The sequence below is a fragment of the Mirounga leonina genome, unplaced genomic scaffold (assembly GCF_011800145.1).
Source record: "Mirounga leonina isolate KUSES-001 unplaced genomic scaffold, KU_Mleo_1.0 Mir_114, whole genome shotgun sequence".
NCBI lineage: Eukaryota > Metazoa > Chordata > Mammalia > Carnivora > Phocidae > Mirounga > Mirounga leonina.
Genome location: NW_023270265.1, coordinates 20,051,233 through 20,190,118, shown reverse-complemented (window position 1 = coordinate 20,190,118; position 138,886 = coordinate 20,051,233). Strand labels below are relative to the sequence as shown.

The following is a 138,886-nucleotide window of genomic DNA, read 5'->3' as shown; positions in this document are numbered from 1 at the left end:
GCGACCTGGCGCTGTTTGGGGTGACTGGACAGCTTCAGGTGTAGGACCTGGGCCCAGGAAATATTGAATCTTGGGCCTATGCCGTAGTCAGCTCAAGGAGCTGAGCTTCTGGGTCACACTTAGCCCACAGGAACCTAGGTATCATTTAATTTTTTTTTTAAAGATTTTATTTATTTGAGAGAGAGAGAAAGCATGAGATGGGGAGGGTCAGAGGGAGAAGCAGACTCCTCGCTGAGCAAGGAGCCCGATGCGAGACTCGATCCCGGGACTCCAGGATCATGACCTGAGCCGAAGGCAGTCGCTTAACCGACTGAGCCACCCAGGCGCCCTATCATTTAATTTTTTTAAGTAAGGGCCAGATGGAATGGAAAACTCTCAGGCGCCTTTTGTGTTCCTCTACTTATTAACTTCCGGCATTCCCCCAAGGAGACATCTCAGTATACAGCTCGGATCGCTGATCACCTTCATTATGCATAGCTAGGTGTCTACTGTTATCTGTGATGGCTCACCAGCATCTCAAAGTGGACCTGTACAAAACGAAACTCTTTATCCCCGTTACCACCACCCTAATCCTCATCTGGACCCATGGCACTAACCAGACCTTTGATTCCTTCGTCCTCCACCACATCCAGTGCACTCCTGTTGGTTTTACTGCCTCCGCCATCACTCTAGGCCAAGTCTCTCTCTCTTTTTTTTTTAATTTAAATTCAATTAATTTCAGAGGTAGAGTTCAGTGATCCATCAGTCTTAAATAATACCCAGTGCTCATTACATCACATGCCCTCCGGTCCATCACCCAGTTACCCCATTCCCCCCACCACCCTCCCCTTCAGCAAACCTCCAGTTTGTTTCCTATGATAAAGAGTCTCTTAATGGTTTGTCTCCCTCTGTGATTTCCTCTTGTTTTATTTTTCCCTCCCTTTCCCAATAATCCTCTGTTTTGTTTCTTAAATTCCGCATGAGTGAGATCATATGGTATTTGTCTTTCTCTGATGGACTTATTTGGCTTAGCATAATACCCTGTAGTTCATCTATGTTGTTGAAAATGGCAAGATTTCGTATTTTTTTTTTTTGATGGCTGAGTAGTAGTCTACTGTGTGTGTGTGTGTGTGTGTGTACCACATCTTCTTTATCCATTCATCTGTTGATGGACATCTGAGCTCTTTCCATAGTTTGGCTATTGTGGACGTGGCTACTCTAATAAACATTGGGGTACAGGTGCCCCTTCGGAGCACTGCATTTGTATCTTTGGGATAAGTACCCAGTAGTGCAATTGCTGGATTGTAGGGTAGGTCTCTTTTCAACTTTTTTTTTTTTAAGATTTTATTTATTTATTTGACAGAGAGTGATAGCGAGAGCAGGAACACAAGCAGGGGGAGGGGGAGAGGGAGAAGCAGGCTTCCTGCTGAGCAGGGAGCCCGACGCAGGGCTCGATCCCAGGACCCTGGGATCATGACCTGAGCCGAAGGCAAATTCTTAACAACTGAGCCACCCAGGCGCCCCTCTTTTCAACTTTTTGAGGAGCCTTCATTCTGTTTTCCAGAGTGGCTGCACCAGTTTGCACTCCCACCAACAGTGTAAGAGTGTTCCCCTTTCTCCGAACCCTCACAACATCTGTCATTTCCTGTGTTGTTGATTTTAGCCATTCTGACCCGTGGGAGGGTGTATCTCATTGTGGATTTGATTCATATTTCCCTGATGCTGAGTAATGTTGAGCATTATTTTATGTGTCTGTTGGCCATCTGTATGTCTTCTTTGGAGAAATGTCTGTTTATGTCTTCTGCCCGTTTCTTGATTGGATTTTTTGTTCTTTGGGTATTCAGTTTGGTAAGTTCTTTATAGATTTTGGATACTACGGGCGCCTGTGTGGCTCAGTCGTTAAGCGTCTGCCTTCGGCTCAGGTCATGATCCCAGGGTCCTGGGATCAAGCCCTGCATCGGGCTCCCTGCTCTGCGGGAGGCCTGCTTCTCCCTCTCCCACTCCCCCTGCTTGTGTTCCCTCTCTCGCTGTGTCTCTCTGTCAAATAAATAAATAAAATCTTTAAAAAAAAAAAAAAGATTTTGGATACTACCCCTTTATCTGATAAGACATTTGCAAATATCCTCTCCCATTCTGTCAATTGTAGGCCAAGTCTCTATCCCTTCTCTGAAACACTGTCCTTAAGTATTCCTACATGGGCTCTTTTCTCCTCTCCCCACTGCATTCACTCAGCAAAGGGAAGAATCCTTTAAAAGAATCAGACCATGCCCTTCATTTACTTTTTAACCTCACAATAGCTTCTCCTTGAACTTTGAATAAAATCCAAACTCCTGACCATGTCCTGTGAGGCCTTCATTATACCGCATTTGCCTATCCCAACATCAACTCCTGCTACTAACCACATAGCTCACTACCATGCTCCAGAGCTTCTAAGTGCTCTCTTGTAGACAGGCCTTTGCATATCTCTTTTAGTTTGGTTCTTTGCATGACTTACTCATTCTTATCCTTCAGATCTCAGCTCCACTTTCTCTTTTAAAAGGCTTTTCCTGGCCACCCTATCTAAAGCATTTTACTCCTGTTTCAAGACTCTGTTTATTTCCTTCATAACACATATTACAGTCTGTGATTACATTGTCAGTGTATTGTCTCTCTACTCTGCTAGAATGTAAATTTCATCAGGGACTGTGGATTGTCTTATTCAGTGTTGTTTTCTTGGTGTTCTTTAACACAGCCTTACACAAAGTAGTCACTCAATAAATATATGAGGGCTGGAAGGAAATTACTTAACCTTTTTCTACCTTGGTTTCCTTATCTGTATAATGGACATAATAATGATTACTATTATTGTGAAGATTAAAATAATAATATGTATAAAGTGGCTAGTACATGGTAGACCAAAAAAAAAAAAAAAAGCTAATTTCTTCTTTTTTTCTCAGGAAATACCTGAACAATGTTTATATTAACAATCATTTGGGTCAATGCAAGAAATTCCAGGGTCTCCATTTGGTAATAGTTATAGCTTCCATTTATCTAGAGCTACAATGTGTCAGACTCTATGAAAGGTTTTGTTTGCATGATCTCATTTAATCTTCAGAACAATTCTCTGAAGTAGGAACTATTATTTCTCACTATTTTATCAATACATAGGTCAAGTAAGTTTATTGTCTGTACTCACACAGGTAATAAGTGACAGAGAAGGAACTCAGAATTCGTTCTGATTCCAAATCACAGGTCATTCATTAACTGCTATCTCCCCACCTATCTTTTCTTGTTCTCAGTGCACATGCATTCACTTTCATCACACCCTTGTTGGGTGCTTGACTATGGTCCAGGCAGTGAAAAGATAGTCTGTATTATAGTTCCTGCCCTCAAGACTAAGTCTGATGGAGACAGCCAGGGTCTAATGGACATTTGTAAGAGGTTTGTTACACCACACAGGTGGCTGTCTCTGATACGGCATTTTGTACTGCCCCAGTAGAGCCCAAACTACTCAACCTAATCAACACTTCTCTCTTGAAAGTCTATCTATGATTAGAAAATAATTTTAATATTCTAAGTATAGTTAACCTGGATTTCACCAAAGCAACATCACTGCCCATGTGTTTGGTCTGGCATTTTCCTTTCAATAGTGTGTATACTTCTTATATAAGTTAATTGATTTTTTAAAAATAAAACATGGACATTGTTCTGAGATTTAAATAGTATAATAGATTAAATAGATTTAAATAGCCTGGGTGGCTCAGTCAGTTGAGCATCTGCCTTCGGCTCAGGTCATGATCCCAGGGTCTGGGATCAAGCCCCACAGCGGGCTCTCTGCTCAGCTGGGAGTCTGCTTCTCCCTCTTCCTCTCCCTCTGCCTGCAGCTCCTTCTGCTTGTGTGTGCTCTCTCTCTGTCAAATAAATAAATAAAATCTTTTTTAAAATGTAATAGTAATTGGCTTATAACAAAAAGGTATTTCCTTACCTTATCCCACTCCAATCCCTCCAGGTCTCTACTCCAGAAGCAACAACTTTCAATTTGTTTTAGCTATTTTTTTCTAGTATTTACACATTTCCATTTTTGTAAGGAATTTGTATTTACTGTTATCTTTTGATTACTCAACTTTAGACTTTATTTATTGACTACTTATTATGGAAGATAAGGATTTAGTTATCAAATGTTATGATCCCCTCTACTTTCCCTCCCTCATACATCCAATATTATAGTGTTTGTTAAATCAAAAATCTATATTTAGGTTATTATGCCTATTCATAGCTGAGCATTTCAGACTAGTGAGATTATGTTTTCTTTCTTTTTGTCTATCCTAAAGTTAATAACTGCCTAGTTTTGTTTGCTTATTTTTCCTTGTGCATTTCCAAATTCTTCCTACAGCTCCCAATAGTCTCTCACTAAAATTTTCCACCAATTCAATGCATCAGAAATCTATTAGTTTCAAATTGTTTCTTACTGGATTGCTTACTCTCTAGACCTGCAGCCCAGCTGCCATCCCCTTCTTTCTTTCTTATCCTTCTTTCTTATCCTAGGAGTTCCTTTTGCCTTTTTCCTGGGTTGGATATGTTTTCTGGATTTCGTCTGTGTATTTTTTCTTGGTTTTCTCCATTATTAAATGGATCACATCCTGAAAAAGAGTGTAGAGGAGATAAATTGCTTGAGAACTTGCTTGTTTTTATTCTACCCTGACATTTGATTGCTAGGCAGATTATATGGAGAATTCCAGAATCTAAGTATTTTTACTTCAGATTTTTTTCAGGGTGTGTGTGTATTGGTTCCTTATTTAAATTTATTATGGCTGCTATAATAAATCTCCACAAACTTGGTGGTTTAAAACAACAAATTTATTTTTTCTTTCACAGTTCTAGAGGCCAGAAGTCTAAAATCAACTGCAAAACTGTCTGGCCATTCCTAGACTTACCACCTGACCCAGCAATTCCACTCTTAGGTATATACACAGTAGAAATGAAAACAAATGTCACATAAAAATCAGTACGCAGGGGCGCCTGGGTGGCTCAGATGGTTAAGCGTCTGCCTTCGGCTCAGGTCAAGATCCCAGCGTCCTGGGATCGAGTCGCGCATCGGGCTCCCTGCTCCTTGGGAGCCTGCTTCTCCCTCTGCCTCTCTCTCTCTCTCTGTCTCTCATGAATAAATAAATAAAAATAAAATCTTTAAAAAAAAATCAGTACGCAAATTATTCATAATAGCCAAAAAATAGATAAAACACAAATGTCCATTCTTTCACAGTTCTGGAGGCCAGAAGTCTGAAGTCAAATTCACAAGGTCAAAATCAAGATATCAGCAGAGCTGGGCTCCTCTGGAAATTCTAGGGGGAAAATCTATTCCTTGTGCCTTCCAGCTTCTGGTGACTGCTAGCATTCATTGGCTTATGGCTCATCACTGCAATCTCTGCCTCAATGCCTTTTTCCGTTCTGTGTCAAATCTCTCTCTGACTCTCTCTTATAAGGATACATGTGATTACATTTAGGGTTTACCTGAGTAATCAGGGATAATCTCCCCATATCAAGATTCTTTTTTTTAAAAGATTTTATTTATTTATTTGACAGAGAGAGACACAGCGAGAGAGGGAACACGAGCAGGGGGAGTGGGAGAGGGAGAAGCAAGCTTCCCACTGAGCAGGGAGCCCGACATGGGGCTCAATCCCAGGACCCTGGGATCATGACCTGAGCTGAAGGCAGACGCTTAACGACTGAGCCACCCAGGCGCCCCCATATCAAGATTCTTAAGCATATCTTCAACGTCCTTTTCTGCTGTATAAGGTAACATCCACAAGGATTAGGAAGTTGATGTCTTTTGGGGAGCCATTCAACCTACCATAGGAAAGAGGTCATGAAAATATTTATTCAGCTGCTGTGCTGTTAAATGTCTTAGTCTGTGCTTATAAGGATCCTGGATTTATATCTAGTGGATTAAAAATAGAGCTTTCATTAGCAATGAAAAAAGCTAAAGCAAAGACCCCAAGTAAGATTAAATGTAGTTATATTCTGTTCTCTTATCAAAAGTGAAAAATTTTCTGTGTGCTGTCATTTTGAATGTCTAGCTGTCAATGGTTTTATTGTAAATCCAGTTTTTATCCATCAGAAATATAATCCTCCAATATTTGTATAATTTTCAGGGGTATATAATTTTTTAAAAAAGATTTTATTTATTTATTTGAGAGAGAGAATGAGAGAAAGCACATGAGAGGGGGGAGGGTCAGGGGGAGAAGCAGACTCCCTGCTGAGCAGGGAGCCTGATGCGATCCTGGGACTCCAGGATCATGACCTGAGCCGAAGGCAGTCGCTCAACCAGCTGAGCCACCCAGGCGCCCCCAGGGGTATATAATTTTTTTAAAAGATTTTATTTACTTATTTGACCGAGAGAGAGCGCGTACGCACAAATGGGGAGCAGCAGGCAGAGGGAGAGGGAGAAGCAGGCTCCCCATTGAGCAGGGAGCCCAGGACCCTGGGATCATGACCTGAGCTGAAGGCAGATGCTTAACCAACTGAGCTATATAACCCCAGGGTTATATAATTGATTTAGATACTTGTGGGAAGTCATAAAACAAGGCTAGAGTAGGAGATAGTGGTGATTCATTAATTGCACTCATTAATCACTTCAGAAATAACTGAATCTTGAACTTTGAAAAGCTCTTTTACTAATTAAAATAATCGTTCCGGGGCGCCTGGGTGGCTCAGTCGTTAAGTGTCTGCCTTCGGCTCAGCTCATGATCCCCGGGTCCTGGGATCAAGTCCCACATTGGTCTCCCTGCTCAGTGGGAAGCCTGCTTCTCCCTCTCTCACTCCCCCTGCTTGTGTTCGCTCTCTCGCTCTCTGTCAAATAAATAAAATCTTTAAAAAAAATAAAATAAAATAATTGTTCCCCATTAATATTTATTCTATAATCTATAATAAATAATTGTTCCAAAAATACTTTTAAAATCTCAATGTGGAGATACTATCTCACATTCACTAGTATATTAAAAGCAAAAACAAAAAAAACAACAGATATTAACAAGTGTTGTAAGGATGTAGAGAAATTGGAATCCTCACATGTTGCTGGTAGGAATGCAAAATGGTGCAGCCACTTTGCAAAACAGTCTGGCAGTTCCTAGATTTACCACATGCCCTAACATTTCCACTCCTAGGTATTCAGTCAGTAGAAATTAAAACAAATATCCACATAAAAATTTGTATGCAGGGGTGCCTGGGTGGCTCAGTCAGTTAAGCGTCCGATTCTTTTTTTTTTTTTTTTTTAAGATTTTACTTATTTATTTGACAGAGAGAGACACAGCGAGAGAGGGAACACAAGCAGGGAGAGTGGGAGAGGGAGAAGCAGGCTCCACGCAGAGCAGGGAGCCCGATGTGGGACTCGATCCCAGGACCCTGGGATCATGACCTGAGCCGAAGGCAGACGCTTAACCGACTGAGCCACCCAGGCACCCTAAGCATCCGATTCTTGATTTTGGCTCAGATCATGATCTCAGGGTTGTGAGACTGAGCCCCATTTGGCTCTATGCTGGGCTCTGGGCTGGGCGTGGAGCCTGCTTAAGATTCTCTCTCTCCCTTTCCTTCTGCCCCTCCGCCCTTGCTCATGTGCGTGCATGCTCTCTGTCTCTTTCTCTCTCTCTCCCTCTCTTTCCCTCTCTCTCCCTCTCAAAAAAAAAAAAATCTTAAAGCGGCAAATTTTGTGGTATATGAATTATATCTCAATAACAAAAAAATTCAACGTGATTTTTGTTATTTGTAATGGAAATACTGCTATCTTCTCTCTGTAGTGATTCATTTTTAAATATAAAAAGTGCTGGGTCTGGGGCTCCTGGGTGGCCCAGTCGATTGAGTGTCTGACTCTTGGTTTCAGCTTAGATTGTGATCTTGGGGTGGTGAGATCAAGCCCCATGTCAGGCTCTGAGCTCAGCATGGAGTCCAATTGAGATTCTCCCTCTCCCTCTACCCCTCCCACTCGTGCACTCCCTCTCTCTCTGGAATAAATAAATAAATCTTTAGAAAAGGAAAAGAGTATCAAAAGCATATGTGAGGGAGGCCTGGGTGGCTTAGTCGGTTAAGCAGCTGCCTTCGGCCCAGGTCGTGATCCCAGGGTCCTGGGATCAAGTCCCACATTGGGCTCCTTGCTCAGCAGGGAGCCTGCTTCTCCCTCTCTCTCCCTCTGCTTGTGCTCTCTCTGTCAAATAAATTTAAAAAATCTTTAAAAAAAACAAGGGCATATGTGATACCATATAATAATAATAAAAAAAAAGTGCTGGGGTGCCTTGGTAGTGCATTCGGTTAGGCGTCCATCTCTTGGTTTCAGCTCAGGTCACGATTTTGGGGTGGTGGGACTGAGCCCTGCCTCCGGCTTCATGCTCAGTGTGGAGTCTGCTTGAGATTCTCTTGCCCTCTCCCTCTACCCCTCCCACTTGTGCTCTCTCGCTCTCTCTCTAAAATAAATAAATCTTATTAAAAAATAAATATAAAAAGTGCTTTTGGCAAAAAAAAATTAATTTAGACACAAACCTTACACCCTTTATAAAAATTAACTCAAAATGGACCACATAAACATAAAATATAAAACTGTAAAACTCCTCGAAGGCAACCCAGGAAACAATCTAGATGACCTTGGATTTCGTGATGACTTTTTAGATACAACAGCAAAAGTACAATCCATGAAAGAAATAATCAGTAAGTTGGATTTCATTAAAATTAAAATTTTCTGCTCTGTGAAAGATACTATCAAGAGAATGAAAAGACAAGCCACATACTGGGAGAAAATTTTAGCAAAAGATGTGTTTGGACAATTATGCAAAAGATGCAAAGAACACTTCAAACTAAAAAATAAGAAAACAACGCAATTATAAAATGGGCCCGCGTTAATGGGAGGACTCCTTTCACAATGTATACATACATACATCACCACATTGCACATTTTTTTTAGATTTTTTTAAAAGGTTTTATTTATTTGAGAGAGAGTACAAGCACGAGTGGGGGAGGGGCAGAAGGAGAGGGAGAGAAGCAGACTCTTCACTGAACGCAAAGCCTGACACGGGGCTCCATCCCAGGGCCCCAAGATCATGACCTGAGCTGAAGTCAGATGCCTGACCAACTGGAGCCACCCAGGCACCCCAATTTTAAGATTTTATTTTTAAGTAATCTCTACATCCAGCGTGGGGCTTGAACTCACAACCCTGGGATCAAGTGTTGCATGCTCCACCTAGCGAGCCAGCCAGGTGCCGCCACATTGTACACTCTAAATATAATTTTGTCTGTCACTTATATGTCAATAAAGCTGGGAGGGGGCTGGCAAACAGGCCAAAGACCTTAACAGAGACCTGAGCAAAGAAGAATACAGATGGCAAATAAACATGTGAAAAGATGCTCCACATCATGTCATCAGGGAAATGTAAATTGAAACAACAACAAGATACCCTACATACCTATTAGAATGGCCAAAATCCAAAACACTGACAACACCAAATGCTGGTAAGAATGTGGAGCAATAAGAACTTTCATTCATTGTGGGTGGAAATACAAAATAGTATGACCACTTTGGTCATTTCCTACAAAACTAAACATATTCTTATTATACAGTCCAGCAATCATGCTCCCTAGTATTTTTTTAAAAGATTTTATTTATTTATTTATTTGAGAGAGGGAGAGAGAGAAACAGCATGAGAGGAGAGAGGGTCAGAGGAAGCAGCAGGCTCCCTGCTGAGCTGGGAGCCCGACGCGGGACTCGATCCCAGGACTCCGGGATCATGACCCGAGCTGAAGGCAGTCGCTCAACCAACTGACCCACCCAGGCGCCCCATGCTCCCTAGTATTTACCCAAAGGAGTTTTATGTTTACATAAAAAACTGCACACAGATGTTTAGCAGCTTTACTCATAATTGCCAAAATAACGGAAGCTACCAATATGTTCTGCAGTAGGTGAGGGCATAAACAATCTGTGGTACCTCCAGACAATAGAATATTTATCAGCACGAAAAAAGTGATGAACAATTAAGCCATAAAAAGACATGGAAGAAACTGAAATGCATATTATTAAATGAAAGAAGCCAATCTGAAAAGGCTATATACTATATTATTCCAACTATTTGACATTCTGGAAAAGGCAGAATTATGGATACAGTGAAAAGATCAGTGGTTGCTAAGGGTTGGGGAAAGGAGGAATAATAGGCAGAGCACAGAGGATTTTTTTTAGAGAGAGAGAACAAGAGCAAGTTGGGGAAGAGGGGCAGAGGGAGAGGGAAAGAGAATCTTAAGCAGGCTCCATGCCCAGCACAGAGCCCAATGTGGGGCTCGATCTCACAACTCTGAGCTCAAATCAAAAGTCAGCCAGCTGCTTAACTGACTGAGCCACCCACACACTCCTAGCATAGAGGATTTTTAGGGCAGTGAAAATGCTATGTACTATACTATAATGGTGGATGTATGTCATTATACGTTTGTCCAAACCCATAGAATGTACAATACTGGAGCCCCACGTCAGGCTCTTCACTCAGCAGGGAGTCTGCTTGAGATTCTCTCTCTCCTTTGTCCTCTGCCCCCCCCCACTCTCTCTCAAATAAATAAATAAATCTTTAAAAAAAAAAAAAAAGAACATACAATACCAAGAGTGAGCCCTAATGTAAACTAAGGACTTTGGGTGATAATGATGTGTCAGTGTAGGTTCATCCATTGTAATAAATTGATGGTGGGTGAATATTGATAATGGGAGAGGCTATGCATATGTGGGATCAGGAATATATGGGATATCTATATACCTTCCACTCATCTTTTCGGTTAATCTAAAACTGCTCAAAAACAAACAAACAAAGAAACATAAATAAATAAATAAATAAATAAATAAAGCAAGCAAGCAAGCTATGGTGCTTGGCTGGCTCAGCCTGTGGAGTATGTGACTCTTGGTCTTGGGATTATGAGTCTGAGCCCCATGTTGGGTGTAGAGATTACTTAAAAATAAAATCTTTATATTTTTAAAAATAAAAATAAAGCCTGTAATCCCTTGGAAAAAAAGATTCTAATCATTTCACAGAGCTTTATTCTTACCTTGATAACAAAGAAAAGCATTTTTATTATTTTTTATTTTTTTTAAGATTTTGTATTTATTTATTTGACAGAGAGAGATAGCGAGAGCAGGAACACAAGCAGGGGGAGTGAAAGGGGTAGAAGCAGGCCTCCCGCCAAGCAGGGATCCCAATGTAGGGCTCAATCTCAGGATCCTGGGATCATGACCTGAGCCGAAAGCAGACGCTTAATGACTAAGCCACCCAGGCACCCCAAAGAAAAGCATTTTTAATAGGCATTCTACTATCTTAGTACAGAATTGCATTTTATTGAAATATAAATTTGTGTTTTGTTCTCCCTGTATTTCCTTCCAAGCAAGTAGGTAGGCCTTTCTGAATAATTGAAGGATGACAAATGTTTGCTACTGTCTGGGACTTTCTATTTGCAACCTTTTGGAAATTACTAGTAATCTGGAGAAATGAGTGTTTTATATAACCCACGAACTCATTAGCATATTTTCCAAAAATATTAGTTTATACCCATGATTATTACTACAACTTTATGTCTTTAAAATTTGCCCTAATAATTATTATAGTAGATATGATTTTATAATCACAAACATGGGTGGTTTGTATAAGAAATATCACATATTAAATATGATCCTGAAAAAAAATATATGACCCTGAGTTCTTCTTCCACCTGGAAACATCAGTCTTGATTACTATTGCAAATCCCTCCCACATTCACACTCTGGGATATGAAGAGGTCCAGGGGTTTTTCACACAGAGAAAACGTGTGGAGAACCTTCCAGGTTTTGATTTATACAGGTTACTTCTGAGATGCCTATTTGTACAACTGCAAGTAATTCCTGAAGACTGGGAACTCTGTGGCCTCTGTGCCACCATTAGGGCTGGGCATTTTTGCCCCAGAAATTTGAAGACAGTGTTTTCTAGTTTCTGCTACTGCTGAGAAGTCCAAAGCCATTCCAATTCCTGATCATTTATATGTGGCCTTTTTCCCCCCTCTTTGGAACCTTAAGCAGTCTGCTCTTTCCCTTCAGTGTGCTGAAATTCTGTAATGAAATGCCTTGGTGTGTGTCTACTTTCACCTATTGGGCTGGGCATTTGGTGAATTCTTTCAGTCTGGCAACTCATTTCCTTCAGTTGTGGGAAATGTTTTTAAATTATTCATTGAGGGCACCTGGATGACTCAGCTGGTTAAGTGTCTTTGGCTCAGGTTATGATCTCTGGGTCTGGGAATCCAGCCCCAAGTCAAGCTCCCTGCTCAGCAGGGAGTCTGCTTGTCTCTCCATCCCTCTCCCATCTCATGCTCTCTCTCTCTCTCACAAATAAAATCTTAAAAAAAAAATTATTCTACTTGTTTTCTCTGTTCTTCCTTTCTGGAATTCCTACGTGTGGGTAATAGATTTCCACCATGTAGTGATTACCACTGTTAATGTTTTGATGTACTTCTTTCCAATTATCTATATGTATATTTTTAATAATTGAGATCATAAATATGTAGTTTTGCAACCTGGATTTTTATTTAACATAAGCATTCTTCCAAGCCCTTGAAAATTCTCCATAAATATATATTTTTTAAGATTTTATTTATTTGACAGAGAGAGACATAGTGAGAGCAGGAACACAAGCAGGGGGAGTGGGAGAAGGAGAAGCAGGCTTCCCACTGAGCAAGGAGACTGATGCAGGGCTCGATCCCAGGACCCTGAGATCATGACCTGAGCCGAAGGCAGACGCTTAACGACTGAGCCACCTAGGCGCCCCTCCATAAATATTTTTATTTGTATGATCTTTTAAGGCTCTTGAGCAACATCTATGCAAATCTTTAGTGAACAGTTGAGGAGCACTTGACTTTAGCTATCTTTTTCCATAGTTGCCAGAATCGTGTTAGGTTCTGTGGGTATGCATGCCAAAGAGAACAAACAGTATGTCTGCATGTCCTTATAAACGGAGGGAAAAAACACAGTTCATGAACTGTTCATAAGCCTATAAAAAAAATCCTAAAATGCTTAAGTATAGAGTTCCCCAAATCCAAATTTGTGTTGCTGTAGTGTCCTAATAGTAGAATCTCAGTAGCAAAGGTTAGCTGTGAGAGAACAGGAGAGGTTTCCAGTTCTCTGGGCTTCTGGCAGATTCCGGATTATGCCAGACTCTCTCCTCTCCCAAACTATTGCAATTGATATTTCTCCACTGTCTGGAGTTTTTCCCTCACCTGTTCCTATAACTGGCTCCCTTTCAAGGACTTCAAGGTCACTTCCTCAGAGGAAACACCCCCTTCTCCAACCACTCTATCTGAAGTAGCCCCCAGAACTCTTTCATGAAACTCAATTTCTTTCTTTCACCACTTAGTGAAAGAAGATGCTGAAATTTTACTCTTACATGTTTTTCTTTCTTTGCCATACCTCAAAACCCTTTCTAGAGACCAAAGATGTCCAGGAGAATTAGGATTCTTTCAGCAGGAAAGCAAAGAGAAAAGGGGATATTCAGTGTTTGCAACTTTCAAACTAGGCTTTTAATGAAAGCCCTGAGAAGAGCCCTAAGTAAGACGGTGACATAAGGGGAACCAGATGACTGCTCCTATCCAACTCCAAACTCAAGTTGAGAAACTCCTGGCTGGAACATTAGATGGGACAAAAGGGATTTAGGAAGAAGCTGATGGGGAGAATAGGAACTGGAGAGAGAGAGAGAGAGGAAGAGAGAGAGGAAATCCTAGGTGAGGTTCTGGTGGGGGCTTAACCCATGAGAAGGGCCACAGAAGCTGGCTCTCCATTGACAGCTGCCTATGCAGCCCGAACACTGAACCCTATGCTCTAAGTTTTTGCTGATCTCCCACCTAAACAGTCCCATGTATACACTCCTGCTGTCAACAGCCCAGGACATGAATAAGCCCCTTTAATACAGCTAGTGAGAACTTGCCACTTCCCCCCACCAGTGGGCAATAGTGATGATGGAGGGAAAGTTCCAGAACTGTTACTTGGGTGAAGCTAGACAGCAGAAAAACCCACCCTGGTTACATCATCATATCATCATTTTATTTTTATTTATTTAAAAAAATTTTTTTTAAACCATTTTATTTATTTGAGAGCGAGAGTGAGTTAGAGAGCACAAGCAGGGGGAGCAGCAGAGGGAGAGGGAGAAGCAGGCCTCCCGATGAGCAGGAAGCCCGATGTGGGTCTCAATCCCAGGACCCTGGGATCATGACCTGAGCTGAAGGCAGACTAACGAACTGAGCCACCCAGGTGCCCCCATATCATCATTTTAAACGTTTATTTATTTAATTATTTGAGAGAGAGAGAGGGAGTGCATGAGTGGGAGGGGTAGAGGGAGAGGGAACCTCAAGCGGACTCCATGCTGAGCGGGGAGCCTGTCACAGAGTTGATCCCAGGACCCCGATATCATGACCTGAGCCAAAACCAAGAGTCAGATGCTTAACCTATTTTGCCACCTAGGTGCGCCACCCTAATACTATTTTAATTATATTATGTAATTGTTTTATATAATTATTAGTTTACTTCTTTCTCTCGCTATAATGTAAACCCCACAAGAATAGAAACCTGGTTTTTCTTTTCTCTGGTGTATCCTCAACATATAAAGCAAGGGGTGGGCCCATATTTGTTGAGTGGATAAATCAAGAGTAGTTGTAACTGTAGAAAATATGAGTTATAGATTTTTACATTAATATTTCAAGAACTGTACACAAAGTAACTCAAACTTACCTTCAAGGACTAGCAAGTAAGTCATTTAGAAAAAGTCTTAAAGAACAAATTTATAATTAATAAATCACATATAAACATCTTTAAAAATTCATGTTGCTTTTAGTTGTTTTATTACCATAGTACTATATTTAAAACTACCATACATTATAAAACTTTTTTTTTTTTTTTTAGATTTTATTTATTTATTTGACAGAGACAGAGATAGCAAGAGCAGGAACACAAGCAGGGGGAATGGGCAAGGGAGAAGCAGGCTTCCCGCTGAGCAGGGAGCCCAATGTGGGACTCAATCCCAGGACGCTGGGATCATGACCTGAGCCGAAGGCAGACGCTTAACGACTGAGCCACCCAGGCACCCCATAAAACTTTTTTCTTAAGTAGACTCCATGCCCAATGTGGGGCTTGAACTCATGACCCTGAGATTAAGAGCCACATGCTCTACCGACTGAGCCAGCCAGCTACCCCACAAAGCTTTTTATCATAGAAAATTTCAAACATACACAAAATCAAAGAGAATGGTATAATACCCTCCCCACCCCAGCATTCATTATCCAGCTTCAATAATCATCAGTTCAGGGGCGCCTGGGTGGCTCGCCGTTAAGTGTCTGCCTTCGGCTCAGGTAATGATCCCAGGGTCCTGGGATCGGGGCTCTCTGCCAGGCGGGACAAAAAACCTCTCCCACTCCCCCTGATTGTGTTCCCTCTCTCGCTATGTCTCTCTCTGTCAAATAAATAAATAAAATCTTTAAAAAAAATCATCAGTTCATGGCCAATAATATTGTTTTATCTGTATTTTCCCCTCCTCCCTCATCTGCCACTGAATTTTCTGAGTTGAATCCCAGGCATTGAATTATTTCAGTATATATCTCAAAGAACCCTAAAAAGAAAAATCCATAGCCATTAACACACCATCAGAAGTAACATGATTATTTAATATCATCAAATATCTACTCACTATTCTTACTTTTCTGATTATCTCATAAATGCTTCTTTTTCATAATAGGTCTACTCAAATTAAGATTCAAATAAAAACCAAACATATCATTTTGATTAATGTATTTTTTGTTTTCCATTTTTAAAATTTTTTAAATTTTATTTTAAGTAGGCTCCACGCCCAATGTGGGGCTTGAACTTGCAACCCCTGAGATCCCGAGTCACGTGCTCTACCGACTGCGCCAGCCAGATGCCCCTGTTTTGCATTTTTAAATATTATCTTTTGAAGGTGTTACTGAAGTGCTCCAAACAGAAAAGTAAATAAATCATAAGTGTACAGCTCAATTTATTTTCAAAAACTCAATATAACCACTTAAAACATAACCCAGAAGCCCCCTTTATTCTCCCTAACCACTAATCTGACTTTCAATACTATGCTGCAGATTAGTTTTGCCTGATTTTCAACTTTATATAAATGGGACTTATATAGTAAATACTCTTTTGGGTCTGGCTTTTTTCATCATGTTTGTGAGAATCATCCATATTTTTAAGTGTAGTTTTTGTTCATTTTCATTGCTGTACAGTATTCCATTGTGTGAATATTCCCCAATTTATTTTTCCTGTGCATTTTACTGTTGATGGGCTTTGGATTGTTTCCAGTTTGGGACTATTATTGATTGTGCTGCTGTGAACATTCTAGTATATGTATTTTTGTGGATGCATATTTACATTTCTGTTGGCTATATAGCTAGAAGTTGAATTGCTAGGTCATAGCATATGCATATATGCAGCTTTAATAGATACTGCCAAATAGTTTTCCATGGCTTATTGTCTGCCCTCATGCAATTATCATATTATCTCAATTACTATAGCTTAATAGTAACTTTTAATACTTGGTACTATAACTGTTCCAGATTCTTCTTCCAGACTGGCTTGGGTCTTCCTGCTCTTTGCATTTTCATATAAAAGTTTATGAACAGCTTGTCATAACTTGTCAATTCTAAGTCCCCTTTAATGCATAGGTTTCTCCTTCCTCTCTTATTATGCAATTCAGGTCACTTTTCCTGTAGTGTTCCAAACATTCTAAATTTTGTTGGTTGTATCCTTACGGTGTGATTCAGCATGCCTATATCCTGAATTTCCTATGAATGGTAGTTACATCTAGAGGCTTAATCAGATTCAGCAAACATGCAGTTGATAAGTGGTAATTAACTAAGCACTGGGCTTGCTGCCAGGTGAGATACAAAAATGTCTAAGACATCATTCCTAATCTACTGCTTCTTGCAAGCATGGAAGGTTAAAATTCAAATAAGTGCCTTTGGAGAGAGGCCAACTACTCTGGTAGCTCAGATCAGAGAGTGGTTACTTCCAATAAGGTATGTGAGGAATGGAAGTGAGGGAAAGTTTTGTAAAGGCAACACTATTTCAGCTGGGCTTGAAAGTTGCTAGAGATCTGACAAGTTAGTATTGTTATAAGCATTAATTTGCTGTGACAGCTGTGTGAATTGCAGTTAGTAGAGGGTGGGGGTAGAAGCTGGAAAGGTGGGGTACCGATTTGGTGGTGGTCCCCAAAATATGTGTCCATGTCAGAACCCCAGGAAGCTGTGTTACATTATTTGGAAAAAGTATCTTTGCAGATGCAATCAAGTTAAGGATGAGATGAGATAATCCTGGATTATGTGATTGTGCCCTAAATCCAATGACGAATGTCCTTGCAAAAGAGAAGAAAGACACACAGAGGAGAAAGCAATGTGAAGACGGAGGCAGAGATTGGAGTGATGTGGCCATAAGCCAAGGAAACCAGCATCCACAAGAAGCTGGAAGTAGCAAAGAACGGATTCTCCCCTAAGAGCCTCTGTAGAGAGTAAAGCGCTGACAATACCTTGATTTTGGACTTCTGGCCTCCAGACTGTGAGAGAATAAATTTCTATTGTTTTAAGCCACTAAATTTGTGATAATTTGTTAGGGCAGCTACAGGACACTAGTAGAGGTGGATTGAGGCTAGAATGTAATACTGTGGAATTTTACCCTACATTGCACTAGGAGTGCTTCCTCGTCTCTGGTACCTCAGTTTCCATCCATCCAACGGTTGCCTTTAGCCGAAACTGTATTTTTTTTTTTTTATCCCTGTAGCTCTTTAATGAATCATCCATTTGATTAAGGGAACCTCCTCCTGAATTCTTAATTTGAAGCAATAATGGGATTCAAAGCATTATGACTGCAGCCCTAGGCCCGCCACGACGGAGACTTAAAGGTACTCAAGCTAGGGAGTCACTATCCCTAATTGCACTTTGTCCTAAAGACCCCCGTAAAATGGAAATGTAATCGAAAGTCAGATCCCTAACAACTATCAGGTTGTTCTTGGATGCACAACACCATAAAGCCATCAGGGGAAAAAGTTATAAATAGTGACTAAAGTAAACCGACAATAGAAGTACTATATATATGTGTGTGTGCTGGTGTTTTAATACGGCAGTAGTAGAGAGTAGGAGTTTCTACTCTGGATTTGGAAGTCCACGGAAGCTTTTTTTCGCCGTGGCCAGTCCCGTCTCCCCCTTGCTCCGTGAGGGGCTGCTAACTTCCCCCAGGTCCTCGCCTCCCTCTCGTGGCCCCCCTGATCTAACTCCCCCCGGGGCCCACCGCGCTCTAGAGGAAGCCCGCGGGCCGCGCGCCCCCCGCAGAATCTTTCGCCGGGAGGCCGCCTAATCCTCGGACTTCGTTCCAACACCTGCACGGCCCAGAGCGACAGCCAATGGGGGCGCCTCCGCAAACATGGCCCCTTGTGCTCTCACAATATTCGTGAGACTCCGTCCCCTACATACACTTAGCCAGGTACACCTCGCCGCCCTCCCACGTGCGCCCCGTGTGACCCTGCCGGTAACCCCCAGCCTGGGAAAGCCTGGTCGCTGGGCTCCCGCCGCTCCCCGGCCAGACTCCGTCCCGCTCGCTGGCTCGGGCCTGGGACGCCCGCCTCCCCGACCCTGTCGGGTTCCAGGCAAAACCCGGAGCGCCGGCCACTCAGAGGCTCCCGGGAGGCGGCGCGGCGCGGCGGACTGAGCATGCGCAGTGGGCAGGGCCGGCTCCCGGCGCAAGAAGGAAGCGTCCGCGGTGCTCCCGGCGGCTGTGCTGGGGTATGCGGTACCGGCTAGCGTGGCTGCTGCACTCCGCGCGGCCCAGCACCTTCCGCTCCGTCCTCGGCGCCCGCCTGCTGCCCCCGGAGCGCCTCTGTGGGTAAGCGGAGCGGAGCGCCTGGGCCCTCGGGGCCCGCGGGTCACGGTGGGTTGGAGCTCGGGTTGCAAAGTGGTGATTCAGCACTTAAAGCCAGCATCCACAAGAAGCTGGAAGTCCCGCCGGCCTGGGGCCCGGACGCCCGCGCAGAGGCCGCCCCGGGGCCCGGAAGGGCAGCCAGCCGGGCGGGAGCGCGGGGCCTTGCCGGGAGAGGAGGGCGCCCCTCGGGCCGGTGAGGGCGGACGGGGACTGTGACCCGGGGTCACGGGGCGTGTGTCACAAGTGCGGGGGGCGCGGGCGCGGACGGAGTGACCCCGGCCGGCTCCCGGGAGCCTTGCCGTGCCACTCTCCTGGGAGTCTGCTCGTGAGGGGCCGGGAACCTCAGTCCGACTGCCCCTGGTCATGGGGTAAAGGAATCCGAGTCTAGGGAGACCGCTTCTCACCCTCCTCTCAGCCCTGCTTTTTTCCATGGGGACGGAGTTTCCACTACTATATGGAAATGCCTGCGTTGGGAACCGTAAAAGTTTGCGTGCCTGCGCCTGAGTGAGTAGACGAGTGTTGGGTTTCCTGTCCGGGGGGATTCGGGAGCCGAAGGATACCTTGGGATCCGTCAAAGCAGCTCCCTTGTTTTACACCTGAGATAACCGAGGCCCAGAGATATTGTGTGATTTCCCAATCGCAGGGCTTGTGGCAAAAACCAGGATGGGGACGCGGGTTTTTTTGGTTTTTTTTTTTGCCATCCGGTGGCGTGCTCACTCCACTTTGCCGCTCAGTGTATACTAGAAATACATAGCCTTGTAGCGAACGCTGAATGCCTTTTACTGTGAATAGAGAGGAATTGGAAAAGATGCGCAGTATGGTCTTGCCTTACTTAGATGTATCATTTGAACCCCTCCTCTGGTTTTAATAATATCTAGGACCTAAAAAGTGCAGCAGGGCACTGTGATAGACCCTCTGTGTAAGTATGTGGTCTGCCTTCCAAGGAACTTTGACTTCGTTTGAGCGGATTAAGATGCCAAGAGAGTATAGCCAGCTAAAAAGGATGTGTTTGACTAGGGTCAGAAGATGGGCAGTCTGGTCAGTGCGTGCTTTGGGAGCACAATTTAGGGCAGGGATAGAGGAGGGGGGTCTGGGCTGGCCTTTGAAGGAAAAGCAGAAAGTGGGTGGGAGGGTGAGCAGTGGTGTTTACGTAATCCAGCCTAGGCATGCCGGGTTTGGGGTCGGGGACGGACAGTGAGCAGATTAGTCTAGTTGGAGCCTTAGAGAATTTCAGTGTGGGAAGTAGGAGGAAACCAATTGTGTATTATAAAAGTAGGATAATGCTAGCCTGGGCTTTGAATGTTAGTTGGGCTTTTCCAGTGCATAGTATTGGGAGCTGTTAAGAGTTTTTGAGGTGGGGAGTGCTCTAATGAAACTGGTAATTTAGGAAATTAGTTTGGTGCTATGCACAGGTTATAAGGGAGTGGAGAGACCTGAAGCAGAGAAATTGGTTGGGACTTAGTCTTTTCTGAGTGAACTAGGGTGGTAGTAATAATGGTGCTAAAAAGGCCAAGTGCAAATGAAAAAATCTGTGGAACTTGTTTTCCCTCTTTCCCACTCTATGCAAAATCCACTACAACATGGATAAAGATCCCTGAGTTTAGATAAAGAAGTGGGAGTGGTAAGTATAGGCAGGGTACCTTTGTGGGCCTCCTTCAGGTCAAAATTTTTTTTGTGCTTAATTTGTTGCTAATAGGCTGTGCTTAGCTCCATATTGTCTCCAGTGTACAGCATTTGGGATTTTATTTTTTATTTACTTTTTGTTAAAGATTTTATTTTTAATTAATCTCTACACCCATTGTGGGGCTCAAACTCACAGCCTTGATATCAAGAGTCAAATGCTCTACCAGCTGAGCCAGCCAGCTGTCCCAGAATTTGGGATTTAAAGAAAGCACCAGTTTTATACAACAAAGAGGTTTGTATGTTCTACCTACAATCCAGTTTTCTCTGTGCTTTTCTCCCATTGCTCCTCACTTTCAGGGCATGGGTTGTTGAACTGCCAGAGCTTCAAGATAAGGTTGTTCTTGAATAAGGAAATTCAGGAGATTCAAAGATAATGAATGAGTTTAACCATCTAGAAAGCTCTACATTAAAAATTAGTGGTTGAGGCTATTAAGGAAAATACAGGTTCAGTCAAAGGGATCAGGGTATAGTTATAGGAAGGAAAGCTACCATCTGAATCTACCCCATATTCAAATCTTAAGGAAGGTAATTCTGTGCAAAGTAGGGAGATGTATTTTTTTTTTTTTTAGATTTTATTTATTTATCAGAGAGAGCAAGAGTGAGCAGGGGGAGCTGCAGCAGGAAAAGCAGGCTTCCCACTGAGTAGGGAGCCTGATGTGGGACTTGATCCCAGGACCCGGGGATCATGACCTGAGCCTCAGGCAGACGCTTAACCGACTGAGCCACCCAGGTGCCCCAAAGTAGGGAGATATAGTAACAGAGATGGTTACAGGGCTATTTACTGGGAGAGCTGGGATTTAACCCGTGTCCGTCTGGAGCCAGAGCCTGAGCTCTTAACTGGAATACTGCCTTTGCCAGTGTTGAGGCATTCATCCCTGTTCTAACTTTTTGAGAAAGAGATGGTCTTAAAGCATTTGTATAAGATTTATTCATTTAAAAAGCCGAGTCATTTTCCTCTTTTTAGCCATATTGGATAAGTTGGGGCTGTGTGTAATTAATCTGAACTGCTGGGGGAACCTAGAAGTAATAGCCCAGTCCCTGGCAACTACTTGGAACACCTGTGCATCCGGCCTCTCACTTTGCAGGCAGCTCTACTTTGCATTTCTCTGTTCTATGGGTGTAGGTAACAGTGGTATGCCAAATGGACTAACTATTAAGATCTAGGCTTTTAAATTACTTTTTTTTTTAATGGTATAAGCACTATGTATGTATATATATATGTATGTATGTATGTAAGCAAGCTCTACACCCACCATAGGGCTTGACTACTGACCCTGAGATCAAGAGAGACATGCTCTACTACTGACTGAGCCAGCCATGTGCCCCCAAGCTTTTAAATTACTTTTAACCAGAAAAATATCTTTTAATGGTCTAAAAGGAGAGGATGCCCTTGAGTATCTTTTTTTTTTTAAGATTTTTATTTATTTATTCATGAGAGACAGAGAGAGAGAGAGGCAGAGGGAGAAGCAGGCTCCCAAGGAGCAGAGAGCCCGATTGGGGACTCGATTCCAGGACCCTGGGATCATGACCTGAGCTGAAGGCAGACGCTCAACCATCTGAGCCACCCAGGCGCCCGCCCTTGAGTATCTTTAATTAGCATTAGCCCAAACCCTACACAGTAAAAAATTACATTCTTTCTGCCTTTAAGGTTAGGGTTGGAGATAATCTTACCAGGGATTAGTGTGGGGAGCAGAATTTCAATATATATTTTCATAAGAATTGATTTCCTTTCTGTTTTTCTATTGGTATTTTAGATCTCCTAAAGAGGTACCCAGATAATCAGCCTACCTTCAGCCAGGGTGACAGGGCTAACACACTTTCACAGGGGGTAGATCCTCTAGGTATGCTGGGTAGAGGCTTGGGTAGGGCATTCCTACTTGTTTTTTCTTGAGTCCGCTCTCACTCTTCTCTCTTCCTTTAGCCATCATTTGAATATCTGTATTGTAGTGATCACTCACTGCAGTGTGCTCAGCACTGTGAGGGATGCAAAGAGTCAGTGATAAATTCGTTCTCAAGAAGCTTTCAGTCAAATAGTAATTCCACTCCTTAAGATCTTTTACTAAACAGCTCCACTTTTGCATTGTTGCCTCTTTCCATTTATTTTGAAAAGCAGCTCAATATTTTTATTATAGTACTCTCTTCCCCCCCTTTTTTTTTTTTTACGATTTTATTTATTTATTTGAGAGAGAATGAGAATGAGAGAGACAGAGCATGAGGTGGGGAGGGTGAGGGAGAAGCAGACTCCCCGCGGAGCAGGGAGCCCAATGTGGGACTCGATCCTGGGACTCCAGGATCATGACCTGAGCCAAAGGCAGTAGCCCAACCAACTGAGCCACCCAGGTGCCGTATAGTACTCTTTCTTTTAAAAGTGGGACTTAGAAATTGTTGTAGCATTAAAAGCTATAAAAGCTTTTATTCCCCTCAAAGAACTGTATAGTTTCTCTTTGCCTATTAAAAATGTGTAACTGGGGGTGCCTGGGTGGCTCAGTCGGTTAAGCAGTTGCTTTCAGCTCAGGTCATGATCCTGGAGTCCCGGGATCAAGCCCCACATCTGGCTTCCTGCTCAGTGGGGAGTCTGCTTCTCCCTCTGACCCTCCCCCCCTTGTGCTCTCTCTCTCTCTCACTCTCTCTCAAATAAATGAATAAAATCTTAAAAAAAAAAGTGTAACTGTTAAAAAAAAAAAAGGTGGGACCCACAAGCTGGCTCTCTGAGGGGAAGGTATCACATTCTGCCTGACATATTTATTGCATGAATTAATGAATGGTCTCTTTTCAAAATCATTTTTCTGTTGACTTCCCTAGTTTTGCAAATATTGGTATTAATCATTTTCTCGGTTTAGCTTCAGAATTGGAGTAATCTTTGCATCTCTTTTTCTCTCACTGTCTGTTCTGAAGACCAAACTCTTGAGTCTTTCATCCTAAAGTTTCTTGGAGTAAAACTTAATCTTCCATTATCCTCCTAGTTTAGGCTATGATTATCTTCCCTGACATCTCACACCTACAAGTTCTGTATATATATTTTAACTCCAGTATAATTAACATATAATGTTATATTAGTTTCAAGTGTACGATATAGTGATTTAACAATTCTATACATTACTCAGTGCTCATCGTTAATAAATGTACTCTTCATTTTGCTTTTATTTTTAAATCAATGATTTTTTTTTTTTTAATTTTATTTATTTATTTGAGACAGAGAGAATGAGAGACAGAGAGCATGAGAGGGAGGAGGGTCAGAGGGAGAAGCAGACTCCCTGCTGAGCAGGGAGCCCGATGTGGGACTCGATCCCGGGACTCCAGGATCATGACCTGAGCCGAAGGCAGTCGCTTAACCAACCAACCCAGGCGCCCCATCGTTAATAAATGTACTCTTAATCCCTTTCACCTATTTCACCCATTCTCCTCCCTCTTCCCCTCGGGCAACCACCAGTTCTCTATATTTAAGACAATGATTTTGTTTTTTTGTTTGTTTTTTTTTTTCAAGATTTTATTCATTTGAGATACAGAGAGAGAGCATGAGCAGGGCGAGAGGCAGAGGAAGAGGGAGAAGGAGAAGCAGGCTCCCCACTAAGCCAGGAGCCCGATGTGGGGCTCGATCTCAGGACCCTTGGATCATGACCTGAGCCGAAGGCAGATGCTTAACCATCTAAACCACCCAGGCGCCCCTAAGGGTCTTTTTCTTCGTTTTTCTTAAATTCCACATGTGAGTGAAATCATATGCTATTTGTCTTTCTCTGACTTATTTCACTTAGCATTATACTCTCTAAATCCATCTATTATTGCTTATGGCAAGATTTCATTCTTTTTTATGGCTGAGTAATAGTCCATTGTATGTATATACGTGTGTGTATCTTCTTTATCCATTCATCTGTGGATGGACATTTGGGTTGCTTCCATATCTTGGCTATTGGAAACAATGCTGCAGTAAACATAGTGGTACGTATATCTCCGTAACTGATTTTTCCAGACTCCTGTCTCCCTACTACTTGATCTTTATCATCCGATTAATTCTAATATACCACTTTCCCCATGCCATTCATTGTCTTGCTTAGAAACCACCAATGGTTCTGCACTATTTAAAGATCAGATCCTGGGCACCTGGCTGGCTCAGTTGGTTAAGCGACTGCCTTTGGCTCAGGTCATGATCCTGGAGTTCCAAGATCGAGTCCCGCATCGGGCTCCTTGCTCAGCGAGGAGTCTGCTTCTCCCTCTGACCCTCCCCTCTCTCATGCTGTATCTCATTCTCTCTCTCAAATAAATAAAATCTTTAAGAAAAAATAAAGATCAAGTCCAAATTTCTTGACCCAGCATTTAAGCATCTCATAAGCTGGCCCTAGCCTAACTTTTCAACCTAACTTTCCTCTTCGCTAGTCAGATCCACCAATTTCCTGTCTCATGTACACGAGCTGTTCCTTCCCAACTCTCAAATGCCCTCTGTCTTTTCTTTTCTATGACTAAATCTGTCATTCTTTTTTAGACCTTATTTAGGTCACACAGTTGTGTTTCCTTTTTCTAAGCTTAAAGATTTATTCGAGATTTTGAAACATCCATTGACATTTAACCATATACTACTTCATATTTTTTTTACTCTTAATATCATACATGGCAGAGTATATAGGATAAAAAATAAACAGTTTAGGAAATAGAACATCTCCCTTTTTTTATTTTTTATTTTTAAGTAGGGGGCTTGAACTCAAAAGCCTGAGATTAAGACCTGAGCTGGGGTCAAGATTCAGACACTTACCCAACTGAGCCAGCCAGGTGCCCCAGATATAGAACATTTCCAGTAACTTTGAAGCTCTCTGTGTTTACCTCTCCAGTTGCAACCTTCTCCCTCTTCTGGAGAGGTGGTGTTATCCTGTATTTGGATAATAATTCCCTTGATTTTCTTTATACTTTATCAATCTGAATATATTCTTTTTTTTTCTGTCATGAAGATAGAAGTATGTTTATTTATTTTTAAATTTTTAATTTAAATTCAATTTAGTTAACATACACTATATATATATTTTTTTTTTAAGATTTTATTTATTTATTTGACAGAGAGAGACACAGCGAGAGAGGGAACACAAGCAGGGGGAGTGGGAGAGGGAGAAGCAGGCTTCCCGTGGAGCAGGGAGCCGGATGCGGGGCTTGATCCCAGGACCCTGGGATCATGACCTGAGCCGAAGGCAGACACTTTAACGACTGAGCCACCCAGGCGCCCTAACATATGCTGTATTATTAGTATGTGTGTTTGAGACTTTTCTTGTTTCTTGAGCAAGTGAATATATATATATTTTTTTTCGGTCTCACATTTATTACTGAACCAACCTACTGGTGTAGAGGCATAGTAACAGAAAAGTTGTTTCCCTGATAAAACATGTCTATTGGCCAGGTAGGAGGGATGTTTACAAGAGTGGTAGGATAGGAACACATAATCTTCATGCAGCTTAAATATGTGTGCCAATTAGGTGTGTCATATCATGATGTGTGATGCCTTATAGACCCAGCTTGGTTCTTCTCCAGTGTTCCTCTTGGAGTTGTACCTGATTTTTTTATTTTATTTTATTTATTTATTTGACAGAGAGAGACACAGCGAGAGAGGGAACACAAGTGGGGGGAGTGGGAGAGGGAGAAGCAGGCCTCTCATGGAGCAGGGAGCCCGATGTGGGGCTCGATCCCAGGACCCTGGGATCATGACCTGAGCCAAAGGCAGACACTTAACGACTGAGCCACTCAGGCACTCTGTACCTGATTTTATTACCAGTTTTCATCAGAATCCACTGGAGAATGGGAGGATTCTACTTTTGTTTCTTGGCCAGGAATTGCTTGATTCTGAAAGTCTTGGGAGAGGACATGGTGAGGAACACACACCAGGATGGCGGCGAAAAGGAGAAAAAGCGGAAGTGAATATATTCTTAAACAGTATACTTTTTAGTTTTTTCTGCTTTTGATCTTCGTAGAAAATTTTCTCCTCTAAGTTACCTTTTTTTCATTTAACCTTGTTTTGAGATTCACATAGATATATCCGTTCACTGCTGAATGGCAGTCTTATGTGAATATGCCACTGGTTATTTTTCTATTCTGTTGTTGATGGAGATTTGGCTTGTTTCTTTTTTTTTTCCCTCCTATCATGAATAATCCATGTTGTTGGCATGCCCCAATACCCAGTGTTTGGACATCTTCTCTCCCTGCACTCAATTAGGGTTCTCATTCAATCACATTGCTTTAAATATTATTTATATATGCTTTGTCCACTGTGTAGCCATGAGGCACATGTACTTATTCAAATGTAAATTAATGAAAATTAACAATTCAGTTTTTCAGTCACCTTAGCTGCATTTCAAGTCACATGTGGCTCATGGCTGCCATATGAGGCAGAGCAATTACAGAGCTATTATCATCACTAATGTTTTGTGAAACCCACCTGATCTGTGTTCCAATAGTTCCCAAATGTATCCCTCCCCTGAATTTCAGATTTAGGTAATAAACTTCCTCCTCACCATTTCCCTTGGATGACCTATATATCTTAAACTTACCATGTTCAAAACCTGCTCCTCCCATGATTTTCTCCCTCATCTCAGTGAATAACATCTCTATTCTTCCACTTGTTTAGGCTAAAAACTTGGAGTCATCCTTAACTCCTTTCTTGTTTTCATATCCCTCATCAGTCAGCATATACATCCAGATTCAGACCACTTCTGCCTGCCACCACCCTGGTTCTAATCACACTCTTTTACCCAGATACTGTAATAGCCTCTTAAGCAGTTTCCTTTCTTCTGCCCTTGCCTCTCTCTGTATAGCTTGTTCTTGTCACCACAGGTAGCATGATCTTTTTGAAATCCAAGTCCTATATCTTCGCTAGTGAATGCTTAAAACCTTGCGGTTGATCCCCATTTTGCTCGTAAAAACAAAATCCTTATAATAGCCAGGAAGGCCCCGTGGGAGCTGGCCTCTCATCACCTCTCTAATCTTGTTTCCAAAATAATCACTCTCACCCCATTCTAGTCACACTGGTCTATTTACTTGACTCAGTCTTAGATTATTTGCACTGCTTTCCCTCTGCTCAGAATGCTCTTCTACCATTGAGATCAGGGAGGGCTTCACAGAGAGCATAGGGTTTGAGCAAACGTCTTTGAAAGAAATAAAAAATTTGGATGAACAGAAGGGGAAGAGAGGATATTTTAGAAGGAATAGTGTTAGCAAAAGCTCAGAAGTAGGAAAAATCGCAATATAATCAAGGGACAGTAGATTTTATCCTGTAGGAAGTAGAGAGTCTGTGATGCCTTTTGAGCAGTACAGTCACATATGAAAACTGTTTTTTGTTGATAAATCTTGCTGTTTTTTGGAAGCACAGTTGAAATGCAGGCAGAGACAAAAGTTAAAGAAGAAGTACATATAATAAGGAAAGGAGAGTGTCTGCAGAGGGTGTGTGTGAAAGAAGATTTCAGCAGCTTTGATTGAGTATGGGGGGAGCTGGAGGAATCCCAGAGGCCTAAGGTCTTGGTCCTGAGTGACTTTCAGATTAGTGCTGAGATGAGCCTTGACTAGGGGGGCCACCAGGGTAGGGAAGGCTCTTGTGGGGAGATTCACCTCCAGGCAGTGGGAAGAAGTCCAGTTAGGTGAGATGTTGGTCCTGGCTGGTGGGGGGCTGGTGTTCTAAAGACATGCCAAGAGAACAGGTTGGTCAGGTGCAGGGGTGGGGCAGTCTCGTAGGCACTGTTAACCGTCTCATAGCTAGCCTTTAACCATCAGGAAGATGGGTGACTCAGGGTCCCTCGGGGTAGTGGACGAGATTGAGCAGTCCTTAAATACCCAAAACCAAAATGGTGATCCACCTTGCAGATTGTAGTTAAGGAAAGAGTTCAGTTTAAAGATCACAACCTGGTTGATGATTCCTGAACAGGAGTGTCTAAAATTTCCACTGTTGGGCACCTGGGTGGCTCAGTTGGTTAAGCGACTGCTTTCAGCTCAGGTCATGATCCTGGAGTCCCTGGATCGAGTCCCGCATCGGGCTCCCCGCTCGGCAGGGAGCCTGCTTCTCCCTCTGACCCTCCCCCCTCTCATGTGCTCTCTCTCTCTCCTTCTCTCTGTCTCAAATAAATAAATAAAATCTTTAAAATAAAAAATAAATAAATAAAATTTCCACTGTTTGAGGAACCTAGAACAAGACTAAGCTGCAGTGAAGGCTAAGTAGACTCAGCTGTGAGGCTCTTGACGTTGCTGTTAAAGTGAACCATAAAAGATTTAGTAGCTCATATTTATTGAATGCCTATTATGTGTTTTGCCTTGTATTTTGAGCTTCCCATGTGTTGTTTAACGGCCACAATAGTTCTGTGAGAGAGAGACTGTGGTTCTTTTCTTTTTTTCAGATAAGGAGATTGAGGCTCAAAGAGGTTAACTTGCTCAAGGATATACTAGTGAGTGGTTTAGCCAGAAGTGAATCCAGATGGGCTCACTCAAGAACCTCAGAGGTTGGTCATTATATTATTTACTACCTTAGAGGTAGCTCGGCATCTGTAGTAGAGATGGGGAAGTCAGAACAAGGAGGTTTTGGAAGGGATCAGCATGGTATATGGTGAGTTGGTGATATTGAGTCTGGAGCTGTTGCTGAATAGTGAATGGGAGGTTTGAAGCATTGGAAATATGGGTGGACCTTGATAAGAAGGTCTGAGCAGATTTCCTACATCAAATAGTTGTGTATAGAAGTGATGGTTGAAGACACTGAGATGGATGGGTATATGGGAAATACTTGTGTAGAGATAGAGGGCCCAAGTTACACCCTGAGGAATGCTGACATTTAGGGATGAGGAAACAGAGTTGGAGAGGTTGGGGGTTAGAGAGGCAGAAGATGATAATCAGATGCAGAATGGTTAGAAGTGCCAGCCAAAGAGGTTTGGTTTGTTGTTTTTGAAGATTTTATTTATTTATGGACACCTGGGTGGCTCAGTCAGTTAAGCATCTGCCTTCGGCTCAGGTCATGATCCAGGGTCCTGGGATCGAGTCCTGCATCGGGCTCCTTGCTCAGCAGGGAGCCTGCTTCTCCCTCTGCCTGCCTCTCCCCCTGCTCTCTCTCTCATAAATAAGTAAAATCTTAAAAGAGAGAGATAGTGAAAGAGAGCAGGAGAGGGATGGGAGGGAGAGGGAGAAGCAGACTCCCCACTGGGCAGGGAGCCCATCTCGGGACTCGATTCCAGAACCTGGAGATCATGACCCTAGCCAAAGGCAGATGCCCAACTAACTGAGCCACCTAGGTGCCCCAGCCAGAGAGGTTTTAAGCAGACTGGGGCCTTGGGAAAAGACCAAAGACCATTTCATTGGTAACCTGCAAATAAAGGGGAAGGAATAGACGCCAAGTTTCATTGAGCCCTATAGAGTGACTTTGAAAAAAATGTTGGTATTGGGGCACCTGGGTGGCTCAGTCAGTTGAGTGGCTGCCTTCAGCTCAGGTCATGATCCCAGGGTCCTGGGATTGAGCCCCGCATCGGGCTCCCTGCTCAGTGGGGAGCCTGCTTCTCCCTCTCCCTCTGTCCCCTGGCTCATGCTCTCCTCTGAGTTTTTTCTCCTAGGAGTTTTATGGTTTCAGGTCACACAAGTAGGTTTTTAACTCATTATGAGTTTATTTTTGTGTATGGTGTAAGAAAGATTCTTTTGCATGTAGCTGTCCAGTTTTCCCAACACCATTTGTTGAAGAGACTGTCTTTTCCCCATTGTATATTCTTGCCTCCTTTGTCGTAGATTAATTGACCATTATAAATAAGCATGGGTTTGTTTCTGGGCTCTCTGTTCTGCTCCGTTGATCTGTGTGTCTGTTTTTTGCCAGTACCGTACTGTTTTGATTACTACAACTTTGTAGTATATCTTGAGATCTGGAATTGTGATACCTCCAGCTTTGTTTTTCTTTCTCAAGATTGCTTTGGCTGTTTTGGATCTTTTGTGGTTCCATACAAATTTTAGTATTATTTGTTCTGGTTCTGTGAAAAATACTATTGATATTTTCATGGGGTTTACGTTAAATTTATGGACTGCTTCTCTTTCTGTTATTTCATTATTAGTGTTGCTGTGGCTAGGACTTCCAGTACTATTTGAATAAAAGAGGCAAGAGTGGACATTCTAGGGGCGCCTGGGTGGCTCAGTTGTTAAGCCTTAGGCTCAGGTCATGATCCCAGGCTCCTGGGATCAAGCCCTGCATTGGGCTTCCTGCTCCGCAGGGAGCCTGCTTCTCCCTTTCCCACTCCTCCTGCTTGTGTTCCCTCTCACTGTGTCTCTCTCTGTCAAATAAATAAATAATAAAATCTTAAAAAAAAAAGGGTGGACATTCTAGTCTTGTTCCTGATCTTAGAGGAAAAACTCTCAGTTTTTCACCATTGTATATGATGTTAGCTGTGGGTTTTTCATATATGGCCTTTATTATGTTGAGGTATGTTCCTGCTAAGTCCACTTTGTTGAGAGTGTTTATCACAAACAGATGCTGGATTTTTGTCTAGTACTTTTTCTGCATCCATTGATTGAGATGATCATATGGTTTTTATTCTTTGTTTTATTGATGTGATATATCATGTTGATTGATTTGCAAATATTGAACTATCCTAAAATTTGTAAAGACCCTGAATGGCTAAAGCAAATCTAGAGGCATCATGATTCTGGACTTCCAGCTCTATTACAAAGCTGTAATCATCAAGACAGTATGGTGCTGGCACAAAAACAGACACATAGATCAATGGAACAGAATAGAAAATCCAGAAATGGACCCTCAACTCAGTGGTCAGCTAATTTTCCACAAAGCAAGAAGGAATATCCAGAGTTGGATGTTTAACCAACTGAGCCATCCAGGCACTGCAGGGTAACATTCTTGAGCTCAGAATCTGTCCTGGGAAGAGATCAGGGAGCTTGACTCCTGGTTCTGAGTTTGTACTCCAGACTGCCATTGGTGACAGAATGTCTTATTTGCTCTATAATTCTGTTCTCTCGGGAACCAGTGTGATGTAGTGGAGAAGTCACTTTGTCTAGTGGTCAGAAGGTCTGAGGTAAAGCCCTCTTTGGCACAGATTGGCTTTGTTATCTTGAATGGGTCACTTTGCATGGGCCTCTTTTTACTAGACATCAAACTAAGTAGCTTCAAAATCCCTGTGAGTGCTAATAAGTTTTGATTTCTGAGCAACATGGGCTTCTGGTGTGTGGTTCCTTTTCTTTCCTTGTGCTAAAATGTCAATACCTTCTCACTTTGTGTTGTTGTTTTAAAGATTTTATTTGAGAGGGAGAGAGCACATGTGAGTATGAGCAGCGGGGACGGGGACAGAGGGAGAGGGTGAGAGAATCCTCAAGCAGACTCCTGGCTGAGCACAGAGCCTGAGGCGGGCTTGATCCCAGGACCCTGAGATCATGACCTGAGCCAGAATCAAGAGTTGGATGCTTAACCGACTGAGGCAGCCAGGCCCCCCAGCTTTCTTTGTTTTGATGAGGCCATCTTATTTTAAGTGGATTGAATTGGTTGCAGTGGTTCTCATCCATTTTTTTTTTTTTTAAAGATTTTATTTATTTATTTGACAGAGAGAGAGAGAGCACCAGCAGAGGGAGAGGGAGAAGCAGGCTCCCCGGAGAGCAGGGAGCCCAATGCAGGGCTCGATCCCAGGACCCTAGGATCATGACCTGAGCAGAAGGCAGACGCTTAACTGACTGAGCCACCCAGGTGCCCCACATCCATTATTTTTGGATAATGAAGTCCGAACTATAAAATAGTGTCTTCCACCCTTGACCCTGTTGACACTTTGGGCTGGATAATTCTTAGTTGTGGAGACTGTCCTGTGCATTGCAGCATGGCTTAGCAGCATCCCTGGCCTCTACTCACTACCAGTTTCATCCTTTAGTTGTGACAATTCATTTATGACACATAGCCAAATGTCCCACGAAATTGTCAGCTGTTGAGAACCACTGACATAAACAGTGGCCTGCGTATGGCAATTATAAAGGGATAATTATTTACCTGTTTTTCTGATAGTCTTATAAAGTACCGTGCTATTACCAGCCTGTCCGGTGAATGATTTTGACCTCTAGAGATGACAACATACAACTGGAATTTGCATTAGTATATAGTAAGAACGCTGGTAATAACATGGTGGTTACTGAGGTGGGTCTGTTTGCATATCACCCCTGTGGGACCATAATAATGATGATTATAATATAAGGTTACCATTTGTGAGCGCCTACTGTGTACCAGACACTGTGCCTTGATGAAGTTTTGTTTTGTTTTATACCTATCTTACAAGAGAAATGCTATAAACGCTGCTCAAGTCTGATGGACTTATAGTTACCTCTGTCAAGTTTAACAGACTCATATGAACACTTCACATGACTTTTTTTTTTAAAGATTTGTTCATTTATTATTAGAGAGAGAGAGGGAGGGCGTAGGTGGGAGGGATAGAGGGAGAGGGAGAGAGAGAATATTAAGCAGACTCCCTGTTGAGCACAGAGCCCAATGTGGGGCTTAATTTCATGACCCAAGCTGAAACCAAGAGTTGTACACCCAAGTCACTGAGCCACTCAGGCACCCCCACCTCACATAACTTTTTTTTTAAAATATTCATTTTAGAGTGTGAGTGAGTGGGGGGAGGGGCAGAGGGAGAGAATCCAAGCAGACTCCCCTCTGAGCATGGAGCCTGATGTGGGGCTTGATCTCATGACCCATGAGATCATGACCCGAGCCAAAACCATGAGTTGGATGCTTAACTGACTGAGCCACCCAGGCGCCCCTTCACATGACTCTTGATTGGCAAAACTAGATGAGGCCCAAAAGCCCAGTTTGACCAGAAGAGTCTAACAGTATCTAAAATCTGAGCAGTAAAGGGGTCATTTGGAAAAGGTGAAGGTATATAATTACTGAACACTTGCTGGAAGTGGTCAGTGGGTCAGTGCTGGCATGGAAAATCATTTCAAGGCAAAGTCCAGGTCTAGCTTTCTGATCCAGCATTATCTGAAGAGGGCAGAATTCTGTCAGAACCACAGGGTACGTATGGTTAGAACTGAGCCCTCAAGTGGAAGTATACCCCTCTGTGTAGAATTGAGTGTTTATGGTTTGCTTTTCTTGGAGGACTGTCGTGAGAGAATTAATTACAGGTTGATAACTTCTTAGCTTGTGATTTGAATTAATCTTTAGAGACCATGACAATGATCTTTGAGCTGTCCTTGCTGTTTGTTCTGGGATCATGGAGCATCTATGAGGATGATGACCTATGTGTAAAAATAATTCTGAGTTTGAAGAAATTTTAACTTTTTTTTTTTTTTTTTAAGATTTATTTGTTTGAGGGGCGCCTGGGTGGCTCAGTCATTAAGTGTCTGCCTTCGGCTCAGGTCATGATCTCAGGGTCCTGGGATTGAGCCCCACATGGGGCTCCCTGCTCGGCGGGGAACCTGCTTCTCCCTCTCCCTCTGTGTGCTGCTCCCCCTGCTTGTACACTGTCTCAAATAAATAAATAAAATCTTAATAAAAGATTTGTTTGAGAGAGAGAGAGCACATGTGCATGTGCACATGAGTGAGGGGAAGGGCAGAGGGAGAGAATCTTCAAGCAGACTCCCTGCTGAGCTCGGAGCCCGAGGTGGGGCTCAATCCCACTATCCATGAGATCATGACCTGAGCTGAAACCAAGAGTCCAACATTTAACCCACTGAACCACCCAGGGGCCCCAAGAAATTTTAACTTCATATAGTATTCTTTTTGTTTTGTTTTAAAATAAAGAACCTGTCTCATATCATGGGTTAGAAGTTGTTTGATGTAAATGTTGAAAATTGTTGAGGGGAGAATTTAAAGTTTCACCATTTTGCTTTTATTTGGATTATATTTGTTGCTTGTCACTCTTGGTTGGTTGCTGGAAGTATCAAGTTTTATTTTTAAATCTTAACTGAGGTCTAAAGTAAGTAATTACTCCAAAGCTAGTTTTCATATCATACTTAGTGACTAAAGACTTGAGTTAAAATATTTAACATCTTACTTTATTATTGACTTAGGTTAAATTGACTCCTGTTGTACTTATATGGGCCTCCTGTTCCTTCTGGCCAAGATGACATCAACAGAAATAGTTGTCTCAAGACACACCTGAGAAGGGTTAGATAATTATCATGTTAATTGGACTATTGTTTCTTAGTGAGCCTTCTTAGTTTAGCACTTGTTTGATTTTGGACAGCTGCTTCTCAGTTTCCATGTGGCACCATTTCCAAGATGACTTTTTGTGCATGATAATATTAGCCTTGAGTAATTCATGTATCTCCTTCCTCTTTTATTTTATTATGTTTGCTATTTTTAAAAACTCTATTTAAAAAAACTCTATTTAATTGAAATATAAGTGTTCAGGTTGATGAATTTTCACAAACCAAACATATCTGTACAACCGACATGTGACCAGTGTCCCAGAAACCTCCCTCATGTTTCCTTCTAATCACTGCTCCATGCCCCCAAGGGAAACCACTATCTTGACAAAAGGCTTAGCTTGATTTTACTTGTTCTTGCACTTTATATAAATGGGAGGATACAGTATTTAGTCTTTGCATAAAGCTTCTTTCACTCAACCTTATGTTAGTGAGATTCGTCCTTATTGTGCCTTGTTCTAGCTTTTCATTTTCACTGTTGTATACTATTTCATTGTGTGAATATATCACACAATGGACTTATCTTTTCACTGTTAATGGACATTTGATTGTTTCTAGTTTTGGCTATTGTGAATCATATTGCTATGAACATATAAATGCATTTATTTCAGGTATATATCTAATTTATGAATTGTTATGTCATATTGTCAGCTTTAGTGTAGACTGCCATTTTTCTAAAGATGTTGTTTATTTTAGAGCGCTCCCGTAGGGGGGAGGAGCAAAGGGAGAGGGAGGGAGAAACCCAAGTGGACTCTGTGCTGAATGTGGAGCCCAACGAGTGTGGAGACTGATGCTGGGTTTGATCTCATGACCCTGAGATCAGATCTGAGCCAAAACCAAGAGTCGGATGCTTAACTGACTGCGCCACCCAGGTGCCTCTAGACTGCCAGTTTTTAAAAAATGGTTGTACCAACTTGCATTCCCACCAGCAGTGTATGAGAGTTTGGGTTACCCTGTAAGTTCTGTATCACTTGGTATTTTCCATCCTTTTCATTTTAGCCATTCTGGTGGGTATGTAGTGATAGCTCAGAAAAGCTGTGACAAAAATCACCTATGGATTTGGGGCATCTTGAGCCTTTAATCTGTCACACCAAACTCATGCACCCACCAAAGCCTTGATTATCTTTGTTGAGTAGAGTCCTTCTTCTTAGGCCAAGTGTCATCTTCAGTCTGCATTCAAAATTAGCAAATACCCTCAGAGAAGAAGACAGATGATGATCATCAGCTCACCCAAAGAATTCTCCCATCTCTGGGATTTGCAGTTCATCCAGTCCTCATTTCTTCCACAACTCTCCAACATCTTTGAAAATGTGACTTTCTAATTTATCATGGCCTTTTCTATTTATTGAAGCTGAATCTGGTTGCCATAACCTATTATCCCATCCAGAAATGGAAGTTGTCAGAGATTCTTGGGGTTCTCCTCCATCCTTCAAAGGTTCTTCTGGCTGGTCTAAGAATTAAATTGACAGATTAACAGGATAAAATCAAATTTAATTTTGTATGTATAGGAACCATACACAGAGGAGAGGATCAAAGACAGAAAGGTAAAATGAGGTATATATGACATCCCGAGCTAAGGAGTGGGATGAGTCCTGGGGCCTCAAAGGGGCAGAGGGCCGTTCACAGGCAGTAAGAAGAAAAGATATTTGATAACTAGGTGTTTGCCTCCCATACACATGAGTCACTTAGATAAATTTAATTCTGGTAATAACTCTACTTCTGGGGAAGACCCCCAATTTAGATTCTTTTAGGTAGTTATGGGAGGCGCCAAAACTTCTCTTGAGCCTGCAGGGTCTTGATTCCCTTCAGCTCAAAATAGTCCACGTGCCAAAGTGACACATTTTGGGGAGACTTGCTCTGAACCCCTTCATACACAGTCATGTCACCTATGAATAATGTTAGTTGCTCTTCCCCTTCTTTCTCATGTTTATGTGTTTTATTTTTCTTGCATTATCGGACTGGTCAGAATCATCAGTCCATTGTTGAATAGAAGAGAGGATAGTGACATCCTGTTTGTGGGGAAGGGGGTTGAGGGTGTCTGCATTATTTTACCATTGAGTATGATGATTGCTGTAGTTTTTGTGGATATTTTTCAGATGAAGGAATTTTCTTCCTTCAATTTCTAGTTTGCAGACTTAAAAATTGTTGAATTTAGTTACTTCTTCTGCATCTACTGAGATAATTGTGATTTTTTCACCTTTTTATCTGTTCACATGGCTCACTGTATGCTTCTGAAAAATAGCCTCAGCCCTACCATATATATTGTAGTAATTATTGTATTCCCTTTCATGTATGAGACAATTGTACATACACTTCTCTCTCTTTAAACTTGCTATACATTTAATCCTGCCATTGGTTTCCTTCTTATTTTTTATTATCGAAGTATCATGAGACAATATGGTTCTCAGCCCAGGGACTCTGGCAGATTAGAAGCATTCTTCCAGGCTCCTTTTTACTACCTGTCTCTGTTTCCTATGGAGAGAAAGGAGTAAAAGAACTGGAGCATTTATTTTGACCTATATTAATTTTTGTTTCCTTGTTTTTGTTACTTGGGATTGTAAGGGAGGGGAATGAGATCAGGGAAGGGCTGTGGGGGTGGTAACTGGGAGCTAAGGAAGAAAGCCATATATGATTTCTTTAAGTACCGCCTTCTGCTCCTCCCTTCCCACGCTTCCTCTTTGTTGAGTGTTCCAGCTCTGCCACAAATCAATTGTGTAAATGTCCTTGGGCAAGTCACTTAATCACTGAGCTTTTATTTCCTCTTCTGGGGTTGAGGAGAATGACCAACAGCTGCTGTGACCTGTCACTTAGGGAGAATGGGAAAATTAAATGAGCAGTTTATAAAGCATATGACACTTTAAAAATGAGAGTAATTGTTAGTATTGGTTTGTACTGTGGCATCTTAAATTTTCTAACAGCCTGAAGGCTACCTGTGGGAGAAAGAAGAAGGTGTGAAACACCCTCAGTCCTCAAACTACAACTCTAAGAAACCTGTAGTTAAGTAACTGTGTGGCAAGAGGTATAAAATGGAGGTTTTGTTCATTTGCTTCAACCTCCATAAAGCCCCTATAAAGTGTTCCATGTTAAGCTTGTCACTTTTGAAATGAACAGCCATTGATATGTATGCACCAAAACTAAAAATTTGCAAAAGCGCTTATCTCTAAAATGATGCTGCTATAGGATTCCTTTATTTATTTTTCAAAATTTTATTTATTTCAGAGAGAGTGCATGCACGCATGCAGGGGGAGGGCCAGAGGTAGAGGGAGAATCTCAAGCCGACTTCACACTGAGTGGGGAGCTACTGCAGGGCTTGATCTCACAACTCTGAGATTATGACCTGAGCTGAAATCAACAGTCAGACCCTTAACCGACTGAGCCATCCAGGTGCCCCTGTAGGAGTCCTTTAATTATAACCACCCTTACTCATTCAAGGTTCATTTTTTCATGGTAAACTTCTTTCCAGAGAATGCAGAGTTAGAACAGCTGACATTCTGCCTTGAACAGAGAAAAAGCATCTCATCACAGGAAAACAAGATTTAATTGACAGGATTTTAGTTTATACCCACCTTTATAATCGAGCTGGTATATAAAGTGAGGTATAGTAGTACGTATAACTGAAGAGCCATGAGTATATGCTTCCCTGAGAGATGTTGTGATTTTTTAGGCCAAGCATTTGAGAATACGTGATCTTATATTGAAGCATCCTAGGGCTTATACCATCACTACCTTGATATTCTCTCTCTTCTGTCTTCCTCAGGGAAGAAAGAATGTTTATGGTGTGGTTCTGATTTCAGGCATTTTTCTTCTCCCTATTCAGGAGTGCCGTAGGCAAGCTCAGCTTCTGCCTGTGGTTTTAGGAGTGGGTGGATGGATTCCACAGAAGGGAGGTTTTGATTTACAATTTTGCTATTAGCATGCTCATTCACCTGTTCGAGTTTATAGGTCATGCATTTAGAAATTAGAAATAGATGAGGTCTACTTTTAAATATGTCTGAAGCTATGGGGGTGGGTAGGGAGCAAAACGCAAAGTAAAATTTCTCAATCTCCTGTTAAATAGTCTGTGAAACAAAGAGATGTGAGAAAAAAAAGACTAAAAGGTCATCTGAATAAAAGATTATTTGCATAAAAAATTTCCTCTTGGTATGGGAATTTGGAAATGACCTGTTTGGGAATTTGATTTTGCACACCTGCAGTTTAGGTCTTTACTTGTCTAGATAAAAATCCGTGATCTTTGAGGGGAAGTTCTGGTCGTAGTTCTATTAACACCAAGCTCTTGTTTTTCTGCTTTATGCCTTCTGTTTTTTTCTCACCACCAGTCCTTTGCTCAGGTATGTCCTTCCTTTTATTTGGCATGCTTCCACTTACTTCCTCTCTTTCCCCTCTCTCCCCTCTTAGACAGAGTTAGGTGTCCCCTTTTCATTATTCCCATAGTGCCGCGGGAACAACTTTGTCACTACTTAAAAGATAATGACCTGTTTTCTCCTCACTAGCCTGGGTTCCTTCAGAGCAAGGGCTCTGGGGCACTCATCTTTATACCTAACATACATGATGTAGTGTCTGCACCTTAAGAGGCCTCCTTAAATATTCCTTTAGCTGTGAGGGACCTGGAGTGGACACAGGACTGGAAGTTAAGAGTTGAATTCTAATTGTAACTTGCTGTATGATCTTGGACAAGCAATTTAAGTTCCCTGACCTTCAGTGTCCCTATAAGTAAGATGAGGGGACTAGCCCACTTGGGGATCTTGTTCAAATGCAGATTCTGGCTCAGTGGGTCTCTGTTGGGTTCTGATATCTTTCATTGTTAACCAGCTCTCAGGAAGGGCCAGTGCTGCCAGTCCACACATACTGCAAAGGACTAGATAACAAGTAATGACTCTTCCAGCTTTTACCTATTGTGATTTTAGTCATTGTTTTAAATTCTGAACAGAACTACAAAGTATGCTGTAATTACTAAATCTCTCTCCAGTTTATCAGAATGCTGAACACTGACAATGTTGTACCTTATGAAGTTTCCAATGTATGATAATGTCACTAAAATGGAAAGCAGTTTTATTGCTCCTAAGATTTTGACTTAGGTTAAAAATATCAAATAAGTGTCTGGGAAAGCATTTGAGTTAGCACCAGCCTGTCATCTGAAAGTCAGAATTACTCCTGAAGGCTTTATGCTAATGAGGGAGCTGGGATGTGATCTAATGAGTATAAATACAGAGACAGGCAAGCTGTTGATGAATTCATCGTCAGAGGAGTTCCCGATCATTTCCTTCAGTTCTCCAGAAGGTGAGAATCAAATTGTTGTAGGATGTGCTGATAGATAGGCTGTAGGGATCCAGACTGTGCCTACTGAATATAGATTGCTGGGGATGGATCTTGTTTGAAGATGTTGGTACTGTTTCTTTTGGCTTTTACTTCCTCAAGAAGTCATGATGTTTGATTTGGTAGCATTGCCAGCATAGAAATTTATAGTTGTCCTTGATTTCTGGTACAAAAGTCTAAAAGTAGTTGGATTAATTTTTATATTTGACTTAGAGAATAAATCCATCTCTTTGTGGTCAGTCACACCAGGGATATCAATCAGGCATGTCTTCAATATCTGAATGAGTTCTGTGCATGCCTGTGATGAGCTCCGATGGTACATATTTTTTTCCTCTGAAAAAAATGAAAATCTGGACAAGGGGAATGTAGCCTGTAGTGGAGGGTGGTTATCTTACATCTGATGAGTTTTTCACCTCCCACAGAATAAGACCATCCGTCCTACGAAAGTGAGCTGTATTTCATCTCCCCACCACAGCTGTGGGTTGGACAGACTTTTTAGAGCTCCATCATCATCGTCATTACATTTTAGTCATTTGTAGTCCTTGGTTCTCCTAGGCCAGACTAACTGGGCCAAGCACCGTAGAGGGAGTTAGGTGGAAACAATGGCAATGGAATAAAAATAAATAGCCTTTGGTTTTTGCTCCCACTTGGTGAAATCCATTACAAGAATCCCAACCCCTCTCTCTAGTAGAGCATTACAGGAAGGAGTGTAGGTTATTCTCTGTGGTACACACTGAGCTTTCCTATTTTCTTTTAATGCTGCCCTTCTTCTTGAGGGTCTTAATGGAGGCTGTCTCGTGGTTTATTTAATCTTAACCCAGATTAAAGTCCTTGAAATCAGATACGTACTGAAGGCATTTGTCGTAGTCCAAACAGATTGTCCTTTGGGAAATACCTTAGCCAGGATTATTATCCTTGTGCCCCTCTTTGGAGGCTCAGGTAGATAATTTTCTGTTACCGTGAGATATTTTTTTTTTTAACCACAGAACACCTTTTTTAAGACTTTGTACTTAGATATTTTCATCTGTCTTGAACATCGAACTTCAGTGGCTTGTGACTAATGAAATAGAAAGGAGTTGTTAATACCTTATAACTTCTAAATTGCTTTTGATTTTTCCAATGGTGATCTTATATCCCAAAAATGTTAGCATTATATTTTATGCTTTGTTTTTCAAGAAATAATTTTTACTATAAATAGGGCATGACTATTAGCACTATGTGATTTTAAAAAACCAGTATTATATATTTAGTATGACTTACAGTATTTTAAAACTCCAAAGAGTCTTCTCAAAAGGAGATCTAGACAACAATCTTAAGAGGAGCAAACCTCTTTTTTTTTTTTTTTTTTTTTTAACAATTGTGACTCAGAAGAATAGTTAGATAATTTCAGAGCGGAAGGTATTCTTTTTTTCTTCTTTAATTTTTTGTTATGTTAATCACCATACATTACATCATTAGTTTTTGATGCAGTGTTCCATGATTCATTGTTTGTGCATAACACCCAGTGCTCCATGCAGAACATGCCCCAGTTAATACCCATCACCAGGCCAACCCATCCTCCCATCCCCCTCCCCTGTAGAACCCTCATTTTGTTTTTCAAAGTCCATCGTCTCTCCCTCCGATTCCCCTCCTTCATTCTTCTCCTCCTATCTTTTTTTATTCTTAACATATATTACATTATTTGTTTCAGAGGTACACATCTGTGATTCAACAGTCTTGCACAATTCACAGCGCTCACCATAGCACATACCCTCCCCAGTGTCTATCACCCAGTCACCCCATCCCTCCCACCCCCCCCCACTCCAGCAACCCTCAGTTTGTTTCCTGAGATTAAGAATTCCTCATATCAGTGAGGTCATATGACACATGTCTTTCTCTGACTTATTTTGCTCAGCATAACACCCTCCAGTTCCATCCACATCATTGCAAATGGCAAGATCTCATTCCTTTTGATGGCTGCATGATATTCCATTGTATATATATATACCACAACTTCTTTATCCATTCATCTGTCGATGGACATCTTGGCTCTTTCCACAGTTTGGCTATCGTGGACATTGCTGCTATAAACATCAGGGTGCACGTACCCCTTCGGATCCCTACATTTGTATCTTTGGGGTAAATAGCCAGTAGTGCAATTGCTGGATCGTATGGTAGCTCTATTTTCAACTTTTTGAGGAACCTCCATATTGTTTTCCAGAGTGGTTGCACCAGCTTGCATTCCTACCAACAGTGTAGGAGGGTTCCCCTTTCTCCGCATCCCTGCCAACATCTGTCGTTTCCTGACTTGTTAATTTTAGCCATTCTGACTGGTGTGAGGTGGTATCTCATTGAGGTTTTGATTTGTATTTCCCTGATGCTGAGCAACGTTGAGCACTTTTTCATGTGTCTATTGGCCATTTGGATGTCATCTTTGCAGAAATGTCTGTTCATTTCTTCTGCCCATTTGATTGGATTCTTTGTTCTTTGGGTGTTGAGTTTAAGAAGTTCTTTACAGATTTTGGATACTAGCCCTTTATCTGATATGTCATTTGCAAAGATCTTCTCCCATTCTGTTGGTTGTCTTTTGGTTTTGTGGACTGTTTCTTTTGCTGTGCAAAAGCTTTTTATCTTGATGAAGTCCCAATAGTTCATTTTTGCCCTTGCTTCCCTTGCCTTTGGCGATGTTTCTAGGAAGAAGTAGCTGTGGCTGAGGTCGAAGAGGTTGCTGCATGTGTTCTTCTTTAGGATTTTGATGGACTCCTGTCTCACATTTAGGTCTTTCAACCATTTGGAGTCTATTTTTGTGTGTGGTGTAAGGAAATGGTCCAGTTTCATTCTTCTGCATGTGGCTGTCCAATTTTCCCAACACCATTTGTTGAAGAGACTGTCTTTTTTCCATTGGACATTCTTTCCTGCTTTGTCGAAGTTGAGGAGTTGAGGGTCCATTTCTGGGCTCTCTATTCTGTTCCATTGATCTATGTGTCTGTTTTTGTGCCAGTACCATACTGTCTTGATGATGACAGCTTTGTAATAGAGCTGGAAGTCTGGAATTGTGATGCTGCCAGCTTTGCTTTTCTTTTTCAACATTCCTTTGGCTATTCGGGCTCTTTTCTGGTTCCATACAAATTTTAGGATTATTTGTTCCATTTCTTTGAAAAAAGTGGATGGTATTTTGATGGGGATTGCATTGAATGTGTAGATTGCTCTAAGTAGCATTGACATCTTCACAATATTTGTTCTTCCAATCCATGAGCATGGAACGTTTTTCCATTTCTTTGTGTCTTCCTCAATTTTTCATGAGTATTTTATAATTTTCTGAGTACAGATCCTTTGTCTCTTTGGTTAGATTTATTCCTAGGTATCTTACGGTTTTGGGTGCAATTGTAAATGGGACCAACTCCTTCATTTCTCTTCTGTCTTGTTGGTGTATAGGAATGCCACTAATTTCTGTGCATTGATTTTATATCCTGCCACTTTACTGAATTCCTATATGAGTTCTAGCAGTTTTGGGGTGGAGTCTTTTGGGTTTTCCACATAAAGTATCATATCATCCGCAAACAGTGAGAGTTTGACTTCTTTGCCGATTTGGATGCCTTTGATTTCTTTTTGTTGTCTGATTGCTGTGGCTAGGACTTCTAATACTATGTTGAATAGCAGTGGTGATAGTGGACATCCCTGCTCTGTTCCTGACCTTAGGGGGGGAAAGCTCTCCGTTTTTCTCCATTGAGAATGATATTTGCTGTAGGTTTTTCATAGATGGCTTTTATGATATTGAGGTATGTACCCTCTATCCCTATACTCTGAAGAGGTTTGATCAAGAAAGGATGCTGTACTTTGTCAGATGCTTTTTCTGCATCTATTGAGAGAATCATATGATTCTTGTTCTTTCTTTTTTTAATGTATTGTATCATGTTGATTGATTTGCAGATGTTGAACCAACCTTGCAGCCCAGGGATAAATCCCACTTGGTTGTGGTGAATAATCCTTTTAATGTACTGTTGGATCCTATTGGCTAGTATTTTGGTGAGGATTTTTGTATCCATGTTCATCAAGGATATTGGTCTGTAATTCTCCTTTTTGATGGGGTCTTTGGTTTGGGGATCAAGGTAATGGTGGCCTCATAAAATGAGTTTGGAAGTTTTCCTTCCATTTCTATTTTTTGGAACAGTTTCAGAAGGATAGATATTAATTCTTCTTTAAATGTTTGGTAGAATTCCCCTGGGAAGCCATCTGGCCCTGGGCTTTTGTTTCTTGGGAGATTTTTGATGACTGCTTCAACTTCCTTAGTGTTTATAGGTCTGTTCAGGTTTTCTATTTCTTCCTGGTTCAATTTTGGTAGTTGATACATCTCTAGCAATGCATCCTTTTCTTCCAGGTTATCTAATTTGCTGGCATAGAGTTGCTGATAATATGTTCTTATAATTATTTGTATTTCTTTGGTGTTGGTTGTGATCTCTCCCCTTTCATTCATGATTTTGTTGATTTGGGTCATTTCTCTTTTCTTTTTGGTAAGTCTGGCCAGGGGTTTATCAATCTTGTTAATTCTTTCAAAGAACCAGCTCCTAGTTTCGTTGATCTGTTCTATTGTTCTTTTGGTTTCTATTTCATTGGTTTCTGCTCTGATCTTTATTTTCTCTTCTCCTGCTGGGTTTAGGCTTTATTTGCTGTTCTTTCTCCAGCTCCTTTAGGTGTAGGGTTAGGTTGTGTACTTGAGACCTGTCTTGTTTCTTGAGAAAGGCTTGTATTGCTATATACTTTCCTCTTAGGACTGCCTTTGCTGCATCCCAAAGATTTTGAACAGTTGTGTTTTCATTTTCATTGGTTTCCATGAATTTTTTTAATTCTTTAATTTCCTGGTTGACCCATTCATTCTTCAGTAGGGTGCTCTTTAGCCTCCGTGTATTGGAGTTCTTTCCGACTCTCCTCTTGTGATTGAGTTCTAGTTTCAAAGCATTGTGGTCTGAAAATAGGCAGGGAATGATCCGAATCTTTTGGTACCTGTTGAAACCTGATTTGTGACCTAGGATGTGATCTATTCTGGAGAATGTTGCATGTGCACTAGAGAAGAATGTGTATTCTGTTGCTTTGGGATGGAATGTTCTGAATATATCTGTGAAGTCCATTTGGTCCAGTGTGTCATTTAAAGTCTTTATTTCCTTGTTGATCATCTATCCATTTCAGTGAGGGGGGTGTTAAAGTCCCCCACTATTATTGTATTGTTGTCAATGTGTTTCTTTGCTTTTGTTATTAACTGGCTTATATAATTGGCTGCTCCCATGTTAGGGGCATAGATATTTACAATTGTGAGATCTTCTTGTTGGATAGACCCTTTAAGTAGGATATAGTGTCCTTCCTCATCTCTTATTACAGTCTTTGGCTTAAAATCTAGTTTGTCTGATATAAGGATTGCCACCCGAGCTTTCTTTCAGTGTCCATTAGCATGATAAATGGTTTTCCACCCCCTCACTTTCAATCTGGGGGTATCTTTGGGTCTAAAATGAGTATCTTGCAGACAGCATATCGATGGGTCTTGTTTTTTAATCCAATCTGATAGCCTGTGTCTCTTGATTGGGGCATTTAGCCCATTTACATTCAGGGTAACTATTGAAAGATATGAATTTAGTGCCATTGTATTGCCTGTAAGGTGACTGTTACTGTATATTGTCTGTGTTTCTTTCTGGTCTATGTTGCTTTTAGGCTCTCTCTTTGCTTAGAGGACCCCTTTCAATATTTCTTGTAGGGCTGGTTTTGTGTTTGCAAATTCCTTTAGTTTTTGTTTGTCCTGGAAGCTTTTTATCTCTCCTTCTATTTTCAATGACAGCTGAGCTGGATATAGTATTCTTGGCTGCATATTTTTCTCATTTAGTGCTCTGAATATATCATGCCAGTCCTTTCTGGCCTGACAGGTCTCTGTGGATAGGTCTGTTGCCAGTCTAATGTTTCTACCCTTGTAGGTTACAGATCTCTTGTCCCGAGCTGCTTTCAGGATTTTCTCTTTGTCTCTGAGACTCGTAAGTTTTACTATTAGATGTCGGGGTGTTGACCAATTTTTATTGATTTTGAGAGGGGTTCTCTGTGCCTTCTGGATTTTGATGACTGTTTCTTTCCCCAAATTAGGGAAGTTCTCTGCTATAATTAGCTCCAGTATACCTTCTGCCCCTCTCTCTCTTTCTTCTTCTTCTAAGATCCCAATTATTCTAATGTTGTTTCGTCTTATGGTATTGCTTATCTCTCGAATTCTGCCCTCATGATCCAGTAGTAGTTTTTCTCTGCTTCTTTATTTTCCATCATTTGGTCTTCTATATCACTGATTCTCTCTTCTGCCTCATCCTAGCAGTTAGCACCCCCATTTTTTATTGCACCTCATTAATAGCCTTTTTGATTTCGACTTGGTTAGATTTTAGTTCTTTTATTTCTCCAGAAGGGATTTCTCTAATAACTTCCATGCTTTTTTCAAGCCCAGCTAGTATCTTTAAAGTGATGATTCTGAACTCTAGATCCGACATCATACTAATGTCCATGTTGAGTAGGTCCCTGGCAGTTGGTACTACCTCTTGTTCTTTTTGTTGAGGTGATTTTTTCTGTCTTGTCATTTTGTCCAGAGGAGAAAAGATGAATGAGAGAACAAAATGCTAACAGGGTAACAACGTCCCCAGAAAATATACTCTAAACAAATCAGAAAAGACCTGAAGCTGGAGGAAAAGAAAGGGAAAGAAAGAAAAAAGAAAAAGATAAAAACAAACAAAACCAGAAAAAACAAAACCAGAATATGATCAAATATGATCAGGCTGGTGCATAGATCAGTGCCATACACTAGATTTTGGGTGTATTTTGGTCTGTTAGAGGAAAGTGCCTCCCAAAATTTTAAAGAAAGAAAAACTTATGTATGTACAAAAATATGGGTTGATATGATGAAGGGATGGAATATGACTTTAAAGATGAAAATTATAAAAAATATTATAAAAGGAATTGATAAGTTGTTTGGAAAAAAGAAAGAAGAGGATTAAAAAAAAAAAGGAATGTGATCAGGCAGGAGACTAGAACAAAGCCATACACTAGAGATTTAGGGTATATTTTGATCTGTTAGAAGAAACTGTATCTCAAAATTTTAAAGAGAGAACAACTTATATATATATGCCAAAAATAAGGGTAACTACTATGAAGGGATAGAATATGACTCAAAATGAAAAATAAAATTTTTTTTAAAAAAGGGATTGATAAGATGTTAGTTGAAAAAGGGAAAAAGAAAAATGCAAAAAAAAAAAAAAAAGACAGTTAAAATTTAAAAAAATGAACTTTGAAAGACTAAAGAATCATGGTAAAAAAAGCCATGGATTCTATGTGCAGTATTCTCCTAGCGCTGGAGTTTTGCAGTTCTCATTGATCGGTAAACTTGGTCTTGGCTGGCTGTTCTCGCTGATATTCTGGGGGAGGGGCCTGTTGCCGTGGTTCCCAATGTCTTTGCCTGCGGCGGAATTGCCCCGCCCTTGCCTGGTCCAGGCTAAGTAATCTGCTGGGGTTTGCTCTAGGGAGCTTTTGTTCTCCTGCAAGCTTTCCCTACAGCTTTGGGGGAGGAGAGTGAAAATGGCGGTCTCCCAGTCTCTGCCCTGGAGGAGCGGAGAACTCAGGGCCCCGCTCCTCTGTGAGCCCCCAGAGAAAAGCAGTCAATCACTCCCGTCTCCCTGGTCTCTGGCTGCACTCCATGCTCACCGGCCTGTGACCGAGAGTTTCTATTTCTGGCACCCGACTAGGTGTGGAGTCTCCTAACCCAGCAGATCCCTGTGGTGCGCTTCTGCGCCGCTCCTCCGGGGGGAGGAAGGTGAGTCTCCCTGGATCTGCCGCTTGTTGGGTCCCTGCTGGAGGAGCAGTGGCCCGACTGTGCCGCGGATCAGGGTTTATGGCAACCCTGAGCTGAGAGCCCGCGCGTGGGCTCCGTCTCTGCAGCCGGTTTCCCCGCTCCCATACCTGGGAGCTCTGCTGCACTCAGGCACCCCCGGTCTTTCTGTGACCCGAGGGTCCTGAGACCACACTGTCCCACGAGGGTTCCACCCCCTGCTTAGCCACCGGAGCGATGTCCCTCAGCGGAGCAGACTTCTAAAGTTCCGATTTTGTGCTCCGTTGCTCTGTCACTTGCCAGAAGCGGCAGATGGAGGCCCCCTCCCCCACCGTTTATCCTCCCGAATATCACCTCGGATTCATTTCTCCGCACGTCCTACCTTCCAGAAAGTGGTCGCTTTTCTGTTCAGAGAGTTGTTGCTTTTCTTTTCTTCCATCTCCTGTTGAGTTTGTAGGTGTTCAGAATGGTTTGATCCCTATACAGCTGAATTCCTCGAGAGGAAGGTGTTCTGGTAAAAGCAAACTGAATTTTTCCTTCCCTTATTTTCCATATATTTTAACACGAAAAGTAAAGGTTTTATTGAAGATAATAATATGCCTATTTATGCCCCTTCTGATTTACCTTTAAATCTTGGACGTCTATCAGTCTTTAAGGAGCAGGCAGATCTACTTCTTTTATCTTCCAGGTAAGAAGAAAATATGCTAGCATAGGGTCATTTTTCCTCTGTAGTCTCAGATGTTTGGAGCTTTACCCGATTAGTCTATTGGCCAATTGATGATAAGAGGCTATTTTTGTCTCTTGTATGATCCCCAACATAGACAAAAATAGCATATACTCTTAGTCTCAAAAATATACATAATCCCAGACTCTGGAACATCTCTTCCTTGCACTAATACCAGACAGTACTCCTACAGAATTCTGTGTGCTAACAGTCTCTTCCCATCTTGGTAACTCAGCTTTCCTAGAGAGGAAAGGAGAGGACTACTTCACCAGATTATAAAAATTACTTGGGATCCTTCCCACTTTTTGTTTGTATATACTTTTTCTTTCTTTCTTTTTTTTCTGCCTTCATAGTTTAGCCCAGGTGTCTTATTTGTATCAGGACTTCACAGGTTTTTTTTCTCATTGGTAATTGTCATCCCCTGTGTTCTGAGCATGTGCATATCAGACCCATGAGTTCTAGCTCTGTCCTATCTTTGAATCATCAGGTTGAGCAATGTTTGGCTTGGTCCTATAATAACCTTTACACAACCTCACATCTTACTTTAGTAAATATTTCTGAAATATGTGGGGAAGTGGTTATTGGTAATTAAAAACCCATTCTAGGTCAGCCCACTGACCAGCTCATCACCCAGCCTATCCTGTCTCAAATACCCATCCATCCCAGGTGCTCTCCTAGATCAAATAGGACTCCACAGAAACAATATTGTTAGCATTTCTCTAACAAGAATGAGGGGTAAGAGGGAAGAGAGGAATTAATACCCTGTAGATGAGCTATAAAAAAAGTTTTCTCCAGATATTTTTTTATCTGATGTTGTATTATATGGGTTTGCTTGATATTGTTCTTTATTCTTTAAAAAAAAAAAAAGCCACAATGCAAGAATTAATACTTTTTTTTCTTTTTAGTTTCCAAGAGAGGACTTACAGCAAGATGAATAATCCAGCTATCAAGAGACTAGGAAATCACATTATCAAATCTCCCGAAGACAAGCGAGAATACCGTGGGCTAGAGCTGGCCAATGGTATCAAAGTACTTCTCATCAGTGATCCGACCACGGATAAGTCATCAGCAGCACTTGATGTGCACATAGGTACAATTTAAATTGTGAATTGAGCTTGGTTCTGTTTTCTTGATCTAATGTTGAGATTTATTAGAACTCTCCATGTGTGTGCAAATAGACTTCCTAGTTACAGTTTGATCTACCCTACTTTGTACAATAGCCCTGCACAGCTATTGGCAATCTACATTTGTCAAAATCAAATAATCTTACATTTATTTACCAAGACATTTTGTTAGTTTCTCAGCTAAGGTGACCTAGCAGCAACGAAATTAATTCTAATCCTTTAGTTAGCAGTGGTAATGCTTTCGCTTTTGTACACTTTTGGTACACTAGGAAATAATCATATTTTCTAGACTCTTGTGTGCACATTTCCTTTTAAATTTAATGTGGCTTTAATCAGTTGATTCTTACCTGTATGTACATAGGTGTGTTTCTTTTTTTCCTCTCTGAAAAGCTTTTATTTAACTCAGTGGCATTTTAAAATTGAGGAAATAAGGTAATAACCATCATGTATTGAACAAATAATTATTGCCAAGTACAGCATAGTGCATTTTGCAAATATCATTTGATTTGAGTTCGCACAGCTCTCTAGAGTAGATATATATAGAAAAAGTGACTGCGGCAAGATAAGGTATTGTGCTCACAGTTTCACAGTCAGCAGAGCTGGTAACCCTAAACCTACACTCTTAGCACTACACTGTATTATCTCCTGCAATAAAATGTCAGAGCTAGAACGTTCTAGCTCTTATAAAACAGTGAATTCAACCCTTTCTTTTCCTCCAGTGTGATGTGTGAGGAAACTAATGTCCAGAGAGTTTAAGTAATCTGCCCAAAGTCACCAACTAATTAATATCAAAAGCTAAGGCTAGAATCGAAACAGTACCCTTTTAGAGCAGCCTGTGCCTAACTTTCTCTGACTGTGTGGTTGGAGTTGTCATGTTAATGGAAGTTCCACATCATCTGCAATCCATCTGTATTTTATAACTTTCAACATAAAAAAAAGATTTGTGGTATGTATTTTTTTCTTTCAGGTTCATTGTCAGATCCGCCAAATATTGCTGGCTTAAGTCATTTTTGTGAACATATGCTATTTTTGGGAACAAAGAAATACCCTAAAGAAAATGAATACAGCCAGTTTCTCAGTGAGCACGCAGGAAGTTCAAATGCCTTTACTAGCGGAGAACATACCAATTACTATTTCGATGTTTCCCACGAACACCTAGAAGGTGCCCTAGACAGGTAATGCTGAATACCGTATGAATTTTCCAACTTTGTGCACTTTATTACATTAATAGTAGTAACAGTTACTATTTTTACAAAGATGTCGTCACAGCTTTATAGCTTAACAAAAAGTATTTTAACCAGTATTTCCCCCTGTGTTTTATAAAAAAGAAAAAAATAATGGGTGATATTATATATTTTGTGGTAGAGGAAAAATAATGGCGTGACTTTAAACCAGTCTTTAGCCCTACATATTTTATTGACTTATAAAATTCTCACCAGCTCTCCCCATTCTAACTGGTATTCCATATAAAGCATGTCATGAAGAATAAACTAGTAGTGTCATGGATTTCTTTTCAAACATGCTCCTATTCCAGAATGCTATAGTTACTCTAGTCTCAGGGTTACTTAGTGGATATAGAATTTTTTTTTTAATTGAAGTATAATAGACATTGTATTAGTTTCAGGTATATAACATAATGATTCAATATTTGTATACATTAGAAAATGATCACCATTATAAGTCTAGATACCATCTGTCATCATACAAAATTACAAAAAATTTTTTTCTTATGAGAACTTTTAAGATTTACTCTTTTGCAACTTTCAAGTTTGCAATGCCTTATTATGGACTATAGTTACCATGCCATACATTATATCCCCAGTGACTTTTCTAACTGGAAGTTTGTATCTCTTGACTCCTTTCACTCACCTCCTACATCCCCTTTCTTTTGACAACTGCCAGTCTGTTCTCTGTATTTATGGGTTTTGTTTTGTTTTTTTACATTCCACCTATACATGAGATCATATTTGTCTTTCTCTGTCTGACCTATTTCATTTAGCATGATACCCCTAGGTCCATCCATGTTGTTGCAAATGGTAAGATTGCATTCTTTTTTTTTTTTTTTTTTTTTACAGCTGAGTAATACTCCGTTGTGTATATACACTGCATTTTCTTTATCCATTCGTCCATCTATGGACATTTTGGTTGTTTTCATATCTTGGCTATTGTAAATAATGCTGCAGTGAACATAGGAGTGCTTATATCTTTTCAAATTAGTGTTTTTTTTCCCTTTGGATATACACCCAGAAGTGGAATTGCTGGATCATATGGTTGTTTTAGTTTTAATTTTTTGAGGGTTGTTGTCCACAGTGTCAGCACCAATTTACATTCCCACCAACACAGGGGTTCCTTTATCTCCACATTCTTGCCGACACTTGTTATTTCTTGTCTTTTTGATAATAGCCATTCTGGCTGGTGTGAGGTGATATCTCATTGTGTGACACAGAATGTTTTGACCAGCTGTTTCAACCCTGGGGACGTTTTGTGAAAGTATTTTCTGGGGCAAGCTCCATTAGGCCGATTTAATTTCTTGGTCAATTTTCTACACAGCTAACAATTTGTAATTTTTTTGTCATATTAGTGATTTGACTCATTATCCAAAGTGTAATTTTTCCTTGATAACTTTTTATAGTTTTCTCTATTGCCAAGAAGGTGTAATTCTGCAGCTTTTTGATGGGTCTGTAATGAATTTTGACTTAGCAGTTTTAGTAATAGCTTTATTTGCTTACTTATATTAATAATAGTCATCACATTTTTTAAAAAACCTAGTAGTTTGACTTTATTCCTTAGCGGAAAGAACATTAACAGGGAAGAGACATGGGTTTGGGATACATGGCTGGGTCATAGTAGCCTGTTTCTTACTTATTCTAGTTACGTTTCAGTCTTTAGGCAGCAGCTTTGAGGTGTAATCATCTTTTGTATGTATTCCCAGAAGACTTCCATTAATGAGTTCCCTGGGATCATACACTGAATTTAATTTCCTGCTTTACAAATGCTACAGCAGATGTTCATTATAATCTCTGTATGATGGAGGATGTCTGTTACTTGACTCAGAGGATTAAAAAAAAAAATACTTGTATAAGAGCATCTTCTTTTTTTTTAAGATTTATTTTAGAGAGAGAACATGTGCGTGGAGGGAGGGCAGAGGGAAAGGGAGAGAGAATCTTAAGCAGACACTGCACTCAGCGCAGCGATGGTCATGGGGCTCCATCTCACGACCCTGAGATCATGACCTGAGTCAAAACCAAGAGTCTGACACTCAATGGACTGTGCCACCCAGGCACCTCATAAGAGCATCTTTTTAAAATATTGATTATACTGTGTCGTTATCATGACCCTTTTACTTGGACCTATCCAGCTATGATATGTAGCTTTTAGGCACTTTTCCCAGCTTAAGCATATTGAGATAGGTAAAAGAGCTTACATGTCCAGAAATATCTGTATCTATGTATCTTTGATTATAGACTCCAGATAGATGGAGTTTTCCTTTGGATTGGTATGTGTAAAGTGCTTAGCACAGTATCGTATTTACTATGTGCATAAAATAAGTATCAAGTAGTGATTACAGTCTGTCTGGCAGCTGAACTGTGAGGTACAGTTGCTGAGATGTCTATAGATCCAGGAGCCTGTTAGGCCCTATTCAGACAGCCTCTGCTTATGGCTTCATCTGAATTCTGGATCTTGTTTTTATAAGATGAGGTCTAAAGTTTCTTAAGATTCACTATATGAAATCATGCTTTAAATTGCAACCTGATGGGGCGCCTGGGTGGCTCAGTTGGTTAAGCGACTGCCTTTGGCTCAGGTCATGATCCTGGAGTCCCTGGATCGAGTCCCGCATCGGGCTCCCTGCTCGGCAGGGAGTCTGCTTCTCCCTCTGACCCTCCCCCCTCTCATGTGCTCTCTCTCTATCTCATTCTCTCTCAAATAAATAAATAAAATCTTTATAAATAAATAAATAAATAAATAAATTGCAACCTGATGCAGGAGAGTTAACTTATAACTAAAGTTACTTTATTTTTTAAAAAAGATTTTATTTATTTATTTGAGAGAAAACATGAGTGGGGGCAGGGTGGGGGAGGCAGAGGGAGAAGCAGACTCCCTGCTGATCAGGGATCCTGATGCAGGCTCGATCCCAGGACCCTGGGATCATGTTCTGAGCTGAAGGCAGACGCTTAATCAACTGGGCCAGCCAGGTGTCCCCCTAAAGTTATTTTAGTTTAAACTTTGGTACTACTACTAAAGGATAGCCTCAAGAGAAGCATTTCATTACTTATGTTAGAGTTACATGCCATGTTATTTGTTGAATCACTGGTTATTAAAATTTTTAAATTCTCTTAATATTTTATAAAAGCCCATAATTGTGTCTTAGTCAAACTACTGTGTCATAGGATTTTCATTCCATTATTTTTTCCCCACTAGTTAAAGTTTGTTTTTCTCCATAAGAAGAAAAGATATTCAAATAGAGCCTTTAAAAAGTGGGTCACTTGGAGTGCCTGGGTGACTCAGTTGGTTAAGTGTCCGACTCTTGATCTCAGCTCAGGTCTTGATCTCATGGTCGTGAGTTTGAGCCCCATGTTGGACTCCACGCCCAGCGTGGCACCTACTTAAAAAGAAATTTTTAAAAATGTAGGTCACTTAGTTTGTCCTAAAATGTCTGAATCTTATTGCAGTTGCACCTAAAACTGTAAATTTAAGATTAATTTGCCCAAGAACTGTCACCTGCCTTTTCCTTTTTTGGAGAATTAGCCGTACATAAGAAGGAGTTTCATGACTTGCCAAATTGCATATCTTAAATAGATTGCTACAGTCTTTGTAAGTCTGCCTTGACTTTTTGCTGTTGTGATATTTTTACTTATATTAAGAAATATATATTTGGTTTTTCTGTCTATTCCTGGCCCATACCTCATAAAACCCTTGGAATTTCCTAAATGATGAGAGTATTAAAGGTGTCTTTTGGTATGTTAATAAGGTGACTTTGGGGAAGCCCTTAGGTAACCTGAGGGGGGCTGGTTTCCAGGGCAACTAGCCCTGTGATTGGAAGGTTGGAACTTTCACTCCTGTCCCTAGACCTTCCAGGAGTGGGAGGAGGGGCTGGAGTTCAGTCACCAATGGCTTGTGATTTAATCAGTCATGCTCAGGTAATGAAGCCTCCATAAAAACCCAAGAGGACAGGGTTTGCAGAACTTCTAGGTTGGTGAAAACATGGAGGTTGGGGAGAGTGGCCTCCATGCCTCTTCCTGTGTACCTTGCCCTGTGCATCCTTTCCATCTGGCTATTCCTGAATTACATCCTTTTATAATAAACTGGTAATCTAGTAAGTAAAACATTTCTCTGAGTCCTGTGAGCTGCTGTAGCAAAATAATTGAACCAGAGGGGGTGGTGGCAACCTCTGATCTGTAACCAGTTAGTTAGAAGCCCAGGTACAATGTGGACTTGGGATTGGCATTATAAGTGTGTCGACTGAGTGTATTTTCACTAATATCCCTGGGGTAGATTGATTTCTCTGAATTTACATATGTCCAGTATTTTTCTTCTGTTACTTAGAACTTATTTCGCATTTCTTTTCTCTTGGTAGCAATGGTAGTTTTTTTGGTTCTGTAGAATTCATATTTCTTATCTGTTAAGTTTCAAATATATTTTTTAAAGGCCACTCTTTTAAAATAACAGCTTTTGAATTGTTAATTATGTTTCACACCCTTAGGTTTGCACAGTTTTTCCTGTGCCCCTTATTTGATGAGAGTTGCAAAGACAGAGAGGTGAATGCAGTTGATTCAGAACATGAGAAGAATGTGATGAACGATGCCTGGAGACTCTTTCAGTTGGAAAAAGCTACGGGGAATCCCAAACATCCCTTCAGCAAATTTGGGACAGGTTTGTCAACAGCGGCTTTCATGCATTAGTTTTCTCTGACCTCATTTAAACCCATGGCCTCTTTTCACAGTATTGTATTTTACAGTTCAGATTAGAGGATTTTAGAACTCCCCATTCCTAGTACCCTGTTCTTTATAAACTTACAGTCCTGAGAAAAGGTTGTTCTATTGTTGGTACTCCCTGTTATTGCTTACCGTACCCCTGCACTTAATGTTATCTGTCTGGTCCCTGTGTAGGCATTTATATTTGTGGCTTGTGACCTGAAATGAGGCTGAAGCTTAGGTGTATGAGCTTCATGGAGAAAGTGATGGGTTATTAAGAAGAGTGATCCACTATGAAGCAAGTTTGTTGGATAAGAAGATATAAAATGGAATTCAGAGTTTAGAAGCAGTAAGAGTGAAGTCACTCTAACAGGTGACTAGCATTTTGGCTGGTAGTTCAAAAAGATATCATATGGGCTCTTGGCAATGGACTTCATACATAAAATTTGGGATGATATTCTCAAAATTATGGTAATAATGACCTAAGCAATTATTTAACCCTCTAGAGGACTACTCTGGCCATCATTCAAACAGGGGTCTGAATGTTTAAGGAGCACAGCAGTTAGAGGTGTGAATAGAGGTTAAGTAGCATTTCAAAGAGAGAACAGATCCTTGTATTCTGAAGTCTACTTTCCAAATAGAAGTGCTTTTTTTAATGCTCACTTCAAGGCTTGTTGAATTGTCTTGCTCCCATCACCTTCACCTCTACTCCCTACACATGCTTAGCATCCCTCACGGGAATGCCTCTGTGGGAGCTTGAACGCTGTAGAAGACACACTAGGTCCCTGCTCTCAGAGTGCTGCAGTCTCCTGGAAAGAGATTAGAGGTGGGGATGACAGGGAGTAGAATAACATCAATGTGGGGATTCTGATTTCATAATTGTACCCTTTTTCTTTATTCAATTTTTCATTAAAAAGTACATGTTTGATTTAAATATTTAAACAGTGCAAAAGTCCTTTTAAAAAAAAAAAGCAAAAACAAAAACTCTCTTTTCCTCATCTACTCCTGCCAGTCCCACTCACCAGATGTAATCATTGTTAACAGGTTGCTATGATTAAAATACTGGTTTAGGGATTATAAAATGGCATAAAAATAATAGATTGTTCAGTGCACTTACAAATTTATGCATCTTATATAACTTAATTTGGGAACGTTTTTTAAGACTATAAAGACAGCTTTCTTTCAGTTTGGATACCATTCCAGTATATCCCAACAGCAGCCAGGGAATTAGCATAGCTTTGCAGAATTAGAAGGAGTTTTGTTTTTTTTTTAAGTTTATTTATTTTTTAGTAATTGCTACACCCAACGGGCACAAACTCCATGACCCCAAGAGTAAGAGTCACATGCTCTTCTGACTGAGCCATCCAGGTGCCCTGAATTAGGCGTTTTTATTTACTTATTTAATTTATTTTTTAAAAAGGATTTATTATTTTAGAGAGAGAAAGAGGGAACAAGCAGGGGGAGGGGCAGAGGGAGAGGAAGAGAGAATTATAGGAGTTTTTAAACATTGTGACTAGAAGCAGTAATACTATATTCTTTAGACTTACCGTACTTGGCACTCAATGTCAACATCATTGCTAAGATGAATACTGTGGTCCCTAAAATGTCTATGTAATGCTGAGTTGTTTGAAGGTAGCTTTTGGGTGCACCTAGGTGGCTTAGTTGGTTAAGTATCCAACTCTTGATTTGGGGGCTCAGGTCATGATCTCAGGGTTGGGAGAGATTGAGTCCCATGTCAGGCTCTGTGCTGGTGTAGAGCCTACTTAAGATTCTCTCTCTCCCTCTCCCTCTGCTCCTCCCTGCCCCCCCCCCCCAAAAAGAAAGAAAGGTGGCTTTTGTAGAGAACGTCGGCATGCATGGTATATCAAGAAGGGGCTGTGAGTTGTAAAAAAAAACAGATTTCAAAATAATTACATCCAAATGGTTATTGTCCTTTAAGTAGTCTCTCTGGTAGGGTAGATTACTTACACCAACAATGCTGCTATTGTGCAGAACATGTTGGAGCTCCTCTTTGAGAGTTGCTTTCTTTTAAATAGCCTCACTGGTGACAGATCATAATCAGCATAATCAGGAAGCAGCCACAAATCTTCCAGAAATAAATCCGGTGAATAAGACGGGTGATATTACTTCTGGTCGCAAGCAAGGAACAATCTTAAAATGTTCTAGAGGAAGGTTTTAGGAGTGATGGGTGAAGAGAAACATTGAATGGTCATATATGTGTGGATGGATTCTGAGGGCATGCTTGTTTTTAATAAACCACCAACAAGGCTGGGCAGTTAGTGAAGTATGAGGTAATATAAACAGTTAAGAGATGACTAAGCCAGACTCAGTACTAAAGTACAGAAAATGTGATAGAAGTAATACAAATGCCAAGTTACCTTCTGATTTTGGAAGTATAGTTTCTAGGGGCGCCTGGGTGGTTCAGTCAGTTAAGTGTCCAACTCTTGGTTTGGGCTCAGATCATGATCTCAGGGTCGTGAGATTGAACCCCGCATCAGGCTCCGTGTTCAGCAGGGAACTCAGTTTATTTGAGATTCTCTCCCGCTGACCCTCCCCCTACTCATGCAGGCACACGCACTCACATGCACGCTCGCTCTCTCTAAAATAATCTTTTTAAAAAAATGATTTTTAAAAGAAGTATAAACTAACATTGAACTTTTTGGAGTAGAGGTTCTGTCCATTTTTAAGGTCACAGATATGTTTGGAAACATGATGGAAGCTGTATACCCTCACCCTAGAAATACACATATAACATTTTGTAGAAGTGATCCTTGAAAAAGAATCCTTGTCAGAAATTTATAGTTTACTTTTTTACTTTTAGTGACTTCAGATGTTTCTGTGAATGTGGGTCATTTTCTCCATCAAGGGATTAGGACTTATTATGTTAATAATAATAATAATGCTTAAAATATTAAAATAAATTTAAAACATTTTTTATTTTTTTAAAAAGATTTTATTTATTTGACAGCGAGAAAGGGAACACAAGCAGGGGGAGTAGGGAGAGGGAGAAGCAGGCTTCCCGCTGAGCAGGGAGCCCAATGCGGGGCTCAATACCAGGACCCTGGGATCACGACCTGAGCGGAAGGCAGACTCTTAACGACTGAGCCACCCAGGTGCCCCTAAAACATTATTACTTAGATAAAGATAACAGGAAAAGCTGAGTATTTTTAAATGAACAAAAGCATTGTGCTATTTATTTTTAAGAAAACCTTACAGTAAGATGTTTAGCCTTTATAGTGGTTTTTCATGCTTCAAAATAGTATAGATCAGTTGCTTTCAAACTTTTTTGTATACAATACACTGTAAGAAGCATGTTTTACTTAGCAACTCAGAGCACATATATGTGTGTTTGTGTAAGCAGCTAAAATGAAAGTTTTACTAAACAATATCTAATATCTTGGTCCCTCTGTTATATTCTTTCTTAAAAAAAAAAAATTCTGGTCTGCCAGTACATGAAATTTATTTCATTATAATCAATAGGTCCCAACCCAGGTGTTAGGCAGTCATTTTGGTGGGCTTAGAAAAAGCATCTGTTAAAGCTTAGCACTTGTTCATGAACAAAAACAGCAGGAGGGGTTCCTGGGTGGCTCAGTTGATCAAGTGTCCCGATTCTTGATTTCGACTCAGGTCATGATCTCAGGGTCCTGAGATCAAGCCCCACTGGGCGTGGAGCCTGCTTAAGATTCTCTCTCTCTTCCTCTCCCTCTGCCCTCCCTCCCCATCCCAGCTCGTGTGCGTGCACATGTGCATGCACGTGTTCTCTCTCCAAAAACAAACAACAACAAACTCTTGAGCCAATAAAACCCTGCACCAAACATAATTAATGATGGGGTTTCAAAAGGATTTCCATTGAAAGGCAAAAACAAAACAGGAATACTGTGTAATCACTTTTTCGTTCAGCTACCATATTATAGTTACTAATCATTGCAATAAGGGAAGGCAATGTGATATGTAAGAGGTAGAAAGGAAGCAAAAGAAGACTTACTCCATGATTGTCTGCATAAAAATATTCAAGCAAATCTTTAGATCAATCATTAAAAATAAGATAATTCGTCAAGGTTGCCAAAAGACAAGAAACACTAAAATTGCATTCTTTTATCAATAGTAATCAATTAGAAAAACGTTACAGGAAAAGTGATTTCACTTACAGTATAAAAATATCTATAAGGTATTTAGAAATAAATCTAACAAGAGGTACAAGAAATATATAGTGCATATGAAAGAATACCTGAGTAAGTGGGAAGATAAACCATGTTCATGAATGGATAAACTCAGCATCACACAGACGTAAGTTCACAAATTTATCTTAATCCAATGCAGTGCCAGTTGAAAGCCCTAGTTTTGTTTTGTTTTGTTTGTTTGTTTGAGGAACCTGATAATCTGATTATAAAATTAGTAAGAAAGAGGGGTGCCTGGGTGGCTCAGTTGGTTGAGCATCCGACTATTGGTTTCAGGTCAGATCATCATCTCAGGGTTGTGAGATTGAGCCCAATGGCAGGCTCCCTGCTCAATGGGGAATCTGCTTGAGATTCTTTCTCTCCCTCTTTCTCTGCCCCCCCCATCCCCCCCGCTTGTGCGTGCTCATGCTGTCTCTCTAAAATAAATAAATCTTAAAAAAAAAAATTAGAAAAAGTAAAGGGCCAAGAATAGCAAAGATGCTTTTGAAGAACAACAAAGAAAGGACTAATTCTACCAGATACCAACACTTACTATTAAGATCTTATTGTTACAGTAGTGGAACTGGTGTAAGAATACAGGAAGATAACAGATTATAGGCCCTAGAAATATACCTACACATATATGGAAATTTGACCTAAGACAGAGGTATGTTACAAGAGGTGAAGAAAGGGGAATTACCCGTGTAGAAATAAGTAAAATTAGATGCTCATCTCATACCATACACAAAGATAAATTCCAGGTCAATTAGACCTAATTATGGAAAGAAAACTTCACAACTTGTAGAAGAAAATACAGATTTTTTTTCATCTTAAGAAAAGTGTTCTTAAAAGGGGAAAAAAAAAAGAGACAAACCAAAAAACAGATTATTAACTATAGAGAACAAACTGGAATTGATGATTACCAGAGGGGAGTTGGGTGGGGATGGGTGAAATAGGTGAAGGGGATTAAGTATACACTTACCATGAAAAACACTGAGTAATGTACAGAATTGTTGAATCACTATACTGTACACCTGAAACTAATATAACCCTTTATTTTATTTATTTATTTTTAAAGACTTTATTTATTTATTCATGAGAGAGAGAGAGAGAGAGGCAGAGGGAGAAGCAGGCTCCCAAGGAGCAGGGAGCCCAATGCGGGACTTGATCCCAGGACCCCGGGACCATGACCTGAGCCGAAGGCAGACGCTTAACGACTGAGCCACCCAGGTGCCCTAATATAACCCTTTATGTTAACTATATTGGAATTAAAATTTTTTAAAGTGTTATTAAGCACACAAAGCACAAATCATATCTTTTAGAGATAAAGATAAGTCATAGGTTTAAAGATAAATTTGACTTCATTAAAATGTTAAATTTCTGGGGGCGCCTGGGTGGCTCATTCGTTAAGCGTCTGCCTTCAGCTCACTCAGGTCATGGTCCCAGGGTCCTGGGATTGAGCCCCACATCGGGCTCCCTGCTCGGCGGGAAGCCTGCTTCTCCCTCACCCACTCCCCCTGCTTATGTTCCCTCTCGCTGTGTCTCTCTCTGTCAAATAAATAAATAAAATCTTTAAAAAAAAAAAAAAGAAAAAGCCCCGATAGTTTTTTTTTATTATTATTATTATTTTTAAAGATTTTATTTATTTATTTGACAGAGAGATAGCAAGAGCAGGAACACAAGCAGGGGGAGTGGGAGAGGGAGAAGCAGGCTTCCCGCCGAGCAGGGAGCCCGATGTGGGACTCGATCCCGGGACTCTGGGATCATGACCTGAGCCGAAGGCAGACGCTTAACGACTGAGCCACCCAGGCGCCCAGTTTTATTATTTTTTTAAAGATTTTATTTATTTGAGAGAGAGAGAGAGAGAACACGTGCACTAGCAGGGGGGAGGGGCAGAGGGAGAAGGAGAAGCAGGCTCCAACTTAGGGCTTGAACTCCCGACCCTGAGATCAAGACCTGAGCTGACATCAAGAGTGGGACACTCAACCGACTGAGCCACCCAGGTGCCCCTTGTTATTTTATTTTTTAATTTTTAATTTTATTTTTCCCTGATTTTAATGATTTGAACATCTTTTTAATGTTTACTTGAATACCCTCTTCTGTAAACTCCATATTCATATCCTTTGCCTATTTCTCTAATGAGCTGTTTTATCTTTTACTTATTCACTTACAGAAGTTTTTATGTTATATGCTTTGCAAATCTCTTCACTGGGTGTGTGGATTATCTTTTGCTTTTAGGTCTACTGAACAGAAATTTAAATTTTTTTTTTTTAAAGATTTTTTTATTTATTTGACAGAGAGAGACACAGCGAGAGAGGAAACACAAGCAGGGGCAGAGGCAGAGAGAGAAGCAGGCTTCCCGCGGAGCAGGGAGCCTGATGCGGGGCTCGATCCCAGGACCCTGGGAACATGACCTGAGCCAAAGGCAGATGCTTAACGACTGAGCCACCCAGGCGCCCCTAAATTTTTTTTTTTAAAGATTTTATTTATTTATTTGACAGAGAGAGACACAGCGAGAGGGAACAAGAGAGAAACAACTTTAGTCATTGTGCACGAGGGAACATATACAAGAATGCTCAAGAAGCATTTTTTGAGCTAGTGAAAAGTAGGAAATGACTTAAAATGACTGTCAACAGTTGAATAAATTAATATATTTTGGTCTGTTAATACAGTGGAATATTCTATAAAAGTTAGAATGAGTGAACTAGGGCTCCTGGGTGGCTCAGTCATTAAGCGATCTGGGATTGAGCCCCCATCAGGCTCCCTGCTCCGCAGGAAGCCTACTTCTCCCTCTCCCACTCCCCCCTGCTTGTATTGCCTCTCTTGCTATGTCTCTCTAAATTCAAACGGAAGTCTCCTGAAGGGTAGGTAGGATTGTCTTAAGCAGAAGGAGAACCATTAAAGAGGAAAACTATTATTTATTGTATGAGTATTAAACACCACACACTGGGTGGGTATTCTACCTAATAAGATTTCACTTAACCTTCACCACCAATACTGAAATTTCATCACACCCTTTGACAGATGCCGAAACGAACTGAGAGAGGGCATGAAGGGAGAGGGAAGTAGGGGGATAATAGAAGTTTCTGTATAGGTTAGAAGATTTGATATCAAGTGGTCTTGACTCAGAGCCTGTGTTCTTTGCCATAATGTTAACTTGGCCCCCAAAACTGTGACAAGAAGAAAAAACTAAGGAATGAGCCCAGTGTGTTTTAGAGCACATGACTTAGAATCATTTAGTTGCAACAAAGGACACTTTTCCATAGGAAGAGGAAGGAACAGAGCAGGAAAATGGATTAGAACTGAAAAATATGAAATATAAACCAGAAGGTATTTGAATGACTCCTGATCTTGGGATGATGATAATGACACAAAATCAGACCCTGATAACAGTAGATAATGAGTCTTTTAAGAAACAACAAAAATAACATTATTACTAATCTCCAATATCTAGTTTTCAAATTTCTAATTGTCTCATAAAAAATATATAATTTTTAAGTTTATTTGGATTAGGGTCCACATAATGTTGAAATGTTAGCAATTGATAGGTCTTTAAATATCTTTTGGTCTGTAGGTATAGTTTCATCCTTCATCTCCTTTCCCTTACCCCCCTATAATTTATTTATTGAAGGATTAGGTTGGTTGCTGTATAGCACTTTTCATAGCCCAGATTTTCCTTCATGCATCCCAACAATGTAGTTTAACATATTCCTCTGACCTCTGTCACAATTTCCACAAATTGGCAGTTGGGGTTTTTTGGACAAGACTTCATAGGTGGTGATGTGTTCTTCCATTAGGGGCATATAAGGTCTAGTTGTCTCTCTATTTGTAGTGTTGCAACCATTGATCCTCAATGCATCGCCTCCCTAATTCTAATTTGGTTATTTCTCCTCCTATTTGAATAGTAGTTGTTATAGGAAAGGCAGGACAAATGCTTGATTCATTCCCTTCATTTACAGTTTTCAGAATAATGAGTTGGTTCCCTAGCATCCTTGAATGATGACTCATTTGTTTGGACATTACAAATATTTGATATGTTTCAGCCCACTTAGTCATTTAATATTTCCTGAGTTTTTCCATGGATGTTGTTACTGTCTTGTTTTTTTCCTTGCTAGGATATGTGTCTCTGGAAAACTAGAAATTTACGGAAATCCAGAACTGGATTAATCAAGTGTACAGGTGCTTTATTAGGGCCTTTGCGAGGTTTTCACTTACAGTCCTGTGTCATAACTTGCATCTTGTACTTGAATGTACTAACCCAGGGGCAGGAGAATTGCCCTTTTTAATTCTGTAGGAAAAATCATATGTGTCTCAAAAGGCTTTGGTCTCTTCCAGAATTTTTAGAAGATTTTACAGCAGGAAGAAAGAACTTTTTTAGAAAAAAAGATTTATAATACAGTCAGTTCTTGAACAGTGTGGGAGTTGCACAGTCCCCTGTCGGAGCCAGCCAGGTTGCCCCTCTTGTGTAACTTTTGACTCCCTAAAAACTTAACTACTAATAGCCTATGTGGACCAGAAGCCTTACCGATAACATAAACAATCAGTTAACACAGATTTTGTATGTTGTATGTATTGTATACTGTATTCTTAAAGTAAGCTAGAAAAAAAATGTTAAAATCATAAGAGAAAGTACATTTATAGTATTTAATTGTATTTATTTACACACGTACTGTATTTATTGAAAAAAAGTCCACATAAGAGTGGATCTGTGAAGTTCAAACCCATGTTGTTCAGGGGTCAACTGTAATTTCAAGTAACTAGCTTTAGATAATACTAACTTTTAGAATCTTGGGTTTTCAGAGAACATTTAAGATTTTCATGGTTATAACTGTCAAGTTGACCTTTCCTTGAAAACCTTATGAGACATACGGTCAGAGACAGCTTTAGATTCTAAAACAGATTTCTAAAACTTCAAACTCAGTCTTTCCTACAATGTAAGGAATATATTCCTGGCTTCAGAAATTTCCAGGAAAATCAGTATTTGTATCAGTACGAGTTTGTAAGCTTTTCTCTTTTTAATAGAATTTAAAGTAGTTGTTACAGTGAAAGTATAAGATTGTATTTACTGAGTTTTATAGTTTACAAAACCTTTTTCATCTCCATTATCACTTTTCATCAGCTTCACAACAACCCAGGTTAATATTAAATAATTATGGTCTGACAGGGGCTGTGCTAAGCCTTTACACGGACTATTCATTTAATCCTAGCAATCCGTGAGGTTGGTTCTCTTATTATTCTTAGTTACAAATAAGGAAGCTGGGGCCTAGTGAGGTTAAGAAACTTGCCTGTGTCTCACAGCTGGGAGACAGAGGAGTCAGGGATTGAGCCCCAGCTCTTAACAACTGGGCATGTATCCATATTGCCCCTATTTTGCAGATCAAATAAGTGACCCCTTGGAGATATTGAGAGGCTTTTCCAAGGTTGCTTAATTGATACGTGATGGAGTCAGGACAAGAAACCCTGACTCTCCCATCTGCCAAGCCAGTGTGCTCTCCAGCGGGCCCAGAGTGGAAGTGTCCCAGTCAGCAGCCCTGATGTCCTCAGGCCACTGCTGGAGCTCCCTGGAATGGTAACAGAGCCAGAAAGGTAGGCGTCAGGGTTTTGGTGGCGGCATTTCAGTTTGCTAGGAATGACCTCGCTGAGTTAGCACTAAATTAGGACAGAATGTGTCTAGAGACTGAACTGGTTGATATTTGGTATCCCAGCCATATTCACATTGTTCTCCATGCATGGATTCTTAGGTAGAGGAAAGTCTTCTAGACCATTTACTGAGCTTTCTTCTCTACTTCAGTGCCATGGTTTCTGTGATATTGTCAGAAGCCACGTTTCCTTCCTACAGTTCACATCGTAACAGCAGTAGCTGCTGTTTATTGTGTTTATTTTGTTAATACATCAAGTATTCTATTGAATACGTTAACATTTTTACAGATTTATTATGTCATAAAAGAGGTTCAGAAGCATTTGCCAGATCATTCTCTACATAGTACTTAAAGACACAGAGCGTTACAAATACAGCTTGAGCATCTGATGTACTCTTATCCACTTGCATTTTCCCCCCTGCTTCTGGGACATAACCACCACCTTAAGTTTGGTGACTGTCAAGTCTTACGTGTTGTTTTTTTTTTTTAAATATCGCTAGTCATAGGTGCCTCGTTAGCGCGTTAGGTAGCGCGTCAGTCTCATAAATATCACTAGTCATATATTTACCAATAAGGAATATGTTGTATAGTTTTTAGTTTTACAAAAATGGTATTTTATTGTGAGTAATCTCTGCCACTTGTATTTTTTCATTCACCATTATATTTGTAAGAGTTGGTGAATGTACCTCTGGTGAGTTTTTAAATTTTCATTGCTGCTATTTGAATAATTCATTGACTATATCACTGTTTATCTGTTTTCCTGTTATAGAATAGTGCTGCTGTGAGCAGTCTTGTACATGTGTCCTTCTGCACAGAGTTCTTTAGGGCACATGTATCCAGCAGTGGGATTACTGTGTAGTAGAGTATGTACCTCTTCACATTCAGTAGATACTGCCAAATTGTGGCTTATAGCAGTTGATTCAGCTTATACTTTCTCTTGCAGTGGCTGAGTTCTCATTTCTCTGCATCCCTAAACAGCAGTTGCTGTCTTCAGACTTTCGTATTTTTGCTGTTTATTGAATGTTAAATATTACTCGTAAGCTTTTTTATATGAATTTTTTTTCTAATTTGGTGTAAACCTACCAGTGTCAGAATCGAGATTGAGCCTAAGAGAAGTAAAGTAACTTGTTTAAGGTCATGCAGCCAGAAGATGGCTGAGGCTGGATTAGGGGAGAGCTCTGTGAACACCAAAGCCGGTACCTGTTCCTTCGCAGCTGTCTGCGCAAGGGTCTCTCACTCTACCTTGAGGTTGGTCTGCCACCAACACTAGCAGAGCCCAGTTGATGTAGGACTAATTACGGAGTTCTGTGCTTTATGTCCTGCTTTTCCTTTCATTTCCTCATCTCACTGTTTCTTGAGAAATTCCATTAGTAGCCTTCCTGTTTTTAGTAAACTCTTTTAAAGGATTTATTATAAAAGGATTAATAAACTTAACGGCAAGCCTGTTTGGCCCATTTGTTTTTTGGATTTTTAAAATTATTATGGGGCGCCTGGGTGGCTCAGGCGGTTAAGCATCTGCCTACAGCTCAGGTCGTGATCTCAGGGTCCTGGGATTGAGCCCTGCGTTGTGCTCCCTGCTCAGTGGGGAGTCTGCTTCTGTGTGCTCTCTCTCTCTCTCTCAAGTAAATAAATAGAAAGTCTTTTAAAAAAATAAAATTTGGGGGGCACCTGGGTGGCTCAGTCGTTAAGCGTCTGCCTTCGGCTCAGGTCTTGATCCCAGGGTCCTTGGATCAGGCCCCGCATTGGGCTCCCTGCTCGACGGCAAGCCTGCTTCTCCCTCTCCCACTTGCCCTGCTTGTGTTCCTGCTCTTGCTGTGTCTCTCCCTGTCAAATAAATAAATAAAAAATCTAAAAAATAAAATAAAATTTTTATTATATTTACAAAACAGTACCCATTTATTAGCTCCTAGTTTTATAGGTCTGAAGTCTGGCATGGCATGGAATTCTCTGCTCGGGGTATCACAAGGCTGAAACCAAGATATTGACGTCATAAAGTTCCCATTTGGGAAAAACATCTTCCAAGGTCATTCTTAATCATTGGCAAAATTCAGTTCCTTTTAGCCATAAGACTGAGATCACCATTTCCATGCTGGCTGTCAACCAGGGGCTGCTCTGAGCTCCTAAATGTCACCTGCATTCCTTGCTACATGGTCCCCTCTGGCCGTGATGGTGTGCTGGTCAGTTCTTTCTTACTCTTTGAATCTTTGACTTCTTCCTCTGCCACTTGCCAGGGAAAATGCTTTGTATATATATAGATTTATTATTTTAAAAACCAATTTGGCTGGCTCATCATACCTCATATCCATGTTTCTCTGTCAATGGATTGAGAGCTGACTGTCCTGATCCCAAGAGAGTCATAGTGGAGAACCTCTTCCTCTTTCTGAATTGGGTACCTCTGAGGATATGGAACTGCCATGCTGGGTTGTGTTCCCAAATGGACTGTAATTTCCTTCTGTCATCATATATGAAAGAATGAAAACATCTAGGCAGCGAAGACATGAATATGTAGATTCATAGAATAGTATCTATTTAGAGCTAAAAGCCACTTTTCAGAGCAAATGGGACTGAGCTTCCGTTTAGCAGTTTGGCCAGAGATCCCATATCATTAAATTTAGGGCCTCAGGTGAGCTAGATTGTTGTTGATAGTGGCTCCTTTGGCTCTTTTTTCCTTTTAACTTTGTGTTGTAAAGAATAGCAAATATGCCGAAAAGTGTGTGTGTGTGGTTCTGATAGATTATTGTTGTTGTTTTTACTTTTGCTGCTATTTGAAGAATCAAGTAGATGAATGTTCTGCTATTATTTATGTATGAATCACTGAGTTTTCGAAAACTGAGCACACCATGGAACCAGTGAAGAAACAGAGCATTACCTGCACCTCACTAGCCCTCTTTGTGCCCCTTTGTAGTCACTATCCATCCACTAAGGGTAACCTCTGTTCGACTTCTAGTAACGCAGGTTAGTTTTGCTTGTTTTTATGCTTTATTAAAAATGAAATGAAAAAGTGTATATTCTTTTGTGTCTGACTTCTCTCACTATACCTTGAGGTTGTGAACTTCATTTATATTGTTGTATATAAACAGTGGATTATTCATTCTCTTTGCTCGTCTAGTATTCTGTCACAGTTCTTTGGTTCATTTTAATATAGCATTGTGAGTGTTTTGCCATGATCTGTGTTTTAGTGTGTTTGGTGTATGATCCTACTTTATCTCTATTTTTACATTTATTTATTTTTTTAATTTTTTAAAGATTTATTTATTTTAGAAAGAGAGTACGTGCACGTGAGCGGGCGCATGTGGGCACAGGGGAGGGGCAGAGGCAGAGGGAGAGAAGCAAACTCCCCACTGAGCACAGAGCCACGAGATCATGACCTGAGCCTCATGCCCTGAACCGAAACCAAGAGTCAGATGCTCTGTCGACTGAACCACCCAGGCACCCCTATTTCTTATTTTTTAAATGGGCCTAAAGATAAAGGATAGGGACTAGAATGGTAGGATATTCAGGTGCATTAAAATTAAAGCAGAATATTCTAGAGCTGGCTAACCTGAGGGAACTTTTAAGTTCTAGATGGAGGCCATGATCTTGGTCTTCATAATCTTTGATCTGAGGGCTTTTTTTAAACCGAGAATATTGATCTGATTGTAAGTAGGCAAATCAGATGACATTTAGACTAAAAATCTGGTTTTGATCTCACACTATCACATTTATAGTCTATTGAAATAAAGCTTAATTTCTCCAAACTTGAGTGTCCTGGTGTGTCATTTAGTTCACATATTATAGAAATCTGAGCTTCGCAGTCTAAATAACTAAGGAAACTGTAAAGACTAATACCTCTGGAATGGAGGCTTTTAGAATCTTTAATTAGTAGAAAAGGAAGGCACCATCAGTACTCAAGTTTTACCTTAATATGAGTGAACTTCAAGTCATTACCCAGCAAAAAGTGCTTTTTCTTCAAGATTATATTTATTTATTTGAGAGAGAGAGAGTGAGCACAAGTGGGGGGCAGAAGCAGAGAGGGAGAGAGAGAGAGAGAAGCAGACTCCCTGCTGAGCAGAGAGCCTGATGCGGGATTCGGTCCCAGGACCTTGAGATCATGACCTGAGCCAAAGGCAGACGCTTAACTGACGGAGCCACCCAGGTGCCCCTCTTCTGGATACTTTTAAGAGCACCTGAATCCCTCAAGTAGAGTGAGGGCATATCTCAGGACCCCAAGTAGAGCAAATCTGGGATTGAACTGCATCTTAAGTAAGAAACTGAGGACTAGTTAAGAACCTGAAAACTTGGCTAGGAGGCTATTGCTAGTGAATATTGAGTACATTTGATCGCTTTGTGACTAGAAAAAGTTTAACAAGCACTTGATAGGCTGTTGCTTACACACACTCTCCACTAGATCTGTCGATTCAAGCATTGAGGTATGACATCTTCGCTCAGGACTGTGCAGCTGTACAGGGCTAAAGACTGGATCTAAGAACGCTATCTGGTGGTTCTCTGTAGCTACCCAACTTAATGAAAGGGACTCTTCCGATGCCAGTTCAGCACAGCCATTATAATGACTCAAGGAAAGAAAATATATAAAGAGTGTGGTTTTTTTTTTTTTTTTTTAAGATTTTATTTATTTGACAGAGCACAAGTAGGCAGAGGGAGGAGAAGCAGGCTCTCCGCTGATCAGGGAGCCCGACATGGGGCTCCATCCTAGGACCCTGGGATCATGACCTGAGCTGAAGGCAGACACTTAACCGACTGAGCCACCAAGGCGCCCCAAGAATGTGTTCTGCTACAGTTCATCTCTGCAGATGAAATACAGCAACCCATTTAGTAGTTTAAGCAGGAACAACAATAAAGGTTGTTATATGAGGATTTTAGGGTATATCTAGTCAAGATGCCATTCTTGGGCAGACACCAGTCATTAGAATTCCATCTCCGAGTCTCTAAATGGCAGGATTTTTATTAGCAAGGTAGTACTTAGAGATTGTGACCATTTGCTTTTGACTTGCCTAGCTTACCCTAATTGAGTTATTGAATTTTCTAAGAGATCTCCGTGGTATGTATGTATGAATGTATGTGTGTGTGTGTGTGTGTGTATGTATACACATTGCTTGAGACTTATAAAAATAGCATTGCATCCTATTTTTACCAGTCTAGATCAAATCCGTGAGAATTCACATCACAAATTTAATGTTTCAGCCAAGAATAGTACATTTCTTTCCACAAGTAACTTGGCATGTTCCAAAAAGATCCCTCAGTGACTTTCTTCAATTAATTATGGAGCACATAGGGAATTGAAAATTAAAGTGTGAATGGAGGCCATGTAGATCTCATTTTGTCCTATAAGTGCTCATAATACCTACTATCTCATGGGGATTTTAAGGTGTATAATTTTCATAAAGCCCTTTAAGTTCCTGAAGGAAGACTCTCTGTAGTTTAAAATGTTATTAATTTGTGTTCTTCTTTCCTGTTTATCCAGCTTATGTTCAGACATATTAATTAATCATTATATATGTTAGCTAGAACTCTGTTTTTTAAGTTTACTTTATAGCAATGTCAGTAATAATTCCATAACTTTAAAGTCCACATATTTTTCTTTTTCTAAGAAATGTTTTTCTTCCTTTTCAGGTAACAAATATACTTTAGAGACTAGACCAAACCAAGAAGGCATTGATGTAAGACAGGAGCTACTGAAATTCCATTCTACTTATTATTCATCCAACTTAATGGCTATTTGTGTGTTAGGTCGAGGTAAGAATCCTTAAAATTTTTCATAGAATTGGATAATCTTAAGTTTTCCATTTGGCTCTTTGAAAGTGTTGGGAGAAGGATATATGGCCTTTTATCTGCTCAGAGGCTTTTGAAAATGATTTCCTTGTTGGAGAAGGAACAAGGAATTTTGTTTTTAACTCTGTGTTCTAAAAAGGAGTATAGATGATTTAAAATGGAGACCTGAGAAAAATATAAATTACTAGTAGGTACTATAAACATATAAAAGCAAAGAAAGGAAGTATAAAGGGAAAGATTAACAGATTTGACCTTGTAACAATTCAGAAAACTAGGAACAAGATTAAAAGGCAGATAACGGGGGGAAAAAAAGGCAGATGATGATACACTGGAAAAATGATTTGCAATATAAACAAAGGTTTGACTTTTTATTTTCTTATTATTTTTTAATTTTATTTTTTAAAGTTTTTAATTCCAGTTGGTTAATATACAGTGTTATATTAGTTTCAGGTGTACAGTATAGTGATTCAACAATTCCGTACATCACCCAGTGCTCATCACCACAAAAGTGCACTCCTTAATCCCCATCACCTATTTCACGCATCCCCCTCAACTTCCCCCATGGTAACCATCAGTTTGTTCTCTGTCATTACGAGTCTGTTTCTTGATTTGTCTCTCTCCTCCCCGCCCCCCCACACTTTGTTTTGTTTCTTAAATTCCACATATGAGTGAAATCATACAGTACTGGTCTTTCTCTGACTGACTTATTTCACTTAACATTATACTGTCTAGCTCCATCGGTGTTGTTGCAGATGGTAAGATCTCATCCTTTTTTATGGTTGAGTAGTATAATCCATTGTATATATACACCACATCTTCATTCATCTATCAATGGACACTTGGGCTGCTTTCATATAAAGGTTTGACTTTTTAAATGCAAATTAAGTAAGACAAGATAGTGTTTCCTCCTGTTAAATTACCATAATTTTGTTTTTAAGTAATACTCATTATGGAGGAGCAGTGCCCTTTTGTATTGGTGATGATGTATACCATTTATGCAATTGTTCTAGACTTTCTGGAGAACAGGTTAGCATGGTGCATCATCCTTAAAAAGTTTGTTTTTACTTCTGGAAATGCAATCTAAGGAAATAACCAGAGTTGTTCAAAAAGTTGATGCAGTAGGATATTTCTGTCAATATAGTATTAGTGAAAAGTTAGAAACGATCTGATTGTTCATTAATAGAAGATGGGTTAAATAATGATGTTATAGCTATGTAATAGGGCATCTTATAGAAAATTGCATCTCTTCTCTCACTTTCTATTCTCCTACCTGCTTTATTTTTCTTTACAACATTTATTACCACCTGAAATATTAAATATTTATCATTGCCCACCATACTAGAAAGTAATTTACTTGAGAATAGAAGCTGTTTTGTTCACTACTTTGTCCCCAGTGCGTGAGTTAGTGCTTGACACATCATAGGCACATGGTAAAATATATATTGAATGAATAAATAATTTTATGACAGTGTTTTAATAGCATGGGAAAATATTCTTTTTTTTTTTTTAAAGATTTTATTTATTTATTTGACAGAGAGAGAGACAGCAAGAGAGGGAACACAAGTAGGGGGAGTGGGAGAGGGAGAAGCAGGCTTCCCGCGGGGCAGGGAGCCCGATGTGGGACTCGATCCCAGGACCCTGGGATCATGACCTGAGCCAAAGGCAGACGCTTAATGACTGAGCCACCCAGGCGCCCCCATGGGAAAATATTCTTAATGTGTCCAATAGAAAGCAAAAGCACTCTAAAAACTATGTGCTATATGATCCATTTGGGGATTTATAAAAAATTATAATAGACATACATGGTATAGACATAAGACAAAATAGAAAAACATACTAGAAATTTAATGTGATATAGTAGTTGAGAACTCATGCTCTAGACTCTTACAGTTTGAGTTTGAATTCCAGATATACCACCTACTTAGCTGTGTGGCCTTGAGCTAACAGAGTTACTTCAGATCTCTGAACTCTAGTTTTTACATTTTTAAAATGGAGGCGTGTTACCTCATAACCTGTTAGGAGGTTTAATCAAGATAATGCAGAAATGTTTAGCATGGTGCCTGGCACATAGCAAATGCTTCATAAACGGTAGCTACTTTTAAGCATCCCATAAGCATAAGATTATGAACGACTTTTGTTTCTTTCTTTTTACATTTGTTGTTAGTTTTCTACTTTTGGCAAATGTTACATTTGTAAGTAGAAAATAAGCAACATATATTTTAAGTTGGTAATAAGAGCCAGGGTATAAAATGGGTCTAAGGAGTGAAGCCAATGAAATAAAAAGTGTCTCTATAATTCTGTGTGCTTGCTAACAGTAGCTAGTTCTAGAGTGTTAAATATCACTTGGTATTTAGAGCCTAGTCCTGGGAATATTTTTGTCTGTGTTGTATTGAGATGAAAAACACTTGATTTCAGTAAGCACTTATTGGGCGAGTGATAATGACAACAGATGAATCAGGCAGCAGGCCTGCCTTCCTTGTTCCCTGTTTATTGGAAGTGACAGAGTAAGTGTCTAAAAGAAACAGATGTTTCAGTTCCCTGATTGCATACACATCACTCTCCTAGTGTGACTGACCTGTGCTGAGCTCAGTGGACTTGATGAGGGACCTGGGAGAGGTGTCCTTGCAGCACAAGAGGTATGAGGAGGAAACAGGATCTCTCAGAGGATTAATAGAAAATCCGCTCCTTCTTCTAGGATGAGGGGAGAGAAAGAATAACCATGTGGAAGGATCTCTGTCACAAAGGGACAAAAAGGTTTTTCTCTGTTCTCCCACGGGATCATCCCTCTAGTTGTGGCAGCACTAATTACCTGGAAACTTGGCAAGTAGGTAACTATCAAGTACAGACACTGGGATTGCCAAGTCCTCACGATGTAACGATGAAAGGGACTCAGTTCCCTGATCTCCAGTAGCGCACTGCTTAGTGGGGAAGACAGACTGCAGTATCAGATAGCTGCTGTACCTTTAAAAAGCTATACTGTGAACTTACGCTTTTAGGGTAGAAATACTCGAAAGGCCCACCTGGTAGAACCTTGCTTAGTCTAAAGGGCCTCACTGTAGCCAGCACCTCAGGTTGATAAACCTTTGTTTACTGCCCACCTTGTTTCAAGTCATATGTTCCATCTGTGCATAAAGATATCTCTGCCATCTCTTTCTCCAGATACACCCACTCCATCCCTTGTCATTTAACAAGCAGCCACTGGTCCACCTCATATTTGGCTCTGGACATTTTGAGGTCCTGCATACATATCAAAAAATTGAAGGAAAAATATGTATGTTTAATAAGTAAAGTGCAAATGCCCATATTCATAGGGCTAAAAGAATTTCATACGATATAAAGGCAAATCTCAAATAGTGATTAAGTGCTCTCTAAAGAGTTCATGGAAAAGTTCAAAATGGGTCATAGAATATCAAGGGAAATTTCTTACTTGATCCAAATGCTTCCTGACAGTAACAGGTGATGAATGTTTATACCATTTATAAATAACCTATTCTTGAGGAGACAGAATCAAGGTGACGGGTTATCTTGTTTATAAAAAGATAACCTTTTGAGCACCTGGCTGGCTCAGTCAGTAGAGCATGCCACTCTTGATATCAGGGTCCATGAGTTCAAGCCCCATGTTGGACATAGAGATTACTTAAAAAAAAAAAAAAAAACCTTTTTTCACTTTTTAATTTTTTGAATGATGGAAATATGTGTACATGGAAAATTTATCCCACATAGAAAGGTATAAAGTAGAAATCAAGTTTTTCTCTTTCCTCCCATCCTGTGATGACAATGCCCTCTCCTCAGATATTTCACCTTAAGTCATTTCTTGTTATACTTCCAAAAGTGGGATTTTGTTAATATACTCACATGTAAGTGTGCCTGTTAAAAAATTGAGATTGCCTGCAGTTTTCACTTCATAGGGCTTTCAGATACTTTTGTATCAGCACATAGAGATTTCTCCCTTATTAATGACTGCATAAAATTCTAATGTATAGACATTTCATAATATTCACATGCTCATAGATGTTTAGGTCATTTCCAGTTTTTGTTATAAACAGTGCTGCAGTGAACATATTATACATCTTTATAAGCTTTTCAAGTATAACTCTATAAAAGAATATAGGTAGGCGATAACATAGAATAGCTTAAGTGGCCATATCATTCTAACAACAATTACAAGTCTTTGAATGAGTTTGGCACATCATGATACAGAATTATATAATGTTAGACCTTGGAAGAGACTTGTGATTATCTCACCCAGTGTTCTCATTTTACAGAACCTGAAGTGGTTAACCAGGTTGTCCAGGTAGTCAGTTGATATGGTTGGGGAAGCCAGGGTTAGGATCCAGGTCCTCTAGTCTCCCCACCCAAGATTCTTTTTATCATTTTGTACTCTTTCCCCACAGAATCACTCACAGACTCTAACATTTGACTTTTAACAATGGGCTTATTAGATTGTGTCTATTTGTAAAGTATATGTTATAATCTATCAGCTGATGGTTTAGTATGTGCCTGTTGGCAATTGTAGATCAAATAGTTTTCCAAGTGCAGCCAATTATTCTATTACCGTCTTTAATACGTGTTTTAAATTTATTGCAAGAAACATTTGTGGAACAGTTTTTAAACTGTAAAGAGCTAGACATGTGTGAGTTATCATCATTATTGGTATTGCTTAGCTTTAGAAGTTACACAGGCACTGACAGGGTTGAACGGAGTGCTTCAACTTCATCAGATGAAGCTTTAAAAAAATCGTAGATTTTCTTTTTAATAGTCGGAAGGTTTTTCAGGAGATCCTAAGGTTTTGTTTAGCTTTATTGAGATATAAATGACATGTAACGTGTAAGTTTAAGGTAAAAATCATAGTGATTTTATATATGTATATATGATCTTAAGGTTTTAAATACTACCTCTCATGTTATGATAGTTTAAGTTCTGTTTTTATTGTCTGTTTTCTTACAGAATCTTTAGACAACTTGACTAATCTGGTGGTAAAGTTATTTTCTGAAGTTGAGAACAAAAATGTCCCACTGCCAGAATTTCCTGAACACCCTTTCCAAGAAGAACATCTTAAAGTAAGTGCATGTATTTCTGATATTTTTTCTTTTTTAATTCATGGACATAATATATGCCTAGTTTACCAAAGTGTAGATGAAAAATTTTGAAAGGTTTATTTATACAGGTTTTTTTCATCTTTTTTTTTTTTAAGATTTTTATTTGAGAGAGAACGAGTGGTGGGGAGAGGCAAAGGGGGAAAGAGAGAGAAGCAGACTCCCCGCTGAGCAGGAAGCCTGATACGGCGCTTGATTCCAGGACCCAGAGACCATGACCCGAGTCCAAGGCAGACACCCAAATGACTGAGCTGCCCAGGCACCCCTGTTTATACAATTTTTAATATTTGTTTGAATAATTGAATCAGTTTCACATTTATTAGGGATAATGTTTCACCAAAAAGATATCAACGGATACCTGATCTTTGCATGCTAAAAGTAGTTTTTGTAGTTAGAGCCTTGATAAACTGTAGAAACTGTTCTCCAGTGCCAGAAGGCAAGCATATTGAGCCGCATGGTCGAGGGGACCAGAAATAGGCTGTGCACCAACTGTAATGAAAGTCCACTTAGAGAGAGCCCAGGCCAGTTACTTTTTGTGGTCAGTACAGTTTTCTCTGGCAATTGATTCTCTTTTGAATTTGGGATTTTTCCCTGAAAATCTGTATTCTTCATAGTTTATAAATATTTTATTCAGTAGCAGTTGATATAGCTAATCTTTCTTGATTATTTTTTTTCCAGCAACTTTACAAAATAGTACCCATTAAGGATATTAGGAATCTTTATGTGACTTTTCCCATACCTGACCTTCAGAAATACTACAAATCAAATCCTGGCCATTATCTTGGTCATCTCATTGGTCATGAAGGTCCTGGAAGTCTGTTATCAGAACTGAAGTCAAAGGGTAAGTCTTTTGGGCACCAGTTTCTGAGTGTAGTACCCCACATCCTTTTACTCTGGCTCTCGTTTTCTCCTAGATTTTTTTGTGTGAAGGAGCATTTGTGGGTAGGTTGGTTTGGGGTCTATGGGAGAGTGAGGTGGTAGTTGTTAGTGCGCTTTTGTTCTTTTTGCTTTGGGTTCCCCCCCATAATTGTTTTACCCTTCAGAATTGTGCAGTGAAGTTTAGATTTTTCAAAAGATACTGTGCTACATGTTTTAAATAACAGAGAGGTTCGAAAGTAAAAGCTCACATTGGGTATTCTTCACCATCTCTGAAATAACAGTATACCTTATTTATTTGCTTGCTCTTATCCTTCAGACCAGAGGGTGTACTAGGATCTAGTCAGTAGATGATTTCCAAAGCCCCTCTCAACTCAGGCTCTGCTTTTATGTAATACTTAAGCATGGTAGTCTACTCTTGCCTGGGAACTGACTTGAAGAGTCCTGAGGAACCTCCCAACCCAAAAAATCCCGTCAGTCTTCCACAGTGTCTGAAATGGTTTTTCTGAACCCATTTTTCTGCTCTTTTCTGCAAGTGGTCCATTCTAATATCTTGGGAACATATAGTATAAATTAAAAAGAACATTCTTTGTCTTAAAAGAAACCACACATACAACCCTGTTTTGATTTCCTTTGAATGTTACAGGCTGGGTAAATACTCTTGTTGGTGGACAGAAGGAAGGAGCCCGAGGTTTTATGTTTTTTATCATTAATGTGGACCTGACTGAGGAAGGAATATGTAAGTATTGACCTTTTTGGTTTTTTAATGAAAATTGACTTCTTATGATACATTTTCTAAAATTTCTTCATGCTGTGGATCTGTTTTATGTTGTAAAGCCATAAAACCTTTAATTCGTATAATTCATCCATTTTATTTTTCATGCGCAACTTGGCCTTCATTTCATGAATGATTTTTTCTTCTTAATGACCTGTCATTATGTTGCACTTGTGAAATGTGTACTTGGCTTTTCATTGGCTCATTAACTTCCCCAAAGTCCTTTCTGTCACATATCCCAGACCCTGGAGGGCCCTGTGTGTGGGACCCTAAAACCAGTCTCTGGTTTCTACTCATCTGACTTTACCTTAGGAGTGAGCTCACTGATTTGATGGATTCAAGGACTGAATGGTTTTTAAGTATGCCCCTTTTTTCCCAGTACACGTTGAAGATATAATTTTGCACATGTTTCAATACATTCAGAAGTTACGTGCAGAAGGACCTCAAGAATGGGTTTTCCAAGAATGCAAGGTAATTTTGTTTCACCAAAATTTTTCTTAAGGAAATTTTTCAGAAAACATATATATGTGAATTAATTTAAATTTAAGGCTCAGTGAAACTTAAAGTTTTGGGGGTTTTTGTTGTTATTTAAACTCTAAAATCTTGCAATGCGTAGTAGCTTTAGTTAAAGCTTAGTTGTACTACTTTGATTGGCTATCTGGGGCACAATTAGGGCTAAGGCATCAAGTAACCTTTTTTTCCGAGGGAAAAAGACATTGCTTTTCTATCCCTCAGAAGAAAGCCAGCAGTTTCTTGAGCTTAATATCTGTCAGGGTGTACCTTACTGTTTGCCTGAAGCTTCATGAGCCTCTGTCATTTTCAGATCTGCTGACAAAAATCTACAATGAACTTTCAAAGAAATTGTGAATTGTTTTATATATATGATTGTGGGTTTTTTTTAAAGATTTATTTATTTATTTATTTGACAGAGAGATAGAGAGCACAAGTAGGCAGAGTGGCAGGCAGAGGAAGAGGGAAAAGCAGGCTCTCTGCTGAGCAGGGAGCCGGACGTGGGGCTCGATCCCAGGACCCCAGGATCATGACCTGAGCTGAAGGCAGACGCTTAACCGACTGGGCCACCCAGGCGCCCCTATATGATTGTGTTCTTAAAAATGATTTTATTGTTCTTGTATGTATGGAAAAGCCTGGCTGTCCCTTATTATTTTTTAATAAAACAAAAGTTCTCTGTCTTTCAAAATTTCATTATTTATTTTTTTATTTTTAAAGATTTATTTATTTGAGAGAGAGAGCACACAGGGGAGAGGGACACAGGGAGAGGGAGAAAGAGTGTTTTAGGCAGACACAGGGCTTAATCCCACAACCCTGAGACACGACCTGAGCCAAAACCAAGAGTTGGATGCTCAACTGACTGCGTCACCCAGGCAACCCCTTCCAGAATTTTAAAGCCTTCTTTTAAATGTTTTATAAAAATATGTGCTTTATATTTAAGGCCTATTGAGATTCTGAAATGTATTTTAGGATGAGAGAAATCCTTTTTACTTAGGTAAAAGTTTAAAGGGATACTCTGCTTGTGGAACCTAGGACAGGAACTTCTAATCTGGGTGCAGTTCTCTGAATGGATCAACAAAATGATCATCTGTGCAACTGTTGATCTTGCAAGGTTCTTCCAGTTTTCCTAATTCTTTGACTAATAGTTTCAGTAATTAGGCTAAAGAATCATATTCTGTTTTGGTTATTTTCATTCATGTTCTGTACATTTCTAAATCAAGCATAGCCGATTTTTTCTGATAAAGTTAAATGTGGAGTAGAAAGTCTGTAGTGCAAACTAAACACTACAGAAAGAACCTTTTTTTCTTTAAAGTATTTCTAAATAGTAGTTGACTTATGTATAATTGGATTAATTTTACATTTTAGGACTTGAATGCTGTTGCATTTAGGTTTAAAGATAAAGAGAGGCCACGGGGCTATACCTCTAAGATTGCAGGAATATTGCATGTAAGTTTGTTATTTTATATGTATATTGGTATGTAGAGTATTTTTGTGATCCTGCATATATTACCTTTAGTACTACATGAATGATAAGGAAGCTGCAGTATAAAACTTTAGACTTTGTAGCAACCAGGCAAACTTTGATGCCAAGCAATGCTTAAAATCTTAATTTTCATCATCCTAAAAATTATCATCTATAGGATTTTTCATACAGAGGCATTTTGCTTCTTCGATTTAAATATTTTTCAATTCTACAATGTGTCAATTGCTAATTATGTGAAAGCTATATAGATCATCTACTTTTCTCCATTTCTATTGCTACCACCCTAGTCTGAGCTACCATCATTTCTTGCCTTGACTACCATTATAATCTCTTACCTGGGATCTCGGTTTTCCCTCTTGTTCTACACTATAGTTTATTATCCCAGTCTTGGTAATCTTTTGAAAACCAAAATCAGATTGTTTCTCTTCTCTGTGTCAAGTCCTCAGTAGTTTCCTGTCAGAGTTCGAATAAAATCCAAAATGTCACGTTGGCCTACAAGGTGATCTGGCCCCAGCCTGTCTCTCTAACCATGTTCTATATAACTCCCCAGCTCATCCCTCCCATTCTCATTCTCCTCCAGCTATACTGGCTGCCTGCCTGCCTGATCTTCAAGCATTAAGTTTGTTCCTCCCTCTTAGTACCTTTTACATTTGCTGTTTTCTCTACCTGGAACTCTCTTCTCTCTTGTCTTTGCATGACTGGGGTTCTTATCATTTGGATTTCCACTTAGGTGTCTCTTCCTCACAGAGACCTTCCCTGACATCCCTTTTTAATTCATAGCACCTATCACTATAATGACACTATTTGTTTACTGTCTACCTCCCTCCCAATTACAATATAAGCTCCTTGGGTAAAATAAGTGAAGGGGATTAAGAGTACACTTATCTTTTTTTTTTTTTTTAAGAGTGCACTTATCTTGATGAACACTGAGTAATATAGAATTGTTGAATCACTGTATTTGTACATCTGAAACTAATATAACACTCTATGTTAACCATACTGGAATTAAAAACAAAAAACTTTAAAACTCTGTTCACTTCCTCTCCTAACTTACATGTTCATTGTTGTTTAGTATTTTAGTTCAGCCTTGAGTCTTCATTAGTAAATGTACTATTGTATGCAAAAATTAAAAAAAAATTATAAGCTCCTTAGGGAGCAGGGACATGATCTATCTTGCCTGGCACAGAGTAGATACTCGTTAAATATTTGTTGAATGAATGAATCAGTCTGAGTGTATTGGAGGTTGCTTTTACTAATAGAAAGCATCTTCGACATTATTTTTCTTCCCTAGCCAAAAAATATAAGCTATTTCCCCCCACAACAACTTTCTAAATGCTTTTCTGATTTCATTCATAGAAATTTGAGAGGAAATTCTGTTTATAAAAATGTATGTACTTTATGTTAAGAATCCTATAGGTGTCAGCATTTCACTATCAAATTTTCTTCATTAACAAGTATTCAGTTTTTAGCCAGAAATATTACACTTTTCCTTGAAAAAAAAAATGTGATTTTGCTATCATGTAAATGTATGTGGGGATTAACTGCAAAATCATTGTACAACAGGAAACTGCTTCAAGTGTGGTAAGAAAGAAAAAAGAAATTTTTCCAGCAGAGTAAAATTTAATTGAAGGAGGATGTGGGGTGTGTGTGTAAAATAATGGGTTTAATGTGTTAGAGATTTGTTTGCTTTAATAAGTTAGACTCTATAGTAGCCTTGCATATTTTATTTATCTATCTATTTTCCTTTTAATAAGTATTATCCCCTAGAAGAAGTGCTCACGGCTGAATATTTACTGGAAGAATTTAGACCTGACTTAATAGAGATGGTTCTCGATAAACTCAGACCAGAAAATGTCCGGTGAGTCACTCTACAGATTTTACTGCTACATACTAAATTTTCAGTAATGATTAGGAGCTGAAAATTTGGAATTGTGAATAAAATGCTTTTAAACTTGTTATCGAACATGATTAAAGTAGAAAGAATAGTATAATGAAGCAATACCAAACATCAGCAAATCAGTACGTGACCAGCCTTTCTTATCTTTAACTACCCCTCTCCTCACTCATCCTCCCTCCACTCTAGATGATTTTGAGGCAGGATCTCTAAAATATGAACACTTTTTTATTTTTTAATTTTTTTTAAAGATTTTATTTGACAGAGACATTGAGAGAGAGGGAACACAAGCAGGGGAAGTGGGAGAGAGAGAAGCAGGCTTCCCGCCGAGCAGGGAGCCCGATGTGGGGCTCGATCCCAGGACCCTGGAACCATGACCTGAGCCGAAGGCAGATGCTTAACGACTGAGCCACCCAGGCGCCCACATGAAGACTTTTTTAAAAAACAAAACAAGAGGTGCCTGGATAGCTTAGTCAGTTGGGCATCTGACTCCTGATTTTGGCTCAGGTCATGATCTCAGGGTCCTGGTATTGAGCCCTGCATTGGGCTTCATGCTCAGAAGGGAGTCTGCTTGAGGATTCTCCCTCTCTCTCTCTCTCTTTTTCTCCCACTCTCTCTCTCTCAAACAAATAAATCAATCTTAAAAAAATAATAATCATAATTTCATTATCATGAATAAAATGTAATAATAGATCATCTTAACCTGACTTCATCCTAACTCAAATACCCAAGGTGTCAGATTACATATCTGGCTTCATAATCATAAACAAGTGAGGACACCCTCTTTTTTCTTAAGTGGACGTATTACAGTCTCAGAATCCTTCTCACTGATCAGTGATTAACCAAGAGATCAAAAGTTGGAGGAGCTCTTACAGTAACAGATATTCTTATTAGAGGAGGTTCAGCCCTAAAGAGCTGAGGAACTATCCCATGATGTTTCTCCCTCAAAATTGAATTTCATCCATGTTTTCCAAAGTGAGATAATACTAGGAATATACTTAAGGGGCACATATTTTGCATTTTTTATTTTTTTCCTCTGTCCAGCACATATTTCCAAAATTCTCCTGGGAACTTGGAGATTGAGTAAATATGTTTTTTGGAACAGTCATTTTATGAATAAAATCAAAAATCTGGTAGAAGTTTTTGAAGAAGAAAAATCCTTCTGACAGAACTATTCCATCAAAGTCTTTTTCCTAGTTACCATTGTTTGCACTTTTCCAGACATGTACTAGCAACAAACGATGGGAAAATTAAAAGAAATATTATTGGTAGTTACACAATGTGGTAAATATGATAAAATGACATAGAACTAACTCTATGTACACATTCTATCAATGCCATTTTCCTAGTTTGGGTATTTTACTATAATTAATGTAAGAGTTAATTAACCATTGAGGGAACTGGGTGAAGAGTACACGGGACCTCCCTCTATTATTTTTGTAACTTCCTATGAATTTGTAATTATTTCAAAATTGAAAGAGAAAACATTTACAATAGCAACAAAAATGTAAATAACTAGGAATGAATTTAATCAAATATAAGCAAGACTTCAACATAAACTACAAAACAGTGCCGAAAGAAATTAAAGACCTTGTTAGGAGATTTGCTATTAAATTCTCTCCAGTCTGATTCATAGACTCTGTGTAATCACAGTCAAAATCCTAGTAGCCGTTTTTCCTTTTAGTAATTGGTAAACTGATTCCAAAATACCTATGGGCATACAAAGGACCTGGATTATCCATAACACTCTTTTTTTTTTAAGATTTCTTTATTTATCGTAGAGAGAGAGCAAGTATGGGGTGGGGGGGAAGGGCATTGGGAGAGAGAGAGAATCTTGAGCAGACTCCATGCTGAGCCTGGAGCCTGACAGGGGGCTCGACCCCAGGACCCTGAGATAATGCCCCGAGCTGAAATCAAGAGTCGTTGCTTAACCAGCTGAGCCACCCAGGTGCCCAGCCATAACACTCTTGAACATAAAAACAAAAGTTGGAGGACTCAAACTATTGGATTTGGAGGCTAACTATAAAGCTACGTTAATTACGACATTGTGCATTGGCCTGAGGATCAAAAAGAAATCATTAGAATAGAACAGAGTCCAGAAATAGGCCCACACACATATGTTCAGAGGATGTCTTTTTTGTGTGGTAAAAAAACACATAATAGGGGCGCCTGGGTGGCTCAGTTGGTTAAGCAACTGCCTTCGGCTCAGGTCATGATCCTGGAGTCCCGGGATTGAGTCCCGCATCGGGCTCCCTGCTCGGCGGGGAGCCTGCTTCTCCCTCTGGCCCTCCCCCCTCTCATGTGCTCTCTCTCATTCTCTCTCTCTCAAATAAATAAATAAAATCTTTAAAAAAAAAAACACATAATATAAAATTTACAGTTTTAACCATTTCTAAGTGTACAGTTCAGTATTATATTCATATTGTTAAATATATTAATATTGTTGTGAAGCAGATCTCCAGAACTTATTCACCTTGTGAAATTGAAACTGTACCCATTAAACAAGTCCTCTTTTCTCCCTCTTACCATCTCCTGGTAACAACCATTCTACTTTGTTTTCATGAATTTGACTACTTACATATCTAATATCAGTGGACTCATACAATGTATCTTTATTTCACTTAGCATAATGTCTTTAAGGTTCATCTATGTTGTACCATGCGACAGGATTTCCATTTTGCCAAATTAAATCTACAAGTACACCTATAGAGTCTTGGCCACATCCCCTGCCTAAGTCATAAGTAAATCTTTGTTTAGGAGGAGTTCTTGCTGAATCTGTGCAGGTCCTAGGATAATTGTCTTCTTGTCTAAATGTTTGGTAGTCTGACAGTTGACTTTTGTGAGAGGTCAGTGCCTAAACCACTGGCTTACACTTTTTTAGGCTCTACTCCTTTCCCTTTCTGAAAATTAGAGCATTTGTCCATCTCCATCTTCTGCCTCTTCTCCTGTCCTCCAGTGTTTCTAAAAGTTGATGGGCAGTGATCCTACCTGGGATTTGTTAGTTGCCTAAGCATCAGAGAATGTGAATGATCTGCGTTGGAGATGTGAATTCATTTACTTGGCTGGCTCACTCATTAATCCTGGCCTGGGTTTCAACCCCCTTTTTTTCTGTTGTTTGGTCCACCTTTGCAGTTTAAAGACCCATGTTTTTTCTTTTTTTAAAAGATTTTATTTATTTGAGGGAGAGAGAGAGCACAAGTGGGGGGCAGGGGCAGAGAGGGAGGAGCAGGCTCCTCACTGAGCAGAGAGCCCAACGTAGGGCTCGATCCCAGGACCCTGGGATCACAACCTGAGCCGCAGGCAACTGCTTAATGGATTGAGCCACCCAGGCACCCCGACCCATGTTTTTTCTAAAAACAGTATAAATAAGAGGTCAATAGTCCTGTCATCTGCCAATCTGAGACCAAAATGTGTATCACATTTTGCTTTAGGTCTTGTGTCCTGTTGGATTATGAGGTCCTTCCAGGTAAGAACTGTGTTTTTTTTCAGATTCAAGTTACCAAGGGCTCAATAAAAGTTGGTTGACTTCTCTAAGCCTTTAGCCTAATCTTTCTTGATTCCTTCTTTCTTTAAGAAACCCTTTTAAAAGGTGTTTTTTTTAGCATTTTTCATGAACCTCAATTTCTTCAGCACTGTGGCCTTCCTGTCACAATTCTTTAAGTTTGGCTTTGGGTCTCATCAATAGATTTTTTTTGTACCTTCTTTCTTCTTTGAGGCATGTCTTTTGAAAATATGATTTGATATCATGATATTGTAGAATTCTTCTAGTGGAAGGATAGAGTTCATCTACTTAGAGTCCTTACTTAAAAAGTAGTGAAACTGAAGCCCAGAGACTTGCCTAATTTAGATCTTAACTGTGATTTTGGCAAGATCTCAAAGAAAATAAGTCAGAGTCTTGACCAGAATCCAAGTTTCTGATGGCCAGATCTGTACCCTCTCTATTAATTCTGTTTGAATTCATCACAATTACCTGTGAAGCCTCTCCTCATTCTTGGATGTCTTTCCACCTTTGCTCTCTCAGGGATTATTTGCAAAAATCTCATGAGAATTCATATCTGGGGAGCCGTATTCCCTTTTAATGTCTATAGTCAGAATGCTTACTGTTTCTGAATGAGTTCTGTAGAGCTTCAACAGCTGTTCATTACCTTTGAACATTTCTAAATGGCTGACCTGAAGCCAGTGGTGGGCATTCATTCTAGCCACTGTTTCACTGTTGCAAGTTGCGGTATACAAAGAAAAGTTCTTTTTCTCTCTTCTTTCTAAGGACCATGTTAGTACCATATCAGCAGTCAGTTCTTTGTAGATAGAATTAAAGAATAGCATTGTCACACACACACTTAGAAAAACTCAAGACTATTTTGAAGCATAATTAGATTTCCAGCAGATAGTCTAAGGATGTAACAGTATCTGTGCTAGTTTTTCTCAGCTGTCTGCAGTTAAATATATTGCAGCTCTCTGTGGCATACTTAGATTATTGTGCCTTCTCTTCTTTTTTTCCTAACTTAAGTCTCTTGTGCTTTCACACTCTGGTTTGTAGATTTCTGTGTAGGTCTGATGTGTATATACTCTGTCTCTTCTGTTATTCCCCTTGCTTACCTTTTATAATTTATTTTTAAATAGTTTTTCACTGTATGTTTCAGTTTTAAATTCCTCAGTGGTCTACTAGTTCTTGTTCTGCAAAGGTATCCCTCTTTGTCAGGATAGTATTTGATGTTTGCCTTGTTTGAGGGAACTGTGTTTATTTCATATTTACTAGCGTAACATTTCAAATGTTACCCATCCACTTTACTTTGGTATACAGCTATCTAAATCCCTTAGAATTGTACCTGACCAATTGCCTCTCTTCTCCCCCTTTTTAACCTGAGCATTACTGAGCAGCCTCCAGTGTCTGTTGCTTTCTGTGTCCTAAGTCATCCTCCAAAGCACCTGGCAGCCTTCCCTGAGCTTATTCACTTTCTCTCTCAGGACAGAGTTTAAGGTGCTCTTGTTTCAGGGGCCGTGTCCACTGCCACATGAATGCTTCAGTGTTCACAGGTTGTCATCAGTAGTTTGTACATTATTCTGATGTGTGGGCCATCATTCAGGGAGACCAAAGCCACCTTTGTAACAAACTTGTCCAAAATCAGGCACCTCTTGGAAGAGAAGATAGGAATACCACCTGTATACCAGGTTATTTTACTTCCTAACCCAGTTTTCGGAGTTCTCCTTGAGAATCAGTCCATTCGTTTTTTAGGAAGTCACCAGGAGTAGAAGCACTTTCTCTGGCTGAGTCTTAGGAGGCTCTGTCATGTATTGAATAGGTGTCCTTAACAAACATTACATATCCTTCATGTGGCCACATGAGTTCTATACACACGCCACGTATACCTGCAAAAGGAATTCTCAAAATGCCAACATGGATCACTACTTCTGGACACGATAACAGAACTCTTCCATCCATTAAGCCCTATGATTCCTCCCTCTCTTTCTATGGAATATATTCTTAAGTGGTCAGAGGCAGCTAGGCCAGATCAGGAATACCATATCAGCAGCCAATTCTTTGTAGATAGAATTAAAGAATAGCATTGTCTCTCTCTCTCTCTCTCTCACACACACACACACACAAAAAAAACTGGCAAATCAGAAGATAGAGAGGTGTTTCTTGGTCTTGTTTCCTTTATCTCTAGAAGCATGAAGGCCAATGTACATGTACTAGATATATTTGATGGTAGTCTCTGGCAGGAAAAAAACCATAGAGCACAAACTTAGTGAATAATAATAAAAGTGTGTTTTTGGTTTTTTGGATCTCTGGATGAGCCAACAAGGGTTGGGGCGGGGGGGTTAGCTATTTTTGTTAACCCTGGTCCTCGGCTGTTTCTGGAAGGAGTACTTTGTTTTGCTTTTTTAAAGACTGTTTTACAACTGACTTTGTTCCATTTTTTTCCCTAGCTACTCTTCTTTTAAAATTTTAGTCAGTAGCATTACCCACAAGAGTCCTGCACACAGTTTTTCACATTAAAAATGAAGGGCTCCAACCAAAGGGTAACAGAGACCATGGTCAGAAACTTCTATACTTGGTTGCCTATTTTGACTAAGTGTTAGCGGATTTACTGGGTCTTAGAGGCCCACCATGTTCTTGGATATTATTTATATTTTAATGAGTAAGGTTCTATAAATTCATGTATCCAACGTGAGTTTATGGTGTCTGTCTGTTTTTTCCACTTACTTTTAGGGTTGCAATAGTTTCCAAGTCCTTTGAAGGAAAAACTGACCACACAGAAGAGTGGTATGGAACCCAGTACAAGCAAGAAGCCATACCAGATGAAGTCATTAAGGTAGGGTTTGCTCATCTGTGAACAAACTTGATGTGTGAGGGACACACAGGAGCATGAGCTCTCTACATCAACCAACTCATGGCCCAGAGTATGGAGAGTGATGGCCCATGGCTGTCTGTACTGTCCTGAGCAAAGTGAACAAGGAGATGGAGAGCTAGAACTTAGGTTTTTGCATGAAGAAATGGCACTGTGGCCATCTTCTCATGTGTCTGTTAGATCAGCAGGGCTGAAAGCAGACTCCCAGCTTCATGCAGTCAAAGATCACTGAAGTCCAAAGTACACAGAGAAGCAAAGACACCAAAACAGGCAAGAAGAGATGGAAGTAGAGAGCATGAAAGACAGATACAAGGGTCCAAAGGCCTCACGGTCATGCTGTATATACAGGTGGGAACAGTCTCTGGGATTCACACTGTCTTCACTTTAGGAGATGCTGTATTGTATGCCTCATATTGTCTCATTGCTCCTTTTGTCTGTGTAAGGGAATTAGAATTTGTTTCAAAATAGGTGTGTTTAGATAGTATGTTACCCCATTCATCAGTAGTCCAGATTTTGTTTTTGAGTCTTATCTACTTGTCTAGTATTTTTTCTTTTTTGATTTTCATTGTCACCATATCTTTGAGATTGTGTCCTTTATTCATGGGAAGACACCAGAGAGCCTTGCTCTGACTAGAGTCTAGTTAAACTTGAGTAATGGACATTTCTTAAGTGTACCCGTGTAATACAGAAAAAAGAAGAAATAGTTTAAGAAAATCATTGCTGGTACTTCTCTGACCTATTCACAGCACAGAAGGAGATCACTGGAGCCCTTTTGTGTATGAAAATATCCATCTAGCTAAACTGTGAGGAATGCTGATCTCCCATGAATTAATCCTAAAACAAAAGAGAACTCCTATTCACCAACCTCTGATGACAACAAACCTGCCCTGAATGGGAATTTTTTAAAAATATTTTATTTATTTAATTTAGAGAGAGAGTGCGCAAGTGGAGGGAGGGTTGGGGAGGGAGAGAGGGAGAGGGAAAGAACCTGACGTGGGGCTCGATCTCACGATCCTGAGCCTAAACCAAGAGTTGGATGCTTAACTGACTGAGGCACCCAGGCACCTCCTGAATGGGATTTTTTTTTTTTTTTTTAAGATTTTATTTATTTATTTGACAGAGAGAGGGAACACAAGCAGGGGGAGTGGGAGAGGGAGAAGCAGGCTTCCCGCAGAGCAGGGAGCCTGATGCGGGGCTTGATCCCAGCACCCTGGGATCATGACCTGAGCCTCAGGCAGACGCTTAATGACTGAGCCACCCAGGCGCCCCTGAATGGGATTTTTTTAAAAAAACAAATATATCTGGGGCGTGCCTGGCTGGCTCAGTTGGTAGAGCATAAGACTCCTGATCTCAGGGTTGTGAGTTCAAGCCCCATATTGGGGGTAGAGCTGACTTAATTAAAAACAAAACAACCCAAATTTATCTGGGAGTTTAGCAGTGAAATTATTTACTACGTATTTCCTAGTCCCTACTATTTAGCCATTCAGGAGACCTAAGCTGCTACTCATAAATAATACGGCCAACATCCCCACCATCCAGTGCCAAAAAGTATAAACTCAGGGACCAGAATAGAACTGCAGAAGTTGCAAGGCCGTGCTAGATCATCTGGAGACCAAATTACTGAACCTGGATTATTGGCACATGGCTGCTTTTTTTTTTTTTTTTTTTTAATAATGAAGTCTTATAAGAGTCCAACAGTCGCTGACCTGTGATCTGTCCCACTTAGCTTTTGGAACTAGCCCATCGAGCACATCCAATCTGCAGGTTGTATCAACCCTGTTGCACAATGCAGGCTTAAGACTCCTCTTTGTTCTTGACCTTGAATTACTGGTTCACTTGGAAGTTCACATGGTCATCTGGGACAGTTGTGGACCAGGCCTTAAGGAGCAGTACTGAAGTGAAGGAAGCTCCTCTAGTCTAGCTTTCAGGCCATACATGGAAGTAATTTAGTGCAGCTGAAAGTTTAATTCTTCTGTAAACAACCAGTTGCAGGAATATATCCCTGTACAGATTATTCTTCCTTCTTTAAGGAGCTAGAGCCAATGTGATCTTCATATAGACCAAGTAGTCTTTCAGGTTTCTGTAGTTGCAGATTGCCCCTTAACCTCAGCTGGTCATTTTGGAAATATGTAAAGAGGAAAGATGAATAAGTACAAAATGTTCATTAGTAACAGAGAGACCAACTCACATTTCACAAAAAGCCATCAGTGGATCTTGGGGGAAAAGAAAAGCTGTGTGACATTTATCCCCTTAATATTTGCCTAGATATTAAGCAAAAGGACTATTTTAAACTTTTGAATCCAACTTTAATTGCTTTTGTGTTTTTCATTATTCATCCAGAAATGGCAAAATGCTGACCTGAATGGTAAATTTAAACTTCCAACGAAGAATGAATTTATTCCTACGAATTTTGAGATTTTATCATTAGAAAAAGAAGCAACACCGTACCCTTCTCTTATTAAGGTAACATATTAGAATCGGTGATTTTTAAATTTAGGGGATACACCTATTACACGGGAGGGACTGGAGAGATGATTTCTTTCATTTGGTACTGTTGGTTTTGGGGGCTCACAGCCTAAGAGTTACTAGAAAGTTGTAGAAAGAATAGCTGCAAGGAATATTAAAAGGCTAGAAAAGTTAAAGCAAACAAACTACTAAACAATTTAGAATGTAGGGTATTGTTTTCTTCGCAGAAAAAAAAAATGAAGTCTGGGGTACAACCACAGATCTGAAAGTTATTGGCCTACTTTCCATATTCACTGAAGACTAAGTAAGGAAGTTGATTTGCGCTGCATCATGAAAGTTAGAGATAAAGAGAATTTCTAAACCTTGGAAGAAAGCATATCCAAGGGAAGCTCTTGGATTTCTTGCCCTTAAAAAAAGTTCTCAATTTGTTAGAGTGGCTTTAGGAAGTTGATGAGAACAAGGAAGTTAGGAAGTTAATAAGCCGTTGAGAATGATGATTGAGAAATGGAGCTTTTTTTTTTTTCCTTTTTCAGAATGTTCTTTTCGTGTCATTATTTCACACCTCGAGTAAATTGTGTAGAAAAATGGATCAAATTATTACTGCACATCCTCTTTCCTAAATTCTCTTTCTAAACTCACCACTGTAGACCTACATCTTTCTTTTTCTTTTCTTCAAAGGACCTAACATTCAGATCAACTCAATGAGATGAATTAGTGTTTAGAAACTTGAAATTTATCTCAAGCAACTAGATTATTAACTAGACAACCATTTTTCTTTAAAAATGACATTTTAAGGGAGGAGTTAAGATGGCGGAGGAGTAAGGGGACCTAAGCTTGCCTCATTCCTCGAACACAGCTAGATAAATATCAAATCATTCTGAACACCCAAGAAATCAATCTGAGCACTGAGAGAACAAAACTGCAAGTCTACAAGTAGAATTGTGGAAGGTTGGAGCTGTGGAGAGTTGATTTGGGGGAGATAAGAACTGCTGGGGCTGCAGAAGGGAGGGAGCCCTACTTACGGAGACTACCACGAGGTATTATAAGCAGCGGAACACAAAATCTGAAGTTTTAGAAGTCTCCTACTGGCAGGGTCATGCCTGGCTTAGTGGTGCTCCTGTGGGGAGGAAGGGTGGATGCCTGGGAGTGGACAGTATAGTCTGAGGATTCCCTGGGTCGCAGGGGGAAACAGTTCCCCTGTTTGGAGTGTATTTAGGAGTGGCAGCAAGACCTCTCCACGGACAGAAGAAAGGGTGGCACCAATGTGTTGCACTGTTCCCAGGCATAGGAGCAGGGACACCAGCTGAGGGCAGGGAGTCTTAGTGCCTGCTTTTGGTTCTGCTTTGCCATAAACTCTGAACCGCTTCACAGTCCTGTGACCACTTTCCTGGGACTGGCTACAAGCAGCAAAAGTGGGGAGACATCCTCCCCCAGAGGATCAGCACGGGGTGGTGCTGCGGGAGTCCCTAAAATTTGGAGTTTAGAAACCCAGCTGCACCCTGAGATGAAACAGCTTGGACACAGACAGGGTGAAGGCAGGGATTTGATGGAAGCTGGGGCACAAGAGGGGTGATTGTTTGCTCTTCTGTGAGAGCTTCCTGAATAGTGGTGGGCACAAGTTTTCCACTGCAGGGATGAGAGAGCAGAGCAGAGCTATATCCCCCATTCTTCCCCCTCACCCCCACCCCGTCAGCACTGACTGACCTCAGTGAGCTAAACAGTACCATCAAGTAGAGATCGGAGCCACTTACACCCCCCATCTCTACAAGGCAAATAGGCCTGAGAATCAGTGCAGCAGGCCCTTCCCCCAGGCCAGCACAAACCCCTTGCATGTACCAAGTCTACTGATCATAAAGTGCTGCAGAGCTTTAGCTCTAGGGGAAATAGGATCTAGCTTCTTTTGACAAGCAGACCCAAACACACCTAGGATCTAATTTTTTGTTGTTGTTGTTTTGTTTTGTTTTTGTTTTTTCTCGACAAAATGACAAGACGGAATTCATCCCAAAAGAAAGAACAGGAAGTAGAAGTAACAGCCAGGGATTTAACCAATACAAATATAAGTAAGATGTCTGAACTAGAATTTATTTATTTATTTATTTTTATTTATTTTTAAGATTTTATTTATTTGACAGAGAGACACAGCGAGAGAGGGAACACAAGCAGGGGGAGTGGGAGAGGGAGAAACAGGCTTCCCGCAGAGTGGGGAGCCCGATGCAGGGCTCAATCTCAGGACCCTGGGATCATGACCTGAGCCGAAGGCAGATGCTTAACGACTGAGCCACCCAGGCGCCCCAACTTTTATTTATTTTTAAAAGGTGTTTTTATTTGAGAAAGAGAGAGAGAGTACATTAGCGGGGGAGGGGGGCAGAGGGAGAACAAACTCCCCACTGAGCGGGGAGCTGGACGTGGGGCTCCATCCAGGGACTCCGGGATTATGACCTGAGCCGAAGGTAGACGCCCAACCAACTGAGCCACCCAGGTACCTCTACACTAGAATTTAAAACAATGATTATAAGAATACTACCTGGGTTTGAAAAAAACATAGAAGACACTAGAGAATCCCTTACTGTAGAGTTAAAATAACTGGAATCTAGTCAGACCGAAATTAAAATGCTATAACTGAGATGCAAACCCTAATGGATGCCATAACAATGAGGATGAACAAAGCAGAGAAATGAATCAGTGATATAGAAGATAGAATTATGGAAAAAAATGAAGCTGAAAAGAAGAGGGAAAGGTATTGGATCATGAAGGTAGACTTAGGGAACTCAGCAGCTTCTTAAAACATAGTAACATTCTTATCATAGGAGTCCCACAAAGTGATGAGAAAGAAAAAGGAGCAGAAAGTTTACTTGAGCAAATTAACTGAAAACTTTCCTGATCTAGGGAAGGACACAGTTATTGAAATCCAAGAAGCCCAGAGAACTCCCATTAAATTCAACAAAGGCCAGGCATCACCTAGACATACATAGTCAAATTCACAAAATACACAAAGAATCCTGAAAGCAGCAAGGGAAAAAGTCCTTAACCTACAAGGGAATCAGGTTCACAGCAGATTTGTCCACAGAAACTTGCAGGCCAGAAGAGAATGGCAGGATATATTCAATGTGCTGAATGGGAAAATTATGCAGCTGAGAATACTTTATCCAGCAAGGCTGTCATTCAGAATGGAAGAAGAGATAAAGAGTTTCCCAGAAAAACAAAAACTAAAGGAATTCGTGACCACTAAACCAGCCCTGCAAGGAGTATTAAAGGGGACCCTTGAGCGGGAAGGAGAGACCCAAAGTAACAAAGACTAGGAAGGAACAGAGACAGTCTATAGGAACAGCAACTTTACAGGTAATATAATGGCACTAAATTCATAGCTTTCAGTAATTACTGTGAATGTAAACGGACTAAATGCTCCAATCAAAAGACATAGGGTATCAGAATGGATAAAAAAAAAAAAAAGACCCATCTATATGCTGCCTACAAGAGACTCATTTTAGACCTAAAGACACCTGCAGATTGAAAGTGAGGGGATGTGAATGTATGTCAGAAGAAAGCCAGAGTATCCATACTTACGTCAGACAAACAAGGCTGTAACAATGAGATGAAAGGCATTATATCATAATTAAGAGATCTATCCATCAATAAGATCTAACAATTGTAAATATTTATGCCCCCAGCTTAGCACCCAAATATATAAATCAATTAATAACAAACATAAAGTCATTAATAATACAATGATAGGAGGGGACTTTAACACCCCACTTAAAGCAATGGGCAGATCATCTAAGCAGAAAATCAAGGAAATAATGGCTTTGAATGACACACTGGACCTGATGGACTTAACTTATATTCAGAACATTTCATCCTAAAGCAGCAGAATACACATTCTTTTCGAGTGTACGTGGAACATTCTCTAGAAAAGATCACATACTGGGTCACACGCAAATCAGCCCTCAACAAGTACAAAATGATCGAGATCATTCCATGCATATTTTCAGACCACAATGCTATGAAACTTGAAGTCAACCACAAGAAAAAAATTTGGAAAGACCACAAATACATGGAGGTTAAAGAACATCCTGCTAAAAGAATGAATGGGTTAACCAGGAAATTAAAGAAGAAATAAAAAAGTACTTGGAAGCAAATGAAAATGAAAACACAATAGTCCAAAATTTTGGGGATGCAGCAAAGGCAGTCCTAAGAGGGAAGTATATTTGCAATACAGGCCTTCCTCAAGAAGCAAGAAAAGTCTCAAATATACAAGCTAACCTTACACCTAAAGGAGCTAGAAAAGGAGCAGCAAATAAAGCCTGAAGCCAACAGAAGGAAAAATAAAGATTAGAGTGGAAATAAATGATACAGAAACAAACAAAAAAACCCAGAATGGATCAATGAAACCAAGAGCTGGTTCTTTGAAAGAATTAATAAAATTGATAAACCCTTAGCCAGACTTATCAAAAAGAAAAGAGAAAGGATCTAAATAAATAAAACCATCAATGAAAGGGAAGAGATCACAACCAACACCACAGAAATACAAATAATCATAAGAGAATATTATGAAAAATAATATGCCAACAAACTGGACAATCTGGACAAAATGGATAAATTCCTAGAAACATACAAACTACCAAAACTAAAACAGGAAGAAATAGATGATCTGAACAGACCCATAACCAGCAAAGATACTAAATCAGTAATCAAAAATCTCCCAACAAACAAAAGTCCAGGGCTAGATGGCTTTCTAGGGGAGTTCTACCAGACATTTAAAGAAGAGTTAACACCTGTTCTTAAACTGTTCCAAAAAATAGAAATGGAAGGAAAACTTCCAAACTCCTTCTACGATGCTAGTATTACCTTGATCCCAAAACCAGACAAAGACCCCACTAAAAAGGAGAATTACACACCAATATCCCTGATGAACATGGATGCAAAAATTCTCAAGATACTAGCAAATTGAATCCAACAGTACATTAAAAGAATCATTCACCATGATCAAGTGGGATTTATTCCTTGGCTGCGGGGGTGGTTCAATATTCACAAATAAATCAATGTGATACATTAGCTTAATAAAAGAAAGGATAAGAACCATATGATCCTCTCAATAGATGCATAGAAAGCATTTGACAAAATACAGCATCCATTCTTGATAAAAACCCTCAACAAAGTAGGTATAGATGGAACATACCTTAACATCACAAAAGCCGTATATGAAAGACCCACAGCTGATGTCAGTGGGGATACCCATAGCTCTCCTCAGTGGGGAAAAACTGAGAGCTTTTCCTCTAAGGTCAGGAACAAGACTATTTAACATAGTACTGGAAGTCTTAGCCTCAGCAATCAAGACAACAAAAAGAAATAAAAGGCATCCAAATTGGCAGGGAAGAAGTCAAACTTGCATTATTTGCAGATGACATGATACTCTATGCAGAAAACCCAAAGACTCCACCAAAAAATTGCTAGAACTAATACATGAATTCAGCAAAGTCACAGGATATACTATCAGTGTACAGAAATCTATTGCATTTCTGTACACCAGTAATGAAGCAGCAGGAAAAGAAATCAACGAATTGATCCCATTTACAATTGCACCAAAAACTGTAAGATACCTAGGAATAAACCTAACCAAAGAGGTAAAAGTTCTGTATTCAGAAAACTATAGAACATTTATGAAAGAGATTGAAGAGGGCACAAAGAAATGGGAAAACATCCTATGCTCATGGATCGGAAGAACAGACATTGTTAAAATGTCTAGACTACCCAAAGCAATCTACACATTTCATGCAATCCCGATCAAAACATCACGAGCACTCTTCACACAGATAGAACAAGCAATCCTAAAATTTGTACGGAACCACAAAAGACCCCAAATATCCAAAGCAACCCTGAAAAAGAAAAGCAAAGCTGGAGGCATCACAATTCTGGACATCAAGCTCTATTACAAAGCTGTGATCAGCAAGACAGTGTGATACTGGCACAAAAACAGACACAGATCAATGGAATAGAATAGAAAACCCAGGAATGGACCTACAACTCTGTGGTCAACTAATCTTTAACAAAGCAGGAAAGAATATCCAGTGGAAAAAAGACAGCCTCTTCAACAAATGGTGTTGGGAAAACTGGACTGCTTTCTTATACCTTACATAAAAATAAACTCAAAATGGATGACAGACCTAAATGTGAGACAGGAAACCATCAAAATCCTAAAGGAGAACACAGGCAGCAACCTCTTTGACCTCGGCTGCAGCAACTTCTTGCTAGACATGTCTCAGGAGGCAAGGGAAACAAAAGCAAAAATGAACTATTGGGACTTCATCAGGATAAAAAGCTTCTGCACAGTGAAGGAAACGATCAACAAAACTAAAAGGCAGCCTATGGAATGGGAGAAGATATTTGCAAATGACATATCTGATGAAAGGTTAGTATCCAAAATCTAAGAACTTACCAAACTCAACACCTAAAAAACAAATAATCCAGTTAAGAAATGGGCAGAAGACAAATAGACATTTTTCCAAAGAAGACGTCCAGGTGGCTAAGAGGCACATGAAAAGATGCTTAACATCACTCATCATCAGGGAAATACGGATCAAAACCACGATGAGATAACACCTCACATCTGTTCGAATGGCTAACATTAACAACACAAGAAACAACAGGTGTTGGCGAGGATGTGGAGAAAGGGGAACTCTCTTACACTGTTAGTGGGAATGCAAACTGGTGCAGCTGCTCTGGAAAACAGTATGGAGGTTCCTCAAAAAGTTAAAAGTAGAACTACCCTATAATCCAGCAATTGCACTACTGGGTATTTACCCAAAGGTTATAAAAATACATGTTTGAAGGGATACATGCACCCCAGTGTTTATAGTAGCATTATCAACACTAGCCAAACAATGGAGAGAGCCCAAATGTTCATTAACTGATGAATGGATAAAGAATATGTGGCGCATATATACAATGAAATATTACTCACCCATCAAAAAGAATGAAATCTTGTCATTTGCAACCCCGTGGATGGAGCTAGAGTGTATTACGCTAAGCGAAATAAGTTAGAGAAAGACAAATACCATATGGTTTCATTCATGTGGAATTTAAGAAACAAAACAGGTGAACATATGGGGGAGGGAGGAGATGAAAATTAAAAAGAGGGAAACAAACCATAAGAGACTCTTTTTTTTTTTTTAAAGATTTTATTTATTTATTTATTCATTTGAGAGAGCGAGAATGAGAGAGAGAGCACACATGAGAGGAGGGAGGGTCAGAGGGAGAAGCAGACTCCCCGCTGAGCAGGGAGCCCGATGCGGGACTCGATCCAGGGACTCCAGGATCATGACCTGAGCCGAAGGCAGTCGCTTAACCAACTGAGCCACCCAGGTGCCCCCAAACTATAAGAGACTCTTAAAGATAGAGAACAAACAGGGTTGATGGAGGGAGGTGGCGGGAATGGGCTCGGTGAGTGATGGGTATTAAGGAGGACACTTGTTATGATGAGCACTGGGTGTTGTATGTAAGTGATGAATCTCTGAATTCTCCTGAAGCTAATATTGCACTGTATGTTGAATATAAATTAAAAGTTTGAGAAAGAAAAAAATGACATTTTAATGAATTAGAGGTTAGGTTATTCAAAGAGAAAGCTTGTTTACCTCTCCTATTTTTTGTTGTTTGTTTTAAATAGGTCTTCTCAAAGTAAACTAAGGAGAACATTTATATCTCTTGTCAGAGTTTCAAGAGTTTTTAATACAGTATGAGTGAAGTGGAGAGTTAAAGTAGTGGCTTATTTGTTCATCTCTGGCTGTGTTATCTATTACTACATAACAAATTCCTCCAAAAATTAGGAACTGAAAACATTTATCTCCATGCAGTTTCTGAGGATCAGGAATCTGGATGTAGCTTAGTTGAGTAATTCTGGCTCAGGGTCTCTTATTAGATTATAGTCAAAGGCTATAATCTCAGCAGGCTCAATTAGGGCTGAAGGATTTTCTTCTAAATTCAGTTGTGTGGTTGTTGGCAGGCCTTAGCTCTTCACCACATAGGTCTCTCAGTAGAGTTGTTTGACATGGAAGCTGGCTTCCTCCAAAGTGAGTGATTCAAGAGAGAAAGAGGGTGATCAAGATGGAATCCATAATGTCTTTTAGAATCTAATCTCAGAGGTACCATGCCATCGCTTCTGTCATAGTCTTGCTCACATAGACCAATCCTGATTCATTGTGGGAGAGACAACTATACAGGGATGGAATGCCAACAGGTAGGGATTGCTATAGCCCCCCTTGAAGGCTGGCTGCCGCACTCCGCTAAGGACTCCTGCGTCTGCCTCTCAGTGTTCAGAAAGACAGGGATAGGACAGTTGGTATTGGCTTCTCCAGTCTATCTCTTCCTCTGCTGTGTCCCCCATCTCCCTCACCCAGGGGAGACAGAAGGGTGATTTCTCTCTGCTACCAGAATCAGCAGTTTTCTCTCTTCACCTTCCCACCTGGAGACCCTCTGAGTATGCCTCAAGGCCATGAAACTCTCAACATTGCCTCTCCTACTCCTCTTGAAGAGTAGTTTGATTGAGCTTTTTGCCAAATGTGCCCATATTTTATTAACCAGATTGTTTCTCCATCACAGGATACAGCTATGAGCAAACTCTGGTTCAAACAAGATGATAAGTTTTTCTTGCCAAAGGCTTGTCTCAACTTTGAATTTTTCAGGTATGTAAAATGAATCTGGCTACAAAGTTTCTTTTAAAAATCAATGATCCCATTCCTAAAAGTTGTCTTTGCTTCAGGGATGACCCATGTGTAGAAATGAAAGAAACTAGAGTTATGTAGCCTGGACCAGGGAAGGCTGCTGCTGGTAAGGGATATTGTAAAAGTCAAGGGTGTCAGTTCTTCCTTTGCACTGATGAGCACACCCTTTAACTGACGTGATTTATGTTAGCCATTAGGAGGACCCTTCCTAGCCTTCAGGACTTTGGAGTCTGGGGAGGCTGTAGACTCACCCAGAAATTTCATTCAGGAAAGATTAAATAATTGAGGGTGTTTTCTGATGTAGTTTCGGTTTTGTATTCTGAAACTCGCCCAGAGGGGGAGGTAGTAGTTACTACATGGTTTTGAGTCTTTTCCAGCCTTTAAACATCTGAAGCCCTTAGATATTGTTTTCTCTGTTCTTGGCGTGGTCACTTAAAAATGATTTAATTAAAAAAGAAGAACATGTTTAGTAACATTTATGAATACTACTGTTGGAATGATTTCTCAATATAAATCTGCAGTTCATCTCTGTTTCCTTTTATTTATTTCTGTAGTAAAGTATATCATCCAGTTCAAATTTTACTTTGTGAGTTTGTACTGCATAATTTTTATTTAAAATTCAATGGTGTGTGTTTATGAAATAAATCTAGCATCATGTAATAACGTTCACTAATTTTTATTGATTGACTTGACATGAAACTTAAACTAAATGCATTTTAAATGTTTTGGAATAGGGAAAAAGAAACTCTAAGTAGAAAATTAGTATTTCACCAACATGTATGGATGAGCTTGTAGGGGGATGCAAACATTGTATTTTATAGCACGAGATTCGTGGACTTATCTGGAGCTATGCTGAGATTGTTTACTTTTCACACTAAACATGAACTGTCTGGCTGTGGCTTATTGTTGGTAGAAAGTATTACAAAGCTGGTTTTATTTTTTGATATTCAGAGTGTTTTTGTAACATTCCAAGCAGCTTGTCACCACTTTCCCATTTGACTTCTATGATTGTGAATTTCTCTACCTTTTGAGAGACCATTTGATATTTTTGCATTCTCTACACTATCCAGTGCAGTTCTTAGAACTAAAAACATCTACTTCCCAAAAGTCCCTCTCTCCGTGTTCTGCTATTCCTAGAGCTCACACTGTTAGGTTTCTTGTATATTCTTTAAGACATTTTGTGTGTGTATACCCTTTTAGTATCTTCAGAAATAGGATTATATTACACATACTTAGTTACAGTTTTAAAAACTCTGATCCATATTTAAGCATATAGCACCTGAATACAAAATAAAATTTTTTTTCATTAACAAATGAACCAGAATGTAAGCATTGTGGTTGAATCATGTTCTCTCTTACAGCTCACCAGCACAGTTGCTGTGCTTGCAGCATTTTAGGACACTTCTTGGAATTGCATTCTAAGCTTGAGCCATATGGCTCTGAGCTCCCAGACTTGGCTTTTTCTGGCTTTTCACTTCCACGTGAGATCGGCACACAGGTGCCTGTGGGGCCAAGCCCTTCCTAGATTCTCTTTTATTTGATAATTTTGCTTTTGTGAATTGTGCTGTGCGTTTCTGAGCTGTTGTTTGCCTAAAGAAGGAAGTGTGTCATGTATATAATACAGTACTTAAAAAATTCAGTGACCGAGCATTCATTTAGATTTTCTTTCTTTCTTTTTTTTTTAAGATTTTATTTGTTTGGGCGCCTGCGTGACTCAGTTGGTTAAGCGACTGCCTTCGGCTCAGGTCATGATCCTGGGGTCCTGGGATTGAGGCCCCCATCGGGCTCCCTGCTCCACGGGGAGCCTGCTTCTCCCTCTGACCCTCTCCCCTCTCATGCTGTTTCCCTCTCTCTCTCAAATAAATGAATAAAATCTTAAAAAAAAAAAAAGATTTTATTTGTTTATTTGACAGAGAGGGAACACAAGCAGGGGGAGTGGGAGAGGGAGAAGCAGGCTTCCCACCGAGCAGGGAGCCCAATGCGGGGCTCGATCCCAGGACCCCGGGATCACGACCTGAGCTGAAGGCAGACGCTTAACGACTGAGCCACCCAGGCGCCCCAATCCATTTAGATTTTCTGGATAGAGAATGTTTATGTAGTTAGAGAATTTTCTCTTTGATTTTAATTCTCTTAGCGGCTAAGCCTCCTCTATTTTTGTTTCATTATCAGCTTTGATAAAATTGTTGCCTTTGCTGTCAGTACAGTAGTTATATTTACTGTGCTACAGATATAGTGAAAGTTTAATTTGCTGCCAAACAAGCCAAGCAGGCACCTGGCCTTGGGTCCTTTGCACTGGCTGTTTCCTCAACCGGTCCCACCCAGATATCCCCAGAGCTTGCTCCTTTGCTTCCTTCAGGTCTAGGCCCAGATGTCACCTTATGAGAGAGGCATTGATTATCTATCTTATGTAAATTAGCAGTCTTCTCTTACTACCACCACCTTCACTCCTGTTCCTCTTACCCTGCTTAATTTTTTTCATAGCACTATCCCCACTTGATATATTAAAATTTATTCTCTCCTCTAACTAGACTATTAAACTCTGTCAGGTCAGTGACTTTGCCTGATTTTATTCCCAGTACCTAGAGAAGGGCCTAGCACTAGGCTCTTCTGAACCATACCTGCTTCCGTGTATTATAGTAGTAAGCGTGTGATACACATTTGTTGAGTGAATGACTCTTACTTGTTTGTCATAAAGGTAAGTGAGGTCATATAATCCAATGAGTAGGTCATTTGACTTGCATTTGAATCCGAATTCTGCCATTACCCGCCCAGGTTACATGCAGAAAGCTGTGTTTCTTATTCAAGAAATGATTAAGTTAGGTGATCTCTGTGGTCCTATTTAGTTTTTGTACTCTCTGATTGTTTCCTCATTTTGGTTGCTCTTTTTCACTTTGTTTTTTTTTTTTTTTTAAGATTTTATTGATTTATTGGTCAGAGAGAGAGAGCACAAGCAGGGGGAGCGGCAGGCAGAGGGAGAAGCAGGCTTCCCACTGAGCAGGGAGCCCGATGCGGGACTTGATCCCAGGACCCCGGGATCATGACCCGAGCCAAAGGCAGACGCTTAACTGAGCCACCCAGGCGTCCCTTAAGTATTTTTTTTTTATTTTAATATTTTTTCATAGCTCTCTCTGCAGTTATATGGTGGGAATTATCAATTATTTTACTGACAGTGCTATAGCTTTATTGGTTTGGGGGGAAACTCAGAGATGAGTTAACATTTCACAGGTCTCCGTTTTCTTGTTTAAGTTCAAAAATCACAGCACACAAACTTCTCAGTCTCATACTCAGGTCCACCCAGGGTATGGCTTGCTTAGAGGGAGGAAGACATGCTAATGTCGGATGAGCTCTGTTGGTCATGCCTCCTTTTTTTTTTTAATTTATTTTTTAATTTTAAATAATCTCTGCACCCAGTGTGGGACTAGAGCTCACGACCCCAACATCAGGAGTCTTATACTTTTCTAACTGAGCCCGCCAGGTGCCCAACCATGCCTCCTCCTTTTAACCTCAACGCAGGCATGCCTTTTAGCCTGTTCCCACTCCTTACCTGCCCTGCATTTTTTTTTTTAAAGATTTTATTTATTTGACAAAGAGAGCACAAGTAGGCAGAGGCAGAGGGAGAAGCAGACTCCCTGCTCAGCGGGGAGCCCGACACGGGACTCGATCCCAGGACCCTGGGATCATGACCTGAGCCAAAGGCAGACGCTTAACTGACTGAGCCACCCAGGCGCCCCAGCCCTGCATTTCTAACTTGTCAGTTTGGCCACACACCATCTGGGGCAAACAGTTGTTTCTCCCTCCTCGCCACCACCAGCACACATGGCATACTTTGGGCTTCTTTTTCAGACATCTTGTGGTTTTTTGCCTCCCGAGAAGAACAGACTCAAGAATTCAAACCATATCTTCAGGAAATGATAATAACCGATGTTCACTTTCTTGATCCATCTCAAAAGGCCACATCACATTGGGAAGTAATAAATCAGCTATTTTACTGTCAACATTTTCTTCCAGCCCATTTGCTTATGTGGACCCCTTGCACTGTAACATGGCCTATTTGTACCTTGAGCTCCTCAAAGACTCACTCAACGAGTATGCATATGCAGCAGAGCTAGCAGGCTTGAGCTATGACCTCCAAAATACCATCTATGGGATGTATGTAAGTACCCACGTCTTAGAGCCTTCCACTCATCAACATTTTTTTATATTGATTTGATGGAAGCGTTTTTGATTGAGGGTATGAGTTTAATTTCTTTAAAAAAAAATATGGCTAATCATATTTTCTCATTTAATTTTTCAGTTAGCTCTTATTCTAAGTATTCAGTGATTACATTCACATTATGCAAATTTTCCTTGATTTCTGTTTTTATTTTTTTTTAAACATCTTTCATCAGATTGTCATATTTTCCTCCTCAAACAAAATGGGACCCTGATTGAGGTTTAAATCTCACCCATTCTCTATGTGAAATCTTGGTCTTTGACAACAGAATGATGTCTTCCTGGCATTGTAAAACAAGGTTGGCTGATTCTGTTTCCCTAGACATTCAGATCATGAGGCTGCATATCCATACTCTTCGGTCATGTTTCTTCATTACCATGCCACTGCTTGAGGTATCAAAGCATTTCTTTTGTTTTTCTTTTTGTTAGTCGCTACATTTATGCTGATCCTCTCCATTGCAACATGACATACCTGTTTATCAGGTTATTGAAGGATGATTTAAAAGAGTATACATATGCAGCACGCCTCTCAGGTTTGAGCTATGGCATTGCATCAGGAATGAATGCAATACTTGTAAGTAAAATGAAAACCAAAGAAAAGGTGCCACACCGTTTAAGCATTATGTTGAGCTTGGGAAAACTATTAACTTCTGCATTTTTTAAACAAGAAGGTTGATGGTTTTTTCCTTGCACCTTTTTGATGATTGAAGAACTCAAATTAGTAGTAGTTCCACTAATGAATGATTCAGTAGAGTTTCGTGCAATTTGTGAACATGTATGTGTGCTACATTTATTTGCATGTTCCTCTGCTTGAAATGTGAAACACACTAATTCTGAAAGCATGTTCTTTCCATGTGCTTGACTGTATTAACATCTGTAAGTGAAAAATAACTGTAGTTATTGTTGTGGTGCTTGAATTTCACTCCTCTGTAAGCTTCCTTTATTTTTGCTGACAGCAGTAGAATCCTGTGTTCAAATACATTTGATGTTTTCATTTAATTTATTTTGTAGCATGCACCATTAACTACTTTTAAGTGTGTTTTAAAATAAGCATTATTAAAAACATCCAAAGAAATAACTAGATTTTTTTCTCCTAAAACTATTTCTGTTGTGTTTCCAAGCTTTTATCTCATTTCCAAATTAACATCCCTTCTATGGCACACATTCATCTTCACTTTTCTTGAAAAAATATTGTACATTTTAGTAACAACTAAAATGAGAGCATGTGCTGTGTACTCTGTACTCCTCTTTATGAATTCTTATGCAAAAGGTTTTAGGGTTTTAAAATTTTATTTTGCAGTGCCTTTTTTTTTTCCCCCACAAGTAAAATTTCCAGTAGTTTTCATTTAATGTGTAAGTGTGTACATAACTAACCATTTTCAGCATCTAGGGAAATTTGAAGCTCAGAGATCAAAATAAACTCCAAATAGAAAAGTAATAATCTGTTATTTATTTTTTGCTATTGAGTTTTAGTAGCATATTACCATTAAAATAGGTAGTTTTTAATTTATGACAGAATGAGCTTTCTGCTAGTTGTTAATCTAGTTCCCATGGTACATGATGTGCTGTCCATGGCCAGTAATGACCTTCACTCCTGAGGTTCTTACCTATCATTTTGTATAAGGTAGAGGCTTTCTTGGGTATTCTAGTTGCGGTGTGTCCTTTATTGCTGTGGGTGCCATTGTGTGGAAATATAATAATAGGCATTCCCAGCTTTCCCCAGTGTTCAGTTTTGGAGACTATTAAATTGTCCCAAGACAAAAATCCTGATAGTACAGACAGTGTGTCCTCACAGTACATCTGTTTTGCCGTTGGCTTTTGATTCATCAGGAGAACTCATTAAACAAGCAATGGTGAGATGTGTAGATCCTTTTTGGGCAACATTGAATGACAAAAATGGCAAAATGCCACAAAAATAGACACACCCACACACGAAATTGGAGCTGCCTGACATCGCCAAAGAGGAATTTAAAAAAATATTTAAATAGAAACAATTTTGAGACCTACCTAACAGTTGGCTAGATGATACTACTGGTAATTTTTACCTTCTTACCACATCTATAAAAACCTTAAGCCTGCCATTCCTTAGAAGTTATTTTTGAAGATAAAACTTAAAACACAGTCTGTAGTTAATTTTGATTTAATGAGAGCTTGAATTTTGATGATGTGGTGTGTTCTGTAATCTGGCATCAGGTGAGTTTTCCTGTTGTTGACTTTGTTTAGGAATAGCAAAATAGGCTTTTGGGTTATTAGTAAATAAAGATGGTTAATATTCTCTTCCTAAGCTAAATTATATTTATGAGAAGATAAATCAGTTGAATTTCTTCTTCACTTTTATTTTAATATACCTGGCTTTGGGATTTTCTCGGTGTTTAAAAATCAAGCTTAAGGTGTTTAAAAATCAAGCTTAAGGTGTTTATTTGGAGGTTTTTTTCGTGATATTTTTGGACTTCTAATACCCTGAACTTTTTTTTGTAGCTCTCGGTGAAAGGTTACAATGACAAGCAGCCGATTTTGCTAAAGAAGATTATTGAGAAAATGGCTACCTTTGAGATTGATGAAAAAAGATTTGAAATTATCAAAGAGGCAGTAAGTTTTCTGAACTCATTTTTGTAATCTTGTTGTTGTTCATAAACATAAGGTGGTAATTTTGCCTTATTGTGAACATTTTTTTTTTTTTAAGATTTTATTTATTTATTTGACAGAGAGAGAGATCAGGAACACAAGCAGGGGGAATGGGAGAGGGAGAAGCAGGCTTTCCGCAGAGCAGGGAGCCCGATGCGGGGCTCGATCCCAGGACCCTGCGATCACGACCTGAGCCGAAGGCAGACGCTTAACAACTGAGCCACCCAGGCGCCCTATTGTGAACATTCTTGAGAAAAGGAGAAGCACTACTACTCCTATGGCAGTCCTCTCACCCTGTCTTTGCTAAGTCCTATGCTCTCCTCAGAAAGTGACCCTGGGTGACTTGGGGACACCTGACCCTCAAGAGCTGGGCAGGTTGCAGCACTGACTTTCAGAGAGAAGCCTGAGGTAGACCTAGTAGCTGTGAGGGACCCCTTGAAAGTTTCATCCACCCTCCACTTCAGAAGGACACATGATTCTGTGACTGAGGTCTGCCTGCCATGAGAACCTTGTCACAATAGGGCAGGCCCTGAAAACTGGGGATGACTTTCTGAGGAGTGAAAGACGTCTCATGGTGAGGACACTTAGAATACATGTCAGACGCTGGGGATAAAGCAGCAGCCCAGACAAAGAAAAAGCACGCCCTTTAAGAATCAGAGAATATTAGAGTAAGCCCCATTCTAAATTACCTCACTTCAAAAAGGAGAAAGAAACAGATATTCCTGCATCCCAGTAACACAGGATTTATGCAGAATGAAGTTTGATTATAGTTGATCTTTTTTTTTTTTTAATGTTTTATTTATTTATTCATGGGAGTCAGAGAGAGAGAGAGAGAGGCAGAGGCAGAGGGAGAAGCAGGCCCCCCACCTAGCAAGGAGCCCGATGCAGGACTCGATCCCAGGACCCTAGGATCATGACCTGAGCCGAAGGCAGACGCTTAACCATCTGAGCCACCTAGGCGCCCCATAGTTGAAATTTTTTAAGTGATTTTAAAGGACTTATAAAATTAATGAACCTGTTTCTCCCTTTACTAGTATATGCGATCTCTTAACAATTTCCGAGCTGAGCAGCCTCACCAGCACGCCATGTACTACCTCCGCCTGCTGATGACTGAAGTGGCCTGGACTAAAGATGAATTAAAAGAAGCCCTGGATGGTAAGGCTTGTTTTCTACTTATAACACTCTTCATTTTTTTCTAAAATCATTATGATTTATCCTGGTATCTAGTGTTTATGCTTTCTAGTAACTTGTAGTTTTATTAAAGCCAGCTGTGCATTGGGGCACCTGGGTGGTTCAGTCGTTAGGCGTCTGCCTTCGGCTCAGGTCATGATCCCAGGGTCCTGGGATCGAGTCCCACGTCGGGCTCCCTGCTCGGCGGGAGGCCTGCTTGTCCCTCTTCCACTCCCCCTGCTTGTGTTCCCTCTCTCGCTGTCTCTCTCTGTCAAATAAATAAATAAAATCTTAAAAAAAAAAAAAAAAACAGCTGTGCATACTTTTTTTTTTTTTTCCCAAATATAAAAACAGTGGTGGCCTTCGAAGTTGCTTTGGTATTCAGGCAGTGTAGCCACATTTGCTGCTTTCAACCTGGACCCATAGCAGGTAGTTATTGCTGTTCATAGATTTCTGTGGCTGACTAAAGGTTTTGATCAAAACACTTACCTTGTTAATATTGAAGTTTTCAGAAGAGGATAAAAGGGCTGAGCTTGAAAGTCTTATCATATAGGAAGCATGCTCAGGCATCTTTGGATTTGTTCAGTTAAAAACTGGAAAATGTGTAAAGCTTAAAGAGTCATTCTTTGTTGCTTTTTTTCTAATCAGAAGTTTTGCTTGAAAGTCCTAAATTCCTTGAGGGCAGTGATTATGCCTTCTTTTTATTCTCTTTTATTTGTTATCCAGTATAAAGTATGTCCTCAGTATGCATCTAATGAATGCCTACTGAATGGAATGAAATTACTTCAGGATTGTTTTATTAGAAAGAATGTAGATTGATAGTACCCTTTATTGTTTTATCTGTCTCCCTTCTCAGCATTACTTTACCAACTAATCTTTTCCCCCACATGCTCAGCAGTAAAAGAATAGTGTTGAATTTTTAATGACATTTTATGACAAGTCCTTATGCTTACTATGTAAGTATAATACTTTTGATGTCTTCAGTGACAAATCGAGCAGAGTATTGACATTTTATTGGTTGCCTCAGACATTGGGTAGGCATATAGATTATAAAATTCATTAGCTAGAACTAATGCATTTTTCTTTTAAAGATTTTATTTATTTATTTGACAGAGACACAGCAAGAGGGGGAACACAAGCAGGGGGAGTGGGAAAGGGAGAAGCAGGCTTCCCGCTGAGCAGGGAGCCCGATGCGGGGCTCAGTCCCAGGACCTGGGATCATGACCTGAACCGAAGGCAGACGCTTAACAACTGAGCCACCCAAGCGCCCCAGAACTAATGCATTTTTAATCCAGACAGTTAATAGACTTTGCAAAATGTTTGAGTCACGTCTAGTTAACAGCAAGAATTTTACCTTTTTTTTTAAATCACATAATTGGTTTAAAAACTATTTTAAAACTTGAACCTGTACTCAGCATAATCAAAAAGCAAAAGGTTTTCATTTTTCCCCCCTTTGTTAGATTCTGGGTCAGATGGTATATAAATTTTAAGCAAAATAAGCTCTATAAAGTATATCATAGGCATATGAAATCTAAAATGTGTTTTTTATAGAGAAAGTGCTTTTTTGGTTGACATTCTCTGCTCAAATAAATAATCCTTCTACTGCGGTGTATGTATATACACATAGAATAATCCAGTAATGTCGACGTGGCTTAATGTGGCAACACTTCAATGTGAGAGGCTGGCTCCCTTGTGGCTGCCAGTCAGTCGGCTGTCCAGGTGCCAGGGTAGTAGGAACCTCAGAGTCCAGTTTGGTTCAACAGCATTTACTGACCGCCTGCTGTGCACCAGGCCCTAGACTTCAGTTGCTTGAGATAAACAGTGATCCATTATAGATGGGGTTTCTTGGATCAAGGAGTTCCAGTCTAGTGGCCACACCTGAATGTAAACAGATCATTTCAGTACAGGCGAAGAGAGTAGGTGTTGTGGTAGAGATCTGCAGAGAGAGCTCACGGGGTCTGGAGAGCAAGCATGCACTTCAAGATTAGTCAGACCAGGGGTCAAGTGCCAGCTCTGCAACTTAACTTACTAGCTTGATGCCTTTGGAAAGAAACTTAAATCTCCTTCACTTTGGTTCTCTCACCTTTAAAATTGTGATAGTAGTGCATACTTTGAGGTTTATAAGATAACACATATAAAGTGACAGACCCAGAGTAAGTAAGTAAGGTTAATTCCCTTCCCATGTCTCTCTTTGAATTTTAGTTACTGTTTTTAGCATCCATGGCAGCAGTTACTAGTATGATGTCCTAATGGAGAAGGAACAACTCTTTCTTATTGAAGAGCCAAATCAATTCATGGAAAAGGAATGAGGGGAACAGAAAAATCACTATTATGGTGCCATAATACTAATTGATACAGTGCACCATTGGATGCTAAAATTAATGAGTAAGGGAAAACAGGATATTTGTATAGTCTCAAAATATATTTTCCCCCAAATAAATATTTATTAATCACAATCGGAAAAGTCAGCATTGATGGGCAGATAGCTTTACCTAATTGCTTGTAGAACATACATGAGTTACTCTGTTATAACTGAAAGATAAAAACAGTGCACTTACAGTAAAGACCTCTGGCAGACAGCACCGTAACCAAGTGGTCAGTGTTAACATCACCAGGACGACAGCATATCAACATCATGTTCCCCTGATGTGATGCATTGATAAGGGCACATTACCTCTGTGGTGTTCTTCCTAGGAGTTGAGTAGTTAAGCTCAGTTTAGTCATGGGAAAACACTGGACAGACTCACAGGGCATTCCATAAAGTAACTGAACAGTACTCTTCAAAAATTTTAGGGTCATAAAAGACCAGGAAAGATGGAAACTGTCATGGATTAGAGGAAACCTACAGCACTAAGGACACATAACTAAATGCAAGGTGGAATCATGGGTTAAATCGTGGAACAGAAAAGGAATATTAGGAAAAACTAAAATCAAATAAAAACTGTGTTAGTGACTAGTATTGTAGCAGTGTTAATTTCTTAGTTTTGACCGTTGTGCTATGGAAAGATACTAATCTTTGGGGAAACTGGGTAAAGGGTATATGGAACTCTGTACTGTTTTTGTAATTCTTCTCTAAATCTTCAATTAGCTCAGGGTGGTTTCCTTTGAAAACTCATAGGTAGAGCTCACTATTTTTTACACCTTCATAGATGTCACCCTTCCTCGCCTTAAGGCCTTCATACCTCAGCTCCTGTCACGGCTGCACATCGAAGCCCTTCTCCATGGAAACATAACAAAGCAGGTGCGTGGTTGGGGTTTTAGCAGACTTTTATGGATCAGTGTAAGAGATTTTCTTTACCCTGGCCTAAGACTATGCACCATCACAGTGTGATTATAAGCACATTAGTGTTGACTTCTCTGCTCTATGGAGGAAGATAGGACAGCATATGAGGGAGTAGAATGATGGTGGCTAACTGTGGACCTACTTTCATGGCTGCCTCCTCTGCTCTTGCCTGCCTTGTGCAATCACAGGAGGAAATGGAAATAATTATCCCTTCTCTGTGTAGGACAGCAGGACTGTGTAGTGGATAAGAGCACATGGTGTGGAATCAGCCTGCATTTAAATCCTGACTCTGCCACATACTAGATACTTATTCTTCCGAAATGTGTTAACCTCTCAGTACTCAGTTTTTTTCATCTGTAAATTAGAGTTTAAAGATTAAATTAAATGATACATGCCAAATGTTTAGCATATGGAAGGCTTTCTGGAATTCCCATTCTGGAATTCTGGCAGCCTCTCTCAAGCCCCCACATTCTCGGGATGCCTGGGTGGCTCAGTCAGTTAAGTGTATGCCTTCGGTTCAGGTCATGATCCCAGGGTCCTGGGATCGAGTCCCGCATCAGGCTCCTTGCTCAGCGGGGAGCCTGCTTGTCCCTCTGCCTGCCACTCTCCCTGCTTGTGCTCGCTCTCTCTCTTTCTCTGATAAATAAATAAAATCTTAAAAAAAAAAAAAAGACCCCACACTTTCCCTACTACTCTGCTATCCTGCCTCCAAAACAGTATGCCCAGGGTCAGATGCTAATAAGTGGCAGAGACAGGATTTTTTTACTAAGGTCAGATTTATTTATTAAAGATTTTATTTATTAATTTGAGAGATAGAGAGTGCACGTGAGTGGAGGTGGGGGGCACAGGGAGAGAGAATCTCAAGCAGACTCCCCGCTGAGCACAGAGCCAAATGCGGGGCTCGATCTCACAACCCTGAGATCATAACTTGAGCTGAAACCAAGAGTCGGACACTCAACCGACTGAGCCATCTAGGCACCCCAGTTTTATGTTTTTTAAAAGCCTTATGCTCACTCACTTCCTTTGCTTTGCTATAACCCCAAGTGTCTATTGTCAGGGCCATTCACTTGGGACCAACTTTCCATCACCAGTACCCCTCCAGCTTTGGCGGTACCTTTTCCCGCAGCATTGAGATCATTGTCGATGCTGGTCTGGGTCTCTGTTTTTCTTCACCTCTACCATATTGACTGTATTGCCAGTTGACAAATTCAATGTTTATCCATTTGAATAGGATCAAATATCTTTAAGGCTTAAAAATCCACTTTTATGATAAACTAGTGTATTTCACAAGCATGTTGTTTTCATATTGCATGGGCCACCACCCAGTATACGATTTTTATTTTTACAGACAAGATAACATTTGTAGTTTTGTAATGTGCTATGCCCTTTTCCCACAGGCTGCACTAGGAATTATGCAGATGGTTGAAGACACCCTCATTGAACATGCTCATACAAAACCTCTCCTTCCAAGTCAGCTGGTTCGGTATAGAGAAGTTCAGCTCCCTGACAGTAAGTTGGAATGTCCTATTAACTTTGGTAACGGACTACTTTGACATAATGTTGTGGGTGATTACAGGTGGGTTGAAGTCACTTGGATGATAATGTATGGTTTTATGGTAAAGATCTACTGGGATCCTCTATGATTTATAGAAGTATGGTTAAAGAGAAGTAATTCTGCCAGAAAATTCTCTGTAGGAAGGCCAAAGAGATGAAATTGGAGGTAGGCAATTATTTTGAAGAGAATGACATTGGGATTGACTGGTAGTTGAATATAGAAGAGTTAGGAAGTAAAAAAGGTACAAAGCTAAAGAAATGTTGACTGTGAAGCATGAAATAAAATCTATTTACGAAAAATGGACACTAGAATCATCATACTGAATTGGAAGCCCATAGGAGTCTTTGGCAGAAATAGTTTTAGGAAACTCACAGGTGCAGACAGCACCATGTATTCATTACATGCATATTTCATAAGGAATTAGCATAAAAGAATGGGTAATAATTAATGTACTGGAGTTTGCAGTGTTGGATTACTTTTGTATTAACAGTGGTTTCATTTCATAGAAAAACTCATTAAGCATTATTTTCAGTTATTGTTCAAAATTATATAATAGGTAGTAAATTAGACCGAGGATGAGAAGCATTGTTTTTTTTTGTTCTCTTTGTTGTTGTTTTTAGCTAAATGTGATTGTTGGCTGTTCTCCATGCATGTGTGGTGTGTGCTCTGAGGCGGCCCCCTCTACACACACACACACACACACACACACACACACTTTACACTCACACTATTTCATCTGCCTGAAATTGTGCTCCCTTTCCTTCTCTCTTCCTTATAGACATCTGTACCCTATTCTTCCTTCCAGGCCCCATCTTACAAACCACCCATTCCACTAAACTTTTCCCCAAACTCCCAGCTGGAAGTAGTCCTCCTCTTCAGACCTCCCAGCACAGGTTTTCTGAAGTTTTCCTTGTTGAAGCTACTGAGTACTTCTCTTGCATTGGGATTGAGGTGCATGTCCATCTCTATTGTTGGACTATACAATTCTTAAGGTCGGGGGCTGTGTCTGGATCCTTTGAGAAGCTGCTAAAGCTACTCCAACACGGTGTTACCTCAGGATATTGTTGTTGAACACGCAGAGATACCTTGAACACAGCTCTACTCTTCTGCATCATCACAGACCTGGTAATGGTTCGTGTCAAACCTGTGCTGGTCTGTTCTCTCTCACCGCCGCAAGGCAGACAAGAAGAATCAAGATCTGCCACTCAGAAACCATGGCACTTGGGCGTCGGGCAAAGGGAGGCCAGTCCAGAAACAGATGTTCAAATTGAAAGCAGTCTTTCACACCTCTTTTTATCACACCTCCTGCTTTCTCTTTCCTCTTCTAGGGCTTTATCTCTTTTGCTTTCCAGGTGCACTCGCCAGTTGTTTCATGCTCAGAAATAGCTCAGTTCACATCCCGTTCTCCAAATGCTGGGTGTTAAGAAATCATTCTAATTTAGCCAGTTGACCAGGTGTGACTGTCTTACACAGCCCTTCAGTTAACTCTCCAGAAGACAATATTTATAATTTAAAAAGAAAATTTTCAGGCGTTGTGAAGGAGGAGACAGTTTGGGATATATGTGAAAAGGCTAGAAATTGGGAGTAGTGACTTGTGATGAGAGGAGACTTTGTGCCGTCGGTATACGATCAGAAAGTGTGACTGTGGGTCAAACTTGGATCTGGTCAGAAAAATGAAATCGGTGAAATACGACTTCAGCTTGTGTGCCTCCCTTCACTGTTGATGTCTGAATCACCATCTGTAAGTGAGCAAACATCATTACTACTCTGAGAAGTTTTCTTTGGGAGTCTTATACTGAGTACTAAACACTATATATGCTCACTGACGGCTCATGAAGTAAAGTTATTAAATCCTAAAGCATGATCATCTCTTCGTAACTCTGGTGAGGTATTTGACAACACGTCTGAGTTTTAGTCTTCGCTCTTCTCCACCATTCCAGTGTGGTGTCCTTAGACACGTGCCCCCGCTTCTCGGGGTCCTAGTTTCCTCTCTCTACAGGGAGCTATCAGGCTAAGTTATCTCCAAGCATTGTACACATTTGTGTGAATTTGTGAAATGATCTTTAGTGTGGGTGTTGATATTGAGAATAAAATACTAAATTGAAATGCAGTAATAATAATAAAGGCACAACTAGTAATTTTAGAAGAATTGGTTTTGTATGTTTATTAAAACATAAGTGGTATTTCCGTTGAGGTTTTTATCTGTATTAGCTACTTCTAATCTAGTACATACACTAACTTGTACATTGTATTAACTGTGGATCTTACTTAATTAATAATTAATACTTAGCCATAAAATGGGTCTTTTGTAAGTTCTTTGCCCCTTAAATTCGATGAATGTTTATTGAGGGGCCTACCAAGTTCAAATCGCTATATTTACCTAAGGATTCCCTTAGGTAAGTTAGTTGAGTTTCACATTCTTAATAAATTAATTGCAGTTTGGAATTGCTGAAAAACACCAACCAAATAGAACAACTTTAAAAAGCCAGGCAAAACATTGGCTTTATTAAACCCTAAATAAGTTTTTGAACCTGTTCTCTTTTTGAAACTTCCTAGGAGGATGGTTTGTGTATCAGCAGAGGAATGAAGTTCACAATAACTGTGGCATCGAGATATACTACCAGACAGACATGCAGAGCACCTCAGAGAATATGTTTCTAGAGCTCTTCTGTCAAATCATCTCTGAACCTTGCTTCAACACCCTGCGCACCAAGGAGCAGCTAGGTGAGAGGGAAGCGGAGACTAGTGGGATACCGTAGACTCTGAGCAACCGTTGTCCTCAGAAAACATTCTCCACATGTACAGTCCCCTTGCATGGTGCTGCAGGCTTGCTGTATTGAGAAAGGCTTGTGAAAACTTTGTTTATGGGGAATCTACTTCTAAAAAATAAGCAACTAACATCTTATGGACATTAAAGCAGTTCTTAAGGAGAAGACCTTGTGTTTAGGGTACATACATGTCAATAAAGGACATTTTGGGTAGGGAGAGAGGATGCTAACGGCAGATTATTTATTATGGAAAGCAAGCCATGTAGAGAAGCTTAGATTCATGAAACTTTGGGTTCCCTGAGGGCAGGTATTATCTCTTATCCATCTTTTTATCCCAAGCCTGGGGCATATAGAAGGTACTCATTAAGTGTTTGTTGAGAAAATATTTCAGGCAGAGTTTTAGGCACTATTAAAAATCCTGGAGATCCTGGCAGGTTTAATCAATGAGAAAAGAACGAAGCCCCAGTAATGACTGGGAAGAACTAATGAAAGAGGATTTGAGTGAGTCTTTCCGAGTATTTTCATTTTTAAAACAACCACCACACTAGATGCTGGTCAAGGAAAATGGATAAGCTATGGATGGCCCTTCCCTTCAGGGAGCTCACTGTCGATCAGCAGTGAACAGAAGTGAAGTCCATGCCCTCTCTGAGCTGACATTATGGCAGGGGAGACAGACCATGAACAAACTATAAAGGAAGAGTTACCGTGCAGTGTGGTAAATGTTGCCAAGAGTCTTCAGTCTGAAGGTCATGCTGAAGATAGTGACTTCCTCAGAAGTGGGACCTGAAGACACCACAGCTGTCAGAGATGTGGTTTAGGGCAGAGCAGCTGAGTTACACAAGCCACAAGCCCAGTTTTAGAAAGACATGGAAGAGTGGTTGTGCGTGAACTCACAAGATGACAACGGAAGTGTGACCTTCTGTTACTTGGTCTCTTGAAATTTTCAGTTCGAATAGAGTTGGTCCAGGAATGGATTCACATAAGGAACTTGGATGTGAAAGGAAACAGGTGGAATCATGGTTAGGGGAGGAAAATGAGTTTAGTCTATCCTAGGAATGGGAATGGCTTTAACATAGATTGAGGATGATTAGCTGGCACACAGTGAGGAGTTGTGGGATGTGAGACTGAATAATGAAGAGGGTTTTTTCTTTTCTTTCTTTTTTTTTTTAGGAAAAAAGAATTCTCTCCCAACTTTCTAACTGTTCTTCAGAGAGCTCTTTTGCTCTATCCTTAGGAACTTAGGATATTCTAGTTGTTTATATTTCTTCAGAGGTGGAAAAAATAAAGCCTGAAAGATTTTACTGCTCTGATAGAAGTTTTGAAGGATTAAAAGTGACCCAAGCTCAAATGCCAGGGTCCTGACTGGCTGGTGTTTGTGTTTCAGGCTACATTGTCTTCAGTGGGCCACGTCGAGCCAACGGCATTCAGGGCTTACGATTCATCATCCAGTCAGAAAAGCCGCCTCACTACCTAGAGAGCAGAGTGGAAGCTTTCCTAATCACCATGGAGAAGTCCATAGAGGACATGACAGAAGAGGCTTTTCAGAAACACATTCAAGCATTAGCAATTCGTCGACTAGACAAACCAAAGAAACTATCCGCAGAGTGTGCTAAATATTGGGGGGAAATCATCTCTCAGCAATACAATTTTGACAGAGGTAAGGAAAAATTAGGGCCCCGACATTTATGGCATATAAGTGTAACGTTTGAGGACATGGAAGCCGTTCTACAAAATGGTACTCGTCTTGTAGGTGATGTTCCAGTGCTCATTTGGTGGGGGTGTGGAGCATAGCGCTTCTAAAGAACCATTTTTTAAAATTTTTTTATTGTTATGTTAATCACCATACATTACATCATTAGTTTTTGATGTAGTGTTCCATGATTCATTGTTTGCATATGACACCAAGTGCTCCATGCAGAACGTGCCCTCTTTAATACCCATCACGAGGCCAACCCATCCTCCCACCCCCCTCCCCTCTAGAACCCTCAGTTTGTTTTTCAGAGTCCATCGTCTCTCATGGTTCATAAAGAACCATTTTTTAACGTAATAACAGTTTTTATTAGAAACTTTATCTTTTTTTCTTCTCTAAAACTAGAGCTGGATCTACCTGTATCTCATAATAATGCAGTAATAATAAATCTAATTTCACTTTGTTGTGTTCAGTTAGTGTGCCCTGAGGCGCTGAGCACAGATACGTAGTTATCTATTTCCCATAACACTAAAAAAAGAAAAAGGAAAATGTGCAGATTGAACTCTCCTAAAATAAGTGCTGCCCTGGGGCACAGGGGTTTAAACATTTGCCTGCAGGGATCTCCAAAAGTGTGTCAGTGTCTTTACATTTGGGACCGCCGTGCTCCCTGAAGTCTCCCACTCATCGGCTTCCTTCTTCTACAGCAGAGATTAACAGTGTAGGGTGCTAAGCTGCCCTGGAAGTCAGGGGTTGGGTTGTGTTCTCATTCTGACACCAGCAAGCTGAAGATCTTGGCCAAGACACCTTTTTTTGGGCCTCCGTTTCCTTACCTGTCATTGTTTTAGCCATTGGTAATGGTACCTCCCATTTCTTGAGCCTTTGCCATGGGGGTAGCATCGTGTTACCGTCATTCATCCTTTTCCTTTGTTCTCACAACAGCCCCTTTAAGTAGTTATTATCCCCAATTTCCAGATGAGGAAACTGAGGCTCAGAAAAGTTGATGTGACCAGCCTACAGATCCAGTAGCTCCTAAGTAGAGAGCCAGGATCTCTTCTTACTCTTCGTTGATATTTATCCCCTTACTACTTGCAGGAGCAGGTGATCGCTTAAAAATAGGGATACCTAAGAGCACTGGAGTGAAGCATATTGTCATTTAATGTAGTATTCTGGGCTACTTAAGATGGAAATATTAGTAAATTATCGTTTGAATGCTTTTTCAGACAATACAGAAGTTGCATATTTAAAGACACTTACCAAGGAAGATATCATCAAGTTCTACAAGGTAAGTTGAACTTACATGTTTAGATTTTGACTCATAAGCAGCTGTTATTTGTGCCGTGTTGTATGTTACTGCTTTGAACCTACTGCCCTGCTTAGAGCTGCAGCTTCGGTCAGCTCACCTTCTCTGAAGCTCTTTTACCCGTGAAGCAGTGGCAGGAGCACGTGTGGCTTCTGAATGAAAACCCAGGGACTAGAGCTTCTGAGCTTCAGTTTCCTTATTTACAAAATAGAGATTAATAGGAGTGTTAATTGAAATGAGGTGCGTGAAGTGATTGGCACTTAGCATTTAATAAATGGTCTCTGTTGGCCCCCTGGGTGGCTCAGTCGTTAAGCGGCTGCCTTTGGCTCGGGTCATGATCCCAGGGTCCTGGGATCGAGCCCCACATCGGGCTCCCTGCTCCACGGGAAGCCTGCTTCTCCCTCTCCCCCCTGCTTGTGTTCCCTCTCTCGCTGTGTCTCTCTCTGTCAAATAAATAAATAAAATCTTAAAAAAAAAACAAGGGCGCCTGAGTGGCTCAGTTGGTTAAGCGACTGCTTTCGGCTCAGGTCATGATCCTGGAGTCCCGGGATCGAGTCCCGCATCGGGCTCCCTGCTCAGCGGGGAGCCTGCTTCTCCCTCTCCCACTCCCCCCACTTGTGTTCCCTCTCTCGCTGTCTCTCTCTCTCTGTCAAATAAATAAATAAAATCTTTAAAAAAAAATAAAAAATAAATGGTCTCTGTTGCTGTTAGCTCTTCAGTAGTAATTCTCAGCCTGAGTTTTTTAAGTGTTTTAATCAGAATGCTTTAAATCAGAATGTTTTCCTCATTGATATTATAAAACAAGTTTTAGTTGTGTTTATTGCTTCAGACTGTTTGCTTTGTGAAGTTAGGTTTCTGTTCCCAGTAGCTTATAAGAAAGGGTGATCGTGTTCAGCTCTTTTTGGTTTCTAAAGCATTCATTTAAGGCATTAATTGTTGTGGGTGTTTAAAAAGAGTGATGTCCTAATATAACTTACTCTACTGTTTCCACAAGCAATGAAGATTTTTCTCTTTCCCGCCACAAATTCTATTATTCATTTGAAGTTACAAGTAGTACCTAATTACTGAATTTGTAAGAGTAGCAGTTATAAGACTCTTTCTTGTGTTAAAAAATGAGAGTTTAATTACCAAGCTTAAGCTAAGTCTAGAACATCATTTCCCTAGCTGTGTTCCATGGTACACTAGTGTTCGGCAAGATATTAGTAGGGGCCCCTACAAAAAAGGGTTTCATGACCATGTAAGTTTGGGAAAGACTATACTCTTTATTCTTGTTTTTGGAGAATCACAGAGTGTGTTAGCATTTTAAAAGTTCTAAGAAACCCCACAATAAAGATTTCTTTAGCCTAGCGTTTAATTTTGACTAACAAAACTTTTTTTTTTTTTTTAAGATTTTATTTATTTATTAGTTGGAGAGAGAGAGAGAGTGTGAGCCGGGGAAGGGGCAGAGGGAGAGAGAGAAAATCCCAAGCTGACTGAGCACAGGGCTCAACGTGGGCTCGATCTCACAACTCTGAGATCATGACCTGAGCCGAAACCCATGAGTCAGACTCTTCACTGACTGAGCCACCCAGGCGCCCCTGACTCACGAAACTTCCTAAATTGATTCACCATGCATCTTTTTTTCTTTTTTTTTTTCCCTCCCCACAAAATACCTATAAGTATCTCCTGGGACTCCAGTGTTCCTTAGAATACAGTTTGCAAGAAAATGCAATTTGTTTATTGGTTGGTTTGTGTTTAAAAAGATGAAGATTAGGGCACCTGGGTGGCTCAGTTGGTTAAGCGTCTGCCTTCTGCTCAGGTCATGATCCCAGGGTCCTGGGATGGCATCCCCACATTGTCAGGCTCCCTGCTCCATGGGGAGTCTGCTCCTCCCTCTGCCCCTCACCCTGCTCTTGGGCTTGCACTCTCTCTCTCATATAAATAAATAAATAAATAAATAAATAAATAAATAAATAAATAAATAAATAAATAAATAAAATCTTAGAAGGAAGGAAGGAAGATAGAAAGATAGATGGAGATTGTCTAGCGTTGGTCGGGAAATTGAGACTAGTCTGAAACTGAAGAGGGTGTTAACGCTCTACTGATAAAGGTTGGTAAGAGGGCAGTGAAGGTTTGGGTGAAAAGGGATGGTGACTAGATCTTTGGAAGCAAACCTTTTACTCAGTAGGTGAGACAATCTTAGGTGAGGTACTGTGTGTTACTGGAGGCAAACCTGGGCCAAGCTCCTAAAAGAGGCTGGAGGGGTCAGGGCAGGTCTGTGGGCGTGAGAGGGAGCCACGGGAGGGAGCCACGGGCGCATTTGCTGTGCACCGGCAGCAGGGTTTCCACTGCAACTGCACAGGACTTGTCGTAACTGCTCCGTAAACAGTGAGTGAGCTGCTGTGGCTTTGTCCACGACCTCTCCCTCTGAGGCTGTAATCAGGGAAAGCTTCATCACAACTTGTTTTTCCCTTTGGAAAAAACCGATAATGGTCCAGATTAAGGACAAGGTCAAGAGACACTTTCCCACAGGATCTACCAACTCACCAGTCCTGGTGTTCATGGTAGGACCTAGGGCAGTCCTTCAAAGCAGCCTGGTGGAGTGGAGAGAACCAGCTTGCTTCTCTCATACCATCACTGTGAGCTACGTGAAGCAAGTCATCATACCGCCCTGTGTCTCAGAGTCTGTGTCTCTAAAATCAGACCATCGTGACACTTAGCCTACAGAGAATCAAGTGTGCTAATGCAGAAGAGGGCCTGATGCAAGGTAGGACTCGAGAAATGTTAGTTTCCTTTCTCTTTTGGTAGATGAGGAACCATGGTAGTGCCCTGGTGCAGAATCTAAGAAGGTTCTTAGAGGAGCAGGTTGTGCTCGTCCCTTGACTAAGCTCAGGCCATTGCCTCTGGAGTCATTAAGATCACTAGATACACATTTGCAACGATGTGGATGGAACTGGAGGGTGTTATGCTGAGCATAAGTCAATCAGAGAAAGACATGTATCATATGACCTCACTGGTATGAGGAATTCTTAATCTCAGGAAATAAACTGAGGGTTACTGGAGTGAGGGGTGGGGTGGGAGGGATGGGGTGACTGGGTGATAGACACTGGGGAGGGTATGTGCTATGGTGAGCGCTGTGAATTGTGCAAGACTGTTGAATCACAGATCTGTACCTCTGAAACAATGCAATATATATTAAGGAAAAAAAGAAGAAGATAGCAGGAGAGGAGGAATGAAGGGGGGAAATCGGAGGGGGAGACGAACCATGAGAGACGATGGACTCTGAAAAACAAACTGAGGGTTCTAGAGGGGAGGGGGGTAGGAGGATGGGTTAGCCTGGTGATGGGTATTAAAGAGGGCATGTTCTGCATGGAGCCCTGGGTGTTATGCACAAACAATGAATCATGGAACACTACATCAAAAACTAATGATGTAATGTATGGTGATTAACATAATAAAAATTTTTTTTAAAAAGATCACTAGATATAGCCCTGCGTCACACCCCGATGAGTACTAGGCTATGTTTTCAATTCCAGCCCAGGTACTTATTAACTACAGGAGTTTGAGTATATCACTTAATCTCTGTGGACTCCATTTTCTCATTTGTAAAATGGGGTTAATAATAATTCTTGCCTACTGTACCTAATCTTTGTAGAGTTTAAAGGAAATACTCATTTTTTTTTTTTTTAAGATTTTACTTATTTGACAGAGAGAGACAGCGAGAGCAGGAACACAAGCAGGGGGAGTGGGAGAGGGAGAAGCAGGCTTCCTGCCAAACAGGGAGCCATCAATCCCAAGACCCTGGGATCATGACCTGAGCCAAAGGCAGATGCTTAACAACTGAGCCACCCAGGCGCCCCTAAAGAAAATACTCTTAAGTGGGGGGAAACATCTTTTCTGTTTCTGGCTATGTGAGAGCTGATTCTTGATATTCGTAATAGAGTACTTCATTTTAAGTTCCTTAATGGGGCAGAAGTGTCACCTGCTGTTCTTTCTGCCTAGGAAATGTTGGCAGTAGATGCCCCAAGGAGACATAAGGTATCCGTCCATGTTCTTGCCAGGGAAATGGATTCTTGTAAGTATTGAATGTTGACTTTTTTTAAAGTATATTTTTAGGTACATGATGGTTGTCCCTTGCCATTGGCACATCCCTTAATAGAGCATCAGAGAGTAAAGAGGTAGAGAAGGGGACTAACTGGAGGCAGGGTCTGCCCTATCAAAGCAAAAATAAGGGGCAAAGGGAAATGAGGCAGTGAAGGAGAGAGCCAGCAGTAGGTGGCCAAGCTGGTCACAGCTTTTCAAGAAAACACAGGATATCTTTGAAGAAACTATGTGGGACCACTGCATGCAGTTTATCTGCTCAGTCCTTCCCATCTTCTGTCTCTGAGTGGCTGAGGTTTACCCCACAACCATTAGCTCCCCTGGCCTTCTGAGTTGTTTTACTGGATCCTTCCTGGTGGTCAGAGCCTCAGGGTCCGGTGAGGCCAGATATGGGCATCAGAGTTGCTGTGAGCAAGGCTTTATAGCCACAGTAACATCATGAACCATCACTGGGGACAGTCTGGGTAGGAAGTAGGACAAGCAGTCAAGGTCTTAGGGAGCAGGAAGCCTGAGAGGTCATGGGCCTGGTACAGTTTCTTAATGAGCCAAGTCCGGTTTCATTTTTTTTTTTCAAGTTGCCCTTGTATGCCAGTATTTATTAAGTAAGCAGTAAACCTTTCATTTTCTTCTAGGTCCTGTGGTTGGAGAGTTCCCATGTCAAAATGATATAAATTTGTCACAAGCACCAGCCTTGCCACAAGTAAGAAATGCAAATGTCATGTTAGATTACATGGTTAGAGGACTTCCTACTTAGAAGGAGCTTTTTCATCAGGACACCTAAGATGAGAGGTTTCCAGTCACCAGGCGTTTGAGCCTCTACATTCCCCTTGAAGGCCGGGTCGCCATTCTGACAGCTTCCAGGGGTCATGCCTTTGTCATCTGCAGACAGACTGGGCCTCTGAACTTGTTTGCCTTTGCTTCTAGTTTGAACAGTTATGTTGCTCTCCAGAGAGTTATCTTCAGCCATGTCGGTACCTAGCCCCTTCCATGGTGCCATCATATTTTAATCATCTGGAAAGGTTGGCATTTACTGGTAGGAGGAGGAAACTGGCAGTGTGACCAGGCCCTTGCTGAGTAGGTACACCAGCCCCTGCATCCTGCTGGAGACTTGAGTGCCAGCTCTTGTGTCCTAACCTTGTGTGCCCAGAGGAAAGCCAAGCGTCTTCTTTCTGGCCCTGGGTCCCACTGGGGACGCTCACCGTAGGTTTGCATAGACCCTCCAGCCCTACTGATCGAGGAAGATCAGATCATAGTATGTGGGGTAGAAACTAGTGTGTATGTAAAAAAAAAAAAAAAAAAGTTGATGTCCTAGTAAGTCTGCTTTTTTAGACTATAAACACTAAGAGAACTTTTTTTCTTTGCAGCCTGAAGTGATTCAGAACATGACTGAGTTCAAGCGTGGTTTGCCACTGTTTCCCCTTGTGAAACCACATATTAACTTCATGGCTGCAAAACTCTGAAGATTCCTCAAGGGTGGGAAAGTGCAGAAGGATGCATCCCTGAGCCTTCCAGGGGCTAGGAAAACAACCTCGGCCACTTTAATAGTTTCTGGTTCACTATTCGAGAGACAAACAGAAAAAAAAAAAAAAAAAAAAAAGGAGTTTGTCAAATGTCATTATGTAGAAATAGTAAAAATCCAAAGTAATTAAATTACAAAATCTTATAGATGTAGAATATTTTTTAAATACATGCCTCTTAAATATTTTAAAATTTTTCTTTCCATTACTAAGAGACATTTCCCTTCTATAACAGTACTTAAAATGATGAATGATATTCCTATAGAATCTTCCCTTCCCTATTCCGTAAAATAGTCACTTGTCAGAAGACAATATGTTAGGGTTTTTTTTTCCCTAAAAGCCTCCTAGGTTGACAGAAAAGGCTTTAAAACCTTTAGAAAGGTGTAATACCTTTTTAAAAACTGATCCTCAGATTTGCTTTCTACTTGGTGGTTTCATGTAAATCAATGGAGAACATTAACATTGGGCAAATAATGAACAAAGCTAAAATAATTTTCTTTTATTATAAGTGAAATTGCTGATTACATAAGGCATGGTTTTAATCTTTTTATAAAATTTGAACATGTTTTTTATTCAAACTAGTAAAATGCTGGAAAACCCTAGAACACCCTACTTATTTACAACATTAGAAATATAGACTTACCTTACATCAATTTTGTCCCAAACTGAATTTCTCAGGATTACTGTGATTTGTTTCTTTCTGATTGAATTATTTTGACATTCTTGTTCATAGTTGGTTTGCAGTGTTCCATCAGTTTTACCTTTTCCCATCAAAAACATTTTTAGTATTTATTTAATGAGTACAAATAGGGTCAACTTCAGATCCCACTGAGTGTGTGACATGCTTTTCCAACATCAGCTATTATAAACACTTGTAACTTTTTACTGCCATGATATTGCAGTCGGTGTATGAACCGAAATATTTGCCCCATTATGAATTTAAAAGACAACAAGTACAAAGCCACCTTTTTGAAGGTATAAAAAAATAAAGCCTTGATTCTTAAATAGTGTCATCTCCAGAAGACTCTAAAATCCCTTTTTGCTACCAGTCTAATATTGCCTTAAGTGTTAAGTTATTTTTTGAATATATAAATATAAACATACAAACAGAGATGAAGACTGGAGTGGACTTTTAAAAACTATTTTTTTCATGAGATACTATTTTAGATGAAATTGTTACTGTAGATTTAACAGCTGTTTTGAAATATTTACTGTTGTTCAACCTTGCTTCAAGAGAAATTGTGAATATCCTTCCACACCCAGGCACTAGTAACAGTACGTGGCCCCATTGTCCACTAACTCAGGCAAAGAACAGGATGGCATTCTACGATGACATCTTACCTCTACGGGAGTGATTGGCCAGGACTTCTTTCTGTAGAGTCATGTCTTTTCACACCTTAGGTTTTCACACTTGCCATTTCCCGGATAATCTACATTTGGGGCAAGAATGATAGAATCACACCTGTGGAGGCTGCTTTCGAAAGCGGGGCTCCATTTCCACTGTCAGATAAACGTGGTGCTGTACCCGTCTTTTTACCCCTACCTGTAGGAGCTTCCTTGTGGGAAGCCTGTCTTTGTCCATCAGAAGGTGCGTGAGCCATCACTTCTTTCTGGTTTTATGCATTTGTAGACTATGCAGCTTTCATCAAACTGCAAATATATACAAGAGGGATCTAAAATTAGCCCTGAGTGTTTAAATCCACCACTGTAAGAGTAAATAATCCACCTACCTTTTCTGTGGAGAATTATGGGCTATGGAGTAATTTTTAGCTCTTTTAAAAAAAAAAAAATGGGTGAAATTTAACAGTGTCATTTTTATGAGAAAGTCACATGAAGAAATCTGAAAGGAATCTCATGTAGTCTTCCAGGAACCTGGATTGTTGTGCAAGGTGTTCCAGCATCATCCGGTTGCCACATCGGATCTCGAGCTGCTGTTGGATCACTCAGGCATACCAATGGATTCATTGAAATGGGTCCAAGCTGCAGTCCATGAGCAATAACAGACTATCCCGGATACTGCTGTTTACTCAGTGCTTAGTAAATGAGATTTGTGGGAAACAAACTAAGTTATTACTTACGACTTTTTAAAAAAGTCTTCTTTTCGCCTAGTTGATGTGGAAGGGAGAGCATGTGACACAGCCAGTATGGTGGAGTGCTAGGGTAATCCTGTTTACAATAAATTGCCTGAATTCAACCTCTGGCGTTTGCATTTGTATTATTTTTACAGATTTAGTGGCCAGCCTACCTCTCAACATCCCGATTTGACAATATTTCTTGCTTTCATTATTCCTAATGCAGAAAGCAGTGAATTGGTTTGGGGGGGGGGGGGGGTTTTTTTTTTTTTTTTTTTTTTAGTGTATCTGGGTGACAGTGATTTAGTCAGATAAATGGTTCGATTTCACACTCATAGGAGTAGATCGCTTTTGTCAAAGGAATCTTGGTGTGAGAGGCTGAGCTCCTTGCTGTGTGTATTGTCACTGACCCCAAACCCAGAAAGATTTGTCCTTGGCATTCCAGGGAGAAAAAAAAAAGGGTAGAGAAAAACAAAAATATTTCCTCTACAGCTAGTTTTGCATCTTCTTGCCACATGTCCAGCAGCAGGTTAGGCAGATATTTTGTCCAATTACTGGCCTCTGACGCCCTGCCAAGATCATCTTGCTACTAACATGGTTGCCAGCTGGCTTACATGGGCATTTCAAGAGGAAATGCGCTCATTCCTCACTTTGCAGCCTAGACAATGGTGCAGCCCACAGAGTCAGCACTGTGCTCAGGGATGATGCAGCAGCCCTCTCCAGAGGCCCAGGGCAGCCCCAGGTTTTAGGGCGTGGGGCAGTGTTCCCCTCGCACGGTGCACGGAGGGTATCGTGTGAGCTCCTTACCATATTCTCTAATACAGCTTCGCAGAATGTTTAGGTCTATGGTGAAAACAAAGGATTCTCACATACTCACCTCCCCTTTGTAGGGGTGGTTCCTACCCTCCTAATCTTTCCCTGGCAGGGCCTTTGACCAGTCAGCTCTGGATCCCAGGTACTCCGTGCTGCCTGTCAAATGAAGCCGATTGTCCTTGTCAACCTGAACACTGTCCGCCCCGAAGTTTCTTGTGTCAGCGCCCGTTGGTGCCCTGAAATGCTGTTCTCACCAAGGCCAGCTCTTCAAAGATATTACGGCATTTTGGACCACTCATGCCCTAAAAGAACATTAACCTCACAAAGTACTTCATAGATTGCAGACCGCCCTCACAGACTTCTTCCACAAAAATCTTTTGATACGGAAGGACAGTGATTACAAATTATCTTCATCATGCCAGTTTTTCAGGGGTGGGAATAGGCTCAGAAAGGCTAAACCTTTGGCCCAGAACCGTGCAGGAAGCACAGATTGAAATCTCCACTCTGATCTCTAAACTTGAGACCTCATCGTTCCATGTGGATTTCCTATAATAAGAGCTACCAAGTCCATGAATGTACTCGTGGAACAAAGTAGAAAAGCATTTGCTTTTGCATTTGTATGAAACTTCACCATTTTCATATGTACCATCTTAGTCTCCCAACCTTTGCCTGTCTTGGAGGGAGTGAGACCAGATCTCACAGTGGAGGCGTCTGTCCAGTCCGTGGTGGGTTCTGCTGGGCTGTCTAGTGGCCAGTTAGAACTTCCCTGTACTCGGGTGAATCCAGACCATGCCTCCTGGCCTACTAAACCCTTAAGTAAATGCAGGCTCTCCTTTCTGGTGCTGCTGGAGTGATGAGAGTCTCTGGGATCCTTTAAGAAATCGAGGAAAGGAGTGCGAGGAAGAGTCCAGTTCACCTGTGACACCAGCCCTCAGAGACAACCACATTTAGCTCACGGGGCTGTTTTGCAGTTTTTTTCCTATGCAAACAGGATGGGGTCATAGATTCAGTGTTGCAGCCTTTTCCTTCAATCGTCTATACTGAAATTTTTCCACGTAGATACTCTTGAGGAAAAAATGTGATTTCGTTTTTGTTGTTGGGTGTTTGGTGTCATGTACTGTCGTTTGTTTATCAGATCCTCTTTGTAGGATGTTTAGGTTGTTTTCAAACTTTGATGCGTGATAAAGCTCCTTGTGCTGAATATGTGTGTGATTTTCTGGTTATTTCTATTTTTAAATTGCTGGGTTATAGAATATGAATATATCACTTAACCTTTTTCAAAAATTTTACATCTATAGAAAAGTTGTGAAAGTAGTATAATAAATTTCCATATGTCTTCACTGGTTTTATGTCTGCTACATATTGCTCTCTTCCTCTTTTAAGTCGGTCGCAGACATCATGACTCCTCACCCCTATATTCGTCACCAAGGCTCTCCTAATAACAGTCTATGGCCATCCCACCCTGAGCGTGCCCGTCTTGTCTGATCTCGGAAGGCTCTCCTAATAACAAAGGCAATGTGCGGTAAGGAATTTGGCCTCACCCAAAGGAAGGACCAGCCTTTGTCCCCTTTGTCTTTGTTTAGATACGATATACTGGTAAATTTGACAAATGAGATAGATAACTTTATTGAAAGACACAAATTACCAAAACAGACATGAAAAGAAATAGAGTTTGAATATTCCTGTATCTGTTTAAGAAATTGAATTACTGTTCTTCCCACAAAGAAAATTCTAGGCCCAGATGGCTTCACTGGTAAAATTCTATCATACATTTAAGTATGAAATTATACCATCTTATGTAATATTTTAGAAAACAGGAGGGAACTCTATTAACAAAATATTAGCAATTTGAATCCAGCAATGTATAAAACTTGATGACAAAGTGGGGTTTTCTCAGGAATGCAAGGTTGGTATAATATTTGAAAATTAGTATTATTTACCATAATAACAAAATTGAGAAACCACGTGATCACTTTACAAAGTTCACTAAAAGCATTTTACAAGGTTCATAAAAGCTCTCAGCAAATGAATAGAAGGGAACTTTTTCAACATAATAAAGGGAATTTATAAAATACCTAGTGGTAACATAAATTTAAGGATATACTGTTGAACACTCCCCCCCCCGCCAAGATCACTGAAATGAGGATGTATGCCTTTACCACTATTCAGACTTGTATTTGAGGTCCTAGTCGGTGCAGTAGATTAGAAAGGGTGAAGTACAACTGTCTATTCACAAATGACATGAGCACATACAAAAAAAATCCTAGGAACTAAAAAAAAAAAAATGCTACTACTAATAATTAACAAGGTTGCAGGAGATAAATCAACATTAAATCAGTTGCATCTCTGTATACTGTCAACGAAATTCAAATATAATTTTCCATAACACCAAAAATTAGGGGTAAATCTTTTTATTTTTTATTTTATTTTTTTTTAAAGATTTTATTTATTTGACAGAGAGAGAGCAGGAACACAAGCAGGGGGGGTGGGAGAGGGAGAAGCAGGCTTCCAGCTGAACAGGGAGCCTGACACCAGGGCTCGATCCCAGAACCCTGGGATCATGACCTGAGCTGAAGGCAGATGTTTAACAACTGAGCCAGCCAGGCGCCCCGGGGTAAATCTTTTTAAATGTGAAAAATCCTGTATACTGAAAACTTCAAAACATTACTGAAAGTTTTAAAGACCTGAATGAAAGGATATTTGTGTCATATCCAAGGATTGGAAGACAGTGCTTTTAAGGTATCTGTTCTCCCCTGTTGATTCTAAGCAATGCTTATCAAAATCCCCGCAGGATTTTTTGGCAGATATTTACGAGTTGATTTTAAAATTTACATGGACATACAAAGAATCTTGAATAGCTAAAATAATTCTGGAAAAGAAAAAAGTTACTCTGATAGCAAATCTTATATAAAACTGTAGTAATCAAGAGACTCCTGGGTGGCTCAGTAAGTTAAGTGTCCGACTCTTGATTTTGGCTCAGGTCATGATCTCAGGGCCGCGGGATTGAACCCTGCTTCAGGCTCTGCACTCAGTGGGGAGTCTGCTTGAGATTCTCTCCCTTTCCTTCTCCCCCTCCCCCCCAAATAAATAAATCTTAAAAAAAAACAAACCAAAAAACACTATAGTAATCAAGATAGTGTGGTATTGGCCTAAGGATAGATAGAGACCAATGGAAGAGAATAGAGGGTCCACAAGTAGATCCCCGGGTTGATTTTAATTGACTTTTGACAAAAATGTCTCAGTCTTTTCAGTCTTTTCAACAAATGGTTCAAAAATAAATAGATAGCCTTATGGGAAAAAAAAAATTGAACCTCAACTCTAACCCCACAGTATATACAAAACTCAAAAAAGATTTAAACAAAAACTAAAACTATAAAATTTTTAGGAGGAAAAATATTTTTGAAGTTTGGTAGACAAAAGTTTCTTAGAGTGCAAAAGGCACCATTAAATTTTTCAAGTTTAGAAATGTCTAGTGTTTAAAAGATACCCATAGGGGTGCCTGGGTGGCCCAGTTGGTTAAATGTCTGCCTTTGACTCAGGTCGTGATCTCAGGATCCTGGGATCAAGCCCCACATTGAGCTCCCTGCTCAGTATGGAGTCTCTTTCTCCCTCTCCCTCTGCTGCTTCCCCTGCTTGTGTTCTCTCTCTCTCTCGGTCTAAATAAATAAAATCTTTAAAAAATAAAAGATACCCATAAAGAAAAAAAGCTGTTAACTTGGAGAAAATACCTGCAACACTTAAATCAGACAAAGGACTTATATATAAGAATCACAGTTTAATCAAGATGGCCATTTCCCAGGGCGCCTGGGTGGCTCAGTCAGTTTAGCATCGGACTCTTGATTTCTGCTCGGGTCATGATCTCAGGGTTGTGAGATCAAGCCCCTGTGGGGCTCTGTGCTGGGCATGGAGCCTGCTTAAGTTCTCTTCCTCCCTCTCCCCACCCACCCTCCCCCCAAAATGATGGTCATTTCCCTTCCTTTCTATTTTTTTTTTTTTTTTTTTAGAGAGGGAGGGAAGGAGGGAGAGAATACCAAGCAGGCTCCATGCCCAGCGTGGAGCCCCATGCGGGGCTCTCACACCTGGAGATCATGACCTGAGCCAAAAACCAAGAGTCAGATGCTTAACCAGCTGAGCCCCCCAGGCGCCCTTCTGTGTGTTTTGTAAGGCATAGAGGCTGTCAGTATGTCACCCTTGGCCAAATCCCCAAAAGTGACCAGAATGGTGACAAATGAATTTTACTGGCTAATCTGATTCTTCAAAGCCTTTAATTTATTACAGGTGACTAGCACCAGTTTTGAACCAGTATCTGAACTCTGTCTCAAAGTTTCACACACAGTAAAGTCCCTAATTTCCCAAAACATGGAACTCATTAAGGAAATTTGGGCTTTGCTTAGATTGTTTCACGGCCAAAGAGGCTAAACTTGCTTAAATGTGAGCCCTCATTATGGCTTTCTGAACCTAAGGCTTGAGCTAGCATAGCCTAACCTAATTAAGAGTTAGTTAAAAGCTTGGTCAGTTTGGTCGTTTGGTTCTAAAAAACTTATTTTATATGTAGGTGTGGTCTCTGGCTGACTCAGTAGGTAGAACATGTGACTCTTGATCTCAGGGTCGTGAGTTCAAGTTCCACGTTCAGTGGAGAGATTAGAATACTTAAAAATAAGATCTTAAAAAAAAAAGATATGTAGGTACTTTCAATGTGCAACTAAAGTTAAGAGCAAGAGAAGCAATAAAAATTAAAGCTGCAGTGCACGCACCTTCCACACCCATCAGAACGGCCCAAATGGAAAGACTAACAATACCAAGTGACGGTAAGCAGCTGCAATGCTCATACCTGGCTGGTAAAGTGTAAGTTGGTGCAACCACTTTGGAGAACTGTTTGGCATTATCCCCTAAAGTTGTCTATCCCTCCCGATGGTTACATCTATTAACAATTCAAAATATTACTATTTGTGGAAAATGTTTTGGGAAGCACTGCCCTAGGTCCTTGCTACTTAAAATATGGGCATCACCTGGGAATTTGCTAAAAATGCAAGGATCTTGGGTCCTACCCCAGAATACTGGAGCAAATCTGCCTCTTAACAAGAAGCCCAGGTGAATTATATGTACAATGAAGTTTGAGGAGCACTGCCCGTTACCTCTCATCAATTAAAACTCTCCCACGAAGGTGAAAAATACAAGGGAGACTTAATTTTTACAAAACTATTTTTAAATATCCTGTTTTGTTTTTAACTTTTTTATTGAATTGCACAAAATGGTATATAGTTCAATGAATTATCACAAAGTGAACACATCTATGTAATGACAAGTCAGAGCAATTAATAAATAAATCATTATCTCTTCTTTCCTCTTTGCAGTCACTATTACCTAAAGTAACAACTATCTTGACTTCTAACAGCATGGATTAGTTTTGCTTGCTTTGAGCTTTATTTACATAAATAAAAAAATTTAATGCACTGTGTCTAACTTTGTACAATATTCCATTGGTCAGGTTTATGCATCTATTATGTGTAGCCATCGTTTTTCCCCCCACTTTTATTGTAATATAGTATTCCATTGTATGAAGATATCATAATTTACTTATCCATTCTATTGAAGGACATTTAGGTTTCCAGTTTGGGGTTACTTATAAATAGCATGGGTACAAACATTCTTTAAACATGCCTTGGGTACACACTTGCATGCATTTCTGTAGGTGTACCTAGGAGTGAAATTGCTATGTCATAGATAGATGCAATCTAAATGATTAAATAGCTTGATCAAATAAAATCAAGAAGTGATTACTACAGGCTGGAAGATACTAAAAAAGCATTTAGAGGTTGGTTCCTAGTGTGCTAGAAACTTCTCTTAATAAAGACTAAGAATCGGGGCGCCTGGGTGGCTCAGTCGTTAAGTGTCTGCCTTCGGCTCAGGTCATGATCCCAGGGTCCTGGGATCCAGCCCCGCATCGGGCTCCCTGCACCGCGGGGAAGCCTGCTTCTCCCTCTCCTACTCCCCCTGCTTGTGTTCCCTCTCTCACTATGTCTCTCTCTGTCAAATAATAAATAAAATCTTTTTAAAAAATTAAAAAAATAAATAAATAAAGACTAAGAATCAGGTATACCTTAGAAGCCACAACACTACCAATATCTCCCAACATCCACGTCCTGCTGGTAACTTGGGGTCAAGGGTTTTCCCTTTGATCTCAGAGGGTGCAACTCTCCTCAAATAGGCTTGAGACTTTGAATGATGGGCTACAAATAGTGGCCCTCAACTCTGGATGCACATTAGAATGACCAGTTACACACATCCCAGACTCTACAGATGGGGTCCAGGTGATGGTATTTGTAAAGATCCTCGCAATGATTCAGCAAAGCCAGGGATTAGAAACATTACACCTTTAAGAAGAGAACTTGGGACTCATTTAGTCCAGGGCTTCTCAAACGTGTCTGTTCATAAGAATCACTGGGAAGAGTCTCATGCTCTTCTGACTGAGCCAGCCAGATGCCCCAGAACTTCCTCTTTCTAATAACTGAATTTTATATCAGTAATGCATGTAGCATGATGAAGGCTGAGCCATTGTCCGTGGGAATTTGAGAAGCTTTTTCAAAGATCACAAGCTGAAAAGGAAGCTGATTCTGGCAATGTAAGATTTAAGCAAAAAGATGAAAGGAAAAGCAGGGTCTGAGGGGGCACCTAGGATACTGTAGGGCTGTGTGTTCTCAGGGGCTATTATCACTTGTGGGAAGAAAAATTACTCATTTTAACAAGTTCTTGAGATAATGAAATGAGAAAATATGTAAGAAAGTTTTCAGCAAATACATAACATCAAAATCAGATTGAAACTACCAGGAACGAGTCTGATCTTGTGTGTGTGTGTGTGTGTGTGTGTATCTTTGCTCAGCACACCCAGCCTCTTACACAGAGTCACGCAGGAAGTAATTTAGATTTCTTATATTCTTAGCAACACTTGCCAATTTCCCCTCTGGACGGTAGGGAGAAGCCTCAGGATGATTATAGAATTTACCTGAATAGATTGCTCTTCTTCCTTTATGGAAATCTTACAGGAGGAATGATTGTCCAAAATTCACCAATTTAGAGCTTCTCTTGCTCTTTAGTTGCACATTGAAAGTACCTACATATTATTTATTTTTTAAGATTTTTTTTAAAAGATTTTTATTTATTTGAAAGAGAGTGAGCAAGAGAGAGAGAGCATGAGCAGGGGGAGGGGGAGAAGCAGACTCCCCTGCTGAGCCATGAGCCCGGCTTGGGGCTCGATTCCAGGACCCTGAGATTATTACCCGAGCCAAAGGCAGTCACTTAACCGACTGAGTCACCCAGGTGCCCCAGATTTTATTTTTCTTCTAATCTCTACACCCAACATGGAACTTGAATTCATGACCCTGAGATCAAGAGTCACATGCTCTACCTAATGAGTCAGCCAGAGACCCCACCTACATATCCTTAAAAAGTACTGCTGCCTGGATCCTTTCCCAGACCTGATTGAAAGGGTCTGGGGAGGGGCCTGGGTATCCAGATTGTTTCCAGGCACCACCGGTGATCGCGAGGTGCAGCCAGGCCTGAGGACCACCGCTGACATTGCAAAGATGAGCTTGTCCGCCAGATGGAGACAAAGCACTTCTCTGTGGAAAAGGCTCCATACAAACAAAATCCATTCTCTGGGGCACCTGAGTGGCTCAATCCTTAAGCGTCTGCCTTCGGCTTAGGGTCCTGGAATCGAGTCCCGCCTCGGGCTCCCTGCTCAGTGGGGAGCCTGCTTCTCCCGCTCCCCCTGCTCTCACGCGCGCTCTCTCTCTGTCAAATAAATAAATAAAATCTTCAACCACAAAACAGATGCTTGAAAAAAAAAAAAACCCATTCTCTGACTTTACATCTGTACCAACTCCAATTTATGTCATGTACAAAGCAGGGCAAACATGTGGGAAGATAGGTAAAGTTATCCATGATACTGTTGCTTGCCAACCACAGATATTCCTGCCACCACTGGGGAAATTTCCAGGAACCAATTTAAAAAATAACATGTTGGGTGCCTGGGTGGCTCAGACGGTTAAGCGTCTGCCTTCGGCTCAGGTCATGATCCCAGAGTCCTGGGATGGAGTCCCGCATCGGGCTCCCTGCTCCTTGGGAGCCTGCTTCTCCCTCTGCTTCTCTCTCTCTCTCTCTTTCTCTTTAAAATAAAAAATAAAAAAATAACATGTGGTTAAAAATATATCTTATTCCCCCCAACTACCTGAGCTACCATCTGGAAATATTTTCTATCCTGTCCGAGTTCACGTTGATAAAACAGACCATATAAACTGACATCAAGACTGAAAATAAGGGCGCCTGGGTGGCTCAGTTGGTTAAGCGACTGCCTTCGGCTCAGGTCATGATCCTGGAGTCCCGGGATCGAGTCCCGCATCGGGCTCCCTGCTCTGCAGGGAGTCTGCTCCTCCCTCTGACCCCCCCCCTCATGTGCTCTCTGTCTCTCTCATTCTCTCTGTCTCAAATAAATAAATAAAATCTTTAAAAAAAAAAAGACTGAAAATAAAAAAATATGGGAATATATAGAGGGGACATTTTGGAAATATGATCACTCCAAAAACTATGCAACTAGAAATTGACATCAGTATGAGCAAATTAGCTTAAGATACTCTCACAAGATTTTAGGAAATATACAGGTATAATAATGTAACTTACATTTATTCCTAAATCGGAAATACTTGATAGGCAGTTTTCAGCTTTCATCTCTCCCATCTCTAAGCTCTATCATAGAAGCTGTAAAAGCTACAGGCTTGATCTCTGTCCTCTTGTAGCTGCAGATGGCCAATGAGATGTAGGTAAAAACCACCCGGAGGGCTTCCCGTCCAGAATAAAATGGCAAAGACTTAGTACAAGAAATTTCTTTACCCCTTCTTCCCCCTTCCTCCTGCCCCCATTTTCCTGGAGACACAAACTGTCCATGGGATGACAAGTATGAGGACAAAGCCAGTATAAGTAAGGAGGACAGGCAGGAGGAGCCTGGATCCTTCCTTGAAGAACATTATCTGAGCTTCTAAATGCATAGTTTGACATATCACCTGGTTATAGAGTGATTTGAACAGACTGATGTTGGAAAGTCCAGGATGTCCCATCACCCTGCTTGACAAAGCCTATGGTTTCTTCAGGGTACACACTAGGTCACTAGTGTGTTCCTGAGTTGTGTCATATGTCAGCTCTGAGAGCAGCCTGGGGGCGGGGATGGTGCACTTCTAGAAGGCAAAGGTAATAGACTATGAAGTAGGAGGAAGTAAATCCCTTTATTTTTTTTTAAATTTTTTTTTTGAGAGAGAGAGCACATGAACGGGTGTGCTCATGGGAGGGGATGGTTGGGGAGGGAGAGAGAGAAGGAGAGAGAATCTTAAGCAGGCTCCATGCCCAGCGTGGAGCCTGATGCATGGCTCAATCTCATGAACCTGAGATCATGACCTGAGCCGAAATCAAGAGTGGGACACTTAACCAACTGAGCCACCCAGGTGCTCCCCTAAATTCCTTTAAATGTTGACTTTCATTAGGGTTCGCTCCTGATGCTCTTCTCACTTTCATGCTTTTTTTTTTTTTTTTTAAGATTTTATTTATTCATTCATGAGAGACAGAGAGAGAGAAGCAAGCTCCCAAGGAGCAGGGAGCCCGATGCGGGACTCGATCCCAGGACCCTGGGATCATGACCTGAGCCAAAGGCAGACGCTTAACCATCTGAGCCACCCAGGCGTCCCTTTTTTTTAACGAAAAGACTTTATTTATTTGAGAGAGAGCGAGCATAAGCAAGAGGAGAGACAGAGGGAGAGGGAGAAGCAGACTCCTGCGTTCTCAGTCCAGAGGGGCAGGCTGCCACGGGACAAATAGGCACACAATAAGGACATATTTCAATCTGTGAGGACAAAGGGATGGACACGGTGTTATCTGAGATTAGGGAACTTTATGTCTCCTTTGACAGAACTTTTACCCACCTGTTCACCCAGGCTAGAAAACTGGGCTCTGTTTTGTCCTTTCCCTCATTCCATTCATTCACAGCCAGCCACATCTCACCTGTTTGGCCTTGTAAATATTTCTCAAACCCAGATCCTCTTTCCCTTCCTCATTAGCCTACGTGAGACTGTCTCCATCTTCTATGTGGACCATGCATTACTCTTTAATGCCAGACTTTGTACACTGTCCCCCTTGCCCTGACAGCCTGCAGGCAGCTTTCTCCAAAACCTCTATCTGATCATGCTGCTTTTCTTCCTAAAGCTTTCCTAGAGGTTTCCCTATTTATGTAAAAAATCAACCTACCTTTTTTTTTTTAATTAACAGATTTTATTCTAGGGGGAGTAGTTTTAGGTTCATAGAAAAACTGGGCAGAAAGTACAGATTCCAAAATATTCCATTTTCCCCCATCCTACCTCCCAACACAATTTACTTTATTATTAACTTCTCACATGACTGTGGTACATTTGTTATAATTGATGAATCAATAGTGACTCATTAATATCAACTAAAGTCCATAGTTAACATTAAGGCTTGCTCTTTTGTGTTGTATATCCTTTGTACAAAGAGTTTTTGTACAAACACATGTGTCCGTCATTACAGAACCAAACAGAGTATTTCGCTACCCTAAAAATCCTGTTCTACCTATTCATCTATCCCTCCCCTGGAAGCCCTGTCAACCACTGATCATTTTCTGTCTCTATAGTTTTGCCTTTTCCAGAGCGTCATAGTAAGAATAATACAGTACGTGGTCTTCAGAATGGCTTCTTTCACCTAACAATATACATTTACTTTTCTTCCAAGTCTTTTTTTAGTTTGATAATTCATTTCTTTCTATTGCTGAATAATATCCCATTGTTGGATATACCACAGTTTATCTACTCACTTACTAAAGGACAACTTTGTTGCTTCTAAATTTGGGGAATTATGAATAAGACTGCTCTAAATGTGCACGTGCAGGTTTCTGTGTGGAATGAATTTTCATCTGGGGAATTACCAAGGAGTATGATGGCAGGATCCTCTGGTAAAACTATGTTTAGCTCTGTAAGCAACTACCAATCTATCTTCCAAAGTGACTGTACTATATTTCACATTCCCACCAGCAATGAATGAGGGTTCCTTTGGCTCTAGTTTCAGGCCAGCATTTGGTATTGTTAGTGTTTGGATTTTAGTCATCCTAGTAAGATGTATAGTGGTATCTCATTGTTTTAATTTGTAATTCCCTAATGAATATCTTCACATGAAAACTCACAAATACGTGGAAATTGAACAACATATGCTTCAGCAACCAAGAAATCACAATGGGAAATTAGAAAATACTATGAGACAAATGAAAATGAAAATACAATATACCAAAAATTATGGGATACAGCACAGCAATGCTGAGGGGGGATTAATAGCTGTAAATGCATATATTAACAAAGAAGAAGGATCTTAAATCAATCACCTAACTATACGCCTTAAACAATTAGAAAATGAAGAACAAACTAAACCCAAAAGTAACAGAAGGAAGGAAATAATAAAGATTACAAAGGAGATAAATGAAATGAGAATAGAAAAAAATTAACAAATCCAAAATTTGGTCCTTTAAAAAATCAACAAGATTTGTGGGCACAGAGTTGTTCATAACATTCCTCTGTTATCCCTTTAATGTCTGTGGGGTCAGTAGTAATGACCTATTTTTCATTTCTATTAGTCATTTGTGCCCTCTCTCTCTCTTTTTCTTGGAAAAGAGCCAGTAGCCTGGCTAGAGGTTTATTGATTTTACTGATCATTTTAAAGAACCGGCTTTTTGGGCGCCTGGGTGGCTCAGTTGGTTGGGCGACTGCCTTTGGCTCAGGTCATGATCCTGGAGTCCCAGGATCGAGTCCCGCATCTGGCTCCCTGCTCGGCGGGGAGTCTGCTTCTCCCTCTGACCCTCCCCCCTCTCATGTGCTCTCTCTCTCTCTCTCATTCTGTCTCAAATAAATAAAATCTTAAAAAAAATAAAATAAAATAAAAATAAAGAACCAGCTTTTGGTTTCTTTGATTTTCGCTATTAATTTCCTGTCTTCAATTTCACTGAAGAAGCAGAGAAATCTCTGCTCCAATTTTTAAAAATTTCTTTTCTTCCATTTACTTTGGATTTAATTTGCTCCTTTTCTAGTTTATTAAGATGGGACTTGGATGATAGATTTTAGATCTTTTTTCTTTTCTAATATGTACATTCAATGCTATAAATATCCCTCCAAGCACTGCTTTTGCTGCATCCCACAGATTTTGATAAGTGGTATTTTCATTTTCATTTAGTTAAAAACATTTTTGAATTTCTTTTGAGACCTCTTCTTTCACCCATGTGTTATTTAGAAGTATGTTGCTTAATTCTGTACTATTTGGGGGGGGGTTCCAGCTATCTTTCTGTTATTGGTTTCCAGTTTAATTGCATTGTGTTCTAAGAGCATACTTTGTTTGATTTCTGTTCTTGTAAATTTGTTAACATGTGTTTTATGCC

At 40.3% G+C, this 138,886-nt stretch overlaps 1 protein-coding gene across 3 annotated transcripts; it reads left to right on the top strand.

The window, feature by feature from the left end:
- Positions 1-18,719: 18,719 nt before the first annotated feature.
- On the top strand, positions 18,720-125,720 carry IDE (insulin degrading enzyme). 3 transcript variants are annotated; one of them, XM_035025119.1, is made up of 25 exons: positions 18,720-18,871; positions 49,470-49,654; positions 50,656-50,863; positions 55,390-55,559; positions 71,007-71,129; positions 76,113-76,225; positions 76,940-77,102; positions 77,784-77,876; positions 78,292-78,383; positions 79,788-79,868; positions 81,660-81,763; positions 88,011-88,113; positions 90,490-90,612; positions 99,208-99,290; positions 103,971-104,115; positions 106,020-106,130; positions 107,201-107,321; positions 110,486-110,577; positions 112,017-112,128; positions 114,731-114,898; positions 116,327-116,599; positions 117,853-117,914; positions 121,914-121,986; positions 122,645-122,712; positions 123,377-125,720. In XM_035025119.1, exons 1-25 carry the CDS (start codon positions 18,774-18,776, stop codon positions 123,470-123,472), a joined length of 3,060 nt encoding a protein of 1,019 aa, XP_034881010.1. In that variant the 5' UTR covers positions 18,720-18,773; the 3' UTR covers positions 123,473-125,720. The 3 variants fall into 3 exon arrangements, with proteins under 3 accessions (XP_034881010.1, XP_034881002.1, XP_034881020.1); XM_035025111.1 differs by lacking the exon at positions 103,971-104,115 and adding an exon at positions 103,338-103,482; XM_035025129.1 differs by lacking the exons at positions 18,720-18,871; positions 49,470-49,654; positions 50,656-50,863; positions 55,390-55,559; positions 103,971-104,115 and adding exons at positions 67,248-68,351; positions 103,338-103,482.
- Positions 125,721-138,886: the final 13,166 nt, after the last annotated feature.

Excerpts from the sequence above, each read along its gene's own strand:
- IDE (XM_035025119.1), top strand. The coding sequence starts at position 18,774 with ATGCGGTACCGGCTAGCGTGGCTGCTGCACTCCGCGCGGCCCAGCACC. Across the intron at positions 104,116-106,019 it reads CAGGAATGAATGCAATACTT|CTCTCGGTGAAAGGTTACAA; the intron begins GTAAGTAAAATG and ends TTTTTTTTGTAG. Across the intron at positions 117,915-121,913 it reads ATATCATCAAGTTCTACAAG|GAAATGTTGGCAGTAGATGC; the intron begins GTAAGTTGAACT and ends CTTTCTGCCTAG.